We start from the raw sequence: 144,179 nt of genomic DNA on the forward strand, positions 1-144,179 counted from the left end.
TAATTCACGCCGGCGAAACTAGCCAAAACTGGACGGCCACTCGGCTCATCGGGGCCCAGAGGATCATCTGGGGGGGCTGTTATTAACGGCCCCCGACCGGTATGGCGCAGATCCCGCCGGCCCACGAAAAATGGCGCCAGAGAATAGGGCAGCTGGCGTTGGGTTAGCGGGACGGGTTTGCACCTCCCCCCTGCGCCGGGTCGGAGAATCCCGGCCGATATAGAACATAGAACATAGAATTTACAGTGCAGAAGGAGGCCATTTGGCCCATCGAGTCTGCACCGGCTGTTGGAAAGAGCTCCCTACCCAAGCCCACACCTCCACCCTATCCCCATAACCCAGTATCCCCACCCAACACAAGGGGCAATTTTGGACACTAAGGGCAATTTAGCATGGCCAATCCACCTAACCTGCACATCTTTGGACTGTGGGAGGAAACCGGAGCACCCGGAGGAAACCCACGCAGAACTTGGCTGGTTCGAAGAAAGTGACTCTGTCTCTGCTGGGCTCATCCAGGTAGCGATCGTTGGTCTTGAACTTAGATGGCTGCTCCTGCTGCAATTTGGTAGGCACAGGCCGGATCCAAGAGAGACAGAACACATGGCTGCGCTCTCTTTTATCCCCCTGGGATTTCGCGCTCTTTGGGGCGGTCCTTAACCTTGGACCCAATAGTTCGGCAGGGCTCTTATCACTCTCTTCGATTTCGGCCAATAAAGGGGCGGGTGCCTTGGTAGCTGGGCGGGTCCTTAGCGGTCATTGACCTTGGCAGTTGTGCTTTCTGAGTAAGGGGAGTGGTGCCGATCAGTCTGTGGCTGTACCGGTTGCTTGATTGGGGTTCTATTGTCCTGCGAAAATGGGCCATTGAGCAGGGGTTTCGGTCAGGTCTGGTTACCTGTATTTTAGATACACATAGGCTGTGTATCTGTCTGAGTCCTGGGTTGGCCATAATTCCCATGGTTCTTTGCAGGTTCTTAGATGGCTACATGCCTGATGTGGAGGGCATGTCTTATGTAGAAAGGTTGAGGGAGCTAGGGATATTCTCACTGGAGTGAAGAAGGAAGAAAGGTGACTTAATAGGTGTACAAGGTGATGAGAGATATGGATAGAGTGGATAGCCAGAAATTTTTCCCCAGGACGGAAATAGCTGTCACGGGGGTACATAATTTTAAGGTGATTGGAGGATGATATAGGGGAGATCTCAGAGGTCGGTTCTTTGCACAGAGAGTGGTGGGCCCGTGGAATGCACAGCCAGTGGAGGTGGTGGAGTCAGAGTCATGAGGGACATTTAAACGACTCTTGAACTTGCACATGCAAAGCAGTAAATTGAAGGAGTGTAGGTTAGATTGATCTTAGATTAGAATAAGTGGTCAGCACAACGTCGTGGGCCGAAGGGCCTGTACTCTACTGTGCTGTACTGTTCTATGTTCTATGAAATCGGCGTTGGGAAACAGAGAATCCCACTTTATATTTTAAAGAAAATTCCACGCAAAATTATATTCCCTTGAAAGGAAAAGTAGGGCAAACAAATCCAGGGGCAGGATTCTCCGACCCCCCGCCGGGTCGGAGGATCGCCGGGGACCGGCTTCAATCCCACCCCCGCCGTGTCCGAATTCGCCGGCACCAGAGATTCGGCGGGGGCGGGAATCGTGCCCCGCCTATCAGCGGGCCCCCCACCCCCGGCGATTCTCCGGCTCCGGTCCTGTCGGCGTGAATCAAACCACCAACCTTACCGGCGGGACCAGGCGGCGCGGGTGGGCTCCGGGTTCCTGGGGGGGGGGGTTGCCAAGGGGTGCCCCCACGGTGGCCTGGCCCGCGATCTGGGTCCACCGATCGGCGGGCGGGCCTGTGCCGTGGCGGCACTCTTTCCCTTCCACCTTCGCCATAGTCTTCACGATGGTGGAGGCGGAAGTGACCCTTGCACATACGCGGGGATGACGTCAACAGCTGCTGACGCTCCGGCGCATGCGCAGACTTCCGCCGGCCGGCGAAGTCCCTTCAGCCCCGACCGGCGGGGTGCCAACCACTCCGGCGCGGGCCTAGCCCCTCAATGTTAGGGCTTGGCCCCTAAAGGTGCGGAGACTTCCGCACCTTTGGGGCGGCCCAACGCCGGAGTGATTCACACCACTCCATTCCGCTGGGACCCCCCGCCCCGCCGGGTAGGGGAGAATCCCGCCTCAGACCTCCATGGATGGCAGAACAAATAGAAATTAAGAAAAGAAGGAAGACCTTGCTTATCGCAGATGTTAGGTTAAAATATAATTGAGAACATGACAGAATGTGTTACGTTCAGAGTGGAGGTGAAAACGCAAGTTAGAGGAGCAAAGAGAGAGTATGAAAAAAACTGTCAGCCAACATAAAAATGAATCCCAGCGTCCTTTGCAGGCAAATACATAGTGATAAAATTGTAAAAGGAAGAGTGGAGCAGATTATGGACCAAAAAGAAGATTTGGACACGGACGAATATTTGGTGTTTGTCTTTACCAAGGAAGAAGATGCCACCCAGACGACAGTGAAAGAGTAAGTAATTCAGGCATCAGAAGAGTTCAATATTGATAAGGAAGAGGTATGGGATAGGCTGTCAATTTAATTGTTGATCAGCCACCAAACTGGCAGAGATGCATCCAAGGATACTGAGAGTGGAAATTATGGAGGCTCAGGCCATTGTTCTCTTTGACACAGGGAGAACTGGAGAATTACAAATGTTACACCCTTGATCAAAAGAAGAGTTTAAAGATAAGGCCAGAAATTACAGGCCAGTCAGCTTATCTTCAGTGATGGGAAAACTTCTCGAAACAATAATTTGGGACCAAAATAATACTCACAGGGACAAATGCAGATTAATTAAGAAAAGACAGCAGGGATTTCTTAAGGTAAAATCATGGGGCGCAAACCAACAAAATAAAAACAGATTCCATTCCGGGGCAATTAGAGGGGTCATTCCCATCGCTATCCCGCAATCTAACAGCTCTCCGTTGTTTGTTTCAGGCCTCGATGGGGAATGCCCTGTCGAGGCCACAATCAGTCCATTTCCTGCACTGAGGAACTCTATTTAAAAATGGTGCCCCAGTCTTGCAAGCTCCCCGACGCTACAGGCTGTGTCCTGTCCCAATTCCGGCGGGAAGCAGCCGATAAATCGCGCCAATGTTTAACTAAAATTCTGGAAGTATTGTCAAGAAGTAATAGAGAGGGTTCAGAAAGGCAATGCCATTGATGGACTTCCAAAATGCATTTGATATCATGCTGCTGCAAGATTTAGGGTTTGTGAGTCAATTCCAACCACCTAAATGATTTACAGGTAGTTTATTAAATTTATCAAGAAGTATTAGTTTAGATATGATGCGTTAGCTAAATCAACTGGAAAGGTAGATAAGCCATGAAAGATGAGAGCTGTTCATTGATCTCAGAGAACACACAGACAGTTGGACAGATTGTGTTGATCTCACTAACTTGTGATGGCAGCATTCTGCTCTCCATCCAAAGTGTTCGGGGTCTCTACCCCTGGTCTTCCTCCATCTTCCCTGGTCCTTCTTCTGCATGAAGAAAATGGCTGCCAGTCGAGGATTACCCCCGGTCTCTGAGAACCCATTGACATATTTTGTTTCCAAGGGGTTGGCAGTTTCACCTATGTCAATAACTCATTTGAACCTTCATCTTTCCCTGTTCATCACTTTAGTTTGACACCACATTTTAGTTTACCTCATGCTGAGGGCCATTTGCTTGCCCTTACTAGACACTTGTACAGTTAAAAGGGTACACACAGTGCTAGCCTATGGACTTAGGAATGTCACCATAGAAGACTGAACCAAGAGATCTTGGCATTTCTCGGGATTATTTATATATTTTCCAGAGGAAGAGAGAAAGCAGTTTCCCTGCCAAGGTGGCTATATGCTCTGCCCACCAATTCCATAAGAATTCTCTACTTATTTTGAAAAGTATTCTTTATTAAAGGTCCTATTTGTTATACCGCACAACAGACTTGTGAGCAAAGTTATAAATCATGGAATAAAAGGGACAGGAGCAATCGGAAATTAAATTGGCTGTGTGACAGGAAATAGAGAGTGGGGGATGTTTTACAGACTAGAGGAAGGTTTGTAGTGGAGTTTCCCAAGGGTCAGTGCTGGAACTTTGCTTTTCCTGATATATAGCAATGACCTAGACATTGGTGTATGGGGCACAATATCAAAGTTTGTGGATGATATGAAACTTGTAAGCATGGTGAACTGTGAGGAGAACAATGTTGAACTTCATAAAGACATAGACAATTTGCTGGAGTGCGGCAGCCAGGTGGCAGATGAAGTTCAATACGGATAAATGTGAAGTGATTAATTTTGGTTGGAAGAATGTGAAGGGGCAATATAATATAAGGGGCACAACTCTAAAAGGGATGCAGGAGAAGAAAGACCTGGGTGTATATGGGTAGCATAGGTTGAGAGTCTAGTTAGTAAGAATGCAATATCCTAGGTTTTATTAATTGGAACATAGAGCACAAGGTCAAAGAGGATGTGTTGAAATTGTATAAATCACTAGTTCAGCCTCAGCTGGAGTTCTGCATCCAGTTCTGTCCACTGCACTTTCAGAAAGATGTGAACATAAGGAGAGAGCACAGAAAAAATATGAGAAAAATGTTCCAGAGATGAGAAACTTCAGTTGTGAAGACAGACTGGAGAAGTTAGCAATATTTTCCTTCGAGAACAGAAGGGTGAGAGAAGATTCGATAGAGGTAGTCAAAATCATGAGGGGTCTGGACAGAGTTGATCGGGAGAAACTGGTAACAGTCATGAAAGGATCAAGAATGAGAGGGCACAGATTTAAAATATTTGGCAAAAGAAGCAAAAGTGATATGAGGAAAAGGTTTTACACGCAGTGAGTTGTTGAGGCCTGGACTGTACTGCCTGAGAGTGTGGTGGAGGCAGGTTTAATCAAAGCATGCAATAGGGAATTAGACTGTGATCCGAAAGGGAAGAATGTGCAGGGTTATGGGGAGAAGGCAGGGGAACGGCATTAAGTGAGATGGACTGAGTATTCTTCTGCGCTGCAACAACGCTGAGATCCTGTGAAAAGGATTTTCAGGTGTAGAATTTCATGTAGATCTTGTGCCAGCTAAATACATAAAATAGGCAAAATATTGTGGATGCTGAAATAAGAACAGAGGATTTCAGGAAAAACTCAGCAGGTCTGCCATCATCTATCAGGAGAGAAACAGAGTTAACGTTTCATGTCACAGATCCTTCGTCAGAACTGAAAGGAGGAAGATAGAGTAAAACAAAACTGCAGCAAATAGTGGCAACGGTAAGATCAAATGACAGGTTGCTTGATGTGAGATGTGGGGTGGGGATGTTTCGCATTGAGGCAATACCCGTATGGGATATTTTTTTTAAAGAAGAAAAGATGGTTTAAGTGGAGGAGAAAGGTCATAATCTAAAGTTGCCAAACTCAGCGTTGAGTCCCGAGGGCTGCAATGAGCCCAATCAGAAAATGCGATGCTGCTCCTCCAGTTTGTACCGGGCTTCACTGGAACATTGCAGTAGGTCAAAGACCGACATGTGGACATGAGAGCAAGGATTTGCATTTGGATTTTGTTTATTGTCATGTGTATCAAGGTACAGTGAAATTTATTTTTCTGCGAACAACTCAACAGATCATTTAGTACATGAAAATAATTTTTTTTTTAAATACATAATAGGGCAAAACAAGGTACACAATGCAACTACATAAGCACTGACATTGGGTGAAGCATACAGGGGTGTCGTGTTACTGAGGTCAGTCCATAAGAGGGCCGTTTAGGAGTGTCGTAACAGTGGGGAAGAAGCTGTTTTTGAGTCTGTTCGTGTGTGTTCTCAGACTTTTGTATCTCCTGCCCGATGGAAGAAGTTGGAAGAGTGAGTAAGCCGGGTGGGAGGGGTCTTTGATTATGCTTCCCGCTTTCCCCAGGCAGCGGGAGGTGTAGATGGAGTCAATGGATGAGAGGCAGGTTTGTGTGATGGACTGGGCTGTGTTCACGATTCTCTGAAGTTTCTTGCGGTCCTGGGCTGAGCAGTTGCCATACCAGGCTGTGACGCAACCAGATAGGATGCTTTCTATGGTGCATCTGTAAAAGTTGGTAAGAGTGAATGTGGACATGCCAAATTTCCTTAGTTTCCTGAGGAAGTATAGGTGCTGTTGTGCTTTCTTGGTGGTAGCACGACGTGGGTGGACCAGGACAGATTTTTGGAGAGGTGTACACCTAGGAATTTGAAACTACTAACCATCTCCACCTTGGCCCCATTGATGCTGACAGGGGTGTTGTGGTGGTATGGATATGAGCACTGCCATTGGTGCAGAGCACTGGCTTCCCATTGTCTCTGGCTGGTCATGTGCCTCTCGTCCAATTGGTTGGGACTAGTCATGTGACGGCTCTCCAATTGGTCGAGAGACAAGTAGGCCCCACCTCCGATGCGGGGTATAAGTACCCGGAGTTCCTGGCGGTCGGTCATTCTCTGTAGTCGACCACCGCGCTAACAACTAGCTGATTAAAGCCACAGTTCGGAACCTAAATGTGTCTTGAGTCGAATTAATGGTACATCAATTTAATCAGCTAGAATTTTGGAATGGAGCTTCGCATCAAGCCTGACTGAGTCCGCACCAGCCCGCATGCTGCAAATGCGTCTGCAATTTTTAAACACTGACAGGCATGTTTTAATAGCTACCTGACGACTGCAGCCGGCAAGCCCACCAAGGTGCAGAAACTCCACATCCTCCACTCATTCGTGGGCACATCGGTCTACGCAATGATCGAGGACGAAGGCGATTTTGATGCGGCCATGGAGATTCTCAAAGGACACTTTCTCCGGCCGGTCAACGAAGTATACGCACAGCATCTCCTGACGACCAGACAACAGTTCCCCGGTGAGTCCCTCAATGTGTTTTACCGGGCCCTCACAGCTCTCGGGAGAACGTGCGCATGTCTCCAAGTTTCAGCAACGGAGCACATGGAACTTCTAATCAGAGGCGCTTACGTTGCTGGCATGCAGTCTCCTTCTATCCGCCAACGATTGCTAGAGAAGAACGCCCTCAGCTGAGCTGAGGCACGGACTCTTGCAACCTCCCTGCAGGTTGCTGACCTGAACGCCCGCGCAAACGCCCCCGGCCGCGCTGCAACCCCCTGGACTTCATGGCACGCGCCACCCGCATCCTCCGTGGACCCCGACCCGCCCCCCCCCCAAGCCTGCGCCGCGGGTCGCTCCGATAAACTAGCGGGGCCCCATTGCTATTTCTGTGGCCTCTCAAAGCACCCCCGCCCGCGCTGCTCGGCCCGCTCCGCTCTGTGTAAGGGCTGCGGGAAGAAGGGCCACTACGCGGTGGTCTGCCAGACCAAGTCGGTCGCTGCTGTTCCGCGCAGCGACCGCGGATTGCCCGCCCCCCGGGCCCCCCTAGGGTCCCAACGCCACGCACCAACCTCTCCGGCCCGCCTCCCGGCTCCCGCAACAGCCCACGCTCCTCCCGACCCGCGCCCCCAGCTGCCCCGAACGGCCCGCGGACACCACTGACACTGCCCCCAGCCGCCACGGGGCTCCTACGGGCGCCGCCATCTTGGGTCCTGGACACCATGTGCGGGTCCTGAGCGCCGCCATTTTGGGACCCCGAATCCACGTGCGGGTCCTGGGCGCCGCCATCTTGGGCCAACTCGGAAGGCCCTGCAAGCGACTACTCTGCCACTGAAGAGGATCTGGAACTCTCACCACGACTGACTTCCATCAAGCTCGACCAGTCGCGACCACGCAGGCTCGCCAAGACTACAACAACGGTTCAGCTCAACGGACACAAAACAAGGTACCTGCTGGACTCCGGGAGCACGGAAAGTTTCGTCCACCCCGACACGGTAAGACGCTGCGCTCTCCCCATCCATCCAGTTAAACATAAAATTGAATTGGCCTCAGGTTCGCATTCCGTCCAAATCACCGGGTGCTGCATAGCGGACCTCACAGTCCAGGGGAGGGTTTTCAACAACTTCAAACTCCTCATTCTCCCCCGTCTATGCGCTCCGGCACTCTTGGGCCTGGACTTCCAGTGCAACCTGCAGAGCTTGACTTTTCAATTGGGCGGCCCTATTCCTCCTCTTACTGTTTGCAGCCTCGCGTCCCTCAAAGTGGACCCCTCTTCCTTGTTTGCTAATCTCACCCCAGATTGTAAACCTGTCGCCACTCGGAGCAGACGATACAGTGCCCAGGACCAGACCTTCATCAGGTCCGAGGTCCAGAGGCTCCTTAAGGAAGGAGTCATCGAGGCCAGCAACAGTCCCTGGCCAGCCCAAGTGCTGGTAGTTCGGACTGGGGAGAAAAACCGGATGGTCATCGATTACAGTCAGACCATCAACAGGTTTACGCAGCTGGACGCGTATCCTCTCCCCCGTATTTCCGACCTGGTTAACAGGATCGCGAAGTACAAAGTCTTCTCCACGGTGGACCTTAAGTCCGCCTATCACCAGCTCCCCATTCGCACGAGTGACCGAAAGTACACTGCGTTTGAGGCTGATGGGCGCCTCTACCACTTCCTCAGGCTTCCATTCGGTATCACAAATGGAGTCTAGGTCTTCCAACGGGAGATGGACCGAATGGTCGACAAGCACGGTTTACGGGCCACCTTCCGGTATCTCGATAACGTCACCATCTGCAGCCGTGACCAGCAGGACCACAACATCAACCTCCAAAAATTCCTCCGAACCGCAAAACTCCTTAATTTAACTTACAATAAGGATAAGTGCGTGTTTAGCACCGACCGTCTAGCCATCCTTGGCTACGTAGTGCGTAACGGAGTGATAGGCCCCGATCCTGAACGCATGTGCCCCCTGATGGAACTTCCCCTCCCCAACTCCCTCAAATCCCTCAAACGCTGCCTGGGCTTCTTCTCATACTATGCCCAGTGGGTCCCCAACTACGCCGACAAAGCCCGTCCCCTCATCCAGTCCACCTCCTTTCCCCTGTCGATGGAGGCCCGCCAGGCCTTTAGCCGCATCAAAGTGGATATCGCAAAGGCCACGATGCATGCTATCGACGAGTCCCTCCCATTCCAGGTCGAGAGCGACGCATCTGACGTAGCTCTGGCGACCACCCTGAACCAAGCGGGCAGACCCGTGGCCTTCTTTTCACGAACCCTCCACGCATCAGAAATCCGCCATTCCTCAGTGGAAAAGGAGGCACAGGCCATGGTCGAAGCTATGCAATACTGGAGGCACTATCTGGCCGGCAGGAGGTTTACCCTCCTCACAGACCAACGATCAGTAGCTTTCATGTTCGATAATGCACAGAGGGGCAAGATCAAGAACGACAAGATCTTGCAGTGGCGGATCGAGTTGTCCACGTACAACTACGATATCTTGTATCATCCTGGGAAGCTCAACAAGCCTTCCGATGCCCTATCCCGCAGTACCTGCGCCAGCGCGCAGATTGGCCGCCTCCGCTCCCTCCACACGGACCTCTGCCATCCAGGGGTCACCCATTTCTACCATTTTATTAAGACCCGCAACCTGCCCTACTCCGTCAAGGAAGTCAGGACCGTCACTAGGGACTGCCACGCCTGCGCCGAGTGCAAACTGCACTTCTACCGCCCCGAACGAGCGCATCTAATCAAGGCATCCCGCCCGGGTGTAAGTGGGGGAGAGAGAGAGGAGGGGGGTCCGAGGACTGGTGGTATGAGCAGCAATATGGCCCCTCTCATTTGTAAATACCGAAGAAAAGTACTCGTTCAAGACCTCTCCTATCTCTCCTATCTCTTCAGACTCAATACACAATCTCCCGCTATTGTCCTTGAGCAGATCTACCCTCGCTCTAGTCATTCTCATATTTCTCACATATGTGTAAAAGGCCTTCAGGTTTTCCTTGATCCTACCTGCCAAAGATTTTTTATGCCCTCTCTTAGCTCTCCTAATCCCTTTCTTCATTCCCTCCTGGTATCTTGTATCCCTCCAGCGCCCTGTCTGAACCTTGTTTCCTCAGCCTTACATAAGTCTCCTTCTTCCTCTTAACAAGACATTCAACCTCTCTTGTCAACCATGGTTCCCTCACTTGGCCATCTCTTCCCTGCCTGACACGGACATACATATCATGGACACGTAGTATCTGTTCCTTCAACAAGTTCCACATTTCAATTGTGTCCTTCCCTGATAGCCTATGTTCCCAACTTATGCACTTCAGTTCTTGTCTGACAGCATTGTATTTACCCTTCCCCCAGTTGTAAACCTTGCCCTGTTGCATGTACCTATCCCTCTCCATTACTAAAGTGAAAGTCACAGAATTGTGGTCACTGTCTCCAAAATGCTCCCCCACTAACAAATCTATCACTTGCCCTGGTTCAGTACCAAGTACCAAATCCAATATGGCCTCCCCTCTGGTCAGACAATCTACATACTGTGTTAGAAAAGCTTCCTGGACACACTGCACAAACACCACCCATCCAAACTATTTGATCTAAAGTGTTTCAACTCAATGTTTGGGAATTTGAAGTCACCCATGACTACTACCCTGTGACTTCTGCACCTTTCCAAAATCTGTTTCCCAATCTGTTCCCCCACATCTCTGCTGCTATTGGGGGCCTATAGAAAACTCCCAACAAGGTGACTGCTCCTTTCCTATTTCTGACTTCAACCCATACTACCTCAGTAGGCAGATCCTCCTCAAACTGCCTTTCTGTAGCTGTTATACTATCTCTAATTAATAATGCAATCCCCCTCCCCACCTCTTTTACCACCCACCCTAATCTTATTGAAATATCTATAACCAGGAACCTCCAACAACCATTTCTGCCCCTCTTCTATCCAAGTTTCCGTGATGGCCACCACATCGTAGACCCAAGTACCGATCCATGCCTTAAGTTCACCCTTATTCCTGATGCTTCTTGCGTTGAAGTATACACACTTCAACCCATCTCCGTGCCTGCAAGTACTCTCCTTTGTCAGTGTTACCTTCCCCAATGCCTCACTGCACGCTTTGATATCCTGAACATCAGCTACTTTAGTTGCTGTACTACAAATCCGGTTGGTTCCCATTCCCCAGAAAATTTGTTTAAACCCTCCTGAAGACTACTAGAAAACCTCCCTCCCAGGATATTGGTGCCCCTCTGGTTTAGATGCAACCAGAGTTTAAGTGTTCCTTTGCATTCAGCCAACACAATGTTTCTTTGTGAATACAGTGGATGGCTGGTTAATCCCTTTTAATATGCCATGAAGATCCTATGATGTTTTTCGGAAATCATTTACTATTTTCAGAAGGTACAGGGAGGATCTTGGGTCACTCACACTTCAACATGTCTGAGCAGGCGGGTCAGCCGGCCAGGAGTCTGCAGGTTAGTTTTAAATTATTTACTGGGGTTGGAAAGATCAGAAATGCTCCTCCTCGAGAAAGCCAGCATGAATTGTTGCTGCTCAGGCACCCCCCCCCCCCCCCCCCCCCCCCCCCACCTCTCTCAAGATCGGATCCCTCCCACTCACACCTAGCTGTTTCTGACCCCACAAGCACAATTCCTGCTACATCAACAGGAATTTCAAGGCTTAAGTCTTAAGAATTTCACAATCCTGTCGACTAATAAAGCACAGTTTGTGCTATGATCCTCCACATAATGATCCATTGATTATACAGAGATGCAAAGCAGAGGTCATGTACGTCTATGCAGGAATGATTTGAGTATCACTTCAAATCACTTTTCTACACATCACAGGAGATAGAACCACAGTGACAATGGGCACGCTATGAGAGCAGCTTACCTGTCTGCTTTCCTGTCTGTGCAAAATCATGCTGTGAAGCTCAGGATGTTGTTCGCAAGCTTAAATGTTACAAAATGGTATAATTAGATTTGTTCCCCATTATTAAACTCATTTATCACTTGAGGGACAAGAGAGGTGAAGATGCAGGAACAGGAGAAGAAGTCATCTCTGGGGCTGCCCTAGCTACAACTGGACATTAATACATTAAAAGATAGTCACACTGAGCCGGGAAACAGAAGAGGGGCATTGAATCATAGAATTTACAGTGCAGAAGGAGGCCATTCGACCCATCGAGTCTGCACATGGCTCTTGGAAAGAGCATCCTACCCAAGCCCACACCTCCACCCTATCCCCATACCCCAGTAACCCAACCCGACACTAAGGGCAATTTTGGACACTAAGGGCAATTTAGCATGGCCAGTCCACCTAACCTGCACATCTTTGGACTGTGGGAGGAAACCGGAGCACCCAGAGGAAACCCATGCACACACGGGGAGAACATGCAGACTCCGCACAGACAGTGACCCAAGCCGGGAATCGAACCTGGGACCCTGGATCTGTGAAGCAATTGTGCTAACCACTATGCTATTGTGCTGCCCAAGGTGGAGGAGGATATTGTGATCAGTCATGTCAACACTGCAGAGAGCATAGGCAGGATAATGTGCCGTGGTCACAGTCAGAGAAGATGCCATTTCCGATGTTCATTCGAGCATTTTCAGTGTTATGGCAGGGAAGAAGCCTGGTGGGAAGATTGGAACATAGGGTTGCAGAAAGAATAGGCACATATTTGGTGAAAGCATGTTCAAAGATGTTGGAAAAGAAAGGGATGTTACTTGTGAGGTGGGTCAAGAGTAGAGTTTTTGAGGGAGGAAGGGCAGCAATTTTTTACAGTCTCGGAGGCATTACAATGTCAAGCAATATAGGGGCCATGAAGGGAGTTTGGTGGGAATGGGATAAACAGAGCAGAATGTGGGTCCCCTGGATAGGTTCACTGACTACTTTAGTAAGACACTTAAGGGCCTATAATTTCCTGGTCAACCTCTTTCCTTTTCTTGACATTATCACCCAGTCACAATTGCCAGTTCCATAAATGTTTGGAAAAAACTGAAATGTGTATCTTTGCAATCTCCTTCTCATAAATCTTTAATGCACATTATTCCACACTGCCAGGGTGCCAGGGGCAGGGCTACAGTGTTGAAAGAAGGTGAATGATCTCCATGCAGTCTCCAGACTTACTGTCTCCTCATGTCTCCTGCTGCAACCCTTAAAACACCTATCACACCTCTGCAGTGATCTCTCTCCCAGCCACCTCATACGTTCCCAACACTTGTCATGACGTCTCCCCTCCCATCCCTCCTACTCCCCCTGGCTCCCCCCAGCACATAATCTGCTGCTCAGATCCATGCTCGGACTCACCTCACACACATGCCAGTCTTCATTAACATCTGACCTGGTAGGTCTCCTGCCTACACTCTCTCTGTCTGTTTCATTGCAGGACAAACGCAAGCACAACCGGCGTGATTGGACACAGCCTGCTGGAGTTAGAACCCCAACATCCTTTGAGTAGAGAATCTTTGAGCTGACAGGCGATGAGCAGGACCGCACATGTTCAGAGGGTGAGGTGGCGGTACCAGACAAAAGTGGGAACTTTCAACGCATGCACCCATGGTCCAAGCCTCACGTGAGTTAACTTTCTTCCATCATTCATCCCCTGTGATGTACTAATGCAGGTCAATCAGTCGACCAGCTTGGGCCATCCCCGTGCCCCCTGGAGACCACAGACCAGAACAGCTTTGAGGGAGACATCTCAGTGACAAGCATCGAGGAGGCAACAAAGCTGTCACCTGCACTGTCCAGCAACTCAGATACTCACACCTCAATAAGAATAACTAGTAGGCTGGTTTCTGGATCACTCACTGGTCAGCACTTCACAGCAGGTGGAGGAAGGAATGTCCCAGGGATGCAGCACGCAGAAGGATGCTGGAGCCCAGGACTCTACTGAGCCCCTGGCCGATGTCGTGCCCCTGGAGCTGCAAAGACAGAGGGCGCGATTCTCCCAACCCCGCGCCGGACTGGTAGGGTGGGGTGGATGGAGCCTGCGGGGACCTTGTGTCCACAGTGTTGGAGGTGGGAGAGATCTCTACTGCCCATGCCCGTTTTGCACCGTCGTGAACATGGACACTCTGTCCTGCGATCGGAGAATCGTGCCCAGAGTTAGAGCATTAGGAGTGGATGACAGAATCCCTCCTCAGACTGCAAGGTTGACTGGACAAGTCCCATCGCCTTCTGTCTGAAGAGATGGTGCTGCCACTCCACTCAACAAAGCCAACACGAGGAGGGTAACATCCACAATGGAGACCTTGGCGCAGGAGGTACACTCGATAATGGGGATGTCCACTTCATGGTTCAGCTCATGCCCTCCATGACTGAGGGCGTGAGCTCCATGATGCAAGGCTTCAACTGCATGGTGCAGACACTAGTGGTAATCCACGAGTGACAGCTCTAGAGCACAGCGGGACTTCTGGATCTCATTGCAGCTTCCTGTCTATCCCATGGAGGAGCTCAGGGACCTCCGGCACCCGAAAGGAGGAGGATCAGCAGGAGCACAGCCCAGTCCTTCCACCCATGAGACCGTTGGGTTCCCCAGCCCATCTGACACCCTCCTCCCTGTGGGCGACACACCACCAGCCCCGCACACCGAGGAAGGCAGCACTGCAACACCCATGCAGCCCAAAATAGGCCGGACCCTTAAGTTCCAGAGCCCCAATGGATGCCTACCAAGGTCATCTCAGGCAACACAGTGTGAGAGTCAGCAGGCCAATTCAACCTCAGCAGTGGATCCTGATAGACCTAGATGTAATGGGATGTTAAGGAAGAGTAAGAAACAATGGTCTCCTAGTGGGAATGGGTGAACCTAGGCACTAGTAGAGATAAGTGAGCTTTGTAATGCCGCACTTGTATTAAAAATCACTTTCTTCACCCATACAGATGCTCAACGGTGTCATGTCATGGCTCCATGCTCAGCAGCCCCCACGCAAACCCGGCGCTTCATCCCTTTGCAGTGCGAGAACGCAGTGCTATGTCTCTCCCACCTCCAACACTGTGGACACAAGGTCCCCGCAGGCTCCACACCACCCCCCCCCCCCCCCACCAAACACCCCCATCCATGGAAGGGTCACCCCCAAAATGAACGCTCAGACCTCTTCTGTCTGCTAGTATTCTCTAGTTATGAAGATGCTGTAAACATGTCGAGAGTCTGTCGACCTTGTCAGTAGGTAGAGAAAAACACTGGGGTCCCTGGTCTCGGAAGAGGCAGTAGCAGCTGAGAGGCCTCTTTCAGCCTCTTTGGGCCCCAAGATAAGCCGATTCATTGACAGGTCGCAGTCAGCTCTCTGTCAGCCAGGAGTCAGCGATTTTGCTGAGGATTAGAGGAGCAGTGCTCTGTCCTCAATGAATGTATGAAGGTCATCATCATTCTCCTACAGCATCTGGCCTATTACTTTAGCGCTGCTAAGGCCTGTGAGTAACCCAGCCCCCGGGGTACCGAGACTGAAGGCCCCCCCGGCCCCTCCCACTCACCTCTGGGCCCAGGTTTCACTTACTTGGGTCCCCACATCCAGTGCCGCCTCTTCAATTTCACTTTGGAGGGCGATAGCCACCTGAGCACTCACCTCCAATATCCCCCTTAGAGGTGAAGTTGCCAGGTTCTCGTTTTTGTCGAGCTGATGGAACGTGATGTCCCACCAGCAACCGCTGAATATTTCATGAGGGGGAAAGTCCCGATGGGAGGGGTCGTTCATAAGATGCTGTTATATTTAAATGAGGTTCCTGCCATTCCATGGCGAGATTCTTGTCACGCCACTGGGGAGGGCCCCGGGAAATTGTAAAATGCGATCTCACCAGCTAGATTCTCGCTGTATTTTGCCATTCTTGCTGACGGCTAATGCAGTCTGAAAATTGCCCACATTGTGTCTATTTATGCCGCCTAGTGCCTCATATGCCGTGGCCTCTATAGATCTCATTTCTGGCCCCTAATTAGCTACACCCCTCTTCTTTTTTTTAAAAGTTAGGTTACCCAATTATTTTTTCCAATTAAGGGGCAATTTTAGTGTGGCCAATCCACCTACTCTGCACATTTTTGGATTGTGGGGGCGAAACCCACGCAGACACGGGGAGAATGTGCAAACTCCACACGGACAGTGACCCAGAGCCGGGATCGAACCTGGGACCTCGGCGTCGTGAGGCAACTGTACTAACCACTCGGCCACCGTGCTGCCCTACACCCCTCTTCTTAATGCTCTTTCCCTATATATATGGCTATGGAAGACTTTTGGATTTCTTTTTGTGTCAGCTACCAGTCTCTTCTCATAGATTATATAGAATTTACAGTGCAGAAGAAGGCCATTCAGCCCATCGAGTCTGCACCGGCTCTTGGAAAGAGCACCCTACCCAAGGTCAACACCTCCACCCTAACCCCATAACCCAGTAACCCCCCCCCCAACACTAAGGCCAATTTTGGACACTAAGGGCAATCTATTGTGGCCAATCCACCTGACCTGCACATCTTTGGACTGTGGGACAGTGTCCCAAGCCAGGAATCAAACCTGGGATCCTGGAGCTCTGAAGCAACAATGCTAACCACTATGCTATCGTGCTGCCCTAGTTCTGTTCCCTTTTTTGTTGAAATACTTCAGAACCAAAATATATCAGCTTTGCTGACTAATATTTTTTACATTCTGACGAAGAACCAACTTCTTCACAAGTTTACTCTGTACATGAACAATGAAATAGACAACGTGCCAATACAGATCCAATAGGTTCAAAGATAACTGCAATCTAGCAACAAGGAAGAGATTCAGAACATCTGTGTCAGAGCTTTAAGAGTATTGAAATGGAGCTCTACCAAAACCCCTGTGCTAATGGCATGAGTCTGGAATTCATACCTATCAGTCTGCTTTGGAAGCCTTACTTTTAAAATTGTGTCCTTCACATAACTAGTTACATGCAAATATATTCATTGCAAATCAGAACAGGATGTTTAATAATTTACTGATTCCAATACTGCATCACCTATGATGCTTATGCATTGTAATTAATGTAGTATTAACTCCTTCTGTGCTTATGAGGCCAAATATAACCAACATTTGCTATTTGAACAGTAGGAAAGAACAGCTGACTCAAATCAATCCATACTAGTTTCTTCCTCCATATCTTTGTGACCTCTGTTCCACTTAACAGCCACTGAGTTTGATGTGTCAACTCCATTTCTCTTGAGGTTCTGTCTCCTCTTTGTGTCTTCAAGATTCCCGAGGGAGCAGGGAAGTTTAATATAGGAAGTAGAAATATTTATGATGGAATTATTGTTTATTAGTGATACATATAGAACCATTTCCAGAAATATTGTGTATATGTGACAAAATGCATTTAGTGTTTTATAAACCAGGCCAACAATTACCATATTTTACGAAAGGGACAATGCTGGAAAATCTCAGTAAGTCTGGCAGCATCTGTAGGGAGAGAAAAGAGCTAACGTTTCGAGTCCGATGACTCTTTGTCAAAGCTAATTACCATATATTTTCTATGACTATTTTGTCTGTTTACTAGAAATCAGCTTCTATTTCTTTCCCACCCCGTGCTGCAACTCTCCACACAACTTGTTTTGTGACAAATTTTCCCTATTGTCCCCCAAAGATCTGACTTTTGCAGGTATCACAGAATGGCCACAGCAAAGAAGGAGGCCATTAAGCCATAGATCATAGACTTTACAGTGCAGAAGGAGGCCATTCGGCCCATCGAGTCTGCACCGGCCTTGGAAAGAGCACCCCACATAAGCCCATACCATCCCCGTAACTCAATAAACCCACCTCACCTTTTTGGACACTAAGGACAATTTATCATGGCCAATCCACGTAACCTGCACGTCTTTGGACTGTGGGAGGAAACCGAAGCCCCCGGAGTGTGGTAAACCACTGTTGCACCTGTATTAGGTGATGTACGGTAGGACCTGTACTACAAGTTCGCTGGTAATCTCTGCCTGCTGTATAAATACAGTATGCGTGTCCTCCAGCTAGCAGCCATTTTGCCAGCTGCTGTGGGGGGCCACACATCTTATAGCAATAAAGCCTCAGTTGGATTCAACTATCATCTTTGTCCAATTGATCGTGCCTCATGGAGGAAACCAACGCAGACACGGGGAGAATGTGCAGACTCTGCACAGACAGTGACCTAAGCTGGGAATCAAACCTGGGACCCTGGAGCTGTGAAGCTACTGTGCTAGCAACCACTGTGCTACCATGTCGCCCATTGTCTTCATGATGGTTCTCTTCAAGAGCCAGTTAGTTCCACTCCCCTGCACTTTCTTCATAGTCTTGCAAATCTTTCCTCTTCAAATGTGATGGTTCAGCTGCCTGGAAAGAAAGTTGGATTCACCTCGCAGCCAAGATACACTGGAGGCGGACTAAATTGGCTCACAGTGGAACTTCCACTCCTCAGGAGCTGCCAGCCAGCAGTTCATACAGCGCTAAGAGTTCAGTAGTGGTCGCTGCCGGGATGGCAACCACTCCCAAGAATAGGACCCAATGGATCCCAGGGTGAGACAAGTCCGGGGCATTGGGCAAGCAGGGTTTGGCCAGTTAAGTGAGAGGGGGCAGGGTGGGATTTGGAGAGAAGGCGAAGGTGTAACTATCTTAGGGGGGCACCCCCTGAAGATAGCGTTTCCCCTTCCTTCCAGCCCTATTAAAACATTTTTTTAAAAAATAGGTTGCCCACTTCTGCCCTCCTGCCCACACAAATCATATTATAACATTGGCGGCGTATCACCAGGTTAATTGACTTGTTAACAAGCTCAATTGACCCTTACTTATTAATTGCCATATGCTGGGCGGGGCTGCTGATTTTGACATGTGCCCACCTACCCTGTCTGGGGGCAAGCTCAGATGTGAATGGGAAGGTGGTGGGCTAGGCACCCACCCTATTTTACATGCACTACACCCTCCACTGCTTCCTCCAAAACATGCACAGTGGGAGAACACAATATTCAGGCCTCTTTTTGCTGGCACTCATCCATGCTGTCATTGCCCTTTTATTCAATGGTCTTCAACTATGCTGGTAAGCCTGTTATATGGCACTTTATCAACCACCTTTTGAAAGCCTATGTACATCATATCAACTGCATTATAATCATCAGCCATCCCTGTTACTACACAAAATACTCAATCAAGTTAGTTAAACATAATTAGTATTTGAACAGATGGAACCTCACCAGCCTGACGCAGGAAGTTAAAAAGGACCTGCAAAGATGGAACACACTCCCACTCTCCCTCACGGGGAGAGTCCAGACAATCAAAATGAATGTACTGCCCAGGTTCCTCTTCCTGTTTAGATCCATTCCGATCTACATCCCCAAGGCCTTTTTCAAAGCGCTGGACAAACTTATCATGGCGTTCGTATGGGGGGGTAAAAATGCTCGGATCCCAAAGAAGGTCCTACAAAAAACAAAATCCAGGGCGGGGCTAGCCCTCCCGAATCTACAATTCTACCACTGGGCGGCAACAGCCGAGCGAGTAAGGGGATGGATCCAGGAGCCAGAAGCCGAGTGGGTGCGTGCGGAGGAGGCCTCCTGCATGGGAACCTCCGTCCGGGCCCTCGCCACGGCAGCACTCCCATCCCCATCCAAAAAACACTCCAGCAGCCCAGTGGTGACAGCCACCCTCCAATCCTGGAACCAACTGCGGCAGCAATTTGGCCTGACCAAAATGTCGGACAAGGCTTCCATCTGCAACAACCATAGGTTCACACCAGCACTGACAGACGCCACCTTCAAAAGGTGGAGGCAGGACGGGGGGACACTGACAGTCAGGGACCTATACACGGACGACAGGATCGCAACACTGGACGAACTGACAGAGAAATTTCAGCTAGCTGGGGGGAACGAGCTACGGTACCTGCAGCTCAAAAACTTCCTACGAAAGGAGACAAGGACGTACCCACAACCGCCACGACAGACACTACTGGAAGACCTACTGGACGCAAGTATCCTAGAGAAAGGGAACTGTAGCGACATGTATGACCGACTGGTAGAAAGGGACGACACCGTACTGGACGCAACAAGAAGGAAATGGGAGGACGACCTGGGGATGGAGATAGGGTAGGGACTCTGGAGCGAAGCACTGCATAGGGTCAACTCCACCTCCACGTGCGCAAGGCTCAGCCTGACGCAACTAAAAGTGGTACATAGAGCCCACTTAACGAGAAACCGTATGAGTAGGTTCTTCCCGGAGGTGGAGGACAGATGTGAACGGTGCCAAAGAGGCCCAGCCAACCACGCCCACATGTTCTGGTCTTGCCCCAGACTTGTGGATTACTGGACAGCCTTCTTCGAGGCTATGTCCAAAGTGGTGGGGGTGAGGGTGGGGCCATGCCCGATAGTGGCGGTCTTCGGGGTTTCAGACCAGCCAGATCTATTCCTGGGGAGAAGGGCGGACGCCCTTGCCTTTGCCTCCCTGATCGCCCGCTGTAGAATCCTGTTTGGCTGGCGGTCAGCAGCACCGCCCAGAGCTGCAGACTGGCTGTCCGACCTCTCGGAATCTCTCCAAATGGAGAAAATCAAATTCGCCATCCGAGGGTCAGACGACGGCTTCCATAGAACGTGGGAGCCATTCATGCAACTGTTCCGGGACCTGTTTGTGGCCAACGAACAAGAGGAAGAATAGTTGGGTGGCCAAGAATCAGGGGAAAATGGACGGGAATCGGGGGAAGGTAGCCGGGGGGGGGGGGGGGGGGGTTACGGGTTCATTATGGGGGTTTGATGGCAAGCTAAGGCCCAAAACCAAACTATATATAAATGCCTATAAACATGTGCCTCGGCCATATTGGGGAATGTAAAATATGTATGCCGGCTAAAGGGGGCGGCCACAATTGTTGTTATAAAGATGCTTATCTGTAAATATACATGTTAAATTTTTGTGTTTTCTTTTTTCTCTCTAATAATTTGTAACTTGTCATATATAAAATATGAAAACTCAATAAAAAACATTTATAAAAAAAAATAATTAGTCTTTGACCAAAATGTGCTAAATTTCCTCACCTGATCCAAATTTGGCCAAGTGACTGTCAATTGTGTCCAAGAGTATCCTTTCTAAAAGATTTCCCACCACTGAGGTTAAATAACTGGCTGCCATTCCTAGGTTTATCTTTACATCTAATTTTTTTGAACGAGGGAGTAATCGAAGGGAAGATTAGGACCACTACCTTTGTCATTTTTATCCTCACTTCCCTCAGTATCCTGGGATGCATCCATTCCTAGTGTCGTATCAATTTTAGTTACAACCTGCCTATCAAATACATTCTCATTAATAATGTTTAAACCATTCAGTATCTCAGCTACCTCCTTTTTCACTATGACTTTCACAGCATCTTCTTCCTTGGTAAAGACAGATGCAAAGTACTTATTTAATAGCTCAGCCATACCCTCTCCCTCCATGCACAAATCCCCTTTTTGATTATTTACTAACCTTTTGACACATTGTGCCTAGAGAGGACTTTCAGATTCCCTTTTATGTGAGCTGCCATTGTCTTCACATACTCTCGCTTTGTTCTCATGTTTTTTTTTTTGCTTTCCTTCTAAATTCTCTTCATTCAGCTTGGGTCTTGTATTATTAACCTGATAGCTGTCATATTCATCCTTTTTCTGTTTCATGTGACTCTGCATCTATTTTGTCATTCAGGGAGTTCTGGATTTGCTTGGCCTTATCATTCCCTCTTGTGGGAATGTACCTCAACTGTATCTGAACCACCTCCCCTTTAAAGCCAGCCAATTTTTCAGTGACAGTTTTGCCTGACAATCTTTGATTCTAAGTTTCCTGGGTTAGATTTGTTCTCACACCACTGAAATTGGCCCTCCACAACTTCAGTATTTTTACTCTAGATTGCTCATTGTCCTTTCCAATGGCTAACCTAAAGCTTATTGTACAATGATCACTCTTCCTGCAGTCTGAGGATACGGTGTTTGATAAAGTGCCATGTAACAGGCTAACGAGGGAGACCATTTAGGACAGAGATGAGGAGAAATTTCTTCACCCAAAGTGTGGTGAGCCTGTGGAATTCATTACCACAGGAAGTAGTTGAGTCCAAAGCATTGTACGATTTCAAGAAGCAGTTAGATATAGCACTTAGAGCGAAGGGGATCAAAGGATATGGGAGAAAGTAGGATTAGACTACTGAGTTGGTGATTAGCCATGATTATAATGATGGGCTGCTCCTATTTTTTCTGTGTTTCTAATATTTCCTGTCTGACACTTGATCCACCTCATTCCCCAGAACAGGTCCAGCAAGGCCATTTCACATTGGCCCAGAAACATACTCTTCTGAACACACTTCAAACCCCGTTCCTCTCCCTGCCCTTTGCACTATTAATATCACAGTTTAGATTAGGTTATAGTCCTGCATTATAACTACTCTATAGGTTTTGCACCTCTCTGAAATTCCCCTGCAAATTTGCTTCCCTATATCCTGTCCACTAGTTGGTGATCTTTAGAATACAACCAGTAATGGCGCCTCTCTTAGTTCTCAACTCTAACCAAATAGTTTCTGCTCTTGACTTCTCTTGGACTGTAATATTCTCCTGTTGTTAGCCCTCTTACTTTCTTTCTCTCCTTATCTTTCTGAACAGCTTGTATCTAGGAACATTTTAGTGTCCTTTTTTGAGCTAGGCACCTATAATTGCTACAACATCATATACCTATGTTGGCACCTTCTGGTACCTTATTTAAGTGGTCAACTTTCATAAGTAGAGCTAGGCAGCAAAATATTGGCACAGTGGGCAAACTACCCATATTGTTTTGTGATAGAAAATCAATAGAAAATAAAAACAGCTACCCCTCAGTTTTTCTGATGTATATCAGCTGCATGCCAGACTCTTTTACGGTGATGGCGGGCCATAGAAAATTTGTCTTTATATCTAGGCATGATAAGTAGGGCTGAGGTTGACAATAATGCATCAGCAAGCCACATGATGTCCCCACCTGATCTCCATGTTTAGGCACTTGCAGCCATAGACCACCGAATCATGTAATCCCTATTGTGCAGAAGGAAGCCCATTGCGTCTGCACCGATGCTCTCCCTACCTAGGCTTACACTCCCAACCTAGCCCCATAAACCAGTAACCCTATTTAACTTATTGGACACTAAGGGACAATTTTAGAATGGCCAATCCACTTACCTTGCACATCTTTTGGACTGTGGGAGGAAACCAGAGCACCCAGAGGACACCCACGCAGACACGGGAAAACGTGAAAACTCCACACAGTCACCCAAGGTCGGAATTGAACCTGGGTCCATGGTGCTGTGAGGTAACAGTGAAACCACCATGCCACCATAGTAGCAGTTTGGAACAGGGGGCGGAATTCTCCGAACCCCCGCAGGGTCGGGGAATCGCCCGGGGCCGGTGTAAATCCCGCCCCGCCATGGCCGGAATTCTCCGCCACCCGGGAATCAGTGGGAGTGGGAATCACGCCCCGCCGATCGGTGTGCCCCCCGCGGCGATTCTCCGGCCCGCGATGGGCTGAAGTCCCGTCGCTGACAGGCCTCTCCCGCCGGAGGGAATTGGAACACCTCTGGTGCCGGCGGGATTGGCGGTGCGAGTGGGCCCCCGGGGTCCGGGGGGAGGCGTGGGCCAATCGGACCCCGGGGTTGCCCCCACGGTGGCCTGGCCCGCGATCAGGGCCCACCAATCAGCGGGTGGGCCAGTGCTGTGGGGGCACTCTTTTTGTTCCGCCGCCGCTGCCACAGTTTCCACCATGGCGGAGGCGGAAGAGACACCCCCCTAACACGCATGCACTGGTGGTGACATCAGCGGCCTCTGACACACCGGCGCATGCGCGGACCAGCAAAGGCCTTTCGGCCAGCCCCGACGCCGGGCGCCGGGCGCCAAAGGCCGTTGGCGCCGGTTTTGGCACCAGTCGGTGTGGCGGAAAACACTCTGCCGCAGGCCTAGCCCCTAAAGGTGCAGAGAATTCCGCACCTTTAGGGGGAGGCCCGACGCCAGAGTGGTTGGCACCACTCCGCTACGCCGGGACCCCCCGCCCCGCCGGGTAGGGGAGAATCCCGGCCCAGATCTGGACTGATCAAGGTCTATATAATGATTTGGTGCAGTTCTCCACTGATATTTTGACAGACCCCCTTTCTTTATTAACAGCTATAAACACTTTGAGGCCATTGCATAATATTTTGGGAATATGTTTGGTAGATACAACTAAAATATAACTATGAAATATTTTTACAGTATATTTATACTTTGGTTATTGAAGTTTAAATGCGTAATCTTTCATGTCCGTATATGGAGCTGAAACTGACCTTCAAATAATTTCTTGTGGATAGATCTGCAGTTTGTGACACAAAATACAATGAAAGAATTTCTCTTCACTTCATTTAAAAAAAACAAAATAGAGAAACAGTGTAGTTACTCTAAGTGTAAAAATGTTGATGCAATCTTGAAAGGGTCAGGTATTCTTACTTTAGTATGTATAAAACATTGCAATGGCAATACAGGACTTTGTTATGTTAAGCTGCCGCAGGCTTATCACACTGCAACTTTACGCCTATTTTAAAAGAGCATCCTCCAATGGACCATGAGATGTCCGATTCTTTTGAGTGCTTGGATAAGGCTTCTTTGGGCAAGGCAACCACATCAGGTGCTGAACTTGAACTAGGCTTGTACTGAGGTCCCAGGTTCAATGGAGTCTGCCCTAATGTAATTGAGCTTATGACTGCCTCTTCCACAGCTATCAAAGACAACAGATTTGCCAAGGTACTCCCTAAACTGCAGGCGATCCAGGACGTCAGTGGTGAAAGCATCATAAGATGCATTTGTGTATAATGCCAATCCTATTTTCTTTTCAGTTATGTGACATAGCAATGGTACCAAATTATTCTTGTATATAAGTAATCCCCTTATACTTAAAGGATTTTGAAATAGGCACCAATATACTTCTACTGAGATTTTACAGCAAGTGTCTATTAGTATCTGTGCAAGTACAATCCCATGTGTTTGTGCTGAAAATTACTTCTTTAGCTTCAAATGTGATGCACACTTTACTCCATAATAGTTGACCTGTGTACAGTAAGATAAATATGATATTTGAACAGTATAAATCCTATTGTTTAAGCAAGGTGAACTGACCTTTCTATCTTTTATGACATATTTATACATTTTTACAATGTTACGTTTGAAATGAAATTCCCAGCTGATAACAATTTGAATTCTTTCAGAATGACCAGGAGCACACATTTTCTGTTTGTTCATACTTTATTGCACAAACACCATTGAGAATTCCACAAAATGCTATTTGATCTCCAAAGGTTTGTTAAATGATTGCAGATGACTGCAGTACCTAAAAACCACTCAAAAAGAATTGGATCATTATTACTGTCCATGGTTACCCACTGATATAAATTTTCCAAATGAATGAATTATGTATTTCATGTTTTCTGTTATCAGGCTAGATGTTCTCATTTTTAAATTTGTCTAGCTCCTATAGCACTGCAATAACTAGGCCATTTAAGCACTAATTATGCCTCCACTCTTTCTTAAAATGACTAAATCAGCATCTGTTCTATAATTATCATTAGTGAATGTGTATAGGTGCCATGTACCATGTAAGAAATGACTAAGTAGGAATATTTTAAATATGAAGGTCAATAAAAGTGTACCAGTGTAATGTTAATGTAATCTTTAAACATTCTTAAGATCTGATTGAAACATAAATGAATTGAGTTTAAATGCAAGAGGCTATTTTTATGAAGGTATTTTAGATTTCTGTTTGTTCAGTTTTTGATTTTTAAGACATAATATATCAAACAACAATAACTATGTAATGAAACCGCAATTTGTCCTGTATTAATATCACATGTATTACATGTTATTGCTTGCAATAAAAACACAATGTTCAATTCTGATAATTCTTTTGATTCTTCAATTTCAAGCAAAAATGTGTAAAATGTCTGTAAGGTTCTGTGGTTTGACATCTGGGTTTATTTTTAGAATAATTTTAGCAACAATCATGCAATGTAATTAGTTAGAGTGCAAGTAACCGTATTGTGTAATGGCTATTTTTTCTTCACTAATAACGGGTTCTAGTTCAAAATTGATGCTGCATTCGTGATAAAGAGTGAAGTTTAATGTGATCATAATATTTTAATAAAGGCTAGAATGGAGAAGATATTACCACTGATTGATTGAAAGCTGATGTATTTCTCAGTTTCTTAAGAAGATTGCAAAGTATCGATAAAGTAGAATCGTTTTGCAATAAAGATATTGTAAGTACCTAGGATTTAATAGTTAAACCTGTACTTTGAAATTTAAGAAAAGATGTTCCAAAATCTGCATTTAAAATATTTTTAAAATTATTTCAAGAGATGTGGGCTTCGCTGGCTAGGCCAGCATTTATTGCCCTAATTGTCCTTGAGAAAGTGGTGGTGAGCCACCTTTTGTGATCATTACAGTTCACATGGTGTAGATGCTGTTAGGGAGGGATTTCCAGGATTTGGCCCAACGATAGTGAAGGAATAGCGATATGTTCCCAGTCAGCATGGTTTTTCTTGGAGAGGAACTTCCAGGTGGTGGTGTTCCCATACATCTGCAGCCCTTGTACTTCTTGATGATAGAGGTTGCATGTTTGGAAGGTGTAGTTGAGGGAGCCTTGGTGACTTGCTGAAGTTCAATATAAACTCATAATGATAACAATACAGAAACAAAAGCCTGTAAATTACTGAGCGGCGATCAGGATAGAATGCATGGCCATATACAAAGCAGTTGACATTGGCTTTTGATTTGTGATCGTGTCGACCATGACTTACTTGGTACCACTCTTGCATCTGAGTCACAAGATCCTAAGTTCAAGTCCCACCCCAGGGCTTGAGCACAAAAGTCAATGCTGACTCTTCAGTACGGTACCAAAGGAGTGCTACACCTTTGAAAATGCCATCTTCCAGATGAGACATTTGTCTGCTTGGGTGGATGTAAAAGATCCCACGAAACAATTTTGAATACAAGTAGGGGAGTGTCGGTATTCCCAATGTCCAAGCCAATATTTATCGTTCAATCAACATCACAAAAAACAGATGATCTGATCAGTGCCATATTGTTGTTTGTGGGAGTTTGCTGTGAGCAAATTGGTTGCCCTGTTTCTTACATGCAGTGACTAAATTTTAAAAGTACTTCATTGACTGTAAAATGCTTTAAGTCATGAAAAGTGTGATCTAAATGTAAGTCTTCTTTCATACAGTAGCTGAAATATTATCATTTACTCATGTGACAACTTTGTTCCCGAATTCACAAAGATCCATATTATTATGCAAAAGTCACAGATCACAGCAGAGGACTTTGTTAGCTGTCTCTCTCGCTGCTAGAGAGAGCTACATAACTTCCAGTGCTGAGGTGTTATGACTCCTTTTGTCACACCAGGTTTCCTAGACAATTGGTGAGTTAGCTCATCCAACAACATTTGCTTCTGGAAATCTCATAAAATAAGCTCCCATTCTGATGACACTGCCAGTTATAGTTTAATAAAGTTTAATTTGATTTTGGAAAAAAGAGTTCTATTTAGGCTGGCAACAAAACCACTTTTTTACTAAGATGATCATGGAAGTAGGAATGATGAAAGGATTGCCAAATGCAGAGAACAGCGGGGAAAAATAATAAACATAGATAATTGTAAAAGTAGAAAAGAAACATGAAACAAATGAAGCGATAATAAAAAATGATAAAACAAATGATAAGGGAAAATGGGAAGGTACAATGTGAAAACAACAAATAGAAATAAATAGGAAAGCTCAGGAAAAGGTTTTATTTAGGATTATTGTGGGTGTATTCCATTGATGTTACATTAATATGTCAGCAACGAAACCATTCCTAACACAATGAGATCTCTACAGTAGTATATTGTGATTCTTCAACCTGATTCTGGAGTCTGAGGAAGGCAGTCTTAAGTTAAAGGAAAGCAGAAAATACTGGAAATACTCAGCAGGCTAACCAGCATCTCTAGTGAGAAAACGTAAGCTGTGGCCTTTTGGATGTGCATCATTGAGAAGATAAATAGAAGGTGTTGGGGTGAGTAAATTATAGGGAGTGGGGGGGACAACTGATTGGCCAATATGAGAGAGGGGGTTAATGTGTTAAATTATTTGAAAATTACTTTATAGAAAAGTTAGGTGGTATAAAAGTAAGATACTGCAGATAAACAGAATTTTAACTTCCTCTCCCCAGCAGAAATGGGACAAAACCAGGTTCAGATTAGCACATCACCTCACCTTGGCATCATATTGCCCTGGACATTCTGCTGGGTGGTCAACGCATCCAACTGAGTTAATTGGGAGCTTAATTAATGCAAATTGGTATCTGATAATATGTATAGGACTTTGATGCAATTTAACTACTAATTTGGTGGAATATTCACCCTGGATGTCTGCTCAGTAAACCTCAGCAAATCTGCAGAATTGGCCTTTCTGGATAAATGCTAAAATTATTATTTGTGAACCCAGGGGGAGAGGAAGTATCTCTCAGCTCCACAATGATAATGTGGCTCACCGCCACCTTGGCTGGACCCTTTCCCTTATAACACCCCTACCCCCCACGCCTGCCAACCAATCTTTTACACAACCAAATTAATCTGTAGGATTGCCGGATATTATTATAGCCTTTGAGGTGCAATAGGCTGTCCATTTGCGCGTTGCCTTGGCTCTCAAATCTCTTTAGGACTTTCAGGTAGCTAGCTGGCACCTTCTGCTGTGTTAAAATGTCCCTGCAGAAAGAACAAACGAACGTGAAAAAAGTGGGCTGCGGATCGTTAAAAAGACATTGCTAAAATAATTCAGAGTGTCCGGCGACATATGAGATATTAATTTGTGAAGCTCTCCCTTTCTCATTCTGGCCTCCATCTGTAGCCATTAACATTGTCCCAATGAAGCTCATTGCAAAGTTCAAGATCAGGACCTCATCTTTCTCGGCATTCTGCGTAGACACTGACTTGACTAACTTCGGAACTTTGCTCCCTGCTTCATTTTCTTCACAACGCTTGATTATGGGAGGGTCTATCACTATGCAGAAGGGAAGGCATCCTCCATCCAAGCACTGTGATTGGCCCACATTATTATTTTTCTTTTCGTACAACTAGTCGATGCACCATGTTTTATTAAACATGTTTAAATGTCACATCTGCTGCATTTAAAGGGTTATTTATTGTCTCGTTAATTTCTAGATTTTCCCTTCTACATGGACCTCTTTTCAACCTTCCATCATTTGGGCATTATTTTGCCCATTCGCTCTCTCTCCAATTTTTCCTCCACTTTCTGTTCTCGAAAATTCCAAAATGGTTATTTATTTCTTAGTATTCAGACTGAGGCAAATGTTATAACATGCCCCGTTATAACACACCCGAAATGTTATAATTTGCTTTTACTCTTTAACAGATGCTTTTTGAACTGCTGCCGAGCTCCCCCCCCCCCCCCCGGATTTCCAGCACTTACAGTTTTCCTTTTCATTTTAAAGTGTCCTTGCCCTGGAGTGCAAAAGTTGATGATTCAAATGTTACATTTTAAATAAAATGTTCCTTTTACAGAGCAAGTGCAAACATTTCTTGGCACTTTCATGATATAAATAGCGTATCCTATGTGATGCTCATGAACTCAACTTTATGAAATACACCTATGAATTTAGTGCCTGTAACACTCAATCTGGCCGCGTTGATTAATGTACTATTATATGTACATTATACAATGAACTAAAGGGTATCTTATGAGGAACAATTACAGTTGCAATTTCAGTCTAGCAGTAGTCCAGCTGGATTTTAATTGCACAATTGACAATGGATTTGTATGTTTTATTTTTGAATCACAAAGGGCTTGCTTCATTTTCCCTCCAAACATCTTACCAGATTTTGTAGGCACGTACTGACGTTGTTGTAATTTTTTAAAAATCGTTCTAAACCATTATAATATATAATCTTTTGAATAACTTGTTGAATTTGCAAATAGAAAATGCTAGAAATGCATTATTTCAACAACATTTCTGTTCTGACTTTAAGTATCAAACATTTTCCGCTTAACCACAGTCAAGATTTACTGTGATATACTACAAATGTTAGATGAACTGAACCACTGGAGAAGAAGTGGGGACAGTTCAAATTTCTGAGCTGAACGGTGACAAGTAACAGTGTAAAGAAGGATATTTTAATTATTCGCCACAGTGATTGACTCTCCAGCCTGTACCTTTACCGTAGTGTTTTGTCCGGCTTCATTGTGTACAGAACATGTTAGAAATACTCAGCGGGTCAGGCAACATCTGTGGAGGGAGAGAGAGAAACAGAATTTAACTCCCAGGTCAAAAACCTTTCATCAGTGCCAGCATATCCAGTTTTGTGTCAGATTTCCAGCATGCGCGGTATTTTCACCTAATTTTCGTTTTGTATCATCAAAGGACGAGGGCAAGCTCACAACTTGGTCAAAATAGGTCTGTCGATGAAAAAACTCAATTCGAAACTTGAACCAAGTTGGATGCACAATGTACTGGGCTCAGAGCGGTTTGTTGAAATGAAGTCGGTGTTTTTAAAAAATGTGCTCATTAAGAGGGGTAGTGAGCACCAACATTAAAACAGAGCACGGGTTCAAGGAGGCGAAGGAGAGAGAAGAAGAGCGTTCTCATCGCAGCCATGCACTGTGTGTCCGAATAGCACCCTTGAGGTGGAAGTTGTGGGGTTCAAGCCCCCACCCCAGAACTTTGGGGCTGACCCCCCCCCCCCCCGGCCAAATGCAGAGATTTGCAAAGGAGACGTTGCAACAAAGGGATCCTGTTCGGGAGCGGGCGACTCTCCCGCAGTTTATCAGAGTAAAATGCTGAATGGATGAAGGAAGGAATGAATGAATGAATGAATACCCTGTTGTTTCACTGCTTGCTGTGTTTGAAATTGCCTCTCAGGCTTTGACGCATGCGTGTCCCTCTCCTCGGCCCAGGCAGCTGTTTTGGGTCCGAATTCCAACATGGCAGTCTCCCGAGCGCACTGGTTTGAAAACTTGGAATGATTTCAAATCCTTGTCACCCTCACTTAACCCGAGCTCCCGTTTACCCAGTCAGAGAAACACACACGCACACGGGCTCGATGTTTCGAACTTCCGCGGCAACCCTCTGAGCAAAATCCCAGGTAAGGAGCTGAATCCGTCCCCCCCCCCCCCCCTGCCCCGAACGGCAGCAACATTCCCATCTGTAATCCGGTAAAATCGAAGCGATCGCGGGGAGATTAGGGACATGGGAGAGGGAGGGAGAGGGTGAGAGAGAGAGAACCCCGGCGCCTGACTTCCCCAATGATCACTGGCATTCCCTGTGTCCCTACACTGGACACAGGGCAAAACAAAGGAAGTCGGGGACTTTTCCTTAAAGTAAGCGGGTTAATTGCAATAGTGAGGTTTCAGGAGTTCACCACAGCACTAACCCCCCCCCCCCCCCCCCTCTCTCTCTCCCCTCCCCACACCCCCTCTCCCCTCCCCACACCCCCTCTCCCCTCCCCACACACCTCCCCCCCCCCTCCTCTCCCCTCCCCTCCCCACACACCTCCCCCCTCCTCTCCCCTCCCCACACACCTCCCCCCCTCCACTCTCCCCCCTCCCCCCATCTCTCCCCCCCTCCCCCATCTCCCCCCCCTCCCCCCATCTCTCCCCCCTCCCCCCATCTCTCCCCCCCCCCTCCATGTGCATGTTCTCTCCCCATTGGAGCTGAGTAGAGTTATTCTGCTGTCGAGCCGGGCAGCGGGGGGGGGGGGGGGGCGCGTTGCAAGCCCGCTTCGCTGAGGGCAGCAACTTCTGAGCAGAGCATAAGGAGTGTAAATAAAGGCAGATCTCCTTGTAACCCGGCGTGGTTTAACTCGTGATTTCCCCACTCTCTCTCTCCCCCCACCCTTTAGATTTTATTCCACCCCCCACCGAAAAGGCAACCCCTCTCCCCCCCCCACCCCCACAAAGTGTCAGAAGCCGAGGCTTGAAGCTGCGCTGTAACTGTTGGGGAGATGCAGAGATAACCACATCATCTCTTTTCAGGCTGCAAAGGAAGCATGGTGGGCGGATTGTGCTGTGGAAGAGAGGAGAGAGAGAGCGAGATGTATAATCTAATGATATATACAGTACAGTGATCCTATTACAGTCCTCCCCGGAGCTTCTTGTTAGTTTCCATGGAAGTGAGTGAAATTGACAGCGACTTGGATTCGTGATCATGTGCCTGTATTTTATGTGTGTGTGTGCGGTGCTCTCTGTCTCTCTCGTCTCACATCCTTTTTTTTTGTTGATGTCCCTTCTTCCTCCTCCTCCTCCCCCCCTCCCCCCCCCCCCACCCCCACTAATTATATACATGTAGGTTAAATGAATACCTGAGAAAGGGCCCACGTTTCAGCTGTGAAATTTGATAGCTGAGAGAGAGAGGGGTGGGTGGGGAGGGGAGACTGGGGGGGGGGGGGGGGGGCGGGGGAGGTGAGGGTTGGAAAGTAGCACATGAAAACCCAACCGTCGGAATTCTGAATGTGAATCCAATTGTGCGGTTGGGAGAAATGATCAGTAGCGCCAGTGTTTATGGTATGTTGTTGCTGTTGTTGTTGTTGCATTTTGTCATTTGCAAAGCACCCGAGTGCCTCCCCCCCCCCCTTTTTTTTAAGATGTTGAATGTGCACGATTTATAATTTGGAGCTTTAAAGATTCTTCCGATCTCACGCTCGAGCTGTAATATATATTCATAGCGGATTTGGCAGTGCTTGCGCCCAGGATGCGGTGGAGAGGCTATCGCGTTTATAAATTTTAAATCGGGGGCACCGACAACTGATGAGAGCTGGTATTTGACGGGGAATGCGATTTTTTTTTTTTGCGATTGGTATTCATTAGTGGAAAATTCACAGCGAGCGGCCGGCAGCCCCAACAGCAGGTTCGGGTTAGCCAACGGGTTGCCTGTTACTTAACAATCATATATATATATGATTTAGGATTTATTTTTAATACCGCCTGCGCCATTTGTTCAAAACAGTCATTGCCAACAACAAACACATGTGAGCTGAGTCGGGGTAACCAATGCTTCTTCTTTTCCCAAGGATGTTTTATGTGAATTTGGATGTCATTTCATTGCAGTGTGTGGATACAGATGTGTGTGCACAGCCCGAGCAAGCCCATAGTGGTTTGAGTTAGACAGGGGGAATATATAAAATGTTCCGCCAATTAATTGCTGGAAAGTCAGGAATTGATGATGGTAATAAAGACCTTACGCTGCTAGGTATGTGTAGCGAGGTCTGATTTTTAACACGTGAGTTTGTTTTAACGAGACATTTACAGGAATCCTTTGGAATCAATAGCACCGCCACTTTATTTTGGCGTGAAAGACTTTTCTGGCGAACTGAGACTCGAAATACTTCCGATTTTCTCTTGGTCCACCAACCTGTGAAGACTTGTCAGGGTCATTTTGTGTGTGTGTGTCTCGAGGTAGTCAATGAATGGAAGTCCTTCAGTTGCATCACGTAAACACCAGTGAAGTGTATTTCCACACACACTGATGATGACAGTTGTCTATCCCGACCGACCGACCCCCTTCCACATCCAGGACAGTGAGCCCTCGTAGCCACATGCAAAACGTGGCATTTAAATCAGTATGCGGAAAGGTTCCGGGAACTTCGCTCAAGTATTTTGCATGCCAGCGAATTTCCGTGGCGCAAATACTCAGGGGTGTAGACCACATCCCAGCTGCATACATGGCAGAGTTATTCAAGTTCCCATCTGTTTAGAAAACTAAATAAAACGTCTAATTAACACACAATTCATTTCAACAAGGGGCTAAACATGAGCACAGATATCGAGAATCCCTCGTTAGCAAAGTTTGAATTTATTGAAATGTTCAGTAGCAGGAGGATATTGCACCTTATTGAACACTGACTGCATTGTTTGTGCATCTATGTGTGGAACAGAATGAAGGAAGAACTTGCATTTAGACAGAAATATAAACAGTTGGCCACACTTGTAACCTTCACCACATCTTAAAGCGTAATTATTTTGAACTTTGTTTAGAAATTGTTTATTTTCGGTGTGTGTGTGCCTGTGTATTTGGTTGTTTATTAGTTAAGCAGTAAAGATAATGAATATTTAAGTAGGTATGATCCTCTGCATTTGTTCTGTACTAGTCACAAGCGTAATGCATTTTACAATATCTGTAAGTAAGACTGCTGAAGTAAAATACCATCAACCTCAGCTTGTCAGCTGTAAGCAAATATGTTAAGTGTTGTGTTTGTGCTTTAGATTAGAAAGAAGAGACCCAGGGGAGCTAGCATCATGCAAATATAACAAATCCCATTTCTAATATGCATGATGTTCACCCTTCAAGCAGCTGGATATGTTTTCTTTGTGTTATTTCTGTGAGTGCTGACAATTTTTGCACAGATCTAGGTTGGGCTACATTATAAAGTGAAACCAGCTGTCTGTCGCTGCTCTGAGGGATGTGTTTGCTCTGCTGCGAAGATGAAGGACCACAAATCCTTGACACACTTCCCTGACATGATCAACATTCAGCTGCTGAGATTGTCTGCTTGGTCAATTTTTTTTTGTTCTGACTGACAGCATGCAGCACAAACAAATTAAAGGAAAAAGTTTGAGCGCAAATGCAATGCTTTCTTTTTTTTTCCTTCTGTGGAATCTCTGCGATTCTGTTTGAAGCATCAGGACGGGCTCCTCAAAGTACATTTCATCAGTGAAATATTCACCCTAGTAAGGGAGGAGGAAGCAGAAAGAGATTTCTTTCCAAATAATTAAGGCACTAGCACAGGAGTAAGGAGCAGAATTTTGTATGTTGCCTATTAGTTGCTTACTTTACAGATTAAAACAAAAAAGATCTATTCATGGCAGAAAGTGGGGTCTGGATTGTTTGCGTGCAATTTGGGAATTGGCTGGAACAGCCAATCCCCAATGGGGAAAAAAGGGAGGTTTAGTGGTAATGCTTTTAATCTGGACTTGTAGAGGATTCATGAGCATCCATAGATTTACACTAGTAATTATCATATCCCAAGTGGCAAAGGAAGGCATTTGCCTAAAAACTGATGTCTTCATTACAGTGTTTACATTTTAATTGAGCAGATTACAGTTTCTGGCAGTGTTTCAGTGTGGATGAGGTATAACTTTTAAAATAATCAAGATAAACTTTTCAGCAAAATAAAAATCTTGACTTCAGTTATAACTTAATAACAAATATCTAATGGGAGTGAGGGGATATTGACTTTGGAAAAATCTTCAAGTTCTTATATCCAAGCAGTGTGATTTTCAGATTCTATTGTTTATATTTCAATATTCTGCACTGTTCCCATTTTGCTGTCCAGTGAATGCTTTATACATCCAGGCCCTGAAGCATTGTGTGGCTATGTACTTGGCAGTGTGCCAGACATTGACTGCAAGAGCCTTGGTACCTGAGAGCTTATCGGTTCTCTGGTCTGTAAAAATGTGATGAAAATGTTGGTGAACTGCCATGAAGGTTTAGGGAATGTCGGAAAAAGGTCCGTGTAATCAGATTCTAACTCCAGCCTGAGATACCCTGCACTGGAAATAACTGCCCATTGACCAGAAGTGCGCTGGTAGAAAGTCTGCTTGCTGACCAGTGCATTAGTACATCAGTGATTTGTTGCGGTGACCACAGATTGCTTTGGTAACGTGGTCACTATTTATGCAAATACTGTATATAATACTAACTTTTTAAATGAGATATAGAAACACACGTGAAAGAATTGCAAAATTAATCCGATGCCAGAGTGAAATAACGTGGCGATTACCTCAGTAGCTAAATGCTAAGCCAGAACTGTTTTTGGCCACAATAATTCACCTCTATATCAGCAAAGTGTGAATTCATTTGGTCGAAAAACATCAAAGTAGAAAATTCCTTTCTGTTTTAATTAATGGCACTGCTGCTAGGATTCTTTACTTTCCTTAAACCCTGACAGTCAGCTTCAGAGAAAGTTCAAAGTATGTTCAAATTCTGAACCCAGTATTTTTTTTCCAGCTGAAGTGATTTTAGTTCAAGGTTACACTGTTATTGCATGATCATTTTTTTTCTTCCAGTTCCTTTGCCATGTTCGATAACAAAAGCATTTAGGAATTTTATTGTCCGTCTGTTTTTAGAAACATATTTGTCACTCCAGTATTTCATTACAAAAATTGTTCTCTTTTAAAATTCATTGTTTTGCTGTCCGTGACAATAATGGGTGTTTAATTACTCAATAAGAGATTCCATTTTTACTGCAGGCTAGACAAACGGTATTGATTTTTTACTTTGCTGCAATATGAAACTGAAAAACACAATTACAATTCTTTGCCTTGTGAAGTGCATTAGTTCTGGTGAAAATCAGACCTTCTAATTACAGAAACCTACCAGCTGAGACTGTAAAGACATTTATTCACAATACATTTTTTGTGTGCATATTTACAAATGTTTTCTAAAATATTTGGCAATGATAGTTTTCCTACAGTTGTATTTACTGATATGATCCTTACCAAAATTGGTTTTAAATTCTACAGTTCCAGTAGTTCTGCATTGCAAATTCTTTAAAAATCGACTTTCATAGTTTTTAGATTTTAATGAGACCGCAACCATAATTATACTAACATTATTTCACTACATTTGGCTCAAGAATGACAATATGGAGTTTATGCTTATTTTTCCACCGATTTCTCACTAATTTTCTCCATTACATTCCTTTCCGGAAAGCATTGAATTCTAGTTGGAGTGTGTATACACAGGTACCAGTTACCCTCCAGTCCCCTATCCAGGTAGCCGTTATTGACATGTGAGCCTTGACAGTATGTGTTTGGAGGCTTTTTATCGGCCGTACATGCACCCACTCTCAACAGAAATCATTGGATTAAGAGTATGAACCATGGCTGTTTTATTCCCTCCCTAACCCTGAGGTGGTGTAGCCAATATGATGCTTTAGCACCTTTGGTGGAGAATTAATTTAGCATAGACTGGTCTTGAACCCAGAACCATCCAGGTTGGTCCAGTTGTTGCTCACTGAATTGGCCTATTAAATTGTCAGGGACCTTTAACTTTCGTTTCGCTTAAATTTAATTTCAGTAACAATTGATGGAATAATTTTTGCTCTTAAAATATGAGGATACAGAATAATAAAAGAAAATTATAAGTCAGAAATATGTGGTATAAATAGAATGTGAACAAAATTGGGTTAATATATAACCCTGGTATTCTGTGAAATAAGTGCTTTGGATCATGTAAAGTTAAGTAGGGCAGAGCCCTATGACTTTAAATTGTGTTCAAATTTTAGATTTGAAATAGTAACAATGAACACGCAATTGTAGCCATGATAAATTTCATTGCACATTTGGATGGTGTAAAATTTGGATAGCAGGTTTAATTTTACTTAATTAGATTAGCAGTGTAACAATGGCATGCTTTACTCTGCGTGAATAGAAGTAATAATAAAAGTGCAATGTGTTGTCAAGTTGTATTTAATCACTGATCGAATTAAGAAATGTTATGTTTTCTTAACATGGTTTTGTCACAATTGGAAATAGAAAATGTTCTGGTGGTTAATGTGCAGTACATAAAAGCAATATGATTGTGGGTAAAATAGCTCAGTGGCATTACTTCTTTTCAGGAAGGTATGTCCCATCACAGCTACTTTTTAGTAACTTTAATACTGTTTGCCTCCGCATTGTCTATGTTCTTCTTGGCCATAGCATACATTAGTTGCCTCGTTCACCTTTGTTCACAGCAGACTTGTGAAATGACCTCTTATTTGAGTGACTGTCAATAACAAATTGCAGCATCTTCTCCATTCAGACCAAGAGTACTGTGGCTGCTAAAGACTTCTTCAAACCAATAAATGGCTGTAACATCCACTTAATTTTTTAATTAAACTTTAAAGCTTGGAAACTTAATTACTATTTAATACTAGGCAATTAAAGTGTGTGGTCAGGGCTGTCTATATAAAACGCATCAATTTGAACCTGCCATTTGATTAATAGCCTTGCCGATGTAGAAAGTGCACCACAAAAGAGAGCTGCAATAGGGTCATATCTTTAATAGCTGTATAAAGTGCATTTTAGCTGTTATTCTCTGCAACAATTGACTCAAAAATAATATATTACATAGGTTCCATTATCTGCTTTATAAGCGGAAGCAGTTTTGTTTTGAATTCAGATTAATTTTAACACTAATTTATTATATGGTTAAAATATGCAGAGAGGTGTAGAATTTTTAGATTACAAAAGCTTTGTGATATTCAAGGTAGTCATAAAAATTATTCGTTAATAACTGTCCACTGCACTGATTGGTTTCTTCAGATTGTTTATAAAAAAAACACCTCCCATTTGCTCCAAATTCTACATGCATTTGCTTGTAATATTCATTGTTTTTACAAGATCAAAGTAAACTTACTAGTGCCATATTCATGACATTCTCTGTACTCTTATGTATATAATACATCTGAAGCAGAAGTATCTCAAATACGCAAACATAAAATTAAACATTTTCATGTGAGTAAGAAAGAAAGCATGATTGAACAATTTGCAAAAGCAAAATTGATAGGTTGGCACAATGGACATTTTTGAAGGATTAAAAGTTTGACCTATTTTCACTTCCTCATGTAATTGTTTCTATTCTTTAACATTTATTTTCATTTTATTAGTTTATTTATGTGACCATAATAACTAATGAGTGAGAAAACTAAGGTATTCTGTATTTTGCATTAACAAAGCATTAGCTGCATATTCGCCATTATGATATTCATTAGCATACTGCAGGGTTCCATATTAATACAGTAATTGGTATTTGCTATATTTATTTTCCATGTAGAGCATTACAAAGTCACCAGTAGTCACTAATAGAAGATCAAACTTAGCTGGTATGTTTTACCATTGTATTAGACCTGGAATGATTTAGTTCACATTATTTCAGTAGCCACTTTTTGCAGTGTATCGGGTCCATCTCCACAAAGACAGCTGCTTGGATTTCTCTGCTCCACTGTCTTATGCTGGCAGTGGAAACTCGATCTACAAACACTTTCATGAATAAGGGAATCCAATTCTTAGATATTGTAATAAAGCATGGATTAAACTGCAGAATTTTAAAGCAAATTTTATTTGCTAAACACCAGGAATAATTGGTTATTTTGGGTCTGTTATGACTTGTCATTTATTCAAGTGCAAATGTCGAGTTGTGACCCATCTGCTTTCCTCTTTACCACGGCGAGTTTAGGATTAGGGGACGACCCTCTTCTGTGTCGTTGTAAGCAGTGCTATTAATCACATCCAGTTTCTATACAGAAGATGCAGTCAAATCCTGTTACTCCTCTACTTCAGCAGCAGAAACCTTGATTCAGGTTTCAACAGAATGTATGTTAGGCAGTATTGACCTGTGTTTCTGTTTAAACTAGGGTCTTATGATATGATCTTTTTATTGCTACAATAATCACTTAAAACCAACCAACATATACAGGATTATGATATGGTGGCATTCCATTAGTCCTGCCATTTAGAGAAAATGGGACTGTTTATGCATGGGTGAAATGGCCTTGTCACAGGTGTCATAACCACTTTTGCTGCCAGTTTATCCTGATTAGCAGAATTATTAAGGTTTAATATTTTCACAATAAGGAATATAGATTGCAGTGAACATGTGAGGTTTATATAATCTAATCCTGTGAATGGAGGGGGGGGGGGGGGGGGGGGGTTGGTAGTAATGTGGTTACATCTCCAGTTTGATTTATCTTTATTTTTTGTTCCATCAGTGAAAGGTCACATCTGCATAAAATTAAGTTCAAAATATTCACCAGATGCAATTAATTGAGAATTTTAAACAGCAATATAAAACAGTTTTCAGTAATTAATGAACATACTTCACAGTCAACATAATCCAATGACCAGCATTGAGATGTAAGCTTCTACTTTATCAAAAAAAGTCAGCGAAAGGGTTAACAGTGCTTAATTTAAAATGTATGTAGCATTGAGGTGTGAAGCAAATTTTGAAACAAAAATTGGCCAACTTTCATTGAAACTGCAATATAGAATGCTGATTTGCATAGTTATTGAACACTAGAATATTTTGTAATCAGAAGTTCAATTTTAAACCAGTGTTTGTAATCACAGCTAGAATTTTAATGTGCTGGAATGAATGAATAGCCACATAACAATCTAATAGCTATATGGCAGAGGTGACATGACTGCATAGCGTACCAATGTGATGTGCCATAGATGGTAAGGAAATGGTTCATGTCTGCTGTTCATTACAGGACCAGTCCCTGATCTTTGCTGGTACACTGGGAAAAGGATTGGGTTGAGGCCAAAAGGTTTCATCAGGATGATAAAGGGAATGCTTGGGGAGTGAGTCCCCCTGATCACTCCTGCACACAGCCCAATGGCCAGTTATGGAGCAAGATTAACAAAAGCATTTAAATGGCTGACCTCCTTATTGGCTCAGCTGTGGATTCATGTGCATTGTGTGGGAAAAACTAAAAAGTGACTAAGAGTTAAGGCGTTGGAACAAAACATCTAACGATTGGTCCTTTTTATATTATATAGCTTTTCCTAAACTATGCATCCTGTTTTGGCCGAAGGATAATCTGTTCACGTAGAATGATGTGCACCAACGTAAATTCTACTCCATGTGGCATTTATATTTTTGATGTTCTTTTAAATGCCATAGAATAGCAGAAGGTATTATAGAAGAAAAGAACGATACACACAGCTCTGCAGTTGAAAACCTTAAGCCATTTTAGCCTCGATTCAGCTTTTAATATTGGCCGCTGTTGGACTTCAACGAAAGTAAACACTGCAAGGGCAAGTGTTGCAGAGCATGGCTGTGATAGGATTTCTTTTGAGGGTTGGAAAGGTAAGAAGCTCACAGAAATTGCATTACAGATCTGCCTGACATTGTACATTGCATTTTTATATACATCACAATGTTAGATCTGATTTATTTTTAGTAGCTTATGTTTCTGCCTCGACTGCATTCTAACATTACATTGTGCCAAGGTCACCAGTTGCAGATTTGATTCTTTCCTTATTGTCTAAGTTTTGGGAGATGACTAGCCTTACCTTTTTTGACATACCTTTATCTCTCTTTCCCTGGACTTGGATTTTCATTCCTGCTCTTTTTCTTGCTTTCAATTTACTGCTATTTTTATTGTTTTTAATTTGGAGCTAAGTTCACTCGTCGGTTTACCTGAAATATAAACTGCTGCAGAAGTCAGAACACGTGACTGATATTTTCTTGTGGACTGGGAATTATAAGATGCACTTACCACTTGCATTGTATCTATTTTAACCCACAGAACCGGTTGGGTATTTTGATTTAACCATTACTTTATACTTATGTTCTACTGGGACTCAAAATGACCATAGCTCATAAGTTAACACATACCCATTTGTGTAATAAAACACATTTTTATTAGTTTCTGAATTCTGCTTATATCACCACCAGCAGAGCCAGGTAACCTTCCATTACCCGTCTAAGCGCAATGTTCCATGCGTTGACTGCTTATGGGCCAATTTGCTTACACGTTGCCTCTGCATGGTTAACACTTGCAATCGTGGAAAAAACATGAAACCTTTCTGCATTCTATTGCTAAATGTATCCCATATTAAATCAAGTTTAATGAATGAGTGCAGTATATTTGCAATCAGAAATTTCCTTGTGGGAAAATTTTAAATCTGTATTTTTCTGTAGGTGTGACTTGAATTTTGCTGCAAATAACTTAACATTCAAGATCCTTTAAGTCCCACCGGCTGGACTTTAATCAGTGATCAGCTGTTTTAAGTTGGCATATCTCATTCAGTTTCAAAGGGCTATGCCAACTGAAGACAGCTGAACACTGATTAAAATTGAGCCTCTAGGACTTAACTTTGAAAATCCTAACAGGAACCTGAGCATGCCCACCTAATATATTGGAAGGCATTCTGTTCAGGACAATGTTCAGCGTCATTCCTTTGAGATTTTTTTTTTAAAGAACTTCTTAAGAAAGTCTTGATTCCGCATTGAGAGTTTTTTCTTTGAATGGTAACAAATGCCTTTTTGCGCCTGGTATCAGTGAGAGAAACCATTTTCAGCAATTCTACCAATTTCAACCAACCGTTGCTAAATTATGTTGAAACTGCAAATTTTAAACATGGAAAGTACACCTGGATTTATCTCGGTGATTAAGGTTGCATGGTGCACCGTACATAGTATTTCTTAAAGGATACTGTCGCTGGATAAAATGTCTTATAAAGCTCCTTATTTTAATTAATGACAAATATTTGCTCCAACTTGCACAATTGTATATCAGGTCACCCACTAATTACTGATGCTTTTCATTTAAATTTAAGTAAAATTCAAAAGAGGAAAAAGGAACATTAACTGTTGAATGGCAGCAGATGAAGGATCTTCTGCTCTTTGACATGTTTTTGAGTATTTACTAGTTTTTGACAAAGGTTTGCTCCGTTTTCAGTTCTTATGGTTTTACGGATTTTATAAACACACACATTTTAATTAAAAAATAACTCAATACTGAACTCCATGGTGTTTGTTTGAGTTGCTGAAATCAATAGTACTTGTCCTAAGAAGTATTAGCAACAGCAAATAAATTCACCACTTTAAACAATTTTGCTTTTGTGAAATTGTTTAATTTCTGAAAATCATGATGCACCCAAAATATGTTTCATTTTTTCCTGTATATCAACATTTCATTTTCTTTTTCTTGTCCCAGTATGTTTAATTTTGATTTCTTCTGGTAAAGACCAATGAGAATGCACATCTATATCTCCGTCGTGTGTGTGCACAGGAAAAATACTGACCAAAAATTCCGGTATTCCAATTGTTACTCTGCATTTCTGATATTTTCTTTGCTCACTTTCTTTTTCTCAGTCTCATTAAGAGTGAAATTAGTCTACACCAGCAGCACATAATGAGTTCATTGTGAATTACCAACCAGTTTTGCATCGAAAAGGAAAATTGGGCAAAGAGTAAATCAGGCTGTCAATTCGCTATGAGCCTGTACCATGCGATGAGCGTGGACTGATTTCAACCCCAATGTTTCTCTTCCATTTCGCCTTGTAGCTAGTTTGCTTTCATTCTCTTCTCATTTTTTTTTCTCCTTATACCTATTAATCATATTATTCCTATCTTTATAATTTTTTGCTGTTTCTTCTTTTTCTTGCTTGCAGACACTGACATCAACTTTGATGAATCATCAGCTATCCTTTTCAAACATTTTCAGAATAGCTGATGTAATGGTTAGTAATAGTTCTGTATAATTACACAATTTTCAAAAGGAGTTCTAAGGATAGGGAAGGCTCTTTAACTTTAATTCAACAAACTTCCATTTTTGGGCGCAATTTAATGAGAAAAGTTCAAAGTGTCATATCGGGCACGACTTCCTGGGTGCTTCTTGACAGCTGAGCCGGCGAGATCGCAGCCCGTATTTAATGGCACTTAGTGCCGAACATTATCTCCCACGAGTTTCACAGGGGAACTGGCTGTCCCGCCAGTTGACTCACCGGAACCGGACCCCGCAGCTTCCCGCTAACAAGGAGGAGCTGCTCATAAATATTCCATCCAAACTCACTCCCAGGCAGCACACAATCATGGCACCAAGTAGACCTGCTGCGGTGGCGCCGACCTGACCAGGCTGCTGGATGCTGTGGATGTGAGACCAGACACCCTGTTCACCCGAGGAGGTTAGAGAACCAGCAACAGGGCCACCAATGCCACCTGGGAGGCAGCGAACGTCAGTTCGAGCAGCGTGGCCACGCTCTCCAATGTCGGAAAACCATCGACCCCCACCGGACTGCAAGGATAAGTTAATACTTGCCCTCTGGCATCAGTCTGGCCTGCCACCCCCTGACCTCTGGCAACCACCCCGCACCCCCCAACAAGTCGGCGGCTGGTAGCTCGCACCACCCTCCACAGCATATTATCACACTTGTGCCCAGCACGCCCTGCTCCCACCAGCACAGCTCATTCATGCCCAGAAGTGATGCTCACACATGCCACCCGCCCCACCCCCTCACCCCGATGCATCAAATGTGCGGCTCACATTGCCCCTTCTCTGTCCCTGCAGATGAAGTTGGCCCATAACAGGTGGAGAAGGCCTCAGACGGGTGGCGGGGTTCCAGACATGGACTTCATTTCATATGAAGATCGGGCCCTGGAGATCGCAGCGTTGGCCGAGGAGAGTGCGGGTTGGCCTGCACCGTAGAGGTTCCGTATTGCATGTTACACCTGAGACATGCAAAGCTTCTGTCATGTTTTTCTTCACCGTGGGCCTGCCTGCACCTCACCCCCAGCTGCCCTCCACTCCCCTCACCACCCTTCCCACCCGATTACAGTGGTCCGACAGCAAGTGCTGCCAATGCAGACCCCATGCAGGTGGTGGGTGTAAGCGCGCTGTCAGCAGAAGAACAGGAGTCAGACTTTGACATAAACTGAGGAGCACCAGAGCTAACTTCACTGCGAGTTATCATCAATCTCCTGCCTTGTATTGTGACCCGCTGACAGTGCCGACACAGGCCCATCATCCTGGAGTGATGTTCCACAGACCCTGGGAGGGTGGGACAAAGTAGTTGGGGGGGAATTGGTTGGGGGCGGGGTGAGAGGAAGGGGGGAAATCGGTGTGAGGGAGAGAAATGGGGGTGGTCAATGGTGGAAGGGGCGGCCAATGGGGAGAGAGGGTAATTTGGTTGGAGGTAGAGGGTAACTGACAGAAAGCCTCATCCTATGAAAAGCGGGTGAGGATGAGGGCCTCCCTTGCCCACTAGGCCTGCTGGTCCCTTCACCGCCTGCCCTCAAGCCTCTGGCTGCTCCTGCCGGTCCTCCCTGGGTTTGTCCTCAAGCTACTCCTGGTCCAGTCCCTCCTCACCTCCTCAGATCAGGCTGCATGTCCCTCCTCCTCCTCCTCCAGCACCTTGCCCTGAGTGCACAGCAGACCACCACAAAGTGGGAGACCCTCTTGGGGGTGCACTGCAATGCACCACCAGAGCAGTGGCATTGGAACCGCATTTAAGACAGTGATAGATAGGTTCTTAATCAATAAGGGGATCAGGGGTTGTGGGGAGAAGGCAGGAGAATGGGGATGAGAAGAATAACAGCCATGTTTGAATGGCGGAGCAGACTCGATAGGCCAAGTGGCCTTATTCTGCTCCTATGTCTTATGGTCTTATTATGAGTAGTGTGGTGCACATCTCAATGACAGCATGGGTGGCAACATGGGCCTCATGATATCGGGTCTCCGCATTGGTCTCCAGCCTCCCCACTGGCATCATCAGCCAGGATATTTCATTCCCTCAAGTGCCAACCCATCATAGATCATAGAATTTACAGTGCAGAAGGAGGTGCCAATTTTTCCCATGTAAAATGCCATGGATCCTCCGGACATAACCTCAAAATCGGAGAATCGAGCCCACAGCCTCCAGGCATTAAACATTAAACAGTTAGCAATACAACAAAGTCACCAGCAATCTGCAAAAGCATTTCTTCAACACCTTCATCAAGTTGCTCATTCAGATCAATCCGTCTCTCTCTCCGTCCATCCTGCAGCTTCAGCAAGAGAGAAATTACACCAACATAGAGCACACCAGAGAAAGCGCTCCCCTTTCCCTTCTCCAGTGGGAAATCCATCGTACATCCTCCCTTTCCCTAATCCAGGCCACAAAAGCAAAGGGGCAGCAGTAAAAAACACACATCCTCCAGGCAGCTGCAGCTACAGTCGGAACAATCCGTCACTCTCTACCCCTCCCACAGCTCACAACGTAGATTCAACTGTGGAAAGTCACAACAGAAAGTCACAATGACACAGAGCACGCCAGAAGGGAGAAAAAGCACCCCTTTTCCTTCTCTAGCATTAGCAGCAGGTCATCTTACATCTTCCCTTTTCTTACTCTAGGTCACAGAAGCAAAAGAGGTGGCAGCAAGCAAACATGTGACCTTCAGGTACCAGCAAGCATGAGCAGCAAACACAACCTACAGAACCTCTTGAGAGCTGTGAAGTTCTCTCACAGCTAAAAATGTGAATTCATTATTAGCAATCGCCTTCAGCTGTGCAGCCAGAGGCTGCTCAGCCAAAGGGAGTAAAAATAACTTTCAGCATATAACCACGAACAGAGCTCTGCCCTGGAAGTGTTTGGTAGGACAGACAGGCAGCAGCTGTAGCTGTATTGGAAATTAGCATTTAGGCCCCATAGACATTGAGCCCCTCAACCCCCCAACCCAGGGGTGACTTCCGACTTATGGCGCCCGCACCCCGCCCAGGCCCATCCCTCCCTGAGTGGTCATTCCCCCCCAACCACCCACCCCGAGCACTGGGACAGTAGCACCAGTGTCGCTGGACTGCATGCCGGGGATTGGAAATGGCCGCTCACCTCCTCAACTCCCCTCAGCAGCCATTGCGCTACCTTCCCGTTTTTGAACAGGAGTGCTATACGGCTCCCACTTGACCGCTCCCTAGGAGCCGGTTGGTTCCCAGGAGGCCATTAGATTTGGCTTCCATCTTGTTAATGAGATGGCGATTGCTCTTAATTGGTCTCAATTGGTGTCTCATTCCGTCTGGGCGAGATCCGGTACCTGCTAACGAGAGCGGGCCGGTTAGATCGTGAACTGATTCGCGCCTGGCATGGATCCCTATTTCGGCCTCTCACGTGATTTAACCGCCGCACCTGGATCTGCCGGCATTCCTGTCCGGTCAGAGTCCAACCTGTCAAGCAAACCATCATTGCAGTGACACTGGCGGAGTGGAACTACTATCTACTCTTTACTTGAAACTGAGTGCAAGTCCTGCATTTTAGATGTTGTCTTTGCTTTTTGTGCCGTGGAGAGGAGAATGGAGGGTAAGGTTGCATCCTTGCCCACAAATAGCAATACTCCTGTGAAGTATAGTGATTGGGCAGCTTTGATTCAAAGATATTTAAAAAACTTATGTTAGCAATCTTAAAACAAAACTCAGTCTTATGAAATATGTCTGGCCTTTGCAGCATCTTTGTTCAACATATAGAGGGAACTGTGTTTCAAGAAATTGTGAAGTTTTAAATTAAAGGAAGTTTGTATTTTGTGGGTTTGTTAGTAAAACTATTTTTACATACTGCTGCATTTACAAAAACCTATAACATTCAGAGATGATTTAGAATGTTTGTTTATATGATTTACTTGTTAACAGAGAGGCAAGTAAAAAATCCTGTATGAAAAATAAATATTAGCAAATCTTTCGCATTCATAAGCAACAATTCTAAATAGAACTTTCATGTATTTATTTTAGTCCACATGAAATAAAGACTCTTATGGGTTTTTAAATTAGTTAAAGATTTCGTCAGCGGTCCAAGCGAAGATGTTAATCAAGTCACTGAGTTAATATTGGTTTATTGTTAATGTATAATATACTAAAACAGCCTCTTGGAATTAAAGAAAGAATGGGAATTTATGTGTTAAGCTGTGAAAGCTCATTTCTGATGACTATATAGCGTAATTATCAAAAAGTGTGGCAACAGATGTTTCTGAAAGTCATGTTTATGAGTCGCCAGTAGATAGACCGTATTAGATTGAAGATTATTAATGAAGTTTCAGCTAATTTGCAACTGTTCTTGTCAAATGATTTTTATATATCTGTATAGTAGCCTCTTGTACATTAGCTGACAGATACCTACACAGCATTTCCCTGAGGTTTAATTTAAAATATTCTTAGTCTTGCTGATCTGGTCAACAGCAATATGCGAATATAGCAAATGTACTCCTTGATATAAATTATTATTATAAATGGACGTTTTAGGCCAGTCTTACCAAGTAATTATGGTTTTCATTCCATAAAAATGCCTACATTCCTGGAAAAGAACAGACTAGAAATGTTTCAGTCATAGAGAAGAGTTGCAGTAGAAATTTTATTAATGCAGTTTCTCTGTCAAACAGCAATAGATGTGTCTTTGAGAATGACAAGGAACACAGAAACAAGACACCAGTCATCTTTTGGATACTCTGTTTTATAGAATAAGGAATACATTCATTTTCCCCTCATAGTTAGGCCTGGGTAATAGCTTAGTGGAGGAGAACACACTATAGTGAACAGATCCTTTTGAAAAAAATAAAACATGTGCAGCTTTGCGGAATTTGCCATTTGACAATCACTAAATTATGAGGACAGTACGTTAGACAGGAAAGTGAAATATTCACAAATAAACGTCAGCAATGTGTTTTCTCCATTTCTATTGTGATATTTGCGTGTTGTGCTGTGATTTAAATTGTATAACGAGCTGCTTGATCTTAAATTTAAGCTATTGGTTTCAAACCTAAATTTCTGTAAAAACTGTTGGTTCAAAATAAAATCACTGATTTTCCCCCCAGATTTAAATGCCCATTATATACTGTAATCTTAGACTGTATCGTACTGACTGGATCTCGATGGAACATGACTTGAGAACAGTGGTAGGTGGAAAATATACTAATTGGAGTCTGGACTTCATGCTCATGTGTTCCTACAGAGCATGTAAGTCATTCAGTCCAGTGTCATTCATTAGTTGTCCATTTCCAAAAAAGAAACTTCTGCACTTTGTCATGTTTACCATGAAGTATAAATCAAAGTTTTAGTGGCTAATATATTTTCAGATTTGTTGCATGCTCATACATTAATATGGCCCACAATTTACCAGTAGGTATTACAGTTTGGTGTATTTGATATATGCTGAAAGGAAACATAGTTCATGGCATTCCAATTTATATATTTCTCACTAAATGATTTTTGGATAGTTTCACTCCCATAAATTTATAATGCTTCTTTGCTTTCAGAATTATTTTAGAAAACGTTCACCTTCTGTCCAACACAAGTGAATACATTCTTTAAGTATTTGTTAGATATCAGGTTTGTTGTAGGAACTTTCCAACTTTAATACTTGACATTTAGCCTTTCTTAAAAGATGGAATTATTGGACTGTCTTCTTGCGGCTTTCAAATCCATTTTGACTTTCAGTGATGTAATTGAAAAAAATGTTATTTTATAAAAATGCTGTGTTGATCTTAAAGTTTTAAATTTGTTCCTACCCTGGGAAGAGATTGCAATGCAAAAAGTACTTTGGACTTGGTAAAGAAAACTGCAGGGCTATAGATTCTCTCAGTTTTGGTGGTGGAAGGAATCTGAAAAAAAAATAGCCGAGATAGGGTTTGAACCATATCTATTTTTCCTAGCATCAAGTATCTGCAGCATTCGAATGTGCCAGGTTTATGTGTCACTTTCTGTGAAATGATTAAAATGGTAGTACTGATCAATTCAAAGCTCTGACATTTAAAGTAATATATGAGACCAAGAACAAACATTAAATTGTTCACTATTAACTGGTGCTAATTCTAATAGTGAATAGAAAATCAAAATACATATTCATATTTTTCCCTAACATCATTATTTTTTGCATGGTTTGAACAGCAACTTCACTCAAACTACCTGAATTGTAAAGCAGCATTGATTTGCATGCACCTTTGAAACATTTTTTTAAAAAACATGTTATTTCCTGGCAGCTACTGTACATAAAAAAAAGATCTGTGATTATTTCAGTTTAGCGATTGACAGCATATCCTGAGCTATGAAGTTTCATAATGTGTTCTCACATACTTGCCTTTTATCATTAGCCTAATAACTGTATTCTAGTGCAATCAATTTAAATTATCTGCATTTGACATGAAAATTGCAGAAAGTTCCAAAAGGTGAAGTCTTATCATTGTGTGCAATCTCTGGAGAACTAGAACATTGACCAGATGACTTGCCTGCTATTTCCCCATCATCCTATTTACAGCACTGGAATGCACATGAACAAATCAGCTCATTGCAACAAGTTCCTCTTGTTGATGTGCTTCCAGCTCAATATTAAGGAAGAGTTGGGAATGCTTGCAGATGTTTGTGGAAATCCCTTTTGACTCTGGCGATGTTTAGAGTTCATGTGTGCATCACATCGGTTGTGGAAAGTTGTAGGGAAAATCTCAGCAAATGACAAATAAGCTTCAAATCTGATTTTGAACTGAGCATGTTATAATCAATCACTGACAGAGCATTATTATTAAAGATGCTGGCATTTCATTTTACTAAATTGTTTTGGCTACAGGTCAAAACTATAAAAAGTCAAACAGTGGCTTCTGTGTTTCTTTCACACATGTCTTGTAAATTTGTGCGCAATTTTCCAGTAACCTGTTTCTGTTCATAATAAATCTGAATACAGGGGGTAGTACATTTTATAGATTTTTAATGAATCTGCTTACAATTTATGACCAAGCCTGCAAAAACAATTAAAGATGTCAAATGGACCAACAGCTTTAAGGCACTTTAAAAAATATTATGCAGTATTGTCTTCTGTGGTATTCGAAGTTGTACCATATAAGTGCAATTTTGCAGTCCTCAGTATTATTTGGTCAATTAAAGTATTTTAATTATTTAATATTTACAGTAGTAGTGTCAGTTTAGTCAGCTGCCATCAGCAGAGTGCCAGATGTGTGTTGTTAAAGCTGAAGAATTGGGTAGGTGGGAGGTGTTGCAAGTTAACAAAGCTGAGTATTACATGCTGGATAGCTTGCTGATAGATGTAAGTTTGCAAATTTGTTCCAGCTTTCATTTCTTCTTCTTCCCCTCCTTTTTCTGAAGCGTGAAACAGATTGAGAATCACATTCAAATGTTCAATGTCAGTGATGATATTACTTTCTGTTGTCATACAGCTTTATAAGGTAACTGCTTTTTGATATTTTTATTAATATATTTTATACGTGTGAAGGTATTCTGTGACAGCAAAGAGATGTAGAATAATTGGAATTACAAAATCTTATTGCACAACCTGCCGTTATGACATATTTTGATATTAATCTTCTGTTTGATTTGATTAAAGTTCATACCAAATTTTAGGTGGAAACATAACCCCATTCTTGTCAGCTAAAATGTGCTTCCTATCTTTGGCTGAATTTAAGATTCAGTTTCTCTTTTATGGCAGACTCACGGTAGAATGGAATTAACATTGTTCAGTGTTTTTTGGCAGTTGTGCCTCTATCTTTTAATTCATATGTGGTTTATGTGTTCCTTTGCAATTAAAAACTTTTAACCTTAATCACCAAAGTTACAAAAATAAATACAAACTGATTTAAAAGTCATTCTTTCCGGCTGTATTTATGCTAAACAACCGTCAAAATAGAAAATAAAGAATTTGCTTCCACAACAGCTTCATGTGCATCGAGGAAACATCCCAAAGAATCCCATTAAACTGCAGTAACTGTTATTACATATGCAGTCACTTTGCATACAGAGAGATCCGACAACACAGTAACAAGATAGGAACATAGGAATTAGGAGCAGAAATGGCAAGTCAGCCCTTCTAGCCTGTTCCTCCATTCAATCAGATCAAGGCGTATGTCTTCCTGGTCTCAAAGCCTCCTCGCTGTCTGTTCCCCATATCCCTTTAACCCGTTTTTTGAACAGAAATATATTTATAGCTCTTGAAACGATTTAATGATTTGGACTCCACTGCACTATGAAGCAGTGAATTCCACAAATTCACCGGCCTCCTCATCTCAGTTTTAAATCTACCGCATCTCAACCGAGATCTATGACCTCCTGTTCTAGATTGCCCCACAAAGGGGGATATTTGGTCTACATTTACTTTATCAATCCCTTTTAGTATTTCATACACTATGATCAGATCCCCTCTCATTCTTCTAAACTCCAGCAATATAAGCCCAAACTGTTTAATCTCTCCTCATACGTTAACCCCTTCATCTCCAGAATTAATTTGGTGAACCTCCTCTGAACTGCCTCCAATGCCACCACTTCCTTCCTCAAATAAGGAGACCAAAACTGAACACAATACTACACATGTGGTCTCATCAACACCCAATACAATTGCAACAACACGTCTCTACTTTTATACTCTTGTCCTTTTGCAATAAATGCTAACATTCCATTTGCCTTTCGTATTCCATTTTGTACCTGCATACAGAAGATGAATGAGCAGTTCATCTGTTGTTTAGGCGCTGCTGGCTGAGGAAAGAATGTTTGGGCAATATACTGACAGAACTCCTTATGAATATTCTAAACATTGGTGATAGTGGATGGCCATCCATTGACTTCAATAGATAGGAAAATGATGCAGAGTGTGTAACAGAGGGCTAATCCAATATTGCTCATTGTGTACTTTTGTCTAAAGTTAAAATAACTTCTTTTGATTCCTTGAATGTTGCCGCCAGTAAGACAATGTAGCACTGGAATGTCAGCCCAAATTATAAATTTAGTGCAACCTGAACCAAAATCTTACTGACTTGGAGACAAGAGTGATGTCACAGAGTACAGCGAACACTAAAATACACACACATATTAACATTGATCAAGCCTACACACATGAGAAGAATGGTGCGAGCAACAGTTAAAAATGGTGATGGGTGATGCCAAAAAAGTCCCAAAACGTTCCTGCCGGTCAAACCCTTACCCTGCCAGCCTACCTCACAATTAGAGGTGCTTATCACAGGCAGGTGGAGCACTACTTTAAATCAGATGTCACTACCGTTATTGTATTTTAATAAGAACACAGGGAGTCCACACCGAGTTAAAATAAGAAAGAAGTTTTATTAACAAATGAGAAATGTGCACTTCCTGGTAGACCGCTACCGGGTTCCTCCCTGGTCGGTGACTTACTGGCCAACCTTATATTTACTGGGTAATTGGGCTACCCCTCTCCAAGTGGTGGGAGATCGTACTCCGCAAGGTAGACAAGCATTCCCACCCTGTAGGTCCCAGTGCGGGATATTACAGGTATCACAATGCCATTTTAACTAAAACATTTATAAGACCAGCGCATTGCTACAACTGACAGCAGCAAACGGCGGCAATCAAATGTGAAACCAAAACAGGACAATTTGTCTTCTCCCCATGGAAACAGCAAGAAATCCTTGGGCCTCCACGACCATGTCCTTGCATCTCCTTCCTCGCCGTGGCATGTGCAATTATCCACTCTGGACTAACTTTGAGATGGGGCCATTCTTCTACACACCCAGTATCCTCAGTGTTCCACTTTCGGGTCCAACCTGCTGGTTTGAGGCAGAAATTTAAAGAAGAGCCAGGAGGTAAAATGTCCCAGGCCTCATACTGATGTCTCGATGGGTGTTTCCCCGCTTTGCACCCATGCTGTCCCAACATGCGCCAATTTAAAATCGACCTTCGTGAATTTTTTTTTGTCCAACCCTTAGAGGGTAGAAACATTGAAATCCTGTAATGAAGGGATTAGTGCTTACCTGTAAAATGTTTGAGATTAACAGAGCAGTTGCATATTATTTTATTAAAATATAATGGGGTTCAGCAATGGACAAAGTTTCCTCTAGTTTAAATGAAGCAAGCGAGTTTCTAACGAGGTTCAAAAATTGTTGGTAAATGCTTTTAAGCTTCCGTAGAACATGTTTTGTGCAGAGCTATGTGGTATACTTATAAAGCATTAACTTTTGCATAGATCTGCCGCAATCATTGTGACACTGATCTTTGCCGTTCAGAATGTGTAATCAGGAACAGAGCTGAGAAGCTCTTTAGCAAGGGAACTGTCTTTATCCTGGGAAGAAGCTTTGTGTGACCTGCTACACAAACATTTGCCAATTACAGGGCTTTTGAAGTCACATGATATAGTAATTGACAGGCAGAGAAATAAATCATAAGTATATCAAAAGCATTGATGATTACTAATTTTACAAGGCTAGCAGTGAGCGCAGTGCAGTATGTGGAAAGTTAGGGCGTGCTAAAGCTTGAAATAGTTAATGCTTTTAGACTTTTGTCTCCATTCAACAACTTGTGCAGTAACACAAATACAGTATATGTTTATACCATTAGCAGATTATGCCTTGTCACAAGGTAATTCTGATTGATTGACAACACTACTAAACCAACCACAATTGCGTACTGTTCTGTATTTTTTAAATACACAAGCACTTTTCTTTGTTATTGATGCAGTCAGCCTTTTCAAAAAGATTTGGATTGACAATTTTTTTTGTAGAAAAATAAAACCGATTAGAAGGTGTAATCTAATCACAATAAAGGTATGAATTATCGCAGATTTAAGCACTTTCCAAAAGCTATTTAACCCATTGTAGATTCCATCGTTCTGCAAGATATGTTACGCCTTTTCAGTTTACTTGATGCAGATGGATTTGTTTGGAATTGAAAAAAATAAATCCTAACATGCACAATTTAATCAAATAGCCATAGCAACAGGGATTATTGACGTTATGAAATGGCTATGATTGAATTGTGGTGGGATTGCTGAGTTTAACACATCTTCCACATTTATACTATGACTCCTTCAGTGTCCTGCAAATAAAATGAGCACCGGTGTGGAGCCTATATTTTGCTTAGAAGAACAGAAATGCTGGAAATACTCAGTAGATTTGACAACATCTGGAGAGGGAGAAACATTGTGAGCCAGCTCAGTTTTAGTTCCAGGGTTCTAATTGAGGTTGTGAAGCCCAGGGTAACTCGCGAGACGCTGTAGGAGGTTTTTGAGGAGGTGGCGAAATGAGAGCTTACCTTTGGGAGCTCTGGGATTCCTGGTCAATGGAGCATGGTGGGCAGGTTCGAGGGCCTGTGGGAGCACCCAAGGCTCTGAGCGGCAGGCAGCCCCACTGGATTAGATGGACACTGCCACTGGAGGTGGGAACCCTCAAGGTGGAGGAGCCCTTTGTAGACTTGTAGATTATATAAAGTATGCTATGCCCACAGTAGCCACGCGATCAGAGTAGTGAGGATACCCCTCCACAGAAAGGCTTTCGCCCACGGCTGTAGTGCTCCCAGCCCAGCAGATCCATGCTGGACTGCTTTGCAGATTGGATTGGATCGGATTTATTTATTGTCATGTGTATCGAGGTACAGTGAAAAGTATTTTTCTGCGAGCAGCTCAACAGATCATTAAGTACATGGGAAGAAAAGGGAATAAAAGAAAATACATAATAGGGCAACACAAGGTATACAATGTAACTACATAAGCACTGGCATCGGATGAAGCATCCAGGGTGTAGTGTTAATGAGGTCAGTCCAAGGGGTGTTCCAGAATAGGGTAGTGTTTAGGGGATGGGTGGGGGAGGGGAGTGTCTCGGCCATCTACAAAGAACTAATGGGGGCGGAGGAGACGCAGACCGAGGAGCTGAAACATGTGGGAGGAAGAGCTTGGGGGAGAGATGAGGATGGTTTATGGGCGGACGCGTTGAACAGAGTCAACGCGATCACAACATGCAGTAGGCTCAGCTTGATCCAATTCAAGGTGGTACCCTGGGCCCATATGACAGTGGCCCGGATGAGCAGATTCTTTGGGGTGGAGGACAGGTGTGTAAAATGTGCGGGCGGAGCAGTGAACCATGTCCACATGTTCTGGGGGTGTCCAAAACTTAGGGGATTTTGGCAGGGATTCGCGGACGTCATGTCCAGAGTATTGAAAACAAGGGTGGCAGTGAGTCCAGAGGTGGCGATTTTTGGGGTGTCGGAAGATCCGGGAGTCCAGGAGGAGAAAGAGGCAGATGTTCTGGCCTTTGCCTCCCTGGTAGCCCGGAGACGGATATTATTAGCTTGGAGGGACTCAAAGCCCCCGAAGTCGGAGGCCTGGTTAACCGACATGGCGAGCTTTCTCGGCCTGGAGAAGATTAAGTTTGCCTTGAGAGTGTCAGTGTTAGGGTTTGCCCGGAGGTGGTAATCATTCATCGACTTCTTTGCGGAGAATTAACCATCAGCAGGTGGGGGGGGGGGGGGGGGGGGGGGGCTAGGGTAGCATAGAATAGGGGGTTAAATAGGCGGGTCTTGGAAGGACGGGTGTCAGTGTTTGCACTATGTTTATTGTTCTTTGTGCACTGTTTTTATACTGTTGTTGCTTGTAATGCCAAAAATACCTAATTAAAATGGTTTATTAAAAAAAAAATGAGGTCAGTCCATAAGAGGGTCATTAAGGAGTCTGGTAACGGCGGGGAAGAAGCTGTTTTTGAGTCTGTTCGTGCGTGTTCTCAGACTTCTGTATCTCCTGCCCGATGGATGAAGTTGGAAGAGTGAGTAAGCTGGGTGGGAAGGGTCTTTGATTATGCTGCCCGCTTTCCCCAGGTGTAGATGGATCAATGGATGGGAGGTAGGTTTGTGTGATGGACTGGGCGGTGTTCACGACTCTCTGAAGTTTCTTGCAGTCCTGGGCCAGGCAGTTGCCATACCAGGCTGTGATGCAGCCAGATAGGATGCTTTCTATGGTGCATCCGTAAAAGTTGGTAATGGTTAATGTGGACATGCCAAATTTCCTTAGTTTCCTGAGGAAGTATAGGCACTGTTGTGCTTTCTTGGTGGTAGCGTCTACGTGGGTGGACCAGAACAGATTTTTGGAGATTGCACCCCTAGGAATTTGAAACTGCTAACCATCTCCACCTCGGCCCAGTTGATGCTGACAGGGGTGTGTACAGTACTTTGTGCCTGTGGTACCTTCCCAGCCTCCGACCTGCCACGGGGAGACCACCACTATTCCACAATGGTTGGGGTGGGCCACCTCTCAGAAAATAGGCCGGAGGTGGGGTTATGCGAGAAAGCTGGCACATGGCTTATGGTAAGAAATTGTCAGCACGGCCACCTCTAAACCTGCCTCCACATCAGAATGAAAATTCTGCCCAACATTTCAGGACAAATGACTTTTTATCCGACACATTGGCGGTTCCCCTGTATTGGATACCCTTGTGAAAGTACATGCTGTTAATTTCCTGTTGAAATAATTTAAAATGGCAGTATGGAAAATAAAAACAGAATAACTTGTCAACATTAAAAAGATGGAGTGGCACGGTGGCTCAGTGGTCAGCATTGCCAGTGAGGACCCGGGTTCGATCCCGGCCCTGGGTCACTGTCCGTGTGGAGTTTGCACATTCTCCCTGTGTCTGCGAGGGTCTCACCCCACAACCCAAAGGTGTGCAGGGTAGGTGGATTGGCCATGCTAAATTGCCCCTTGATTAGAAAATTAAAACAAACATTAGAAAGAGGAAACATAGGTCTTTTGATGGGAACTCATATTACCAAAATTAGGTCTTCTCAAGGAGCAAATGCGAGCAACCTATGGCTGAAATCGCAGCAGCAAAAGTAGTTGTAAGTATATTTTGATGATAGAAATCTAATGCTTGGTAATTTACTCCAGGCGTGGGGGACAAAGAATCTCTCATGGTCTAGCAAGGGTGGTGGAGGAAATGTACTGTTTTGAGTTGATGACTTGATTGTTCCAGGGGAAGAATGTGACGTCTGTGTTGAGGACTTAATGGTAAGATACCATTTGTGCATAGTCCCTGGCTGTGTAAATGTGAGTATGCATCTGGATTTCCAAGAGGTGGACCAGAGATTTAAAGGGGTCTTATCTTCTCAAACGACCTCGGGAATCTCATTTGTCAGCCTCTGGAATTCAGGTCTGTCTTCATTAACAAATGCTTGAATTTTACATACGTTGCCCTGCCATAGAAAAGAAGGTTTCGACTTGGTCTGTGAGACTTTGGCCAACATATTGCACAGGTACACAGTATGACCAAAGAAAAGTGATGGGTAATCATTGGCATCTCCCATTGCTCCGAACTCATGTTAAGCTACTGTTTTTATAGCTAGTTCTGGTGCATGACTCACTTCCAAATCAAACTGCATCCAGGGGAGATGAGTTTTATTGAATCCTGTTACGACTCTGGTAGCATTTACACAAGATTATTTACTCAGAAGCTAAATCCAGTCAGCAGCAAAACCCCTCTGGGAATATACTATTTAATAAAACAGAACAGTGCTTTAAGAATAACCTGTGTGCCAGTCCTTGACAGGTAGATGTCAGATTGAGACAGGTAATGTTCTCATTATACCTGTCCAAACAAATGGATGATTTTCATTTAGAAATAGCCTGCCAATAGTTAATAGACAGATACATTTCAGAAAAAGCACCCAATCCTCAGCTGGTACCTGTCCAAACAGATATTAATCTCTGCATTCTTTTAGCCGAGCAATATATGTGGGGTATAAGGCTATTGTCTTAGTTCTTTTATCTTATGTTCGAGGTTGAATTTATTAATATTGAAAAGAGAGTCTGTTGCAGATCTCGATTGCATTTCAGGAATCCCATCTCATTTATTCCTCTGTTTTCACTTAGTCACCTTTAATGTTTCCTAGATTCTGTGCTGGTGAGCTCAGAAGTGAACCAAGCAGAGATTGAAGGATAGATACAGATGCCAAAAAAAAAAATCCCGCAACAGGAAATAGGATAGCATTTATTCTTTGTTACATGTCAAAAATTCAAGGTCAGCTGAATCAGAAGAGGATCATGCCTGGACACTGCACAGCCACTTATTAGTCTTTTATAGCATATTTTCTGGAATGCAATAGTTATGTAGCTTTATATTTCCCTGATCATTTCACCAAACATTGCCCAAGACTGCAAGTCAGATTAAGGGCTAAATGCACCGTCTCGCGACGCCGCAAACACGAAACGCAATCAGGTGGAGAATCAGGCATCCAGACAAAATTGAGGTCTGCGCCCGGCACCGATTGGGGCGCCATGCTCCGGTTCCTCACTGGTGGCGATAACATGGTTTGCGCCCCGCACCAGTGCGGGCATGCAAAACTGGCATTATGCATTTAAATGTATTCAGCGCATTTGACTCACTGTGCTCCGGGCCTCCTTGATGCTCCGCCCCTCTCAGGCAGAATTCACTCGTGCGTGATTTGCTGCAGGCACTTTTACAAACGGGGACTGGGCACCATGGCTGCTGAAGGGGAGAGAGAAGGTAAGAAAAGTTTGAAAAACTGTTTAAAATTGTAAAGCTTGCATGGGGCGATGGGTGGTTGCTGCCAGGGCCGGGGGTATAACAGGGAGCGACTTGGTGACAGCTTGCACCATTTGGTACAAATTACAGGCCCCAATCTGCTCACTCTGCTAACTGCTCACTGTGTCCTGTAAATGTTCACAGAGTCATTTGGCAACCCACCCAGGCCACTCCTCTTGAAACCCTCCAGCTGACTCATCAATGAGATGGGTGTGGCCAAGCTCAACCAGTGGCCCACCAGGTGCTGCCACTCCTCAGTGCACTCATCAGAAGCACAGCCCCACTGCAGGGGAAGCAGGATATGTAACGGGTGGAGCTGAAGTGAAACTCAGGGTCACCATGTAGTCTGTTGGATTTTGATGGGCAAGGGAATACTCATCTTGAGCACCTGTCTTTTCTCCCTCTGCAGAGAATACATTTTGGAGTACAGCCAGGAATGCGCGTTATCTTCCTGGCTGCGGCTGCCATTGCGTTCACACGGAGGCTGGAAGCACAGGGCCTGCTCAAGAAAGACCCTGCACAAGAGGAGCCTCTCCCAGAAGAACAGGGACTAGCCAGCGAGGCCGAGGAAGAGGTGTGAAGGAGGTGCCATATCAAGACATATATAGTCAGAGCCTGTCCTTCAAGGAGCTGCTGGACTGCGCCTTCCGAGAAAGACTTCGTCGAACCAGGGAGAACGTCCGCCACCTGTGCCAGATGGTGGCATATCTGGCACCATGGGAGTATAGAGGAGGATATCCGCTCCCTATGGCCGTCAAGATGATGGTCGCCCTGAAATTTGATGTCTCTGGGTCGTTCCAGGGACTGAGCGAAGATCTGTCTGGGATCTCTCAAACATCCGTACACAGGTGCATGCACACTGTGATGGATATGCTATGCACCCGGAGAGCAAACTATACAAACTGCAATCTGGACCAGGCACACCAGGATGCTCGGGCAGCAGGATATGCTGCCAGCGCTGGCATGCCCCAAGTCCAGGAGGTGATCGATGGCACACATGTCCCCTTACAAGCACGGCTCATCAAGGGGTGTCCTTCATCAATCGGAAGAGTTTCTGTGCTGTACTGTTCTATTCTATTCTATACACCATGAACGTGCAGTTGATGTTGACCACCAGCTGCACATCATGCACGTCTGTGTCCGAAAGGCAGCACACATGGTTCCTGGCACCTTCGGGCGCTCCCTTGGGTGAAGGATTGGCTCTTGGGTGACAAAGTTTACCCACTGAGGTCTTGGCTAATGATGTCTATCCGGAGGCCCCAGACCGAGGCGGAGAACCATTATAACGATGCCCATGTAGTAACCAGCAGCGTCATTGAGCCGTACACTGGCATCCTCACGATTTGTTTCCGATGCCTGGACCGCTCTGTTGGGGTGCTCCAATATAGCCCAGGAAGGTTTTGAATATCGTGCTGGCCTGCTGCATCCTGCACAACATCACACAGCAGAGAGGAAACATGCTGGAGGAGGAGGAAGAATGCCAGGCCTCATCTAACGTCGAGGGTGAGGTGGGTGGCCAGGAAGGACTGGGCATGGAGCCCGGGCTCACACAGTAGGCCGCCCAATGTGTGCTCCAGGGCCACCGCACACAGGACAACCTCATCACCTCCAGATTTGCAACTCAGAGGCCTGGCCTCCGGCAGCTCCCCCACCCTGTCCAACCTCTCCAGGCTCTACTCAGACCTACCCCCCACCTCCATCCAAGTGGTGCCTCCTTCCCCACTCACATCCTTCCCTGTCTCTCCTCCCTTTACTGCACCTCCCCTGTTCCCCCTCTTCACTGCACCTTCCCTGTCCCTCCTCCCTTCACTGCACCTTCCCTGTCCCTCCTCCCTTCACTGCACCTCCTCTGCCCCGCCTCCCTTCACTGCACCTTCCCTGTCCCTCCTCCCTTCACTGCACCTTCCCTGTCCCTCCTCCCTTTACTGCACCACCTCTGCCCCTCCTCCCTTCACTGCACCTTCCCTGTCCCTCCTCCCTTCACTCCACCTTCCCTACCCCTACGACTTCACTGCACTTTCCCTGTCCCTCCTCCCTTCACTGCACCTTCCCTGTCCCTCCTCCCTTTACTGCACCTCCCGTTCCCCCTCTTCACTGCACCTTCCCTGTCCCTCCTCCCTTCACTGCACCTTCCCTGTCCCTCCTCCCTTCACTGCACCACCTCTGCCCCTCCTCCCTTCACTCCACCTTCCCTGTCCCTCCTCCCTTCACTCCACCTTCCCTGTCCCTCCTCCCTTCACTGCACTTTCCCTGTCCCTCCTCCCTTCACTGCACCTTCCCTGTCCCTCCTCCCTTCACTCCACCTTCACTGTCCCTCCTCCCTTCACTGCACCTTCACTGTCCCTCCTCCCTTCACTGCACCTCCTCTGCCCCTCCTCCCTTCACTGCACCTTCCCTGTCCTTCCTCCCTTCACTGCACCTCCTCCCTTCACTGCACCTCCTCTGCCCATCCTCCCTTCACTGCACCTTCCCTGTCCTTCCTCCCTTCACTCCACCTTCCCTGTCCCTCCTCCCTTCACTGCACCTTCCCTGTCCTTCCTCCCTTCACTCCACCTTCCCTGTCCCTCCTCCCTTCACTGCACCTTCCCTGTCCCTCCTCCCTTCACTGCACCTTCCCTGTCCCTCCTCCCTTCACTGCACCTTCCCTGTTCCTCCTCCCTTCACTGCACCTTCCCTGTCCCTCCTCCCTTCCCAGTCCTTCCTCCCTTCACTCCACCTTCCCTGTCCCTCCTCCCTTCACTGCACCTTCCCTGTCCCTCCTCCCTTGTGCACCATCCATATCCCTCCCTTTACTGCACCTCCCCTGTTCCCCCCCTTCACTGCACCTTCCCTGTCCCTCCTCCCTTCACTGCACCTCCTCTGCCCATCCTACCTTCACTGCACCTTCTCTGCCCCTCCTCCCTTCACTGCACCTTCACTGTCCCTGCTCCCTTCACTGCACCTCCTCTGCACATCCTACCTTCACTGCACCTTCTCTGCCCCTCCTCCCTTCACTGCACCTTCACTGTCCCTGCTCCCTTCACTGCACCTTCCCTGGCCCTGTGGGTTTTGATTGGCCTCTATGGGAGTGGGATGTGATGAGAGTAGTGAGGGACAGGAGTGATGCCAGGGGAACAGAGGAGGTGACTCACCTGAGCTGCCCTAAGGAGGTTGTTCATCTTCTTTCGACAGTGCGTGTCGACCCGCCTGATGAGGCAAACAGAACTGACCGCCTCGGCCACCTCTGCCCAGGCTTGGTTGACGATTGCGAGTTTGAGCCTCCTGTCCACCCAGCCTCTCCTCCATCGCATCCAACATTTGAACAAACTCAGTCTCAGTGAACCTGGGAGCCGCTCTCCTGTGTGCTACCTTCTTGGCTGGAATAAGAGTGTGTGGACTGTGGAGTGTTTATGAGCAGCTCCAGCTTGTCAAACTCTCCAGCACCAATTCAGGCCCTGATGAATCCAACGGCAGCGGGAATGAGAATTACCCTCGATTCATGTGGTCAGAGTGCTGGCCCATTAGCATGTCCAGAAGTCCTCCACAAGTAGCGCCCCCAATGGGAATGCAAACCGCGCGCAATTCAGTCCCGGCATCAGCACCTAGGACGGGATTTACCAACTACCCCACCGCGTGGTTTTTGAAGGCGGTGACGGCACACCTCAACACCGGCAAACCCAGGCGCCATGGGACCGCAATTTCCTCCAGCGTGAATAGCCCATAAATCACGCCCTTAGTCTCCCAAGCGGGGAATTTCACTCTAAGTCTTTTATTGATCTTTCTCCTTCCCCACTTTCCTGGTTGCCCCATATCTAAGGTGGGAGGAGTTGGTGGACCACTTGATCCCACTGGACAGTCAGTGCTCCTCTATAATTGGCTGTTGGAAGGTGTGTATGAATTCCCCGATTGAGTTGTCCTCTTAATTTTCACTCTCACCTATAGGGAAGTACCTAACCTTCTCCATGAACCCCCAAGACATAAGCTAAGAATAGGGGCTCTACGTTTAGGCCCCTTCTGGCTCGGAACAGGGGCAAATGGACAATGAATTTTGCGCTGCTGACCTGCCTGCAGGTTCCCCAGCTCCATTGCATCCCCTGGCCATTGCTTGCGATGTTACAAAAGGCCCCAGAACTCATTGTTTGTGGATTGACCTTTAAACAAACGAACTCCCCAAATATTTTCTTCCTCATTCTCAGATTACTTTTACTTGCTCTACTCATTGTATGACAGAATTTTTGTTGTTCGGAACAAATAAAATACCACGGTGTCTACGTAGGAATTCCGATTTCCATGGCACTTTTCCTGAAATTCAGATGTCCATCTCTTCGATTCCAGTAATTGACTTTATGTTTTGATGATTTAATTCTGAAAACATAAATTACTCTGATGCCAAGTTTTATCAAGTCGAATTACAAGAAACTCAAAACAGGTTTGTGTCCCTCATGAAGTATGAACTTTGTTTCTTCTTCCTTATTTATTTCAGTACACTACTTCCTTTAAGGCTGTACTTACTCTTCAGTAAAAATCACTTGTTTTTTATTTCTTTGTTTCATGGAGTGTTAAGCTATTGGAAAGAAAGTTTTAAAAATTATATTCAGGTTTCAGCAACATTCTCAAGACGTGAAACTTGCATTCAGATGATGCTTTGCTCAAATTCAATCCAGCAACATGAAGCTCTGGTTAATTGTAGTACAGAATCTTCACAACTGGGCAGGCGTTTGTATGATGGTAATTACCTGCATCGGAAGCAGTAGTTTCAACAGAAGCCTCTGTGGCAGCAGCTGCCTGTTCTGTGTGCCTTGTTCCCTACAGCCGAATCCTCAGCCTCACTGAAGCAGGTCTTCTACTTGGCCGTATATATCTTTTGAGAAGGAGGATGAGCATTTTAAATGAAATCAAAATTGAGCTCCAGTGTACTGTGTGAGATCCATTATCTAGCACTGCCTCAACAAGTATCCAGCAACATATTTGGGTGAAACTAGAGAGAGACACATTTGGCCTCCATTTAAGGCAGAAATCATGGGTGGAATTCTCTGACAATGGGGCTATGTCCCCACGCCCGTGTGAAAATGGGCGCCAATCACTCTGGACTTTCCTGGAAAAAGTCCAGAGTGATTCTCCATTTTGAAGGGGGCTTGCAGAGCCCCAGAGTAGTCCTCGCAGCGCCGGCTGCTGATACGGGGCTCTACCGGCCGTGTGCATGGCGTCCGCCTGTGATGGCGGACCCATACGGCGGGCTGGCCCCGACAATACAGGCCCCTGCCAGATCGCGGTCCCCGGAGAATCACGGGAAGGCACGGACCCGATCGCAGGTCTGATGCTCCATTCTCCACCCCCGCGCCGAGCACGATTGCAGCGCGGAGGCTCGGACAATCCCGGCCCATAAATCTTCATGGGCTAAGTTTGGGATATCAGGATGCCTGTAGCACAATGAGGAAGTGCAGAATTTATTTTTTATAATTTGCGTCTTCACATTTGGAGACAATTTGCTCAGTTTTCAGATATCTAAGACTGCTCAGAGAATCAGTCACGAGATTACATCCACAATCCCAAAGGCTGTGATTCAACAGGGCTTCTAAATTTCCATTGTAACATTGTACCTCCTGAGTCATTGGGTTGAATTTTTAAAGGGTGGAGGCTGGACCAGATGCAATTTCCCGACTCTGATCAGCTTGTCAGTTTGTAGACATGTTCACCGCCCTCCCAGGTTATTTTAGAAATGGAAGTTGGGGGAGGTTGAGTGGGTAGTGACATTTACCCACCCACAAGCACTGTGTAGCCAGTTAAAGACACAGTGAAGATACTATGATTGCCCCAATATCCCCATCACCACTTTGGGGTTGAATCCCAGACAATGATTGGGCACAACCTCCTGGGCCACTGTTCCACATCGCATTTTTAAGTACCCCACCCTCACAGTGACTGTGCCTGTGAGGTGGCTGTGGCCAGGAATTTTCTTTCTTAAGTAGTGGTCTGGTGGGTGTGGCCAGTTTTAGTTTTACCTGTCCAAACAGCCTTAAGAGGACACCTCCATCATGAGGTGCACTGTCTCACCCACCTAGGTCAGCAGCTCCCACGTATGACTGTCATTGCAGGAGTCCACTCACCTGGACTCAATGGGATAACGGGCAAGCACCCTCACCACTGATTGGTCAACTCATCAAACATTCTGGCCAAGAAAGGGAATCATTGAAATTGAAGTCTTATTCTGCAAGGTGGGATATTCTTCATAGAACTAGTCATTTTTAATGACTTTTCTCAATTTCTCCTCTGTCTCTTTTCTTCCCTTAATCAAAGCTTTCTTTCCCTCTTCTTATTTCTCTTTTCATACTGGAGTCGACCCTAATTCACTCCCTCCCTAACCTTGCTCTGTTCCTTTCTCAATCCTTAAATTTTGTTGATCAAGGAGATAGATTGTTGGTTCCGTTCTTCATGAAAGTCCCAGACCTTATTGACCTCGCCAGATTATCAACTCACGCTTACAGCAAGTCACAAGCAAATTAATTTTTGTGAAGTGAAGAATAAAGCCAGTGGGATAGCTGTAGGATGTGCCCCCACAGTGTGCCACAAAGTACAGTCTAATTGTGTGCAATATTGATAATGATAATACCTAAATTGTTAGAAAATCAAATCTCATAATCTGACCTTGAGGGCCAGTGTCCGATTCAGCTCGTTGCTCTGGAATACTTGTGTGTTCTTCTACTGCCTGTGGGGTCACAGACACACCTGACCACTCAACTGCTAAAGAAGCTGTTTCCATGCACAGTTCAACTTCAACAAAAATATTTCAAGGCAGGCTAAAGGACAATTTTCAAATGTGGGGTTGTGGTTGTGAGAGAGGGAGAAATATTGTCTTTTGATTATACAATACGGGTGGGATTCTCCGGCCTCCCAGCCGTGTTTCTCAGCAGCGGGAAGCGGTGCGCCATTCGCTGGCGGCGGGATTCTCTATTCCTGCCGCTGTCAATGGGAATTTGCATTGAAGCCGTCCCAGGCCGATGGGAAACATGTGAGCAGGAGTGTGCTGCTAGTGGGAACAGAGAATCCAACTGCCAGCGAACAGCTGGAGAATTCCAGCCTTTGGGCAGGTGTAGGCCTTTCAGCCCCTTGAGCAGTGCCTGTTACAACATTCCATAAGATCACGGGGGGGATTTTTTGGGGTGGGCATTGCGGATTACGCACCTCTGCTCCGTTATCTAAAAGTTGGTCAGCATTTAACTGAGGTGAAACCTGGTTGCTCACAGTGATATAACTAGGGGTGGTCTTAGTTCAGACTGGGAGCTCCGTCCCCATCAGGGAATAGGCCCATGCTGACGAACTGCTGGCCAATCTAATTAGCCAGAAGCTGTGTCGTGTCTGAAAAGAGTAGTGGTCATAGCTGGGACAATAACCAATCCCCACGAGAAAGTAAAGATGGATATGGGGCATAAGGTAAGTCTGGGGATTTTGAGCATACATGGCTACAGACCCCAGCTAGTGGCGGAGGAGTTGGAGGGGATGGGAGGAGGTGTTTGGTGAGTGGGGGTTGGTGGTACTGGGGTTTGTGTTGAACAGGACAATGGGGAGGCATAAAGGGGTACCATCATGGGTCGATGAAATCAATGGACTCGGGTGGCCTACTCAAAAGAGGCAACCCCCTCCATGCCCAAAGCGGACAGAGCTACCAGGCTGTTCGCCTTCCACCGCAAGCCCAAAAATTGAGGCCGAGGCATAAGTGGAATCAAATTGACCACTTAAGAGCCTCAATGGGCCTAGGGCAAGCATGGTGCCTGGTGTCTTACCTGCCACCCACCCCCCCTCCTGCATAATCCAGGGGAAGGTTGGGGGTGAGAGCAAAGGCAGCACGCTGGCCACCTACTTTATTTTACGTGCTCTCCCCCCACCACCACCTTCAAATATGCTGGTGGTGGGGCTGTAAACTTCAGACGCATGACTGATTGTGACCTTAGCCGTGCAACTCTTGTAGCCTGTGTTTTAATAAACCTCAGCAAGTAAAAGAAAATGAGTGAGAGAGGGACTGGAGAGAGAGAAAGAAAGTCTCTGTTCATTTAATGCTGCTTCAATCCTCAAAGCATTCAGAAGCTAAATACATATTCTACCTGTATTCTGTTGGCGATAAGGTCAATGTTAATTATGCACACATTTAAAACAGATTTAAATCGAATACCTATGAGACAGAAATGAAGAGATAGAGAAATGGACATGAATGGAGTGAAAGATAGCTTCTTTCCTCATTCTCAATGGATTTATTTTTAGTGTGTATGTGCAGCATGACAAGTTTACATGAGCAGTTTCCATTTTAAATATGGAGACAATAATTTACAATGCAAGTATAAAACTCACGACAGAATGTGTGACTTTAAAATCGAGAGTGGATTATAGTTGTGAGCACTGGTACAATTATGCCCCGACTCTTAACCTGCTTCACCTGAAAACTGTGCTTAGTTTTGACTTTCCGTGTGCAATACCATGGAAGATTTCCCAGTGCATATAAAATGATTCTGTCACTGTGGCTCTATCTATCCACTCATTCAAAATGACATTGTGAAGCTCTAAAAGTAGGATTTTTAAAAAAATGGTAGAGTGGCTGCATGGGAGGTTTGGTGTTACCTGGGCAGTGCCATTTTTAAAACAACTTGTCAACATTGAATACAAAATAACCTAAATGGAATAAAATATGAATATTGCTGTACTCTGTTGAAATAGAACAATTTTGCACATTTATAGCTCAAGACTTCACACCAACAGTCTAGAGCAGAGATGCGCTTTTTCAGAAAAATATTGCAAAGGGACAAGTACTTTTAATCATGAAAAGGTGGAAGGGGAGGAGATTAGAAGTCACTCGCATTTGTGTTCAAGGAATCTACAACTGATGGCTATGATATATTTTAGATTATTCTCAATTGATTAGACACCTCTCACGAAATGAGTTGAATTTCAAATAATTTTAGATGTTTTGAATTATTCCATACCTGTTTTTTGCTTAATGAAATAACTGTGATTCATCCCATTGACTGAAAATATAAAATTGTCAGTAATATGTCAAATTTTCTGAAGTAGGCAGTTCCCAAATTAATTATAAACCACTTTTCTGTTAATATCTGTAATTTCATCGCATGATGAAGCACGGAGGAACTATTCCACAGTAAAAAAGTATCATAGAATTTGTTTTATCAAAACTGGAATATGTTCAATTTGGGAGGATGTTGTCCTGGGACATCGAATCCAGACCCTATGAAGTCTCATGGCATCAGGTCAAACATGGGCAAGGAAACCTCTTGCTGATTACCGCGTATTGTTTCCCCCTTAACTAATGAATCAGTACTCCTCCATATTGAACGCCACTTGGAGAAAGCACTGAGGGTGGCAAGGGCACAGAATGTGCTCTGGGTGGGGGACATCAATGTCCATCGCCAAGATTGGTTCGGTAGCTCCGCTACTGACCGAGTTGGCTGAGTCCTAATGGACATAGCTGCTAGACTGAGTCTGGGACAGGTGGCAAGGGAATCAACAAGAGGGAAAAGCATCCTTAACCTTAGCCTCACTGACTTGCCTGCCTCAGATGCATCTATACATGAGAGAACCGGTAGCCGTGGCCACCGCACAGTCCTTGTGGAGATTAATTCCCATCTTCATATTGAGGAAACCCTCCATTGTGCTGTGTGGCGCTACCACTGTGCTAAATGAGATAGATCTTGAATAGATCTCGTAACTCAAGACTGGGCAACCATGAGGCGTTGGGAGCCATCAGCACCAGCAGGATTGTACTCAACTACAATCTGTAACCTCATGGCTTGGCATATTCCCCACGCTATCCTGGTTCAATGAAGAGTAAAGGACAGCATGCCAGGAGCAGCACCAGGCATTCGTAAAAATGAGGTGTCAACCTGGTGAAGCGCCACTTGTGTGCCAAACAGCATAAGTGATAGGCCGAGCTAAGCAATTCCACAACCAATGGATCAGATCTCAACTCTGCAGTCCTGTCACATCCAGTTGTGAATGGCAGTGGACAATTAAACAACTCACTGGTGGAGGAACCTCCACAAATATCAGCATCCTCAAAGATGGAGGAGCCCAGTACATCAGTGCAAAATATAAAGCTGAATGCAGTTTTTGCAACTATCTACAGCCAGAGGTGGCAAGTGGATGATCCACCTCAGCCTCCTCCCCAGCATCGCAGGTATCAGTCTTCAGCCAATTCAATTCATTCCACATGGGATATTAAGAACGAAGGCACTGGATACTGCAAAGGCAATGGGCCCTGACAATCTTCCAGCTATAGTACTAAAGACTTGTTCCAGAACTTCCCGTGCCCCTAGCCAAGCTTTTCACTACAACAACACTAGCATCTAACCAACAATATGGAAAGTTGTCTAGGTATGGCCTGTGGATGAATAAAAGCAGGAAAATATACAGCCTGGCCAATTATCACCCCATCAGTCGACTCCACCAGGGTCACTCAGCTCCTGACCTTAACCTTAGTTCAATCATGGACAAAAGAGGTGAACTCCAGAGGTGAGGTGAGAGTGACTGCCCTTTGACATCAAGGCAGCATTTGACCGAGTGTGGCATCAGGGAGTCCAAGTAAAACTAGTCAATGGGAATCTGGGAAAATTCCACTGGTTGGGTCATACCAGCTCAAAGGAAGATGGCTGTGGATGTTGGAAGTCAATCATCTCAGCTCCAGGACATCGCTGCAGGAGTTCCTCAGCGTAGTGTCCTAGGCCCAACCATCTTGAGCTACTTCACCTACCTTCCTCAGATGTGGGGTTGTTTGTTGATGATTGCATAATTATCAGCACCACTTGTGACTCTTCAGCTACTGAAGCAATCTGTGTCCAAATGCAGCAAAATGTGGAAAATATCCAGGCTTGGGCTGGCAAGTGGCGAGTAATATTCACGCCACACAATTTCCAGGCAATGCCCATCTCCAACAAGAGAGAATCTAACCATTGCTCTTTGACATTCAAAGGCATTACCATTGTCGAATCCCCCACTATCAACATCCCAGGGGTTACCATTGACCAGAAACTGAAATGGACTGGGCATATAAATACTGTGGCTATCAAGACAGGTCAAAGGCTTGGAATCCTATGGCGAGTAACTCATCTCCTGTCTTCCCAAAGCCTGTCCACCATCTACAAGGCACAGGTCAGGAGTGTGATTGAATGCTCTCCACTTGCTGGGGTGAGTACAGCTACAACAAATTCTCGACACCATCCAGGACAAAGCAGCCCACTTGATTGGCACCCCTTCCACAAACATAATAATAATAACAATCTTTATTGTCACAAGTAGGCTTACATTAACACTGCAATGAAGTTACTGTGAAAACCCCTAGTCGCCACACTCCGGCGCCTGTTTGGGTACAATTAGGGAGAATTCAGAATGTCCAAATGACCTAACAGCACGTCTTTCGGGACTTGTGGGAGGAAACCGGGGTACCCGGAGGAAACCCACGCAAACACAGGGAGAATGTGCAGACTGCACAGACAGTGACCCAAGCCGGGAATCGAACCTGGGACCCTGGCGCTGTGAAGAAACAGTGCTGACCACTGTGCTACCATGGTAGCACCTGAACGGTCTCTCGTCGGTGTGAATATACTGATGGTGCATCAGTTTCTCAGAACCTTTGTGGCACTTTCCACGATCTGGACATTTAAAAGGTTTCTTGCTTGTGTGAACTCGCTGATGTGTCAGCAAGATGGATGATGTAGAAAATCCCTTCCCACGTTCCAAGCAGGTAAACAGCCTCTCCCCAGTGGGAACTCGCTGGTGTTTCTGCAGGGTGGTTGACTGAGTGAATCCCTTTCCACACGCGGCCCAGGCGAATGGATTCTCCCCAGTGTGAATTCACTGATATACAGTGAGGTCAGATGATTGTCTGAACCCAGTCCCGCAGTGAGAGCACCTGAACAGTCTCTCATCGGTGTGAACACGTTGATGGCGCATCAGTTCCCCAGAACTTTTATAGCACTTCCCACAGTCTGGACATTTAAACTGTCTCTCATCAGTGTGAACTCACTGGTGACCCAGCAGGTGGGCTGAAATAGTAAACCCCTTCCCACACTGTGAGCAGGTGAATGGTCTCCCTGGAGTGAACTCCCTGGTGTGTGGACAGAACGGGTGACCTGAATTAATCCCTTCCCACACTTGGTGCAGGTGAATGGTCTCTCCCTAGTGTGACTGCATCGATAAGTTTCCAGCTTGGATGGGGAAGTGAATCTATTCCCACAATCCGCATATTTCCACAGTTTCTTCTGAGCGTGACTGCATTTGTGGCTTGTGAGGCCTGATAATCGACTGAAGCGTTGTCCACACACACAACACGTGTATGGTTTCTCCCCATGATGCTATTTCCTTCCATGTTCAATAACCCATGATATTCAGGATATGATTAATTGAGGACTCTGTCAGATTCTGATATGATGCTTTGTTGACTCCTCCTCTTCTAACACCCTGTGAAACTTGCACACTCAGATGCTGCTTGATATTCCGTTTCTGAGGAATTGAGTGACTCTGTTAGATCACAATGTGATGTTTGGTTTGTGTTTCCCATCTGTTATCCGTTATCCGGCTGCACCCCTGAACGTCGCTCAATTCTTTCTTTCCCGCTCCTCGAACCGACGAACAGTAGCAGAAGTGTGTAAAATCTACAAAGATGTACTGCAGGAATTCACAAAGGCTCCTTAAGTAGCACCTTCCAGACCCACAAACACCTCCATCTAGAAGGACAAGGGCAGCAGACACAGGGGAACACCATCACCTGGAGGTTCCCCTCCAAGCCACTCATCCTGACTGGAAACTATATTGCTGTTCCTTCACTTTCGCTGGGTCAAATCCCGGAATTCCCTCCGTAACAGCACATGGATTGCAGCGTTTCAAGAGAGCAGCTTACCACCACCTTTGCAAGGGCAATTAGGGATGGGTAATAAATGCTGGCCTTGCCAGCGAAGCCCACGTCCCATGAATGAATGAAAAAAAAAATACAGAGCTTTCTGGGCCTAATTTCATGCAGTGCCATTCCATTTATTTTCATTTGTAATTGGCTGTCCATGTAATTGTTGATGTACAACAAAAAAGTTGAAAATGGACTGTGGCAACTACATTTTTCAGGTAAACCAAGTGAAATTAAAGCAGTAAATTAATTTGCACAGAGACCAAATAGAAGGGATCAAAGGAAATAACCTATTAGAAACGAGACCAGAATGTCTCAGGAATAGTCATCAAAATGGACACCAGTTACTCCAATGTTACTTGATGGTGACATGAAACCAACTTCACGAAAGCAGCTTTATATATCCTACTTTGGATCAGAACTGTTTCCAAATATGTTTTCCTGCCATTGCTCTCATCTGTAAGAATTCAACTCTCAATTCCAGATCAGTGTTTGGATTTTCAATTGGTTTTCGTGTGTTTATAAAATTGGTCATTTTTTAATTGTCTGAGCTCTTCATTAATGTGATGAAATGTGACAAAAGGTAGTGAAAAGATAAAGCAACAGCCATTCCTACAGTGAGCACTTGTAATTACTGATTTCAGCTACTATAAAATGTAGGTGTCCTTGTACAGGAAAAGTCAAATTTGAGGACTTATGGGTCTCTTCACCAAGGTGGACAATATTTGTTTAGCCACCTCTGCTTCCCCATTCCCTGTTTCCATCTCACCAAATTTCCCATCTCGCCAAACTTCCCAAGAATTCTTCTTTAACCTATCCCTGAATCCTCTCTCATTTATTATTATCTATTCCCCCATACTCTTAGAAGTCTCTCTAGTCCGTGAGACCTAACTCTTTTTCCCTTGGTGCCATTCCTGCTGAACCCCTGGCCTTTGAATTTCCCTTTCTGGTCCTCATGCTATGGGACATTGTAAATTGTGCTCCCTCTTTTGATATAAATCTCCTCTATTTCAAAACTGCTGTTATCATTCCTCGACTCAAGAATTCACCCTTGACCCCTCTGTCCCTGCAAACTATCACCTCCTGTCTTAGCTAGTATGGTAGCCGAGTGATTATGCTACTGTTATAGTAATCCAGAGGTTCTGATTTCTAATCCCACCATGACAAGTTTTGATCTTGAATCTAATAAACCCAGGTATTTCCAGAATAGCAGCAGGAAAAAAATATTATGAAAGCTGCCTGATTGTAATGAAACCCAAGTGATTTATTAATGACCTTCATGAAAGAAAACCAGTCTGACACACAGATGAATCCAATGCCAATAAATACTGAATTGCCAGTGCAATGCACGTCCCAAGAAAAAAGACCCTGCCTTTCCTATTCAAAGTCCGGGGATATGTTTTTGACACTTATATCTGTATTCAGCTCTCCCACAACTCCTTTAGCAACATCTAGTCAAGTATCTTCCCTTTTCCTAACATTAAAATGGCCCTAATCAATGTCGCAAATATAATTCTCTGTGATTGTGTACATGATATGTACTCTTCCTTCTCCTCCTCAACCTCTCTGCAGTCGTTTATAGAATTACTGCACCATCCTCCAAAACCTTTCTTACATTATCCAATTTTTAGCAATTGGTTTGACTCTCTGGTTGTAGACAGTATTGCTGTTTGCCAAGGATCCATTCTTGACATCTCTACCTCTTTCTCATTTATGTCGTGCTCCCTGGGAACATTGTTCATTTATATACATGGGATCAGCTTCCATGTGTTTGCTGATTGCACTCAGCCATACCTCTCTACCTCCTCTGGGATGGTAGACTGCTTGTCTGACCTGGCATTGTGGATCACCTGCAATTTCCTCCTGCTAAACTTGAGAAAGTTTGACCTATTGTTTTTGACCCAACCACAAACTCCTTTCATTTGTTAATGTCTCCATCCATTCCCTGGCCATTTACTGAGATTCTATCAGACTACTTGTAATCTCGGCGGAATTGTCCAGCTTTTCCCGCTGGCGGAATCCTCCGGTCCCGCGAAAGTCGACCCCCCTCCCTGCCGCCGCTGTGGGTGGCACGGGTGAGGAATGTAAACCCCATTGACTTTGGGTGGGACCAGAATATCCCACCGGCAGCCGATGGCAAGCCTTCTCGGCCACGGGGAAACCTGGCAAGGGGGAGGCTGGAGAATTCTGTCCTCTGGGGTTATGACCTTTCATTTTCTTCATCAGGAAGATCGCCTACTTGCTCGCCCTGCCATCATCTCCATCCTTCATTCAATCCACTTGCTGCTGAAATATTCATTCTTAAATTTGTACCTTTCACTGCTCACTTATCAAATCTCCCTTCCAATATCCTTCAGAAGCTACAGATCGTTTCTGCTCTCATTCCATCCTGTACCAAATCCCGCTCCCCCATCACCCTAGTGATCTTAAATTGGTTCCTCGCCACCCTGACCTTTAAATCTATCATTTCATCCTTATTTTTAAATTCTTCAATGCTTTTACTCTTCCTCCAGCTGCTCAACAATTGCCTGCAACCTGCCATTCCTGTGACTCTCCAATCTTGGACATTACCCTTCTGTTTGCCCCACCATTCAGTCATTCCTTCAACTGGCTGGCCCTTGCCTTCGCGTATTCCTTCCCTAAACATTACAATGTCACATTTGGGCCGTACGGTAGCACAGTGTTTAGCACAATTGCTTCACAGCTCCAGGGTCGCAGGTTCGATTCCCGGCTTGGGTCACTGTCTGTGCGGAGTCTGCACATTCTCCCTGTGTCTACGTGGGTTTCCTCCGGGTGCTCCGGTTTCCTCCCACAGTCCAAATATGTGCAGGTTAGGTGGATTGGCCACACTAAAATTGTCCTTAATGACCAAAAATGCCCTTAGTGTTGGGAGGGGTTTCTGGGTTATGTGGACAGGGTGGAAGTGTGGGCTTGGCTGGGTGCTCTTTGCAAGAGCCGATGCAGACTCGATGGGCCAAATGGCCTCCTTCTGCACTTTAAATTCTATGGTCTAATGTTTCCATATTGCAACAATGACTACGCTTCAAAATACTTCATCGGCTGTAAAGTGCATTGAGACTTCCGACAGTCATGTAAACGAACAAGTCTGACTTTCTTTCTTCCATTAAACTCCTCTTGTCTGTCCAAATGGGAACAAAATGCTGCAGACACTGGAAATCTTAACTGAAAAAGAAAAAATGAAAATACACAGCTGGTGTGGAAAGAGAAACAGGGTTAACATTTCAGGTTGACAGCCTTTCATCAAAACAGGAACATGTAGGGCAGCACGGTGGCGCAGTGGTAGCACTGCAGTCTCACGGCGCTAAGGTCCCAGGTTCGATCCTGGCTCTGGGTCACTGTCCGTGTGGAGTTTGCACATTCTCCCCGTGTTTGCATGGGTTTCACCCCCACAACCCAAAAATGTGCAGGTTAGGTGGATTGAACACACTAAATTGCCCCTTAATTGGAAAAAATGAATTGGGTACTCTAAACTTATATAAAAAAACAGGAAGAAGTTAGAGATTGGAAGGGAAATCAGACAGGTGAGCAGTGAAAGTTACAAATTTAAGGGTGAAGGTATCAGCAGCAAATAGGTTAAGTTCAAGGTGCAGACAATGGCAGGGCAAAGAAGTAGGTGATTTTGCTGATGTTAAAAATATAAAGTCAGAGATTAGCCCAGAGCCTGAGGATGGGATTTTTCAGCACTCCTCGACCCCCACGGCATGTTTTCCAGCTGGGAAGCAGCTCGCCATTGGCTGCCGGCATAATCTTCCAGTCCTGCCGATACCTACGGCGGTTTGTGTGGCTCGCCTGTCCCAACACCGGAACCCGCCACAAGTGGGAGGGCTAGAAGACCCCACCAGGGGGAGGGTCAGAAAATCCCACCCTGAGATTCCAAGCAGTCTGATTCAGGCCTAAATCAGTGACCAGTGAATGGATGGAGACATGGGAAAATGAAAGGAGCTTGAGATGGGACCAAAGACAAAAGTTCCAATCCTTCGACTGCTTAACTGGAGGAAATTGCACTTGATCCACAATGGCAGGTCAGACAGGAAGTCGAACAGCCCAGAGGCTGGAGAGAGATCTGGCTGAGTGACATCAGCATACATGTGAAGCTGATCCCATGTGTATGGATGATGTTCCTCAGGAGCAGCACTGAAGTGAAAAAGAGGAGGGAGTATCAATGATGGATCCTTGGGGTACGCAGATGATTAGGGTGGGATTTACCCACCACCCTGTCACGTGTTGTTTGGTAGCGGCCCGTCAGCGGGATCCACCAGTCCCACCGTTCCCATTGACAGCACCCCTTGTCGCCGGGAAACCCGTGCGCCGGCGTGGGCTCGTAATTTCCCGCAGCCGTGAACAACTGGAGAATCCCACTCATATACTCTGTTCCACACGTGGAGGTATTAAGCAAGTCGCAGGTAAAGTGTGGAGGGGTGGATAGAGCTAAAGGTAAGGTTCATGTTGGGGTGAAAGGCAGGAGAGTTTTATTTACAAAAGGAATGATGATACAAGGCAAAAGGAGATGGTGAGAGAAGAAGTAAAGAAACAGCACACCACTGGAGATGTAAATGGGAAAAACAGAATCATTCCAACAATCGCCATCCAAACGATGGGGAAAGGTTATAATTTGAAATTGTTGAATTTAATTGAGCCTGGAAAGCTGTAAAGTGCCTCATCCAAAGATGAGGGGCTGGATTATCCGGTTTCCCACCCATGTGTTTCTCGGCGGCACGCTGTTTATTGGCAGCAGTAATCCCTGCCACTTGTCGATGGGATTTTTATATTGTAACCAAACCCCCATGTCGTCAGGAAAGCGGCGGGCAGGAGTAAGCTGCTGGCGAGAACAGAGAATCCCGACGGTGGAGAATTCCGGCCGCGGTTCTATTTTGGGAATTTACTTTGAGCTTCATTGGAGCTGTGTAGGAGGCTGAGCGCAGAGAGGTGAGAATGAAAATGACGTTGAGAATTAAAAGGACAGGCAACTAGAAGTTAAAGGTCAGATTTATGACTGAATAAATATATTCCATAAAGTGATCACCAAAGCTGACTTTAATCCAGTGTTGAGGACACTGCATTGTGAATTGTGAGTACAGTATACAAAATGAAAAGAAATACAAATAGATTGCCATTTCACCTGGAATGAGTGTGGAGGGCCTTGGACAAAGGGAAGGAAGGAGGTCACAGTGGGTAGGTGGAAGATGATGGCATAATGGTAATGTCACTGGGCCAATAATCCAGAGGTCCAGGCTAATGGTCTGGGTACAGGGGTTCAAATCCTACCACGGAAACTGGGGGAATTTGAATTCAGTTAATCAATCTGGGATATAAAGCTAGTCTCAGCAATGAGACCGTGGTGATTGCAGTAAAAGCCCATCGGGTTCACTAATGCCTCATGAGAACATTAAGAAAAAATAAAAGAATAGGTGTAGATGTGATTCCCTGTGCTGGTTGGAAAGGTTCTGTGGGAAAGGGTGTTGAAGGATGACTGAGGAATGGATCGGAGTTTCACAAATGCAAAGTCCTTTCAGAATGCTGAAGGGGAGGGGACGTTATGTTTGGTAGTATTGGGTGTGGCAGAGTATCCCTCAAATGTGAGGTCGGTGGCATGGGAGGTGAGGACAAGGGAAATTGTATTGTGATTTTTGGGTGGGTTGAGAGTAGACACATGGGAAAAAGAATGGACACTGACGAGAACTCTGTCAACCAGAGTTGTAGGGGTAAAGGATGACATACTGAAGCGTTGCAATGGAAATGACATTGTCAGATCATTCCGACACAGAAACTGCAACGTTGAAATAGAATCCTCACCAAAAGCGGGCTGGAAGTTAGTGAGTTTATAGTGAACAAATATTGATCATTAATCCACCCTTTGTCATCAAGACCCATTTCATTACATATCTCTTTCAACAAACTTTGGTGTTCCTTCCTCATGTCCCCTGATATATGCTGAGTTAGCAGATCTCAGCTGGGATGACATTAAGGTGCTGCAATTGGATTCAATATCCTTGGGCTAGAGAAGGAAAAATCAGCCAGTGTTCCTGATTGCTACTCAGGGATCCGTGCTGAAAAAATGTGCATGTGAGGACAGGATTAGGTTTAGCTGTGGGGCCTTTTATGGTTGAATAGTTTGTGACATTTGCTGTTCACGCTCACACATCAATAATAACTGCTTGGGCAAAGCAGTGGAGGTTGCTGACATCTATAAAACTGTATCCCTGTAGTGGTTACAATTTCCTGAGATAACGAAGGAACATTCTTTAAGGCTCATTATGTTGTGCCTCCTTGTATTATTGTCACGTTCTTTCCTTTTCCTAATTCTGCTCAAACTGCCCACCATATTAATTTATGTGTTATTTTAATAATCGGAGATTCCGTACTGCAGTGTAACTTGCGGTTTCCACACATCACAACATAATCTTTCTTTGATCTATGCTGCATGTCTCAAGGCAGCATGGGATGCTAGTGTGGTAACGTGAGGTCACCACACTGCTGTCTTCCCGAGTGCCTGTGACGGTGGATTTATTAACAGTACCTAGTATGGGCCGTACTTACCAGAGTAACCAGTAGGAATATGATTCCATCTATCTGTGCAATAAATACACCAGCAATGTGCCAGTGTTTTGATATTGGGACTATCTTGGGTAAGCTGATTATTTTGTTTCTTTTCATTTCTCCTTTCATCCTAGGGGTTTGTCTGTTTTCTTTGCTTGGCTCCTGGGCTCATTTGGATGCATTCAAAGTCTTACTGTACAAGGAGGTAGATACATTTTGGGACCGTCCCTATCCCGTCAAACAATGCACACTGCAAAAATGCTTGTGAATCTGGACCTTAACCTCTATTTGGGGCGTTTACACCTGACACAAAATCTCACAATGTACAGTTAATTGTGTACATTCCTTTTTGGCAAAAGAATGCTTAAGGACAGGCGTAGGCTATTTTCACGTTAAACTCGGCAATCAGTAGTTTTGATATTTTACCATGCTCGATGCAAATTATTGAGACTATGCTCTTAGTGGACAATTGTGTCCAAATAAATGAAGTGGAAGATGTCGAGCAAAATGCAGTGTTGTGTAGTTTTGATATTAATTGTGCGAGATTGACCAATAACTTCAATTTAATTGCTGCATCAGAGCCATTGTCATTTCTACCTCCCGCTCTTGAGAGACTCCACTTACAAGCCCCAGAATCTAAATCTTCCCAACTGGTGGGAAAACATGGCTAGAATGTGACTGATCTCTTTCCTAGCTCGGACAGATTGCACCTATTTATCTGCGCACTATAAATACTTGTGCAGCGAATATAATAATTATTACTGTCTGTTTTTCATGTTTCCAAAATGGTGGTCAATTGGGGTGCTTATTCAAACAGTCGCTAAGTTGGATATTGGTTTCAAACAATAATGTTGTATTCTATATTATGACACAGCACTAATAAATGTTATTTTCAATTTATTTTTGCTGTAATATATTTTAAATTGTTTGTAGCATTCCCAACTACCTCCGCTTTTTAACTAACTGTGTTGATTTCGTAATATGTGTGTTTTGGTATACAAGAAGGTAAATGCAGACAACAAAACTCCAGTTTTGTGACAACATTGTTTTGTAATCTGTTGGTTACCAGGGCACCTTAGCATTTATAATCGTAGTGAAAATTGGTTGTTGACAACTTGTTACTTTTTTTTTAACATGTTGGTTTATTGGATATAGTGACTTAATAAACATCTTTAGTATTGTAAATCGATGAAAACAGTAATGAGTCTGATGAGAATGAGTTTCAATTACAGTGCTCCCCTAGCATAAAATTCTTTTTTGATGTGGTGGAATCCAGCTACAAGGCATCACGAGAACAGCCACCTCTGTGTTTCCTTTCAGCTGTTCCATAATGAATAGCGAATTGTGCAAACGGCAGTCCAATTTACGTGGTGGGAAATTGGATGGACATACTGGAGGCACAGTCATGTTTGCTTAAAAACAGCAAAGAATACAGAGATTAATAGTACTAAATAAGGTCAGCTTTGTGTTGTTTGCTCACTGAGCCAGGGTGGTAAAAATATTACTTTGAGTTTGCAAGAAAAAGGCTTGTTAATCCTAGAAAATAATTCTAAACATTGCTCACTCAAATTCAGAAAATTCTTATAGCCCATCACAGTGAAGGGGATAAAAAAAAAGTGAACTTTACGTGGCTAATTTCTGCATGCTTTGCTGGAGATTGGCATTTACAAAGCATAAAGAATGTGCTGTAAAATGTTGTAGGTTTTTATCATTGTGCAGAAAGCTCGACCACCAAGCGCTGTTAAATTATACAAAAGTGCATTCTTTGTGAGTCTTTTGAGGTGCTAATCAGTGGAATGTGAGCTGAGGCCCTCGAGCCAGTCAGAAACTATTTCATTATTGGGATGTTGCGTAATAAAACTGTGGCAAAAATGTTGCTGCAGACTTTCAGCACAGTTCTCTTGCAAACTAACAACCGCAATGTGATTTTTGTTTTGTGGCGCTTGTGTGTTTGTATCACTGGTAATATGTTGTGAAATGAATCTCAGTGGTTTTAGGCAGTAAGAACAAACACTTACTGTTGACTGGTGTACATGGAGGTGACAGTTTTTTGAATGCAAGAGATGTTTCACTTGGACCTCAATTTTGTCCGTCCGTCCCCCTAAATCCAGTCCACTTCACCGTCTCTCCCCCTGCCCCTCAATCTACCAATAACTAGGGTTCCCTTTCTGACATCGAACCTCAGCTTTTTCCTGCTGCAGAATGAACTTTGCTCCTCCTGTGCAAAAGGCAGCACAACATGAGTAGTTAGTTTCTGGATTCTTTTACATGAGCTGAGAGGCTGCTCTACTGCTGCCAGAAGCTCAGAAATCAATTCTAACAGTTGACTGTCTTGGGATGATTTGGGAGTATGCACGCGACAAGAATAGAGTCCGACACTAAATTAATAATCCACCAGTGCCTCCACCACAGACCACTTGGCTCCCCTTTTATTTGTTTAAATGTTTATAGTCGCACTGATGTGGAGGAGAGAATTTTGCACATGGGTAATGCTTGTGTCCATAACTTGAAATGTTTGCAGTGAAGCTAGACTTGCAAACAGTTATGCTTTGTCCATATCCACAGAGAATGGGCAAAGCCTGTCAGCCACGGTTCAAGCTATGGATGAATAGTTTCAAGTCAGTCATTGTGCTTCGTTTTAATTTTCTGTTTCCATTTCATTTAGCATTTGATGTTGTGGGATTGCAACTGTACCTGCTATAAACACGCGTTTATAGAGAAAGGCTTGTGTGATTGTTGGAGGTAACTCTTTATGCAAATGAAACGGAATAGAAATTAAGTAATTGCTCCAAGATGTAATGTAATCTGCAAATGCAAGGTGTGAAAGTGTGATTTAAAAAGAATGCTCTTCTGCCTGAATTTAAATTAGAATCTATTAGACGAACAGTGCAAGTTCCAGTTGCATTATTTTTCATTAAAATTGAGGTCTAGGTGGGGTGGGGGCCAGTTAGCTTAGTTGGTTAGACAGCTAGTGTGTGAATCACATTAGTGCCAACAGTACAGGGTTCAATCCCCATTCTGGCTGAGGAAGATTTTAGGCCTACCTGCTCACCCTACCCACAGTAGAAATGTTGACGCTTTGATGTGATTTAGTGCCAAACACTTTCCTTTAGGATTGATATTGTTTCAACCCGGCTTTCCGGGTCTTTTATTTACCCCATACTATATTTTGATTTTCAGGCAGGGAGCTCAAGAAGAAGAGCAGGGGTGTCTTCACATTTAATTTTGGTCAGTTATTAGCAAAAGTAGCTCACCTAAATCCTGTAGCCGCATTTATAAAAATCAAGACACGCAACAAAGTGGGCATTCGCTAATATGCTAAATATTCAGAACTAAACTTAAAGAAGTCTTGTCAGTCCACAAGATGAAATAACAATCCATTTGCAGATGTGGCCCACAGGAATCACAAAGTAAATGTTGTCAGGCAACCTGGCGAACAGTGAGCTATGACTGTTTCTAATTATTTAATTACAAGTACTAATTGCAGAGAAAGTTCAAGAGATTTTGACTAAATTGAAACTGAAGTTTTGTATATTCTGTTTGTGCATTTGTTTCAGGGGATTCCTCCCATGGCCGCTGCACATTAAAGTCCAAGGAATACGGGCAACCAATTATTGTACAATATAATTGCTGACAAGTTGATAAATAAATAATTTGGGGTTCATTTTCAAGCTTCAAAATTAAAATGAAATTGGTCATGTTGAAAATTTTAAATATCAATGCTTCCTTTTCAGGATATTTCTCTCTGCAACTTTAATGGGTGGGTTCAACATTGTTTCAACCCTGCTTCCCAGAAACGCTAATCTTTTATTTTCCCCCCTACTGATCCATGCATTTCAGCCAGAGAGCATATTCACAGTCTTTGCATTTTCATACATTTCTTCAGTGTGAAGTTGGAACCATGACAAAGGTGCCAACTATATTGTGATTTTCTTTGAATTAAACCCTGTAAATTAACACAATTAGCAAAGCATCATCCTGTTAATTAGTTCCCAGTGTCTGGTGCAATGGTTTGCTAATGCCGAAGAGGGTGTCAGATGGGAATCGACATGCTGTTCTGTTACCAGGCAAACAGTATGTTGCATTTGTTTAGTCGAGCAAGGCTACAGCAGCCGCATCTGATGCCTCATCCAGGCTGTGAACAGCTAAAGAGGGGGAGGAGATGAGGAAGGGGGTGGGAGCTGTAAAAAAAAAGACAGTAATAATTCAGAGTGGAGCAGTGCCACAGATGCTTCAATTCAACTGGCCCTCCTCCTTATCACAGAATCTGTGCCAGAGGGCACTGGAGTGTTTGTGAAAAATCACTTTTTGTAATATGATCGAGATTAAGGGAGCCTGTTGATACAGCTGCACCAAAACACTAATGTGTACCATGCTCAGGTAAGACTTGGACAGAGTTAGCTGATGCTTCTGATGGTCTCTGCCCATGTTTGTGAGGATTTGGAGAGAATGAAATATACCATGCTGCAGAGTGCCACCGATATAATGTAACTTTAAATATCTCTGCTCAGCTTGATAAATAGTGTTTTGAGTTTGTGTGAGAACGACAGGATTAGGCTGCCCAGTGCCTTTTGTACCCTGAAGGCTGCTAAAGAAAGAGGACTGGCAGACAAGTGACGCTTGTTTTTTCAGAGCTTCGACAACAGGACTAAGAAGCAAAAGGGCCAGTTGTAATTCATGCCGAGTTGTAGGCTTTGTGTGATGAAAGCGATGGAGCGCTGCCTGGGAGATTGCTTTGCTGCACTCTGTGAAGCAGATTTGAAACTGTCTCAGACCACTCAGATGAGAGTTGGATTATAGAATGACCTGAAATGTCTGTGTCATATTGTTCTGCACAGGGTGCATTATACCACGCTAACTAGGTGTTCAGTATAAAATCAGAAAGGTATCCTAGAAGTGATATGTCTGCTGTGTCTCATATTTTATATTAAAAAGAAAACGGAAACTGTATTGAAAAGCAACCAGCAAATGCAGTACCTTTGATTGCTGTTCAGGAACAGAGACTGTTGTGGGAATGGCTTAATGTGTTTTTTAAAATAAATTAAAAGGACAAATGTAATGTTAGCCTTGTATTGCAACTTGCCACAAATGATTTTGTGTTTTTATTACTGTATAATAATCACGCTAAACTTGGACAACACAAGAATCGTTAGCTAAAGATACCTGTAGTGCTGTTGTTTAAATTTATCACAAAATAAACTGTAAAGGCTGCGCAGGTATAAAATAATTTAAAACTAGGTGCAATTTAAGGTGCACTAGCCCCTAGTTCTGTCACATAATTCTTCCCATCTAGGCAGGAGTTGATGAAGGTAACCATAAAAATATTTTATTCCTTTGTTAAATCCCTCCTGAAGAGATGTAACTTTTTTTCAATTGGGATTTGGTTTCAGTCACGCAGTTTGTGTACTTGTGCTGCTGACCTTCATCTCCAAGTACCTGCCAATCATCCAGCCTGTGGTGAGGGATGGAAGCTGATGGCATGACTGGACATTCTTGATTTTAGGCTTCATTGCGAGGTGAATGGTGTTCAGAAAGAAGTTTTTCACCGCAAGACCTCTTTTGTGGTTTGCTGTGCATGCAGAAATGTGATTATTAAGCTTCAGCTTAAGTAAATAAGATTTAAGGTAAATAAAAATTCAAATACTTAGCGAGGTATTATTGTTGACGGTGAGATGTCAGCCGTCTCTTAACTCCATTAAGTCACAGTGTAAATTCATGTAAACATTCAGTGCCACAATAGGTTATCCAGCATTCAAAGTGTCAGTTTTTAATGGATTAAAATATTATCTTTTGCAGGCTTGAAGATGCAGTGGACGCCGGAACATGCCCAGCCTCTGAGCCAGTGGCCGGAACAGCACTTTGACATCTCTTCCACCACTCGCTCACCAGCCCACAAAGCCGATGTGTTCAGAGGCCATCTGCAACGCACCTATCAGTATGCCTGGGCCAACGATGATATCTCCGCACTGACTGCCTCAAACCTGCTGAAAAAATATGCAGAGAAATACTCCGGAATTTTGGAAGGCCCCAGTGAACGATCCATCTTAAGTAGCTACTCTGAGGGGCCACCGGGACTGGTTAACGGACGGAAAAATGAGGGCGAGACTTGGCAATCTTCAGTGAACTCCGAAGGGGTGTACCCTATGAGCTGCGTTCCGGATGTCATTACTGCGAGTAAATCAGGAGTGACCACTACCCTTCCACCGACAGATGCTTCTGGAAATATAGGGAGCTCTCCTGGAGTAGCCAGCAACCTGCCAGAACCAAGTTATTCCAGCAGTACCTGTGGTAGCCTGCATTCTGGGCTCCCACCGGTCGGTGCATCTCAGGAATATGCCACAGCTTACAATGGCTCTTATCTGCATTCAAGTTACAGTGGCCAGTCAGCCCCAGCACTTCCATCACCTCATCCATCACCTTTGCACAGTTCTGGCCTTCTGCAGCCCCCTCCTCCTCCTCCCCCTCCTCCTTCCTTAGTCCCAAGCTACAGTACCGGCTCCTCCAGCATTACTGGCACTGTGTATAATTATCCTTCAGCTGGCTACCCCCCACAGACTCCTGTTGGCCCTGGATACAGTCCTGGTGCAGCTCCACCTCCTTCTGCTTATCTGCCATCAGGCATTGCTGCTCCAACTCCTCTCCCTCCAACCACTGTAGCAGGTTACAGTTACCAGAGTCATGGCTTGCCACCAATTGTTCCGTCACCACTTAGTAACAGTTCAGCCAATTCCCTGAAAAGGAAAGCTTTCTACATGGCCGGGCAGGGAGAAATGGACCCTAGCTATGGAAATTATAGTTATGGACAACAGCGGACTGCGCAGAGCCCTATGTACAGAATGCCAGATAATAGCATTTCAAACTCAAACAGAGGAAATGGCTTTGACAGGAGTGCTGAGTCAGCATCCCTCGCATTTAAACCAACAAAGCAACTGATAGTCACTGATCAACAAAGAAAATTCAGCAGCCAGTCAAACAGGGCCCTCACACCCCCTTCGTACAGTGCTAGTAAAAATTCCATGGGACCATCAAGACCAACTGAATCTTTTGGCAAATTCACCTCGCCGGTAATGAATGAACGTAGTGATGAGCATAGACAGCTTCTCCCACATCCAATCCAAGGCCCAGGCATTCGTGCAGCTACCTCATCTAACCGGCCAGCTGATGAACAGCTAAAGAACACTGACTCACACCTCATAGAACTTGTAACCAATGAAATTATAAATCAAGGGCCTCCAATAGACTGGAGTGACATAGCAGGCCTTGAAATGGCCAAGGCAGCTATAAAGGAGGAGGTTTTATGGCCCATACTGAGGCCTGATGTTTTCACCGGACTCAGTGCTCTACCTAGAAGCATCCTTTTCTTTGGTCCTCAAGGAACAGGCAAAACCCTATTGGGCAGGTGCATAGCTAGTCAACTGGGTGCCACCTTCTTCAGAATCAATGGCTCAGCACTTATTTCAAAGTGGTTGGGGGAAGGGGACAAAATCATTCAGGCTTCTTTCCTTGTGGCACGCTGTCGTCAGCCCTCGGTCATTTTCATCAGTGAAGTTGATTTGCTTCTTTCGTCACAAGTGAACGAAGAACCCAGTCCCATCAGTCGTATTAAAACTGAGCTCCTCATGCAGCTGGACACTTCAGTGACCTCTGTGGAGGATCAGGTTGTGGTAATTTGTGCCACCAATAAACCAGAAGAAATAGATGAAGCTGGCCGCAGATACTTTATGAAACGACTTTTAATCCCATTACCTGACAGTACAGCAAGGCACCAGATGGTAATACACTTGCTCTCACAGCACAACTACTGCCTCAGTGACAAGGAGATCGCACTGATTGTGCAGCGTACTGAGAGCTTCTCTGGCTTGGATGTAGTTCGACTGTGTCAGGAAGCAATGGTAGGCCCTCTCCATGCCATGCAGGGCACAGACCTTTCAACCATCATGCCTAATCAGTTAAGGCCAATCACTTACCAGGACTTCGACAATGCTTTTTGCAAGATCCAGCCGAGCATTTCCCAGAAAGAGCTGGACGTGTATGTTGAATGGAACAAAATGTTTGGCTGCAGCCAATGATAAGCCTGTGAATACGCAGTGATCATTGGTCACAGTAATGTGCTACATAGGGATTAGAAACCCCTTTTTCAGTAGTATTACAGTTGAAAAAGGTACTAAGGAGACAACAGTGACCTTGGCATATGACTGAGAGTCAGGGTAAACTTGAAGGAAGAGCGCAAAATGTCAGAGCTACTCAAATGTAAGCTGTATATGGAAAAGCTTACGTTGATGCTTAGTTCTGCTCAAACAAGACGACGCTCACCAAGGTGCAGAGAAAAGTGGGTTGTTTTCAAAGGACAGGAACCCTCTGTGTTGATTCCATTCTGCTGTTCTTGAGATTCAGTTGCTGTCAAGTGCCTGAAGTGGTGCTTTATTTTTTTGTTTGCCTCACAATTCAGTAGGTGGCATGTGCTAATACAAGAGCTTTAACTTTAAACAGTTTTGAACTAAATGTTTATTGAGAAATGAACGGTTGTAATAGGAGGTGGCTAGCCAGCTTTTGCCATTCTTAGGACAACAGTATTCCTCAATCCTGTCTGTTCTGCAGTATCACCTGGGAACAGTTAAAGCAGGGTATTGATAATCTGGACCTTAATTTTAGCAGTTCAGTTCTTTTAATGTTCTGTCCGCAAATACTCAGGAAAGTGATTGTGATTTGTACCTCAAAGGAATGTGTTGAAAGCACTATGTACTGCTGAGAGTCATAGGCTGGGTTTCTCATTACTAATATTACTGTATGTTTACCTCAAAAAAAATAGCGAGGAGATGACTTTGAATGTATCCAGGTTTATTCTGAAGTGGTCCGTCAGAACCTTTTACACTGTTTAGCTGTTCCAGGCTTAAACAGAAGGATGAATCCTTATTGTGAAAGTGATTGCTTTCCAACTTGGGGGTAAATTCAGCCCAAGCTCCTCTTTATCGTAGTGAACTTTAGCAACTGACAATAATGTTTGTGATCTTACAGTAGCTGCAGTACCCAGTCAGGAGGTGCACATGTCAATTGAAAGCCACTTTAATAATTAAGTATTTGGGGAAATAATTTTTCATATTCTTTATTTGGTTGTTCACTACTATCTGAAAGGCACACTTAGCTGTGAACTATGACTGTTGACCTTCAAGCCACTGCCGACTGGTTACAGTTGTAGCTTCTAGGTTATTGAGGTGGGGGTGGGGAAGGGTTCATTATATGTCAAAGTTGGAAGGTCATGGGTCACAGAGCTACTACATGTGGCAGGCAGTTGGCTAGCTGCTGGATAAGCAGTAGCTGAGCATGAAAATGAGTGCAAGATTTTCAGTACACTGAAAAAAAACTTTTTGTGTTCAGTTTTGGATTAATTTAACTACCATTCCTCATAAATATGCCCAAGGAGGAAGAGTGTCCTGCTTTCTGTTCTACCTCAGTTTTGTTATATTCTCTCTGAAAGCAGATTATTAGAGGGTTTTTTGAAGTCAAATTACACTTTGGTATGCTAACCTGCAGAACAAGTTTCTGTGAGCTGCTAATTTTCCCTCAAGTGAGCTTCACAATTTTCCCCTTCTTCAGCCATACATTCTGTGGAGTGTTCTTTCTGGAACAACTATTAGCTGGCATGTGTGGCATTTTTATCACCCCTCCTGTGTTGTCTTTCTTTTTATCCTTTAATGCTTTATGTGCAACTTTTTGTTTTTGACAGCTGATTGATGTTGGGTAATGTCTCTGAACAGGAGTAGCTTAGGCTGCAGCTGCCCCAAAGCTTGTGACTGCATGAGCAAAACAGTCTCGTTCGCTGCTGAATGTATTGGTTTTTTTCCAATTCTTTATTTTATACAGTTAAAGAACTGTTGCAAAGCACTGGTACTTTGTGTTGCCATTAAATAATGTAAGTTTAAAAGCATTTAAAAAAAAAATCTGCACTGAAAACGCCAAACTAGAAGATAAAGAAGTTAGGTTCTGCTCCATGCATTATTTTTTTGTGGCGAAAGCTCATTTTAATTAGAATTTCAGAGTATCCTTCTCACCGTTTTTTTTAACAAGCTACAGTCTAAAATCAATATTTCTCTTAAAGTTTGCCAATGCACTGTGCTGACCCTTTTTGTTGTCTTTAGGTTAGCCATTAATTTTGGTGTCTGCTTTCAAACTAGATTTTTATTTCAATCTTGATGCATTTATTGGAAATGATGAAGTGAAACTTAATTCAATAATCCAGCTAACCCATCAATTGGAAGACCAATAATGGGTTGTAATATTTTCTTTAGCTTGGATTATTTTGGAGTGAAGTGAAGTGTAATTACAGACATCAGCGCTGTGGGTCATTCCACCCTAATGTGCCACCTAAATGTGACATTGTGCATCCATGCTCTATCAAAATAGGTTTGAAAATTTAAACATTTCATCGCATTTCAACCAATGCATGCCGTCAGACTGCAGCTATTAAAAAGATAAAATTACTATGGGTTTTCCACATCTGTACTTATCATTTGTTGTGCATGCAACATGGAAACCAAAGTTTGTGGCTTGCTGGTGAAAAATATAATTTGTTTTGCCCCAAAATAAATTTCATATTTTATCTCTTTTCAAACATTTTTTTTTTAAATTTCGATTTGTGAGCAGTAGAAAGACCAGCTTACATGGGTGGAATTTATTTGTTTGCAGAATTTTCTTAACTGCCCAGTATTTCTAACAATTTAAATTCTGACCGTCTAAACTAATTAACAGAAAGCAAAATTAGTTTTATTTGTGAAAGCTCTTTAGTCAGCACTCATGCTCTTGAAGTGTAAATAGGTTTAATGTTGTGCTGGAGGTCATTCAGCCAGAGATGCTGGAGTGTGTCGGGCAACGAAAGTCTGTATTATGTTTTTGAGTCATTGTTAAATTTTACACAAACACCTTATAGCACAGAGATAGGCAGCATTTAATTACAATGGCACATTCTACCTCCTTCCCCAATCCTAATCAGCTGTTTCTGTTACAGCACACAGTCATTGCCTGTCATTCTAAATTCTTCCCTGTTCTTAAATGTAACACTAGTAGTGTAGCACAATACACAGCATTGTTAAAGGCAGTTCAATTTAAAATGGAGGGATGGCACATCTGAGTCCTTATGATAGCCACAATGTAGGCAGTTTGGGTCAGCCATGCTGATAGAACAGAATGTTCAGCATTTAAAATGGTCCTACTGAAGTGTTTTGAGCACAATCATCCCTGTTTTAACATCATAAAGCTACTATTGTGAAAGAGCTTAAAAATTATTTGCAGTTTAGCCACTCAGAATTTTCTTTTATCTTTACATCTGTTGTAAATTCAAACATTGTTGCATTCTTTGTAACCATTTCTACCTCATTGCTACATATTGTACATGTAGTATTTATTATTTTATGTCCTTTTTGAATGTCATGCATTTGTAAAATAAAAGACTTGTCCTTGAACTTGGAACAGTCTACCTCAGAAAGACTGTCATTACACTGAACAGTATTATCAACTTAAATGATAGAAGCATTAGGAAAGTGTGGCCGTGTAGATAATGCACACCTACTGGTGATATTGTTGGACTGGAAAATGTTACTCATGACCAGACCATTTCTGTAGGTTGTTTGTTACTGTATATGCCGTTTTGTGTCTCATACAAATAATTTGTATGTCATATTTAATTCTGGCCCATCAAATTAACAATAATTAAGGATTGTACTAAACATTAAAGAAAACTTGATCTATAAATTAACATTAAAAATGACTTCTATAGACATAAAAGTCCTATACAGTATCACAAAATATAAATATTTTCAGCAGGTTTTAAAATATATGCATATATTATTTTGTATCTGCTGAAACCAAATTTGTCTTTACTGCACTGTGTAAAGACTTTCCCATCTTTTAGGCTGCACAATATCATTAATTAAGAAAAAGATCAATTAATAAATTCGCATCATTTGTGAACATTATTTGTGTAAATGAAACATTTCTGGTTTAAACTGTTTTTTCAGTTGCTGAAGTGATGGGATCATTATATGGTTGAATGTATGTGCATTGGAAACTGCTTTACAATTAAATTGGAGGTCTCGACTGAGTTCCTGAAATTGTTGCAATGCATTTTGTCCTCATTGGTGCAGTATCATTGTAAACCTCTGCATCTCAGTCCTAGGAAGTAGTAAGGCACTGTAGTCTGGAAATTCAGTGCTGAATCCTATTATATTATCTAGCCACATAGAATCTTTCTTTTCATAATTACTTGCTACCACAGGGAAATTATTGGAGTAAATTTTCATATAGAATAACTAGTTTAAGTAGTTACCATTAAAAGGAAATTTGTGGTTCAAGGCAGATATTTTTATGAAAAGTTTTCTCTATTGTACAATTTGTTGTATATGGCTATGCTACTAAATATGGAAACAGAAAAGAACAAGCATACCTCAAATAAAATTCTGACTATGAGAGGTTGTGGATTTCTATTTACTTCACACACACAAAAAGCAGTAATGCAATGAAAATGAAAAGAAAAGTTGACCCTTTGGAGGACTGATACCTTTCCCCACTATTTTGAAATATAACCAAAGGTTCACATTTCTCCAGGTCATTTTTGTGTAGCTTCTGTCATTTAACGTCACGTTTATTTCTAAAGGAGAAGTGTTCACTTGTTTGTGTATTTACCGCATCCACGAATTGCTATTGGCAGACGATACAGTAGCTTTCGAACCCTATTTTATGTGATCTGAAACTTACTTTTACATGGATGAGAACTGAACCAAATGTGAACCCTAAAATGACCCATATGCTCAGTTAATTTGGGTTTAGTTAGCCTGGTCCCTTTAATAAATGGTATGGCACATGTACAGATGGACATCCTCCGGTGAGTCCAACCATTAGATTCCCACTTGGCGGGACAAATGATGGATGAGCAGCTGTTATTTCATGTCCAGAACCAATGCACCAAAGTTAGATCTTATTCTTTTTTTATATAAATAAATGTTTATTCCCACTAATAGTGGCTTTTTTTAGCCCAGTGAAATAGTGGGTGGTTTTAGTCTTTCAATCAAAAGCATAAGTCTTTTTTTCAAGGGCAACGAGTATACAGGAGAGTACTTAATTCTTGAAAATCTAGTGACAAAAATACATAAGTTTTCCCAGGACATCTAGTGTGCATTCAATCCCTGGAAATTTAGTGGCAAGCATGCATCCATGTTCCCTGGTGACATTGGAATGCTGATCAGCTTGGGGGAGGGGGGAATGTGTCTGCATCTGATCCCTGCCAGAGTAGAGGTGAGTATGTGTCTATATTCCCTGGTGAATCAGGGAGACTGCTCTGCTGGCCGATGGAATCAGCATTTGCGTTTTGAGATTTGGCTTCACAAATACCTTCATTTTATGATCCCATTCCTTCCCAAGTCAAATCCTCTGGAAATCTGAATTTACACCCCAGAATACTTATTACGTATAATAGAGAATTGAACTCTTCCAAGCATAATTCAATCTGCAGCGCAATGGGAAAACAGCCTTGCTGCTGAGAAATGAAAAAAAAAAGTCGTCCAGTCTTCAGAGAGCATTTTCTTAACTTAAAACTCAATTTATAATAAAACAGATATACATTGTTAGATCTAGATCTGGTTGTATTAATGGGGTAATTAAGTTCTGGTGTGAGGACACACATCAGCGTATGACATTACTAAGACAACACAATTGAGTCTTTAGCTTGGGCTCAACCATTAACATGCATTCAGTCGCACTTTATTTTTGATAAACTTCTGAAGGTTCTTTCAGTAGCTGTTTCAGGTTCATTAAATTGTAATTAATTAATGATTTGCTGCAGTTTTTTTTGAACTGCCCAACAGCTTGTCTCACAGTTACAAAAACCTACACCAAAAACTGTTTGCATACTCCAGTATTTATTGGTGCGTTTCCAATCATCAAACAATTTTATGCAAACTCAAGTTAGTCATTTCCAGCTTTGTTGGAAGGGCACATTATTGACTTCACAACGTTGACTGCTATGTTATCATCAAAATCAGAGACATCTGTATTTCTTTTCCTGTCCTGCTGATGAGAAGCCACGTATTTTTCCTCTGCTCCCTTTCCAGAACCTCAACACTTCCTGCTCCTTAGTCCTAGCTGAAAACAGGCTGCTATCAGCCTCTGTGGCCTGGAATTTCTGGCCTTCAGGCCATGCTCACAAGCAGCATACTTAGCTGTAAGGAATTCTCGTAAAATGTACGTACACACAAACACACACACACAGTATTACTTTCAGTCAGCCACAGCATTCATGGGAAGGTGCAATCTAAAAATGAAAGCACCTATGGGCGTCCACAGAGCTGAGATAACAGAATCTATGCTTGTGTCAGGCAAATTACATTCTGGTTATTAGTGGCTAGTTTGTAAATATCAAAGATCCACTTGTTACACTCCTTCAAGCTGTATTTGCATGCTGATGAAATGCATGTGGATGTCTGTGAACTGCAGGGTTATCTGTCGTGAAACAGCGCTGAGCTCAGAAATCAGACAGCCGTTCATCTGACCGACTCAAAAGTCCGTGCCGCAGACCTTTCTATTCACTTTCTTCTCAACAATTAAAATATGCAAAGTGATAATTTTACTTAAGTAGCCTTAAATGTGCGATCTATTTAAATGTGAGGAAAATTGCCCGAAGCTTGCTGCTGCAAAAAAGAATAAATTATGCAAATTACAAAAGGACTCTACCACTTGAAAGCCTAATTTTTCTGTAATAAGCATACTGTTTCATTTAATTTTTTGCCTCTTATTAAAAGTGACAGTTCCTTTGCACTGTCTGATGGCTATATCTGACACTGGGTAGAAATGACTGCAAGACTAAATGCTAAAGCATTTTGGTAGCTTTTAGATGATGGTTACATTCACAAAGTAATTATGCACTGGAGAGTAGAGAAATAAGGTTTAATTACACAGTAATCGCTTATGATGGACACAACAGAAGTGTGAACACCGGCAGACTGCAATCCATCAATGACAAACCCCTGGCCACTTTTAATTCTTCCTCATTTGCATCATAACCTCCGCACAGAGTTGCACAAATGCTGTTAAATGTTAATAGGAGCTGTCTCTCCACTCAAAATGAGTGCTTACGCTGTTTCATTTTCTCAGACCTTCATAACTAGCTTCTCTCTCAGAGCAGGCATTAAGCACAGGCACTGTACATGGTCACTGTTGTGCTAATTGGGAGCACACTTAAAGTTTTATCTCTAAAGCGCTAATAATGCACACTGCTGACAAACCTCTGCATAAGTAATGTAACTGAAGAAAACATGCTAGGAATAAAAAATGCAGCCTCGGCTGTTGTTTGGTGACTAGCTATTTGATTAAGCCCTGTAGTCATATTTAATTCAGATCCTCTGGGACCTGGGACAAAATTACATCTTCATCTCTTCAAACACTCGGCCATCTTTAACCATTCAGCTGATCATTTTTATTGCTGCCTTTGGATCTGCCTCTGCCGCAGAGGGACAATGATGTCCACTGTTCCTCATTCTATAACCCTGTTGAGGCCCGCACTCGGAATGCCCTGATATCTTGACCACTTTATTTTCCTCCTTCAAGAAGAGGTGCAAACTCCTTCACTCCACATTCCAACATTCAAGTCTACTTCATGTGGCCATTATTAGCTGTGAGACACCAGAAGAGTCATTCCTTTCTTTCCTGTCAATTCTTAGATTTTTCCATTTTTCAGGACAGAAGTCGTGACACTGTAAGTGGCCCTTATTCTGTTAGGCACCAAGCAATAATTCTTGTCGTGACAAGAGGCCCCCGCCTGCCTACTTCTCTGTATTGCCTGTAGCTGTCCACTTCATAGAACAGAGACTGGCATAGTAATTGCGAGCAGTCTTGCTTAGTTTAACCATGTATTCTGAATGGTGGCAAAAAGCTCTCTTCCTATATCGAGATTGAGAATTATCAACATCTTTCAGCACATAATGGTGAGGCCTTTATCACTTCAGGCGCTGCTGATAAGGTTAAGAACACTAGACAAACCACTCATTAGTGCAAAGGTTCTTCCACATTAAAGGCTGCTGCAAACCAGAGCCTTTCTCGCTGCCCTCAATAGAAAAACCACAAGCGCTGAAGCAGCCAATGTATGACAGCAAATTGGCAAAGTAACCCCTTCATACAGTTGATGGAAAAAATATTCTGCAGAATAAGAATCTTCGTATGCTGTTTACTAGAGGTCAAATGCCTATGCGGTCAAGATAAACAGGAATTAAAATTGCTCCCAAAATCTAATTACCAATAAACATAACCTCAATTAACATGTGTTAATTATGATAACTTAGCTTTCTTTAGACAGTACAGTAGGAACAACAAAAACAACAGTCAATACTTCTATTATTTGTTTGGCAGTAACTGAACGGTCTCTGGTGCCATCATTTTGGCTGCAGGGTTTCAGCTCGGAATGCAGAGAAGTAATTTCGACATGTTTTAAATAAATCCAAGTGTTTTGTCACTGGTTGCCTCTTGTGTATTCACAGAGTGGTAGTTAAGCATTTACCTTATCTTTTGATGAAGCATGCCACAGCTAAAGAAAAGACATGCCACTGCACTGATCTTTTAGCGGGCAGTAAGTTTCAATAATTAGTGGAAAATGAACTGATGAATTTAGAATCCGACTAAATGTCCCAGCAATAGCAAATGCTGCCATTACATTATATTAAGGGAATTTACTTTAGCAATAGTGTAGCGAGAAGGAAAAAAATACATCTATTAGAAACCATGAAGCAAGTATAAGTTATTCCACTAATTCTGGGGGCAATAAATGCAAGAGATATATTTTGTGGAATTGTGGAACTCTCTGGATCTAAATGGGCTGGGTGTAACTGTCAGGAAGGTAGTTCAGGAATTTATGCAGTTCTGATGAGAATTACAATCCAACAGTTGAGTCGTTGGATTTTTTTCTATATAAAAAATTGACAATTTAATTATTGACAGTAATTCAAGGGATAAACAACTGTAGATTTGATGATAGATTGGAGAGGTTGGGTGTGTATTCCTTGCACAAAAAAAGACTGAGAGGAGACTTCATAAAGATATTCAAGATACTGAGGGGTTTGGACAGGGTAAATAGTGAGAAACTGTTGCCTCTCAAGAGTACTTCAAGAACCTAAGTGCTCAGACTCAAAATAATAGGCAAAAAGAGTAGGAATGACGTGTGGAAAAATGTTTTCATTCAGAGGGTGGTTGGAGTCTGGAATGAACTTCCTGAGATGGTGGTGGAGGCAAGTTTGATTGAGTTATTCAAACAAGAATTGGATTGCTATCAGGAAGGAAAGAATGTTGAAGGTTAGGGGGACAAAGCAGGAAAGTAGGACGAGGTAGAATGCTCCTTGAGAAAGCCGGTGCAGACGTGATGGGCCGAATGGCCTCCTTTTGGCTTACCAATTCTGTGATCATGTAATGAACGGTAAATAAAATAATGGTCAGTTATATTTTCAAGCCTAAAACGTTTAATGTTGCATTGCTGCCTTGCAAGCATTGGAATATGTCACATCACATGAAGTTGAGGTCTGTTCTTAAAAAGACCATGGATGGTGTTTTCTGCTCTTGCCAGTGGAGGAAATCGTAGCAAGCAATGGCACTTAATTTGGAGTGATTGAAAAAAACAGTTTCCCGCCAGCGGAGAATTATTTTGGAATTTTGTTCTCCCAACTTCGATGGCGGGTTAAAGGCAGGTCAAGTTTCCTGAAGAACAATCTCGGGAATCCCGTCTGCATTCATTAGCATCTCATGCATACCAATTAAAGGCCACTTCACCGGTATTGAGTCTGCCTCCCAAATGAAGTACCCTGCCAGCGAGAATTTAGAATGTTTAGTTTTATGACTGCGTGTTAGATCTTCACCTCTTCCATGTCCTTGAGGTCAGTATATGTTGCTTTTGCCTCCTTGGGACTTTGACTAACTTCACTTGACTGCCAGTAGCAAACGCCGTGTGAAGGTTGGTGTGGGGGGAGGGGTCAGGTGGGATGGAAGTGTGGAGTGAAGGCTGGACAGGGGAGGGCATCTGTCACATGCCTTTTAAACATGGGGCCAGGACCTTCGCCCCCACAAGGTGACAGCAGGGGGGAGGGGGAAGATTTCCTGCCTGCCCTGTCACAAGATTTGCAGAGCTCCTTGCAAAGGCATAATTAGTGAGCTGACCAGAAGAAGATGACTTATGTTCAGTTGCCTCACTGCCTAGCAGGAATCACACTGACTTTCCCACCCATCAGCATCTCCAGCAGGCAAAATTCCTCTCTGAATCCATTTGGTCTTGAACAGCCATGGTCTCAAATTAACAGTCCAAAATATTTTTGATATGGAAAATAATTCAAATTACATACACTATGCACAACTGATTAAGTTAGCTTTATAAAAGGAATCTCATTCAAGGAAAAATATTTTATAGTATAATTTTGGTCAATGCTCGATCAAATTATCTGCCTGTCTTCCCACAACAGCGGTATGCAAATTACCGTATTAATGTGAGTAAAGTCTTCACAGATGCAGATCAAATATTTAGCACTTCTAATCAGCTAACAGTAATTAACTGTGAGGAGGACTTATGTGCTCCTCTGAGTTTTAGTCACATGGAAAATCCTTTAGGACCCCATGAAGTCTTTACTGCAGCAGTGACATTAGAGATGAGCAAAGACACTTGGGTGTAAAGGTCAGCACTGGATTGCCTAAGCTCCAAACAAGAAGGAAGGATTTGTGTGAGGCTGGGAGGTCTTGCGGAGGAGTTTGGATTGTGGTCAGAAACACAAGAAAGTGCACAGCAACTGTTAAACGCAGCTAAAGCAGAGGTTGGAAAACAGAAACTGAAAGTGAAGTCAGAAGAGGTGACAGACAATGGAGGAGAAAGGAAACATTTTTGTGATGGACAGGGATGATTACCATTAAGGATTAAAAAGGATTGTGCAAAGAATAGAAATGCAGTTTCCAAGACGGAAAGAAAAGGAAAAGGGATTCTGCTGCAGACCAGCGCATTTATGTAATCCCAAAGCTGTTAAAATAAAATATTTCTGAATTTTATAAAATCCATTTCAAGGTTTCCTTCAAGATATTTTTGATGTACCATCAATCGGACACGAGTCGTAGAGAGGATCCAAATATCAGGCTTTAATAAGCTAGATGTGAGCTCGGCAGTGGTCGTACAAGGAAAGGCCGACTGCCAGCTCGTACGAGCTTTTATACCCCACCTTGTAGGCAGAGCTACCATCCTCTCGGCCAATTGGCGGGGAGTCACATGACTAGCCACAGCCAATTGGCAGAGAGGCACATGACATGCCTGGGCCAATGGGCAGCGGGACTGCTGTACCAATGGCAGCTTGGTTCTAAGGTAATATGATCTCCCTAGTCATACTACCACAATTGTATTGACCAATTCCAGAATGCACAATGCTAAGGAGCTGCATAATCTGCTTTTACATGAACAAAAACAAGATTTCTTAACTAGTATTTGGTATTAAGGAAAAACAAACTTTCAAACACTGAATACAGAGAGTTTTAATCAGAAGCAGTCTAATATGCTTGCGTAAATTGATTCAGATTTCCCTTTTATGGATTACCTGACTGTAGACAGGATGTCAGGGAAGCACGAGAAGTCCTAGCTAATCTCCTGCAGTCACTCTCATACACCTCCTGGTGGACTCTTACAGATGAATACTCACGAAACCATGGCAGGCAGGTTGTCTGCCATCTCCTTCAGCAAGAGAATGGTAGGTGATGAAATGAGTCCAAAAATAAGGAGAGAGATACTGCAAAATGTTGGTATACATTTTGCACCAAAATGTAAATATAAGAAAAAGGCCATAATTTTTCCCATCAATTGGACGGCCTGACATTGACAGGAAGTGGGTATCACTGGCACACATAGAAGCTGGCAGACCTTCCCTTTGGACTTCACAGGCAGCAGTCAATTAACTACACAAGGTCTTTACTCTTCAGCTCCCTGTTCCATATTGCACTAGGGGTCCTGCTCCCAGGACCCCTCACACTACCCATTCACTCGTTTCTGTGCGATTGGCCCTAAACCAGTTACGTGGTCAGCACAACGAATTTGAAACCCTGGGTTTGAATCCCGGCCCAGGGTCACTGTCCGTGTGGAGTTTGCACCTTCTCCCTGTGTCTGCGAGGGTTTTACCCCCACAACCCTAAGATGTGCAGGTTAGGTGGATTTGCCACACTAAATTGCCCCTTAATAGGAAAAAAAAATAATAGGGCACTCTAAATTTATAAAAAGAAAAAAAAAATAATTTTAACCAACTTGTCAAAAATATTTTCCTCCTTTCTGCTCACAGGAGCTAGCCAAACTGAACAATCAAACAACAATATGTAGAATAAAGGTTGCAATTTGAACATGATAAATAGCTTCGATTTCAATATTAGATCTCCAAAAATATAGGTAAATTGGTCGCAATCTAACAGCCTCATTGACCATGGGCACTAATCCCCTATTGGCTGCTAAATCTCACAAGAGGCCAAAAACGGGATTTGCGCTGTCGAAATCTCAGAATGAAATTTCAGGAAGGGTGTAAACCTGATTTGCATGAATTAACATTACACTAGTGGGCTTGACACCACTACTTCCACCACCATTGTAAGTTCCCATCCAGCTGGCACAATGCCACACCGGCACGAATAACCAGCATTTTTCAGAAATGGAAACCTGTTGAGATGAAGATGCCAGGGGTTCACATGTAAGTTTCGTCCCCAGGTGATGCGGGACATGCCGGATATTTCCCCTGGCACTCTGGCACTGCTCCTGGCACTGGTAGGGGGCACTACAAAGGGCACTGCAGGGAACCCTCTGGGGAGCTCCATTAGGGGGGGGGGGGGGGGTACCCCCTTATTCATGCCCTTCTGCGTGTGGGGGAGGGGGTCTTCATTTGAATGGGGGGTGGAAATGGATTTGACATTCTCCATGGTGGGTCTCGATCTCTGTTGCGGTGTGGGTGTCCCCCATGTCCTTGGGAAGTTTCAATGTCCATGGGCGTGGGGGGGGGCTTTCTTTTAAATTGTGATCCGATCTTGGGATTCCCAGCGTTGTCGGCTTCCTAGGCCTCGCCCCTCCAGTTGGCAATATAAAAACGCTTCCTTTTGAAATTGTACAGAATGTTGTTCAAAATGGCAAGAAAAGCCAGCTGTACATTTTTTGGGGAGATTCTGGCCATTGTTTTGACTTGATGTGCTAAAACATTGCCTTGGAAAATTGGGTTGCACGTTCTTGCCCAGAGACTCCATTTCTTGAGTTTACAACCTGGATCAGATCATCACTCAGTGAGCATTGAGTGATGGGAAGCATTTTGTGATAGCGAGGGATGAAGGGGAAAATTAAAGAGTGATTATTGGAAGCCAGATATGGAGCAGTATTTGCAGAGATATGGAAATATATTATCTCAGCTCAGAATGGCTGCAGAAATAATCACAAAGAAGATCTAATTAAATGAGTCATGTTTTAGACATTCTCACCCCAGTATCAAAAGACTGAAGGTTCAAGTGCAACTCCAGAGATTTGGACACAGAAATCTAGGCTGACACTGCAGTGTAACACTGAAGGAATTCCACAGTGCCAAAGATGCCATCTTTCAGCAGTTATGTTAAACCTAGGCCATGTGTGCTCTCTCAGGCCAGCTGTCCATCCGAGGGCAGCCACACCAAAGTCAGCCACATCACCAGGAACGGTGGCCACCACTGAGGCTGGTAATGACCGTGCAGCCTACAACATGTCGGCAAGAAAGTATTTCTTTTTCAATTCTAGGGCCCCCTCACTGCCTGTAGCCCCCGAATGCTTAAAAATCCCAACCCCACCTCAGACTGCCGCTGGGAGTCAACCTCCATTTAGCTGGTCGCCTCTGTGGTGGCTCGAGACATATACTGGAGGCATCCCGTAGTAATTTATTGATGCAGCGCAAAGACGATTAGCTAACAGGCATAGAACACTACACAAGGTCTTTACTCTTCAGCTCCCTGTTCCATATTGCCCCAGGGGCCCTGCTCCCAGGACCCCTCACACTACCCATTCACTCATTTCTGTGCGATTGGCCCTAAACCAGTTACGTGGTCAGTGGCGCCTTCTAATCAGGCCAAAATGTCGACTCACCTTTGGTAAAATGCTGATGGCATGGTACTGGATGCTCGCCTTCTTGGGGTAGGCAGATTGTCCAATTCTGGTCCCACTCTTGGTAAAGTTCTGTGAAGGCAGGACATGGTTTAGGAACCAATCCAACACGGTTCTCCAAGATTTTATCAGCCGTGCCCACCTCCTAATAAAATTCTATACATAGCTCTTTATGGTAGAAATTGTGGCAGAAACCATATAATATTAATATTTAGATATGCATGTCATCTAAGGACCTGGAATCACTTTTCCCATTTTCACCAAAATACACAGGAAATTTGAGCAAAACCCAATTATGTGGCTTGAAAGATCGCAGAATTTTAGGTGTAAGCGAGTTGGAGGGCAAAGTCTCCTGGATCTTATCTAACCACCCATCAAATGTCCCAACCAACGAGCGTCTGTAACACAAAATTCCACACACTCCCGAGTGCTTGTTTCCTCCGATTAAACTTTGCTCAGGGCTGAGGTGGAGGTATCTCAGCATTATATCTGGAATTTCATGCATGCCAGGTAACTCATCCTTCGGTTTATTTTTTTAATGCAACGATTGCAAGAGACCTGTTCTTGTCAGTTCCAACTAATGAATGTTTATGGTAAAGTAAGTCACGTAAAAATTGAAAAGCTTTATTCATGCTCCTCCCTGACCTCAGTAAAACCTTTTTTTAAATCCCTATCTCTGGTGATTCTGTAAGCTACTAGACCCCGTCTATTCCTTCAAAGGGCACACCAGGCATGGTATCAAAGGGCAGAGTGTGTGCAACACACTTCTGCTTGTTGGCTCTGAAAATTGTATTGGGGTCCTACCACCACTACCAGCCTCACTGGGGGCAGGGGCTGTTTAGCACAACGCTAAATTGCTGGCTTTGAAAGCAGACCAAGCAGGCCAGCAGCACGGTTCGATTCCCGTAACAGCCTCCCCGAACAGGCGCCGGAATGTGGTGACTAGGGGCTTTTCACAGTAACTTCATTTTTGAAGCCTACTCGTGACAATAAGCGATTTTCATTCATTCATTTCATTTGTCAGAGGACTCTGGTTTGCACGCCTTAATGCGCCATGTTTGAAACAGGCAGATGCTGTGGCCTCCAATTTCCAGGGCTGTCTGAAGCTGTTGGCTCTCACATTAGGAGCAAAAGTGAGTTGATGAATTCAGCACAACCATTTCTGGAACACTGCCACCCCATTCTCACTCAGCAGAGATAGTAGTGAGCATTGTCCCCCTTTTGTTTCATTTTCAAGTGATTTAATTTGCATTATCTGGAATTCTTAGTACATATTATTCTCACTGCTGATGAGAGAGAACACTTAGTAGATCTACAAATTATCTGTGGAAACTTGAATGAAAGTTTTCCCATAATTAAAGGGGCACTTGGGAATACATTTATTTGTGTTATATTTTAGACGCATATGTCAGAAATGGCCTTCCTCCCAAGGAGCGTTCGGAAGCTCCACAGAATTCCTGGAGACAGGCCAAAGAAGGTCTAGAGTTGAAATTAACGTCACACACCCCAGGTTCCTGTTGTTTTTTTGGGGCTACATTTCTCTCGGCAGCCATAAGGTCCCACACATCTGAGCAGACACGGAGCTGAGGGGCCTGCAGCTTTACTGAGCCTAATACTCCTGTTAATCTCTGCCAGGGAAACCCTGGTTATGTAAACCTGGAGCAAGGAATTTCAGCAATCTTGTGACTGGTGGCCGTACACTTGGGGTCTGATGATTCTGGGCAAAGAAGGACAGCCCAGATAAATTAGGCATTTGAAACCCATGAAGTAAAGCACTATTCAATTGTATTTGCGGAGTAGACTGGAAACTCCAGTGGGAGAAAATACATTCTGCTCCAATTTGCCTGTTACTGTTTAATTTCCTTATTTCAGTACAGCAATGCAATTGATAACCACAATACAAATCGCAGATGAACAGAATCAACCCGACTCTAGTGAAGGTTAATTTTCAATGTGGGATATTGAAAAAACCCCAAAATAAAACACCTTGATCAAATATGTTTGAAATCTCTGAATTTGGCTAGTTTCATAATACATATTTATTTTTCTCTTCCATGATCCAGGAACCTAAAAGGTCTAACGATTGCTGCCTGTAAATCTCCTTTGGCAAACAAGAGCGAGAGGGCTATTGGGTCAGTTCAGATAAACGCAAGACTTGGGAATCGCTGTTTCTTTAAATAAACCAATGTTGCAGTTCTATTTTTGTGACTGATTGCCAAAGTATAATCCATTTTCGATTAAACAATAAAATACACCTCGGCTCTTACTTATTTGCCACCTTTGGTAGTTAATAAACTCCAAAATCTAAAGAATACCTGTGAAACAATGAATGTTGTACTCAATGGCATAGTCTGAAATAAATCTTCAAAACAAATAATTTATTGTACTGAATAAATTAGTTAGCAGTTATATAGAAAAATCTATAAAACATGCCAAAGATTTTAGATGCAGTAAAGTTACATTGAACAAAGAAAAGAGCAGCACGGTGGTGTAGTGGTTAGCACTGGGACTACAGCCCTGAGGACCTGGGTTTGAATCCCAGCCCGGGGTCACTGTCCGTGTGGAGTTTGCACCTTCTCCCTGTGTCTGCGAGGGTTTTACCCCCACAACCCTAAGATGTGCAGGTTAGGTGGATTTGCCACACTAAATTGCCCCTTAATAGGAAAAAAAAATAATAGGGCACTCTAAATTTATAAAAACAAAAAAAAAATAATTATAACCAACTTGTCAAAAATATTTTCCTCCTTTCTGCTCACAGGAGCTAGCCAAACTGAACAATCAAACAACAATATGTAGAATAAAGGTTGCAATTTGAACATGATAAATAGCTTCGATTTCAATATTAGATCTCCAAAAATATAGGTAAATTGGTCGCAATCTAACAGCCCCATTGACCATGGGCACTAATCCCCTATTGGCTGCTAAATCTCACAAGAGGCCAAAAACGGGATTTGCGCTGTCGAAATCTCAGAATGAAATTTCAGGAAGGGTGTAAACCTGATTTGCATGAATTAACATTACACTAGTGGGCTTGACACCACTACTTCCACCACCATTGTAAGCTCCCATCCAGCTGGCACAATGCCACACCGGCACAAATAACCAGCATTTTTCAGAAATGGAAACCTGTTGAGATGAAGATGCCAGGGGTTCACATGTAAGTTTCGTTCCCAGGTGATGCGGGACATGCCGGATATTTCCCCTGGCACTCTGGCACTGCTCCTGGCACTGGTAGGGGGCACTGCAAAGGGCACTGCAGGGAACCCTCTGGGGAGCTCCATTAGGGGGGGGGGGGTACCCCCTTATTCATGCCCTTCTGCGTGTGGGGGAGGGGGTCTTCATTTGAATGGGGGGTGGAAATGGATTTGACATTCTCCATGGTGGGTCTCGATCTCTGTTGCGGTGTGGGTGTCCCCCATGTCCTTGGGAAGTTTCAATGTCCATGGGCGTGGGGGGGGCTTTCTTTTAAATTGTGATCCGATCTTGGGATTCCCAGCGTTGTCGGCTTCCTAGGCCTCGCCCCTCCAGTTGGCAATATAAAAACGCTTCCTTTTGAAATTGTACAGAATGTTGTTCAAAATGGGAAGAAAAGCCAGCTGTACATTTTTTGGGAAGATTCTGGCCATTGTTTTGACTTGATGTGCTAAAACATTGCCTTGGAAAATTGGGTTGCACGTTCTTGCCCAGAGACTCCATTTCTTGAGTTTACAACCTGGATCAGATCATCACTCAGTGAGCATTGAGTGATGGGAAGCATTTTGTGATAGCGAGGGATGAAGGGGAAAATTAAAGAGTGATTATTGGAAGCCAGATATGGAGCAGTATTTGCAGAGATATGGAAATATATTATCTCAGCTCAGAATGGCTGCAGAAATAATCACAAAGAAGATCTAATTAAATGAGTCATGTTTTAGACATTCTCACCCCAGTATCAAAAGACTGACGGTTCAAGTGCAACTCCAGAGATTTGGACACAGAAATCTAGGCTGACACTCTAGTGTAACACTGAAGGAATTCCACAGTGCCAAAGATGCCATCTTTCAGCAGTTATGTTAAACCTAGGCCATGTGTGCTCTCTCAGGCCAGCTGTCCATCCGAGGGCAGCCACATCAAAGTCAGCCACATCACCATGAACGGTGGCCACCACTGAGGCTGGTAATGACCGTGCAGCCTACAACATGTCGGCAACAAGTATTTCTTTTTCAATTTTAGGGCCCCCTCACTGCCTGTAGCCCCCAAATGCTTAAAAATCCCAACCCCACCTCAGACTGCCGCTGGGAGTCAACCTCCATTTAGCTGGTCGCCTCTGTGGTGGCTCGAGACATATACTGGAGGCATCCCGTAGTAATTTATTGATGCAGCGCAAAGACGATTAGCTAACAGGCATAGAACACTACACAAGGTCTTTACTCTTCAGCTTCCTGTTCCATATTGCCCCAGGGGTCCTGCTCCCAGGACCCCTCACACTACCCATTCACTCATTTCTGTGCGATTGGCCCTAAACCAGTTACGTGGTCAGTGGAGCCTTCTAATCAGGCCAAAGTGTCGACTCACCTTTGGTAAAATGCTGATGGCATGGTACTGGATGCTCGCCTTCTTGGGGTAGGCAGATTGTCCAATTCTGGTCCCACTCTTGGTAAAGTTCTGTGAAGGCAGGACATGGTTTAGGAACCAATCCAACACGGTTCTCCAAGATTTTATCAGCCGTGCCCACCTCCTAATAAAATTCTATACATAGCTCTTTATGGTAGAAATTGTGGCAGAAACCATATAATATTAATATTTAGATGTGCATGTCATCTAAGGACCTGGAATCACTTTTCCCATTTTCACCAAAATACACAGGAAATCTGAGCAAAACCCAATTATGTGGCTTGAAAGATCGCAGAATTTTAGGTGTAAGCGAGTTGCAGGGCAAAGTCTCCTGGATCTTACCTAACCACCCATCAAATGTCCCAACCAACGAGCGTCTGTAACACAAAATTCCACACACTCCCGAGTGCTTGTTTCCTCCGATTAATCTTTGCTCAGGGCTGAGGTGGAGGTATCTCAGCATTATATCTGGAATTTCATGCATGCCAGGTAACTCATCCTTCGGTTTATTTTTTTAATGCAACAATTGCAAGAGACCTGTTCTTGTCAGTTCCAACTAATGAATGTTTATGGTAAAGTAAGTCACGTAAAAATTGAAAAGCTTTATTCATGCTCCCTGACCTCAGTAAAACCTTTTTTAAAATCCCTATCTCTGGTGATTCTGTAAGCTACTAGACCCCGTCTATTCTTTCAAAGGGCACACCAGGCATGGTATCAAAGGGCAGAGTGTGTGCAACACACTTCTGCTTGTTGGCTCTGAAAATTGTATTGGGGTCCTACATTTGTCAGAGGACTCTGGTTTGCACGCCTTAATGCGCCATGTTTGAAACAGGCAGATGCTGTGGCCTCCAATTTCCAGGGCTGTCTGAAGCTGTTGGCTCTCACATTAGGAGCAAAAGTGAGTTGATGAATTCAGCACAACCATTTCTGGAACACTGCCACCCCATTCTCACTCAGCAGAGATAGTAGTGAGCATTGTCCCCCTTTTGTTTCATTTTCAAGTGATTTAATTTGCATTATCTGGAATTCTTAGTACATATTATTCTCACTGCTGATGAGAGAGAACACTTAGTAGATTTACAAATTATCTGTGAAAACTTGAATGAAAGTTTTCCCATAATTAAAGGGGCACTTGGGAATACATTTATTTGTGTTATATTTTAGATGCATATGTCAGAAATGGCCTTCCTCCCAAGGAGCGTTCGGAAGCTCCACAGAATTCCTGGAGACAGGCCAAAGAAGGTCTAGAGTTGAAATTAACGTCACACACCCCAGGTTCCTGTTGTCTTTTTGGGACTACATTTCTCTCAGCAGCCATAAGGTCCCACACATCTGAGCAGACACGGAGCTGAGGGGCCTGCAGCTTTACTGAGCCTAATACTCCTGTTAATCTCTGCCAGGGAAACCCTGGTTATGTAAATCGCCTGGAGCAAGGAATTTCAGCAGTCTTGTGACTGGTGGCCGTACACTTGGGGTCTGATGATTCTGGGCAAAGAAGGACAGCCCAGATAAATTAGGCATTTGAAACCCATGAAGTAAAGCACTATTCAATTGTATTTGCGGAGTAGACTGGAAACTCCAGTGGGAGAAAATACATTCTGCTCCAATTTGCCTGTTACTGTTTAATTTCCTTATTTCAGTACAGCAATGCAATTGATAACCACAATACAAATCGCAGATGAACAGAATCAACCCGACTCTAGTGAAGGTTAATTTTCAATGTGGGATATTGAAAAAACCCCAAAATAAAACACCTTGATCAAATATGTTTGAAATCTCTGAATTTGGCTAGTTTCATAATACATATTTATTTTTCTCTTCCATGATCCAGGAACCTAAAAGGTCTAACGATTGCTGCCTGTAAATCTCCTTTGGCAAACAAGAGCGAGAGGGCTATTGGGTCAGTTCAGATAAACGCAAGACTTGGGAATCGCTGTTTCTTTAAATAAACCAATGTTGCAGTTCTATTTTTGTGACTGATTGCCAAAGTATAATCCATTTTCGATTAAACAATAAAATACACCTCTGCTCTTACTTATTTGCCACCTTTGGTAGTTAATAAACTCCAATATCTAAAGAATACCTGTGAAACAATGAATGTTGTACTCAATGGCATAGTCTGAAATAAATCTTCAAAACAAATAATTTATTGTACTGAATAAATTAGTTAGCAGTTATATAGAAAAATCTATAAAACATGCCAAAGATTTTAGATGCAGTAAAGTTACATTGAACAAAGAAAAGAGCAGCACGGTGGTGTAGTGGTTAGCACTGGGACTACAGCCCTGAGGACCTGGGTTTGAATCCCAGCCCGGGGTCACTGTCCGTGTGGAGTTTGCACCTTCTCCCTGTGTCTGCGAGGATTTTACCCCCACAACCCTAAGATGTGCAGGTTAGGTGGATTTGCCACACTAAATTGCCCCTTAATAGGAAAAAAAAATAATAGGGCACTCTAAATTTATAAAAACAAAAAAAAAATAATTTTAACCAACTTGTCAAAAATATTTTCCTCCTTTCTGCTCACAGGAGCTAGCCAAACTGAACAATCAAACAACAATATGTAGAATAAAGGTTGCAATTTGAACATGATAAATAGCTTCGATTTCAATATTAGATCTCCAAAAATATAGGTAAATTGGTCGCAATCTAACAGCCCCATTGACCATGGGCACTCATCCCCTATTGGCTGCTAAATCTCACAAGAGGCCAAAAACGGGATTTGCGCTGTCGAAATCTCAGAATGAAATTTCAGGAAGGGTGTAAACCTGATTTGCATGAATTAACATTACACTAGTGGGCTTGACACCACTACTTCCACCACCATTGTAAGTTCCCATCCAGCTGGCACAATGCCACACCGGCACGAATAACCAGCATTTTTCAGAAATGGAAACCTGTTGAGATGAAGATGCCAGGGGTTCACATGTAAGTTTCGTTCCCAGGTGATGCGGGACATGCCGGATATTTCCCCTGGCACTCTGGCACTGCTCCTGGCACTGGTAGGGGGCACTACAAAGGGCACTGCAGGGAACCCTCTGGGGAGCTCCATTAGGGGGGGGGATGGTACCCACTTATTCATGCCCTTCTGCGTGTGGGGGAGGGGGTCTTCATTTGAATGGGGGGTGGAAATGGATTTGACATTCTCCATGGTGGGTCTCGATCTCTGTTGCGGTGTGGGTGTCCCCCATGCCCTTGGGAAGTTTCAATGTCCATGGGCGTGGGGGGGGCTTTCTTTTAAATTGTGATCCGATCTTGGGATTCCCAGCGTTGTCGGCTTCCTAGGCCTCGCCCCTCCAGTTGGCAATATAAAAACGCTTCCTTTTGAAATTGTACAGAATGTTGTTCAAAATGGGAAGAAAAGCCAGCTGTACATTTTTTGGGAAGATTCTGGCCATTGTTTTGACTTGATGTGCTAAAACATTGCCTTGGAAAATTGGGTTGCACGTTCTTGCCCAGAGACTCCATTTCTTGAGTTTACAACCTGGATCAGATCATCACTCAGTGAGCATTGAGTGATGGGAAGCATTTTGTGATAGCGAGGGATGAAGGGGAAAATTAAAGAGTGATTATTGGAAGCCAGATATGGAGCAGTATTTGCAGAGATATGGAAATATATTATCTCAGCTCAGAATGGCTGCAGAAATAATCACAAAGAAGATCTAATTAAATGAGTCATGTTTTAGACATTCTCACCCCAGTATCAAAAGACTGACGGTTCAAGTGCAACTCCAGAGATTTGGACACAGAAATCTAGGCTGACACTGCAGTGTAACACTGAAGGAATTCCACAGTGCCAAAGATGCCATCTTTCAGCAGTTATGTTAAACCTAGGCCATGTGTGCTCTCTCAGGTGGGCATAAAAGATCCCATGCCCTCTTTTCAAAGAAGAGCAGGGGAGTTATCCTGCTACCCTGGCCAATGTTTATCCCTTATCACCTTCATTAGAAAGAATTATCTGTTATTATTGCATTGTTTGAGAGCTTGCGATGCATAAATTGACTGCTGCATTTCCCCCTCATAATTGACCAGCCTCCCCGGACAGGCGCCGGAATGTGGCGACTAGGGGCTTTTCACAGTAACTTCATTGAAGCCTACTCGTGACAATAAGCGATTTTCATTTCATTTTTTCATTTCAAATTACAAAGGAGACTATTACTTCATTGGTTGTCAAGCACTTTGGATAACCCTGAGATCATGAAATGCAATGGCCGCGATTCTCCGCTCCCCACGCCGGGTGGGAGAATCGCGGGAGGGCCGGGCGAATCACAACACGCCGCCCTGGCACCTCCCGCGATTCTCCCACCCCCCCCAAAAATGGCGTGTCACGTTTTTCGACATGCCGCTTGGAGAATAGCGGGTCGCCATTTTTCACGGCGACCCGTGATTCTCCGGCCCGCATGGGCCAAGCGGCCTGCCGTTCCCGACCTGTTCACGCCGGCAGCAACCACACCTGGTCGCTGCCGGCATGAACATAGCGCAAAAGGTAAGTTTGGGGCCTGTGGGGGGGCGGAGAGGGGATCGAGCACCACGGTCGTGCTCGGGAGGGGACTGGCCCGCGATTGGTGCCCACCGATCGCCGGGCCGGCGTCTCTAAGAGACGCACTCTTTCCCCTCCATTGCCCCGCAAGATCAAGCTGCCACGTCTTGCAGGGCAACGGAGGGGAAGACGGCAACCGCGCATGCGCGGGTTGGAGCCGGCCAACCTGCGCATGCGCGGCTGACCTCACTAAGGCGCCTCCGGCTGCATCATTATCGACGCGTCGCCTTGACGCCAGCACCAAGGCCCGGCGGCCAAGTGTCACGAAATGCCTCTCCTAGTAACTTTTCCATGTGCAGCAAACTATTAAGATGGCTGAAGGAAAACACGAGCATTCAATGGGCGAGATCCTTCGGCCACGCTGCACCAGAAAACAAAGAACAAAAGAACAAAGAAAAGTACAGCACAGGAACAGGCCCTTCGGCCCTCCAAGCCTGCGTTGACCATGCTGCCCGTCTAAACTAAAATCTTCTACACTTCTGGGGTCCATATCCCTCTACTCCCATCCTATTCATGTATTTGTCAAGATGCCCCTTAAATGCCACGATCGTCCCTGCTTCCACCACCTCCTCAGACATCCACTACCCTCTGTGTAAAAAACTTGCCTCGTGCATTTCCTCTAAACCTTGCCCTTTGCACCTTAAACCTATGCCCCCTCATAATTGACCCCTCTACCCTGGGAAAAAATCTCTGACGATCCACTCTGTCTACACCCCTCATAATTTTGGAGACCTCTATCAGGTCCTTCAACCTCCTTCATTCCAGTTTGCCGTGGCGCAGCATAACCATTGAAAGCTGGGAGACCCGGCTCCTGGGATTTATCTGGCTTGCAACACCTCGTGAGATTCAACGCAATCTCATGAGATGTTGCAATGTGAACCCACAATGAACGGGATCACTTTTTAGCAAATCTGTAGCCGTAATTGCCTGGCTGGTGCCACCTGGGTACCGAAGCAGCTAGCCTCGCTCTAATGTGCAGATTCCAAAAGCACCCAAGGCTTTGGATTCAACTCCTTTGCCTCAGAGACCTTGGACGAGCGCTGTTTGGTACTGGTCCCCACAAATGGGGACCAGACAGAATGGCACTCATGGGGGTCTCCAAGGGGATTGGAGGACCCCACGTGCATGGGAAGGGTAGTGTCCTGGCATTACTGATAACACCTAGGCACCCTGACAATCCCAGCCTGGCACCCTGGCAGTGCTAGATGCATGCCCAGATGGCATTGCTAGCTGGCATAGGCACTACCAGATCGGCACTGCCAAGCTGGCATTTTGTGCGCAAGTGCGAGGAGGCCGGGGTTGCCTGGTGTGGATGTTGATGGGCCAGGGATCTTCCCATATTGCGTTCGGGCTGGGAGGGACAGAGGGGGGGGGGATTCTTTCGGGGGCCTTGGAGATCGGGACGGCATTTAAAAGCAGAGCTCCCCACTGTACAAAAAAAGGCTACATGTGGCCTCGGCCATGTGTGTCCCCATTCAGACCCCTTATTCAACGTGAGTCGCGAGTGCTGGGAAACACGCAGCTAAACGCGCTCACGAGGGGCCTTTGTTCCCTTTTCAGAGAATCGCGCCCAACATTTTGAACAGAGTTGCATTCTTTTAAAATTGCACCATGATAAATGGGCTATAGAAATGGTTTAGCTACTCTAAATTTTAAAAAATCACAATGCAGCTGCTGTGTGACAATAAGTAATAAAACAATGAACTGATGAGAGCTGCCAAGTGGCCTTGTTATATTTTGTGTAAAATCTGCGTCATTTGAGATTCAACCAAACTTTGATGTCACAGTTAAAAACTAGCTCAGGAAAAGAACTCCAACTAAATGTGTGTGTGAGCAAACGCCTTACCCACTGCTGTGAGTGGCCATTCCTGGAATGTCCAACATAACAGTTGTGCATAACCACTCTACAAATCATTGGGTGCAACACTGCTCTCTTGTCTCAACAACGGCCTTAGAGTTAGATTTACTTCATTGTTTGCAAATTAAGAACTTATGAAATTTCGGAGCAATTTGAAGAGCTTAGAACATTTAAAACATTTTATTGGAACATTTTCAAATTTTCTTAGAACATTTTCAAATATCCAAAAATATAGCTATCTTTCATCTCTCTCACATTGTCCACAGTCATATTAAAAATAATGTAATGCAAGCAATCAGTGAATATATAGCCAGTTGATAGATGATTGATATTGATGTACAAAGAGCTAAGAAATTCACATTTGTTATATAATGCTTTTAATGTTCAGCCTAAGTAATAGATTTTTGAACAATGTCCCATAGCAACAACGTATAAAGGATCTAAACTACATTTAAAAGGTTTGATTTTCTTTCTCACACCCGTATACATTTTTGCGCTTTCAAATACTTGTCATATTAACCCCTTCTCATTGTTGTTTTAAATGCCCCATAGGAGGGTTAATGCCTAGCAGCTGTATCCTGCTTGCTAGGAAACAACATGTGTAAATTATTAATCTCTCTTGGCAACTCCCAGTCTTTCAGGCACCTATTGCTATTACCCAACCCATACTAGTAACATTCCTGTGTAAACATATTCATTTTACTGCTTGCAAAGTTGTGTTCTTCAGCAGCCCATGATACATTGCAGTCTCTACCATTTTAAGAACAATCCACATGTGTGTGTTTCAGTCACTTAACAGATTTTAAACATATGCATAGATCCAGATTAAACAGTTGATTGAACAAAGTGAACTGAGAAATCTTCCCACTCTTGCAATACTCTGCAATTTGCATTACTTCATATCTGTTCCAAAACTCTTTAATTTTTCTACCGCTATTGGACCTTCAAGTAAAGCTTCTGGAGGCTGTAACAATGGCTATTTGTACTACCTACCAGTCCACTATTTAAAATATATCTTGATATCAGTAAGCGAGTCCCGGTGACATGCATATGGCAAATATTAACATCTGTTTCATTTAAACTTCTCATTTGCATTTTAGTCATTAAAGCTAAAATGTTTTTTATTCAATTGTCTTCATTTGAAATGAAATAACTTGACATTCCTCAGAACTTTGCAGCAAACTCCATCATCTAGCACTTAGAAAAATTAGATTTTAATGAAAAATTAAAATTCATAAAATAATTCCAAAAGAGTTGTGGTCTTCTCATGTTATCTTCTAAGACAATGCCAGAACATCTTTATTTGAAGTAGAGACTTTTAACCAGAAAAAAGAATGCTGTGCGTAATGATGAAGTGGCTTGTCAGAGGTCTTCTCAATTACATATAGAGATAGCCATGTTCTAATCACCTTAGTTCAAGTTGTTTAAGTAATTGCCAATGGCTAACTTATTTGCAAGATTATTTTGCAGTTCTTTAATGAATTGGAAGAAATTGAGAGGTTATATTCCAAACACTGAAAATGTCTTCAACTAATGTTGTAAATGATTAACTAGCAAAATATTTAAAATGTTAAAAAAGTTGGTTCCTGACTAGAATAGTCTTTCTTTTCTGAAAATTGATGCAGCAATCAGGTATCTCTTTTAAAGGATTGTGAATTACATTTCGATTTATATTTCTCTATAAGTGATGTAAAGTATCAACATGGTTACCAAAGAACTTTTCCCAAAGCTTTATTGACAACAGGAGCTGGAATCGGTCTACATCACTTACTCCAAGCTGTAGGTCAATTAGAATCTGAGAACACCTTTTCAACCAATTACAATTCAGTCATTGGATCAAGTATTATTGAATTCAGAATGTTACAAAGGAAGCGTTCAAAAAAAGAACATACGGAATATTTCTATAAAGTCCTCGCTAAGCAAACTGCAAATGTCACGCTTGACATTTTTATCTCCTGCACACTGAACTTCTACTTTGCCAGTGTCTGCCAGAGATTTCAAGGTTTGTTGCAGTCAAAATCAATAAGTGAACATTGGACAATGATACTTTCTTGAATAAAAATGTAAATATTCCATAATTTAATCTATTGAGCTAAACAATGCTTACGTTCTGTTTAATGATTGCAATATTGCAGGTAATAATGTCAAGAAGGCATCCATCATAAATGTTTACACATTACCAGACTAAGGATATGGTAATTAAAATGTATAAAATTCCAATTTTTGTGAATTACTAGTTTTAGGAAATATTTGGTCATTTTAAAATAAGGAAAGTACATGTAACTATTAATTTAAAGATCAAAAATCAAGCAGACAACACAACATTGATTGTACTTTGCAACCATTGATATTAACATTTAAACCAAAGAACACTGCAAATATGCTTATTGTTTTCATGGGGTGTGGTGGTGCTGCACAGCTCACTTGGCTAGATGGCTAGCATGTGGTTCAAAATAAAGTCAACAGTGTGGGGTTTGATCCCAATTCCAGCTGACGTAGACCTGGGGCCTGCCTCCACACTTTGCCCTGTCGTAAAATCACAGCACAAACTGCGGTTTGGCAACCCGCAAATTATCAAAGATACGATCTGCAGAAGAAGAAGACGATTTTCATAATCCATGGACAAAAGTGGCAAGAATGCATATTGAGACACACATAGATAATTATTTGTGTGCCATTGAACAGAAAGTTTGCATGTTAATAATGTCATTCTCATGTCTGTTTGTTATAAATGCCATTAGCTGTCGTTCCAATTTGCAGCTGATGCTGAAAGTATGCTGAGCTTAAAGCTATAGTTTAACAAAAAGAAGCAGATGGCTGCCGCCAAGGTCAAATCAGATGGAGAAGTTTGTCAAAATGGGATGACAAAGGCAATCTGTAAAGTGTTATTGCGCCTACCTTGAGGTGCTGAAAACATTTTGAAATTACAAAAACACTGGAGTCGTCAGTATGCTGCTAGAAAAGGTTGCCTCGAGTGCTTTGGCTGTATGGATGAATGCCAGATGTGGAATCCGACATATCTGGAATTAATGATATTAAGCATGCGTCCCTATATGCCCAATAATAACTCTATTATGATTGATATAAACCACGGACACTTTATCTAGCATAAATATAATCATCTGTCATGCACTATATTAAATCATCAATTTCTGCATTATGAGAGCCGTTTAAGGTAACTAATCACCTGTCTAGTTCTGGTGTCTTTGAGGCTGATCCGATAACACAGAATACTGCTACCACAACCATGACAATCTAACCCCGGCATGAAAGGACTGAGAAAGACCCATTACCACTAGAAACCCTGTGGCAATATCAAAGCTTTTTTCTACATAATCCACAGCTGTAAATAAACCACCCTCAGCCGCTAAGTTTATTGATCACAGACAGTTCCACACTTGTATCAAGCAAATTCTCAACAGAATAAAATGTTGCTTTATGTTTTGTCATGTCAAAATATTAAATTGTTCTGTCATGTAGAGTCAGGCTTTCAGAGACTGCGGTGACAGTGTAATCTTGCATTAGTTCTCTCTGTTGCCAAGTTCGCCTCACAGGATCATTCCAATAGTGTCCAATTATGCTCTTTAAAGTTCAGACCTGGCTCCCCATTATGCAACACAGGAACCTGGCTACACTAATCATGATGGATATATCATTATTATTGCTCTACCCACTTGTTTTAAGTTATGTGCTTAGTTAAATCAAGCAGTTACAACTTGATAAAAATATAAAAAGGCTTTTGGAATTGGAATTTTCTAATTATGATGCTGATCTTATTCCGTGGGGTTTAATTTCTGTTCTGTGCTGTTTTAGTCTGTGTGTTAGTTAACATATTGATATTAAATTCTAATCTTCGCTATTTTAATATAACCATGAATCTCTTTATGTTCAACAGGTTAATAACTGTATTACACCCTAAATATTTGGCTGCAATAATGAGACGAGGCCAAAAATATTACAGTCTTATTTTTTAATGGTATATCCAACTAGCCTTTCATTTCATAAATTCAGTCAAACATATATGTTGTATCTATCACGTTAATTATTGCACCATTAACTAAAATAAATTCTATAAAAATGATATATTGGCTTTCTCTCGTGTTAATGTACCTATAGTAGTACAGAAAGAAAGACTAATATCCACATCATTTATAATGACCAGTTTGAACTTGGAACAAGACCTGAATATTACAATAACAATATAACTTTCTAGTTTGCTGCTTCACAAATTCTGAAGCACAGCAATAAACCTTAGCAACAGAGCTGAGAAATTCCCGCCTGCAGGTACAGTTAACAACCTGAACCCTGTGGCATTCATCTTAAGAGGTTCAAGCTGCTGACAGCCATCAGAAGTTTGGACTGGAACTCTTCTATTATCATAATGATAGTTTATGTTCAGTCATAGGATGGACATAAAGATAATAAAATTACATCTTAAATTTAGCATTTAAATCAGAGAATGCTGAGACACATTTCTGTTTAAGGGGCTGATGTCATTCAGCAGCTCTTACTTGGCTGCAGGCGACTGAACATATCTGAATCCAGATACTTAGTTCACTCCCAACAACATAGGTGTGAATCTGTCCTCTAACTAAAACAAATTTGAACCAAACCAAACCAAATTTGATTTATTGAAAAACGCGTTGCACCTCTATGGCTGGAATATTCCTCTTCCGCTAGAAATGAATTCACGGTGGGCACAGGCGGAGAATATGCTGTGATGAAAATCATCAGGGGCGGGATTCTCCGGTTCTGAGGCTTAGGGCCAGATTCTCTGAATCTGAGACTAAGTGAGGAGGATCTGTGGCGTTTTATGTGGAAATAATTGGCGGCGCTCCCTCACCGATGCTGCGACCGGTGAGGGACTAGCAGCCACGCCATGTAAAACACCCGGTCTCCACAAAATAAACGGCTGGAGAATGGCCGGGTCAGTGGTCGCGCATGCGACGACCTGCAGCGTTCATGCCGTAAAACATGGCGCCGGCCTTGCGCGGACACAACCTGCCAGATAGTGCGCCCCTCCCCACACCCCTAGCCAGCAGCACAGCTTCCCCTTGCGGAAGTCCCTCCCGACAGGCAACACAGCTCCTGCCCGACTGTGGCGGCACAGGACACAGTCCGCAGCCGCCATGCCGGGTTTCCGCATGGCTGGGGCCAGAAGTGAACCGCGCCATCGTAAACTCGGCCTATCAGTGTATTCGCCTGTTTCGCAATTGACACTCAGGAGGCTGACAAGCCGCAGCCACATATACACACTTCACTCCCCACACTCAACATCCCAGCCAACACGATGGCAGCAAGGAGACCAGCTCCACGCTTCACTGACACCGAGCTGGAGATCCTCCTGGATGCGGTGGAGGAGAGGCGGTTAAACCTGTACCCCGGCCCGGGAAGGAGGCTGCGGCGGCCGCCATTCGCCATGCCAGGGCGCAATTGGCAGAGACGATCAGCGTGACCAGCAATGCCGTCCAGACCGGCCAGCAGTACCAGAAGAAACTGCACCTGCTCAGGGCAGTCAGGGTGAGTAGGTAACACCAACCCCCGTCCCACACACCCATAACCCTCCACTCGCCCTCCCCCCCCCCCCCCCCCCAACCCAGAGAGTGGCCAAACACCCACCCAGCGCCACATGCCGGCACCCATACCGGCCGCCATGGCGAAGTGCCCTGGCCATGTGGCCACCAGCTGCTCACACCCTAGGCTGCATGCGTCAGACTGTCTAACACTTTCGTCTTCTGTTTCTCTGCCACTCCCCACCCCGGCCACAGGAGAAGGCTGCGCACAACCGCAGGGAGCATGAGAAGAAAGGAGAGGAACCACCGGACCTGCGGCCCCTCACTGTGGCTGAGCAGAGGGCCCTGGACTCAGTCGGCAGCCCGGGAGAAAGGGAACTCGCCGAGATGGAGCTCGGCTATGGGCGAGGAAGTGAGACCCGGCTTAGTTGCAGTTCCCTGTCACACGTGTCAACACACCACAACACCACCCACACCTCTAGCCACACGCCACCACCCACCACCCTACCCCCACCACCACCTCCACTCCCCCCCGGCCCGCAATCTAACCATGCATCTTGTCTTGTGTCTTACAGGACCTGCTGGAGATGGGGAGGTCCACCTGGCACCCCTCGGCCCCAAGCCAGTGCCACAGTCGGAGCCGCCCGCACCCCCCCCACCGTGAACCAAGCGGTGACGCAGAGAGCAACTCGGACACCAGCCCTCCGCCTGGGACTCAGGTGACCCCGGAGCACAGGTCGGAGGACGACAGTGATTTTCCATCACAGCTGTCTCCAACACGCTCCACCATCGCAGAGATACTCACCTCGGTTGGACATTTTCCTGAAGGGACTTCTGGGACACTTCTGATGCTCATCACACAGCAGCTCCGATACATCAGGTGGAGGTAGGAACTCCCGAGGAGGCGGACATTCAGAGTGCAGGCCAACCAGAGGAACTAGCTGCCGTCCAGAGGGGTTTTGGGCTTCAGGAACAGACTGGCCCATCTATTGTGGAGATACAGTCACAGAGCCAGGGACGACATGAGGGCTTGTCACCGAGCATCCAGCACCTACAGGTGCAGTTGGAGGAGTCCAACTGGGTGCAGCAGCAAATGAAGGTACCGACAATGCGTGCCACCCAGGCCAACATCGCAGGGGTGGTGTCTGTGGTGGAGGCATTGGTTTTGGCTATGGATCAGCATGTCCAAGGCCTGAGGCATTCTATGCAGGCATTGGCCGAGGCCCAGGACAGGGTTGCCACCTCAGAGGCATCCATGCCCCAGAGCCACTTGAAAATCTTAGCGCACCTGAATGCGGCTCAGTCACAGCAGGCCATGGCTGAGAGCATCAGCAGCATTGTCTAGGCACTGGCCAATGTGGCACAAACACAGAGGGAGCTGACCTAGTCCCAGAGGGAGATGGCGCAGTCACTGGCTGATGTGACAAAAACCCAGAAGCTAGAGGCACAGTCAAAGGGTGATGTGGCGCAGTCCCAGATGGAGATGGTCCAGTCCCTCCGCTCCATGGCCGTGAGCATGCGGACCCTGGCCAAGACCAGAGTGGGTCTCCAGGACTGGCAGCGCCAGGTAGCAGGGAGCCTCAGGGGGTCGCTCCGCTCGCACCCCCGTCCCATGGAGTAGCCCGAGGGCCATCGGGAGGAGGAGGTGACGGGGCCCGTGCCGGTGACTCCCATAGGGTAGGTGCCGGAACACCACAATGCCTCGGACTACCCCCCTCCTGTCCCTGGTGCATCTGGTGGGTAGCATGCAGAACGGGACGGCACCAAGCTATCCAGGACACCGGAACAGTAGCCAGGCCCGCTCGCCCCAGAAGATGCCCGCCAACAGGAACCCAGGGCAAGAACCACAGCAGGCCGCCTCCACTCCTCCTATACCATCTGGAAAACAACCATGGCATAGCTTAGGGCCCGTGAGGCCGGAAAGTCAGACACCAGTTAAGTTGGCATGGGTGCAGGACACAGTTTTGTTATAGGGGCTAGGGCATGAATCTATAAATACTTGTTCACATTAAAAAAATCTTTATTGTCACAAGTAGGCTTCCATTAACACTGCAATGAAGTTATTGTGAAAATCCCCGAGGTGCCACACTCCAGCACCTGTTCACTCAGGGAGAATTCAGAATGTCCAATTCACCAAACAAGCACATCTTTTGGGACTTGTGAGAGGAAACTAGAGCACCCGGAGGAAACATACGCAGACACGGGGAGAACATGCAGACTCCACACAGACAGCGACCCAAGCCGGGAATCGAACCTGAAATCCTGGTGGTGTGAAGCAACAGTGCTAACCACTGCTAAACACCTGTTACCATCGTTGCAACCTGCCTCGGTGCTCTGTCCGATGGGTGTGAGGGGTGGGCTATTCTGGGCTGGCCAGGGGAGCGGGCAGTTGCTTAGGGTGGGGCTGAGCGGACCCTGAGAGTGGCCTCGCCTTCAGCGCCCCTCCCACCCCCACTACCCCCGGACTGTCCCCACCACCGCCACCCCAGGGGTTTCGGTGACATTGTATGATGGAATGGCCAGCTCGCATACAGGAATCACCCAGGTGGACAGGGGAAAGTGCTACCATGGGCAGGCGTCAGACGTTGTCAAACGATGCGAAGCACTAGGGCTCATCGCAGAGCAGGTTGTCATCATCCTCCATTTCTTTGATCAGACCCGCTGTTACTGCCAATCCAGGGCCACCACCCCGTAGTGCGGCAGGTATGTATCACGGAGGAAATTGCAGGCAGGGGTGGGATGCAGTGTCCATACCTCTGGCCAGTCTCCGCCTCCACCACCACCCTGCCGCACTCTCCCCCACACCAAGTTGGTGAATCTGGAGGCGATCGGAATGTCGCGTGTGCGGTGCCCCTGGCGCATTTGAAGTGCGGCCTCCCATGTCCTGCCCATCTCACCCTCTCCCACCTCCTCCTCCAATGCATCGTCCCTCTGCTGTGCAATGTTGCGGAGGACGCAGCAGGCCGCCACAATGCGGGCAACCCTCTCAGCATCATACTGGAGGGCCCTTCAAGAGCAGTCCAGGCACCTGAACCGCCTCTTCAGAAGGCCAACACACTGCTCGATCGCGGACCTGGTCACTGCATGGGCTTCGCTGTCGCAGATCTTTGCGTCGGTCTGTCTCCTCTGGTTAGGTGTGATCAGCCACAACCACAGTGGATAAACCCTGTATCCCAGGAGCCAGCTCCGCAGCAAGGAGGGCGTCACGAACATGTCAGGAATCGAGAGTGCCGGGATGAAGGAGTGGTGCACACAACCTGCGTATTGGGCGTATGTGATGCGGATCTGATGATCACATATCAGCTGCACATTCATTGATTGTTATCCCTTTTGATTTGTGTGTAACATTTATGTTATCTGCAGGTGCTTGTAGGGGGACTTTCCCCCACCCTTTTCCTCCCTTGCTGACCCCTCAGTCCTCCTTAAATAAATCAATAAATGCCGGTGAGGCTCAAGTGCCGGCCGTTCAACAGGCTGAACATAGAACATAGAACATTACAGCGCAGTACAGGCCCTTCAGCCCTCGATGTTGTGCCAACCTGTGAAACCACTCTAAAGCAAATCTACACTATTCCCTTATCATCCATATGTTTATCTAATGACCATTTAAATGCCCTTAGTGTTGGCGAATCCACTACTGTTGCAGGCAGGGCATACCACGCCCTTACTACTCTCTGAGTAAAGAACCTACCTCTGACATCTGTCCTATATCTATCTCCCCTCAATTTAAAGCTATGTCCCCTCATGCTAGCCATCACCATCCGAGGAAAAAGGCTCTCACTGTCTACCCTATCTAATCTTCTGATCATCTTGTATGCCTCACTTAAGTCACCTCTTAACCTTCTTCTCTCTAACAAAAACAGCCTTAAGTCCCTCAGCATTGCCTCATAAGATCTTCCCTCCATACCAGGCAACATCCTGGTAAATCTCCTCTGCACCCTTTCCAATGCTTCCACATCCTTCCTATAATGCGGCGACCAGAACTGCACGCAATACTCCAAATGCGGCTGCACCAGAGTTTTGTACAGCGCAACATGACCTCATGGCTCCGACACTCAATCCCTCTACCAATAAAAGCTAACACACCATACGCCTTCTTAACAACCCTATCAACCTGGGTGGCAACATCAACTCCTTTACCCTCGTCCACCTGTTTGGTCACCTTCTCAAAGAACTCAATAAGGTTTGTGAGGCACGACCTACCCTTCACAAAACCATGTTGACTATCCCTAATCAAATTATTCCTTTCTAGATGGTTACATTGACACCGAGATCTCTCTGCTCATCCACGCTACCAAGAATCCTACCATTAGCCCAGTACTCTGTATTCCTGTTACTCCTTTCAAAATGAATCACCTCACAGTTTTCTACATTAAACTCCATTTGCCACCTCTCAGCCCAACTCTGCAGCTTATCTATGTCCCTCTGTAACCTGCAACATCCTTCCACACTGTCCATAACTCCACCAACTTTAGTGTCATCTGCAAATTTACTCATCCATCCTTCTACGCCCTCCTCCAGATCATTTATAAAAATGACAAACAGCAGTGGCCCCAAAACAGATCCTTGTGGTACACCATTAGTAACTGAACTCCAGGCTGAACATTTCCCATCAACCACCACCCTCTGTCTTCTTACAGCTAGCCAATTTCTGATCCAAACTGCTAAATCACCCTGAATCACATGCCTCCGTATTTTCTGCAATAGTCAACCGTGGGGAACCTTATCAAACATTTTACTGAAATCCATATACACCACATCAACTGATTTACCCTCGTCCACCTGTTTGGTCACCTTCTCAAAGAACTCAATAAGGTTTGTGAGGCACGACCTACCCTTCACAAAACCATGTTGACTATCCCTAATCAAATTATTCCTTTCTAGATGGTTATAAATCCTATCTCTTATAAACCTTTCCAAGAGTTTGCCCACAACAGAAGTAAGGCTCACTGGTCTATAGTTACCGGGGTTGTCTCTACTCCCCTTCTTGAACAAGGGGGCAACATTTGCTATCCTCCAGTCTTCTGGCACTATTCCTGTAGACAATGACAACATAAAGATCAAAGCAAAAGGCTCAGCAATCTCCTCCCTAGCTTCCCAGAGAATCCTAGGATAAATCCCATCCGGGACAGGGGACTTATCTATTTTCACACTTTCCAGAATTGCTAACACCTCCTCCTTATGAACCTCACGCCCTTCTAGTCTAGTAGCCTCTATCTCAGTATTCTCCTTGACAACATTGTCTTTTTCTGTGTGAATACTGACAAAAAATATTAATTTAGCACCTCTTCTATCTCCTCGGACTCCACGTACAACTTCCCACTACTGTTCTTGACTGGCCCTACTCTTACCCTAGTCATTCTTTTATTCCTGACATATCTATAGAAAGCTTTAGGGTTATCCTTGATCCTACCTGCCAAAGACTTCTCAAGTCCCCTCCTGGCTCTTCTTAGCTCTCTCTTTAGGTCCTTCCTAGCTAACTTGTAACTCTCGAGCACCCTAACCGAACCTTCACGTCTCATCTTTACATAAGCCTCCTTCTTCCTCTTGACAAGTGATTCAACAACTTTAGTAAACCACGGTTCCCTCGCTCAACCACTTCCTCCCTGCCTGACAGGTACATACTTATCAAGGACACGCAGTAGCTGTTCCTTGAACAAGCTCCACATTTCAATTGTGCCCATCCCCTGCAGTTTCCTTCCGCATCCTATGCATCCTAAGTCTTGTCTCATCGCATCATTATTGCCTTTCCCCCAGCTATAACTCTTGCCCTGCGTTATATACCTATCCCTTTCCATCGCTAAAGTAAATGTAACTGAATTGTGGTCACTATCACCAAAGTGCTCACCTACCTCCAAATCTAACACCTGTCCTGGTTCATTACCCAGTACCAAATCCAATGTGGCCTCCCCTCTTGTTGGCCTATCTACATACTATGTCAGAAAACTGTCCTGCACACATTGGACAAAAACGGACCCATCTAAAGTACTTGAACTATAGCGTTTCTAGTCAATATTTGGAAAGTTAAAGTCTCCCATAACAACTACCCTGTTACTTTCGCTCCTATCCAGAATCATCTTTGCAATCCTTTCCTCTACATCTCTGGAACTTTTCAGAGGCCTATAGAAAACTCCCAACAGGGTGACCTCTCCTTTCCTGTTTCTAACCTCAGCCCATACTACCTCAGTAGACGAGTCCTCATCAAATGTCCTTTCTGCCACCGTAATACTGTCCTTGATTAACAATGCCACCCCTCCCCCTCTTTTACCACCTTCCCTGAGCTTACTGAAATATAAAAACTCCGAAACCTGCAACAACCATTCCTGTCCCTGCTCTATCCATGTCTCCGAAATGGCCACAACATCAAAGTCCCAGGTACCAACCCATGCTGCAAGTTCACCCACCTTATTCTGGATGCTCCTGGTGTTGAAGTAGACAAACTTTAAATCACCTTCCTGCCTGCCGGTACACTCCTGCAACCTTGAAACCTTACTCATGACCTCACTACTCTCAATCTCCTGTATACTGGCGCTACAATTCAGGTTCCCAACTCCCTGCTGAATTAGTTTAAACCCTCCTGAAGAGCATTCGCAAATTTCCCCCCCAGGATATTGGTACCCTTCTGGGTCCAAGTGTAGACCATCCCGTTTGTAGAGGTCCCACCTACCTCAGAATGATCCCCAATTATCCAGGTATCTGAAACTCTCCCTCCTGCACCATCCCTGTAGCCACGTGTTCAACTGCTCTCTCTCCCTATTCCTCGTCTCACTAGCACGCAGCACGGGTAACAACCCAGAGATAATAACTGTGTTTGTTCCAGCTCTAAGTTTCCACCCTTTGGGACATTTTTCTTTATGGGGCATTTGATCGTCAAAACAGGAGATTGATGAGGTAGAGGAGAAGAATTCCTCACCAGTGTATGGATTCGTGGACCAGAAGTGGTCTGTGAAGGAGAAATCCGTTGTCGAAGAAGGGGGCGGAGTCTGCAGCACAGAAAAATATGGCGAACGCTCAGGGACTGGAATTGCTGGCCCAGTGGTCAATGGAGGAGCTGGTGGACTTCCTTCAGGAGGGCTTTGCTAAGCAAAGAAAAGAGTACCTGCATCCGATTAAGACGGGGATTGACCAGGTGGAGCAGAGCTGGGAACCAAAGGGCCAGGAGATCCAGAAGGTGGAATAGGCAGTTGCTGAGCATGCTGACCAGCTAACCGTGATGGCAGCAGAGATGGAGCTGATGAAGGACCACCAGAAAAGGCTGCAAGAGAAAGCGGAGAACCTGGAGAACAGGTCACGCAGATAGAACCTGAGGATTGTTGGTCTCCCGGAGGGCAGCGAGGGATCGGACCCAGGGGCATATGTGGTGCATATGTTTGAGAAGCTGCTGGAGGAAAGGTGGACAGGGTGCACAGAGCGCTTATGAGGAAGCCGCTGAAGAATGAGCCACCAAGAGCATCGGTGGTACGAATGCACCGGTTCCTGGACAAGGAACAGATCTTGAGATGGGCCAGGCAGATGAGAAGATGCAAATGCGAAGATAACGAACTGCGTATTTATCAGGACTTGGGTGCGGAACTTCAATAAAGTGAAATCAGTCCTCTTCAAGAAGGGGGTGAAGTTCGGCATGTTGTACCCAGCTCATTTGTGGGTCACTGACAAGGGTCAAGAACTTTATTTTGGATCGCCGGATAAGGCAATGAATTTTGTTAAGACTAGGGGACTGGCAGGTGATGGACGACATTGAACTTGGGGGCGAGTAATTGTGTACTTATTATGCTGCTAAATTTCTTTTCCCTTTGGGTTCTGTATGTATTGTTTTTGCACTAAGTTTTGGGCCGTGGCTCAGTTTTGTATGCGGGTTAACTTTGTTCTTAATGGGGGATGATGGGTGAAGTTTTCTTCTTTGTGTTTGTTGGGGATTGTTATGTTTTGCATATGTATGCTCGAGCCGGGGGGGGGGGGGGGGGGGAGATCAGTGGGGGGTAGGATGCTTGGTGCCATGGGCGGGGGCTACCAGGCAAGCTGGACGGGCTAACTCACGGAAATGCAGTGGGGGGCGAGCAGGTGATCAGTTTGTTGAGGGGGATCGTGATTGCTATTTTGTTATGGGGGGAGGGAGGGGGGGAATTGTTCTGCTGACAGGGGAGGAACTGGAGCTTGGAGACAAATTGGAGGTGGATGACGGTGGGCACCCGAGGGCGGGCCTGAGGAGGCATGGGACGCGAGGTGGAGGCTGGTCTAAGAAGGGTAATGGTTGATCAGCAGGGGGTGGTGCGGTGCTCCCCGACCAGCTTGATCACATGGAACATGAGAGGGCTGAATGGGCCAGTCAAGAGGGCTTTTTTGTTCGTGCATTTGAAGAGTTTGAATGCGGACGTGGCAATGCTACAGGAGACACACCTGAGGGTAGTGGATCAGACTAGGCTGAGGAAGGTGGGTAGATATGTTATGGTGAGTGGGAAGTTGGAGGAGATGCCGGTGGTATTAGTGAATATCTATGCACCAAACTGGGATGTTTGTGAGGTGGGTGTTAGGGAAGATTCCAGACCTGATCATGGTGGGGGTGGAGACTTCAATACGGTTATAGATCTGAGGTTGGATTGGTCGACTTCAAGGACAGGGAGGGTGCCGGCCGCGGAGAAGGAACTAAAGGGGTTGATGGAACAGATGTGGTGGGGGGGGGGGGGAAACCCATGAAGGTTTGGACGACCAAGATGAAGGAATTTTCTTTGCTGGCGGGGTTGGCGGATGCCGGGTATTTGGTGATTGTTGGGTCGGGCCATGCCCCACACTAGGTGGATTTACGGGTGAGGAAGGAGGAGGGGACAGTGCCCACACTGGAGATTGGATGTAGGACTGTTAGCAGATCAGGGAGTGTGCGGGAAGGTGCGGGAGGCCACCCAGAATTATTTAGAGATAAATGATGAAGGGGAGGATTCGGCAGCAATGGTATGGGAGGCGCTGAAGGCAGTAGTTAGGGGGAGAGCTGATTTTGGTATGGGCTCATAGGGAGAAGGTGGAGCAGGTAGAGATGGATAGGCTGGTTATGGTGTTACTCCAGGTGGGTAGAAGGTACTCGGAAGCCCTGGAGGCCGGGTTGTTGAAGGAGGGGCAGAAGCTGCAGATGGAGTTTGGTCTGATATCCATGGGGAAGACGGTGGGGCAGTTGAGGAAGGCGAGAGGGGCGATATATGAGTATGGGGAGAAGGCCAGTAGGATGCTAGCTCAGGAAAACGGAGGCGACCAGGGAGATAGGAAGAGTGAAGGATAGAGAGAGCACGATCTTGGACCCAGCGGGGGTGAATGGGAATGTTCAAGGAATTTTACAGTCGGTTGTATGAGTCGGAGCCCCCCTTCTGGGATGGAGGGGATGAGGCAGCTCTTGGAGGGGTTGGAGTTTCCGAAGGTGGAGGAAGGGTTGGTGATGGGGCTGGGAGCCCTGATCGGGATTGTAGAAGTTGTAGAGGGATTGGAAGGCCATGCAGTCGGACAAGGCCCAGGGATCAGACGGCAACCCAGTGGAATTTTATAAGAAGTTTTCTGGGATGCTGGATGCGCTGCTGATGAGGGCATTTAATGAGGCAAGGGAGCGGGATTGGATTGGATTGGATTGGATTTGTTTATTGTCACGTGTACCGAGGTACAGTGAAAAGTATTTTTCTGCATGCAGCTCAACAGATCATTCAGTACATGGGAAGAAAAGGGAATTAAACAGAATTCAAGAAAATACATGAGAATACATAATAGGGCAACACAATATATACAATGCACTACATAAGCATTGGCATCGGATGAAGCAGACATGGGTGTAGTGTTAATGAGGTCAGTCCATAAGAGGGTCATTTAGGAGTCTGGTGACAGTGGGGAAGAAGCTGTTTTTGAGTCTGTTCGTCCGTGTTCTCAGACTTCTGAATCTCCTGCCCGATGGAAGAAGTTGGAAAAGTGAGTAAGCCGGGTGGGAGGGATCCTTGATTATGCTGCCTGCTTTCCCCCGGCAGCGGGAGGTGTAGATGGAATCAATGGATGGGAGGCAGGTTCGTGTGATGGACTGGGCGGTATTCACGACTCTCTGAAGTTCCTTGCGGTCCTGGGCCAAGCAGTTGCCATACCAGGCTGTGATGCAGCCTGATAGGATGCTCTCTATAGTGCATCTGTAAAAGTTGGCAAGGGTTAATGTGAACATGCCGAATTTCCTTAGTTTCCTGAGGAAGTAAAGGCGCTGTTGTGCTTTCTTGGTGATAGCGTCGACATGAGTGGACCAGGATAGAGTTTTGGTGATGTGCACCCCTAGGAATTTGAAACTGCTCACCATCTCTACCTCGGCTCCGTTGATGCTGACAGGGGTGTGTACAGTACTTTGCTTCCTGAAGTCGATGACCAGCTCTTTAGTTTTGCTGGCATTAAGGGAGAGATTGCTGTCGCTGCACCACTCCACTAGGTTCTCTATCTCCCTCCTGTATTCGGACTCGTCGTTATTCGAGATCCGGCCCACTATGGTCGTATCGTCAGCAAACTTGTAGATGGAGTTGGAACCAAGTATTGCCATGCAGTCATGTGTGTACAGGGAGTAGAGTAGGGGGCTAAGTACGCAGCCTTGTGGGGCACCGGTATTGAGGACTATTGTGGAGGAGGTGTTGGTGTTCATTCTTACTGACTGTGGTCTGTTGGTCAGAAAGTCAAGGATCCAGTTGCAGAGTGGAGAGCCAAGTCCTAGATTTTGGAGCTTTGATATGAGCTTGGCTGGGATTATGGTGTTGAAGGCGGAGCTGTAGTCAATAAATAGGAGTCTGATGTAGGAGTCCTTGTTTTCGAGATGCTCTAGGGATGAGTGTAGAGCCAGGGAAATGGCGTCTGATGTGGACCGGTTGCGACGGTATGCGAATTGAAGTGGGTCAAGGCGTTCCGGGAGTATGGAGGTGATGCGCTTCATGATCAGCCTCTCGAAGCACTTCATTACAACTGACGTCAGGGCCACCGGGCGGTAGTCATTGAGGCACGTTGCCTGGTTCTTCTTTGGTACCGGTATGATGGTGGTCTTCTTGAAGCAGGTGGGGACCTCGGAGTGGAGTAGGGATAGGTTAAAGATGTCTGTGAAAACCTCTGCCAGCTGGTCCGCGCAGGCTCTGAGCGCACGACCAGGGATCCCGTCCGGGCCCATCGCCTTCCGTGGGTTCACTTTCAGGAAGGCCGATCTGACTTCGGAAACTGTAATGGTGGGTATGGGTGAATTATGGGTTGCTGGGGCACTCGATGGCGGATTGTTGGTTACCTGCTCAAACCGAGCATAGAATGCATTAAGTTCATCGGGGAGGGGTGCACTGCTGCCAGAGATACTGCTCGGCTTCGCTTTGTAGCCCGTTATGTTGCTTAGTCCTTGCCACAACCGCCGAGAGTCTGTCTGTGACTCTAGCTTAGTTTGATATTCTCTCTTGGCATCTCGGATGGCTTTGCGGAGGTCGTACCTGGATTTCTTGTATAGGACAGGGTCGTCTGCCTTGAACGCCTCAGATCTGTCCTTCAGTAGGGAGTCAATCTCGCGGTTGAGCCATGGTTTCCGGTTGGGGAACGTACGTACTGCTTTCTTTGGCACGCAGTCGTCCACACATTTGCTGATGAAGTCTGTGACTTCATGTTCTTCCCCCAACAATGTCACAGGCTTCGATCTCACTGATCCTGAAGCGGGAGAAGGACCCAGAACAACGCGGGTCATACAGACAAATCTCCCTACTAAATGTTGACGTCAAATTGCTGGCCAAGATTTTGGTCTCGAGAATGTAATAATGTAATAATCACTTATTGTCACAAGTGGATTTCAATGAAGTTACTGTGAAAAGCCCCTAGTCGCCACATTCCGGCGCCTCGGCGAGGCTGGTACGGGAATTGAACCCGCGCTGCTGACATTGTTCTGCATTGCAAGCCAGCTATTTAGCCCTGTGCTAAACCAGCCCCTGAATAGAATAGAGGATGGTGTACTGGGGCTGATAGGGGAGGACGAGGTGGGATTTGTCAAAAGGCAGGCAGTTAACGGCCAACGTTAGAAGGCTCTTGAATGTAATCATGACGCCCTCCGAGGGGACGGAGGTGGAGGTAGTGGTCACGATGGACGCGGAGAAGGCTTCGACTGGGTGGAGCGGAAGTATCTGTTGGAGGTCCTGGGACGGTTTGGGTTTGGGCAGGGCTTTGTTGGCTGCGTTCGGTTGCTGTACCAGGCACCCGTGGCGAATGTGCGGACAAAACGGGTGAGTTTGGACTACTTTAGACTGCATTGGGGGACAAGGCAACGATGTTCACTCTCCCCACTGTTGTTTGCCTTGGCTAGGCTATAGAGCCATTGGCGATAGTACTGAGAGCGTCAAAGGGCTGGAAGGGGCTAGTCTGGGGGGTGGGGTGCAGGAGGGTGGTGGTGGAGCACAGGGTCTTGTTGTATGCGGACAACCTACTCCTGTATATTTCTGACCCGTTAGGGGGGAATGGGAGAGATTGTGTGGATCTTAAGGGAATTTGGCCGGTTCCCGGGGTATAAATTGAATATGGGTAAAAGTGGGATTTTTGTGATCCAGGCAAGGGGGTAGGAGAGGAGACTGGGGGAGTTGCCATTTAAAGTGGTGGTTTCGATACTTGGAAATACAGGTGACACGGGGATTGGAGCAGTTGCACAAATTAAATCTGGCCCGGTTAGTTGAGCAAATGAAGGAGGATTTTCGGAGGTGGGGCATGTTCCCGTTGTCACTGGCGGGGAGGAAGTTTTCGATACTTGGGTATTCAGGTGACACGAGGATGGGAGCAGTTGCATAAATTAAATCTGGCCTGGTTAGTTGAGCAAATGATTTTTGGAGGTGGGACATGCTCCCGTTGTCACTGGCGGAGAGGGTACAGACCGTAAAGATGACGGTTCTCCCGAGATTTTTGTTTGTGTTCCAATGTCTCCCTATTTTTATACCAAAGGCCTTTTTAAAGCAGGTTAGTGCGGTGATCTCTGGGTTCGTGTGGGCGGGTAAGAAAGTGCTGCTGGAGCTTAGCCGAGGGAGGGGAGGGTTGGCCCGACCAAACTTCAGGAACTATTACTGGGTGGCAAATATAGCCATGAATAGGAAGTGTGTAGTGGGGGAGGGGTCGGTGTGGGAATGCGTAGAGGCAGCATCATGTAGGGGCAAAAGTTTAGGAGCACTTGTAATGGCACCTCTGCCATTCTCGCCGGCCCGGTACACTGAACGCATATGGGAGTGGAGGGAGCATCGGTCTGGGTTCCAATTTGTGGTAATCACCGGTTTGTCCCGGGGAGGTTAGATGGGAGTTTCAGAGGAAGCAGAGAGCAGGTATTGAAAGACTGGGAGATCAGTTTATTGATGGGAGCTTTCCTTGTTTGGAGGAGCTGGGAGCAAGGTAGTTTCTAGAACGGGGGTGGTGGAGGGGAAGGTATCGAAAATCTATAAAGAACTTATGGAGTGGAAGGAAACCCAGATAGGAGAGGTACAGTGTAAATGGGAAGATAAGTTGGGAAAGGAATAAGAGGCTGGTCTGTGGGAGGATTCTCTGAGTAGATTCAACACGTCCACATCATGTGCCAGGCTCAGTCTGATACAATGCAAGGTGGTTCACCGGGCTCACATGACGGTGACACGGATGAGCAGGTTTTTTGGGGTAGAGTACAGGTGTGTGAGATGTGCAAGAGGGCCTGAAAATCATGTCTACTTGTTTTGGGCATGTCCGAAGCTCAGGGGATTCTGGCAGGGATTTGCTGACATCAAGACCATGGTGCTAAAAATGAGGATCGCACCGAGTCCAGAGATGGCGATTTTTGGAGTGTCGGAAGACCCGGGAGTACAGGAGGCTAGAGAGGCTGACGTTTTGGGCTTTGCCTCCTTGGTAGCCCAGAGACGGATCCTATTATCCTGGAGGGACTCGGAGCCCCTGAAATCAGGGGTATGGGTTAGTGACATAGCTGGGTTTCTCAGGCTTGAGAAAATTAGGTTCGCCTGAGAGGATCAGTGTTAGGGTTCGTTCGGAGATGGCAGCCGTTTATCAACTTCTTAGTGGAAAACTAAACTGTTCGCAAATAAAATAAAAGCGCAGAGTAATTAGGGAATGAGGGGGGTAGAGGTAGTTTTAGTTTAATTTAGGTGGGATCAGCAAGAGGAGGTGGTGGGACTTGGGAATTGTGTGTTGTTGTTGGTGGGGGGGGGGGGCGGTGTTATGAACTGAATTATGTTTACATTTGCATTTGTATCTTTTGTTGTTATAAAACCATAAATGCCGTAATAAATTGTTTGTCAAATAAAAGAATACAGAATTGATCAATAACATCTAACTACACTCATCTACTGCAAATCTCACTACAGGTATAAACTATAATCTAATCTTCTCATATTAACTGCTCTTATGACTTTCCCTAGCTGTCTCCTGCATACACACCTCCCCGAAGTCCAGCATCACTGCTTTATATAGTTGTATCTGTAGCTCCCTCTAGTGGCTACTTTTGACACTACATTAATCCTTGTAACGCCGATAGTTATGATAATACCGCAGTTGGGACTAGGACACTACCCTGAGGAACTCTTGCAGTGATGTTGTGGAACTGAGATGATTTATCTCCAACAACTATGACCATCTTCCTTTCAGCTAAGTTTGACTCCATCCAGTTTTTTTCCCTGACTCCCTTTGACTTTAATTCAGGGCTCCTTGATGCCACATTCAGTAAAATACAGGTTGTGATCCCTTTGTTTACAATACTTTCACCCTGCGAAAATTATACAGGCAGGGTAAATGTCAACTTCACTCTGGCAGGAGGCTGTCACTAAAAACCCTAAAAAATCCTACTGTTCCACAATGGGGAGAAGCAACCATTTAATGGATGCAAAGCCCATGTTTTGCAATGCTCATAACAGTTGCCTTCCTTCTAACTCATCCTTTAGCATTTACTCAAAAAGACAAGCTGGAACACCCCTCTTTTCATTTATCCTTTCACAGGCTGTGGACATTGCTGGTTAGTCCAGCATTTGCGCCCATCCCTAATTTCCCTTGAGAAGGTGGTGGTGACCAGTGAGAAAAAATTAAAAAATTTTAAATCCCGATAAAAGTCAGTCATACTGGCAGCAGTAATATTGGAGTTCCATTTTAGGGTATACACAACCAGTTTGGACAGTTTTATTGGTTTTCTTCATTTCTCTGTTTTACTGATTTTTACCTTCTTGAACCGTTGTGGTGTAATCCATGTACACCCACAGTATTGTTAGGAAGGGAGTTCCAAGATTTTGACCCAGCAACAGTGAAGGAATGGCAATATAGTTCCAAGTCAGGATGGTGTGTGGCTAGGAGGGGAATTTTCAGGTGGTGGTGTTCCCATGCATCTTGCTGCCCTTGTTCTTCTGGGTGGTAGGCTGTCGAAGGACAGGAGCACAGTGGTTAGCACTGTTGCTTCACAGCGCCAGGGACCCGGGTTCGATTCCCGGCTTGAGTCACTGCCTGTGTGGATTCTGCACGTTCTCCCCGATTCTGCGTGGGTTTCCTCCGGGTGGCTCCGGCTTCCTCCCACAAAGTCCTGAAAGGCGGGCTTGCTAGGCGAATTGGACATTCTGAATTCCTGGCGCACAGCCCAGTGAAGCTGGCAACGCTATTCAACGTTAATTGGTCAATTTAATGAGGTTCTACAGGGCATTTCACCGCAAATGAAAGCTTGCCAGCTGATTCACTGGCACTGCGCTCGCCAGCCCCCCACTAACATGGGGAGGGGGTGGCTTACTGCTATTGTCACTGGGCTAGTAAACCAACGACCTAGGGTGGGATCTCTTTTTTCACTTTATAAATTTAGAGTACCCAATTAATTTTTTCCAAAAAAGGGGCAATTTAGCGTGGCCAATCCACCTAACCTGCACATCTTTGGGTTGTGGGGGCTAAACCCACGAAAACACGGAGAGAATGTGAAAACTTCACACGGACAGTGACCCAGGGCCGGGATTAAACCTGGGACCTTGGCACCGTGAGGCAGCAATGCTAACCACTGTACCACGGTGCTGCCTACCTTGGGTGTGATCTTCCGGCCTCGTTACACTTGAACTCAAGCCAAACGAGGCTGGTGAATAGTTGGAGAGGCCAAAAATGGGAACCGCGCCAGGCACCGAACAATATGTGATGCAACCGGCCCTCTCACCTGGGGGAAATCGGAATCTCGCCGGAACGGGGCGAGAAACCAATTATCACCACTTAAACCCCATTTACATACAATTAACGAGAGCCACCCATCATCCAATGGCCTCCTGTCATTCAGCAGCCTCCCCAGCAAGTAGTCATGCTGGCGATTAACAGCCACGACTGTTTGTCAGTCTAACACCCTCTCCCAATTCTTTACAGATATTGAATGCTATGGCTGGGATGTTGGATGCAGAGGTTGCCCTAGTGGTGCTGATGCTACGTGATGCGGCCAGACGCCGGAGAAGACGGCAGCAGCAGTGTCTGCAGATGCTGGAGTCAGCGGCCCATGTGCCGGACCCTACCCAACACCCTGAGTACCCGTCAGGCCACCCATCAGGCTAGGGAGGGTGTCCAGGCCCCGCTGATCATTTGAACAAATGTCAACAAGTAGACGGTGCGACACCTGTGCCTCGCGGACTTGGCACCTCGTAGAGGAGGAGGGCACCCTGAAAGTTTATGCATGGGATCATTCCAGGGATCAAGTGGGGACCTGTGTGGTATCTCGCACGTTACAGTCCACAGGTGCGTCCAGCAGGTTACGAATGCCCTGCATGCCCGGGCAGAAGACTACATCATTTTTGACAAGGACCAGACCCAGCAAGATGCCCGGGCAGCAGGTTTCTCATCCATGGCCGGCGTTCCCCAGGTCCAGGGAGTCATACATGCCACGCATGTTACCCTGCATGCACCAGGCCATCTGGGGCTGCCATATGTTAACCAAAAGGGGTTTCACTCCCTCAACGTACAGCTCGTCTGTGACCACAAGATGAATGTAATGCACATGTGTGCCCGCTTCACAGGGAGTGTGCACAACAGCTACATCCTGGGGCAGTCGATCATCCTTGCCCTTTTCGAGGAGCACTCCAGGATGGCCGGCTGGCTCTTGGGGGATAAGGGATACTCGCTGAGGACCTGGCTAATGACGCCAGTATGGAGGCCGGAGACGGAAGTGGAGACCCGCTATAATGAGGCCCATGCAGCTACCCGGACTGTCATTGAGCGGTGCATCAGACTCCTCAAGATGCGGTTCCGATGCTTTGACTGCTCCGGCGGTGCCCCCAGTACACCGCCCGAGGGTTGCCCACTTTGTTGTGGTCTGCTGTGTCCTCCACAACCTGGCACAGCAGTGGGGCACCGAGTTGGAGGTTGGTGAAGAGGAAGTTGTGGCCACCTCGGAGGAGAAGGAGGACGGGATCTAGGATGATGAGGAGGTGATGGACCAGCAGGGCCTGGAGGACGAGGCTGGGGAGGAACCTGAGGCTCAGCTGGAGGCTGCAGAACAGGCGGCAGCGGTGAGGGTCTGGCAAACCCGTAGCGCCAGGGAGAGATGGTGGCCACCATCGCAACTCCATGGGACGGGTCCGGGTTGGCACTCAGCGCTCCCTCCTCCCAGTCTGAGCCCATAGAGCCCTGGTGTTCACCTTGGGATGGATGGGCAGCTGGTTTGAGTCCTGGCTGCCCCTGCATCCTCTGGCTCTGCCAGCCCTGGCAGTTCCCCATGGTCCGCACCATCATGTCAACACCCTCGGCGATGCTCTGCAGCGCCTCAGCCATGTCCACCTGTGACTGGGACAAGCTCTGCAGTGCCTCAGCCATGCCCACCTGTGACTGGGACAAGCTCTGCAGCGCCTCAGCCATGCCCACCTGTGACTGGGACAAGCTCTGCAGTGCCTCGGCCATTCCCATCTGAGAGCGGGACATGTCCCCCAGAACCTCATCAAAGTAAGCCTGGTACTGGTTGACCTCCCCCAGCGAGGCAGACATACTGCCAAGACCCTCAGCCATGGCCGTCACCAACGGCGCAACGCCTTGGACACCTTCATTCATGGTGCCGACGTTGTGCACCAGGGTCTCCACTGCGGTAGACCCCTAGCAGTGTTGACCTCGGTGCCAACATTGCTGGTGCCATCTCCTGCGCCCGTAGTCTCTGGGACGCCTCCAATCGGCTACGGATCTGCTGGAGTGACACTGACATTTCCCTCTGAATGTCCCAGCCACTCCCTATCAGAACCAGCAGCTCCGGCTAACCCTGTTCCAGAGGCTCGGCACCAGGCTGGGACCCAGCTGGGTCCAGGGATCCAGCTACACTCCGATTGCTGTCTCGCCTCCACCAGATGTACATCAGCAGCAGTGTGGTGCTCATCAGATTGTGCCCCAGCAGCCTCACCACTAACGTTTCCTACTGAGGTGCTTGTATTTGCCCTGGTGGAGGGTGAAATTGACAGCTGTGCCGCGACTATAACAGTTGCATCCTCGGAGCTCTCCTCCGAGGTATTCTTCTCTAGGTCAGAGTGGGTGCTGCCCGGGATGGGGCGGCACCGTTGGCTGCTGGACCTGTCGGGGAATGGATATGTCGGTCACTAAGGCAATCACTACTCACATTTGACAGGTCCTCCAGGTGGAGCCTGGTGGTTCCTCACCTCTGCGGCGTGGGGCAGCACTGGGGCAGCACTGGGGTAGTGCTTAAACAGCACTGGGGCAGTACTTAAGCAGCACTGGGGCAGTGCTTAAACAGCACTGGGGCAGTACTTAAGCAGCACCCGCTCAGCCACCCCAGCCAGCTCACAACAAGGGCACCCAGGAGAGTGGCCCCAAGGTTCAGAGATGTAGATCTAGGCAGGCTACTCGACATAGTGGAGGCCAGGAGAGATCTCCTGTTCCCCCGGGTATCCCAGAGGGTCAGCTGGAGGGCAGCCAGTGCTGTCTGGGACAAGGTGGAGACGGCTGTGAATGCTGGGAGTGTGACCAGGAGGACTGGCCGACCGTGTCGGAAAAAGGTCAACAATCTACACCGGACAGCACAAGTGAGTAGACACTGTGGTGGTATGAATGTGAGCACTGCCATTGGTGCAGAGCATGGGTTTCCCAATGGCTCTGGCTGGTCATGTGCCTCTCGTCCGATTGGCTGGGACTAGTCATGTGACTGCTCACCAATTGGTCAAGAGGCAAGTATAAGTACCCAGAGTTCCCGGCGGTCGGCCTTACTCTGTAGTCGACCACCGGGCTAACAACTAGCTGATTAAAGCCACAGTTTGGATCTTAATCATGTCTCGAGTCCAATTGATGGTACATCAATTTAATCAGCTAGAATTTTGGAATGGAGCTACACATCAAGCCTGACTGCCTCCGCACCAGCCCGCATGCTTCAAATGCGTCTGCAATCTTTAAACACTGGCAGGCATGTTTTAACAGTTACCTGCCAACTGCAGCCGGCAAGCCCACCAAGGGGCAGAAACTCCACATCCTCCACTCATGCGTGGGCACAGCGATCTACTCAATGATTGAGGACAAAAGCGATTATGATGCGGCCATGGAGATACTCAAAGGACACTTTCTCCGGCCGGTCAACGAAGTATACGCACAGCATCTCCTGACGACTAGAGAACAGTTCCCTGGTGAGTCACTCGACGAGTTTTACCAGGCCCTCACAGCTCTAGGGAGAATGTGCACATGTCTCCAAGTTTCGGCGACTGAGCACATGGAACTTTTAATTAGAGACGCTTACGTTGCTGGCATGCAGTCTCCTTCTATCCGCCAACGATTGCTAGAGAAGAACACCCTCAGCCTAGCTGAGGCACGGACTCTTGCAACCTCCCTGGAGATTGCTGACCTGAACCCCCGCGCAAATGCCCCCGGCCGCGCTGCAACCCCCTGGACTTCATGGAACGCGCCACCCCCGTCCTCCGTGGAACCCGACCCCCCCCAAGCCTGCGCTGCGGGTCGCTCCGACAAACTAGCGGGGCCCCGTTGCTATTTTTGTGGTCTCTCCAAGCACCCCCGCCCGCGCTACCCGGCCCGCTCCGCTCTGTGCAAGAGCTGCGGGAAGAAGGGCCACTACGCGATGGTCTGCAAGACAATGTCGGTCGCTGCTGTTCCACGCAGCGACCGCGGATTGCCCCCCCCTCCCCCCCCCCCGGGACCCCCTAGGGCCCAGCGCCACGCACAAACCTCTCCGGCCCGCCTCCCGGCCCCCACAACTGCCCCACGGTCATCCCGACCCTCGCTCCCAGCTGCCCTGACCGGCCCGCAGACTTCGTTGACACTGCCCCCAGCCGCCACGAGGTTCCCACGGGTGCCACCATCTTGGGCCCTGGACGCCATGTGCGGGCCATGGGCGCCGCCATCTTGGGGCCCCGGCTCCACATGCAGGTCCTGGGCGCCGCCATCCTGAGACCCCGACTCCACGTGCGGGTCCTGGGCGCCGCCATCTTGGGCCAACACGGAAGGCCCTGCCAGCGATTGCTCTGCCACCGAGGAGGATCTGGAACTCTCACCACAACTTGCTTCCATCAAACACGACCAGTCGCGACCACGCACGCTCGCCAAGACTACGACAATGATCCAGCTCAACGGACACAAAACAAGATGCCTGCTGGACTCCGGGAGCACGGAACGTTTCGTCCACCCCGACACGGTAAGATGCTGTGCGCTCCCCATCCATCCAGTTAAGCATAAGATTGAATTGGCCTCGGGTTCGCACTCCATCCAAATCACCGGGTGCTGCATAGCGGACCTCACGGTCCAGGGGAGGGTTTTCAAAAACTTCAAACTCCTCATCCTCCCCCGTCTATGCGCTCCGGCACTCTTAGGCCTGGATTTCCAGTGAAACCTGCAATAGGATGCCCTATTCCCCCTCTTACTGTTTGCAGCCTCGTGTCCCTCAAAGTGGACCCCACTTCCTTGTTTGCTAATCTCACCCCAGATTGTAAACCTGTCGCCACTCGGAGCAGACGATACAGTGCCCAGGACCAGACCTTCATCGGGTCCGAGGTCCAGAAACTCCTTAAGGAAGGAGTTATCGAGGCCAGCAACAGACCCTGGCGAGCCCAAGTGCTGGTAGTTCGGACTGGGGAGAAAAACCGGATGGTCATCGATTACAGTCAGATCATCAACAGGTTTACGCAGTTGGACGCGTATCCTCTCCCCCGTATTTCTGACCTGGTTAACAGGATCGCGAAATACAAAGTCTTCTCCACGGTGGACCTTAAGTCCGCCTACCACCAGCTCCCCATCCGCGCGAGAGACCGAAAGTACACCGCGTTTGAGGCAGATGGACGCCTCTACCACTTCCTCAGGGTTCCAATCGGTGTCAAAAATGGAGTCTCGGTCTTCCAACGGGAGATGGACCGAATGGTCGACAAGCACGGTTTACGGGCCACCTTCCCGTATCTCGATAACGTCACCATCTGCGGCCACGACCAGCAGGACCATGACATCAACCTCCAAAAATTCCTCCAAACCGCAAAACTCCTTAATTTAACTTACAATAAGGATAAGTGCGTGTTTAGCACCGACCGTCTAGCCATCCTTGGCTACGTAGTGCGTAACGGAGTGATAGGCCCCGATCCTGAATGCATGCGCCCCCTGATGGAACTCCCCCTCCCCAACTCCCTCAAATCCCTCAAATGCTGCCTGGGCTTCTTCTCATATTATGCCCAGTGGGTCCCCAACTACGCCGACAAAGCCCGTCCCCTCATCCAGTCCACCTCCTTTCCCCTGTCGATGGAGACCCGCCAGGCCTTTAGCCGCATCAAAGCGGATATTGCAAAGGCCACGATGCATGCTATCGCCGAGTCCCTCCCATTCCAGGTCGAGAGCGACGTGTCTGACGTAGCTCTGGCGGTCACCCTGAACCAAGCGGGCAGACCGTGGCCTTCTTTTCACGAACCCTCCACGCTTCCGAAATCCGCCATTCCTCGGTGGAAAAGGAGGCACAGGCCATAGTCGAAGCTGTGCGATATTGGAGGCACTATCTGGCCGGCAGGAGGTTTACCCTCCTCACAGACCAACGGTCAGTAGCTTTCATGTTCGACAATGCACAGAGGGGCAAGATCAAGAACGACAAGATCTTGCGGTGGCGGATCGAGTTGTCCACATACAATTACGATATCTTGTATTGTCCTGGGAAGCTCAACGAGCCTCCCGATGCCCTGTTCCGCGGTAACTGCGCCAGCGCGCAGATCGAATGCCTCCGCTCCGTCCACATGGACCTCTGCCATCCAGGGGTCACCCGTTTTTACCATTTTATTAAGACCAGCAACCTGCCCTACTCCGTTAAAGAAGTCAGGACCGTCACCAGGGACTGCCACATCTGCGCCGAGTGCAAACCGCACTTCTACCGCCCAGAACGAGCGCATCTGATCAAGGCATCCCGCCCCTTTGAAAGTCTCAGTATAGACTTCAAGGGTCCCCTCCCCTCCAACAACCGTAACACATATTTCTTGAGTGTTATCGACGAATACTCCCGCTTCCCTATCGCCATCCCCTGTCCCGACATGACCACAACAACCATCATAAAGGCCCTCCTATCCATCTTCTCCCTGTTCGGTTACCCCGCATACATCCACAGCGACCGGGAGTCCTCCTTTATGAGTGACGAACTGCGTCAGTTCCTTCTCAGCCTCTAGCAGGACGACCAGTTATAACCCCCGGGGTAACGGTCAGGTCGAGCGGGAGAATGGCACCATCTGGAAGACCATCCTGCTGGCCCTACGGTCCAGAGATCTCCCTATTCCCTGTTGGCAAGAGGTCATCCCCGACGCCCTGCATTCAATCCGGTCTCTCCTCTGTACTACCACTAATCAAACACCTCATGAACGTCTTCTTGTTTTCCCCAGGAAGTCGTCCTCAGGATCCCCTCTCCCGACATGGCTGGCCACCTCCGGGCCCATCTTGCTCCGGAAGCATGTGCGGGTGCACAAGTCCGACCCGTTGGTTGAGCGAGTCCAGTTACTCCACGCCAACCCGCAGTATGCGTACGTGGAGCATCCCGACAGTCGGCAGGATACGATCTCACTTCGGGACCTGGCACCCGCCGGCATGCGGCCTTCTCCCCCTACATCAACACCTCCCCCCCAACCCCAATTCCCCCCAGCACCCCCCACGCCCCCACAACCCTGCGCACATGCTCCTCTCCCCCGATTACAGTGTATCCACCACCGGCCCGGGGTACGGAGACACATCTACGACCGACGCTCCCGGAGGCAAGGATGACCATCGGCCTGACGTCACTGGCTCCACTGCGACGGTCCTCTAGAGCATCACGGGCACCCGACAGACTGATCGTGTCCATCTGATGCGACCATGGGACATTTTGGACTTTGTTGTTATTCTGTTGCACCTTAAGTAGTAGTAGTAGTATTGTTTTTTTTGCCACGAGCCAGTGGGCAGCCCACCTTTCTCGATTTTCGCTGCTCATACCACCAGTCCTCGGACCCCCCTTCCCCCCCTCTCTCTTCCACTTACACACCCCCCGCCTTCTTTCTCCACAAGGGGTGAATGTGGTGGTATGAATGTGAGCACTGCCATTGGTGCAGAGCATGGGTTTCCCATTGGCTCTGGCTGGTCATGTGCCTCTCGTCCGATTGGCTGGGACTAGTCATGTGACTGCTCACCAATTGGTCGAGAGGTAAGTAGACCCCACCTCTGAGGCGGGGTATAAGTACCCAGAGTTCCCGGCGGTCGGCCTTACTCTGTAGTCGACCACCGGGCTAATAACTAGCTGATTAAAGCCACAGTTTGGATCTGAATCGTGTCTCGAGTCCAATTGATGGTACATCAGACACCAACAGCAGAACTGCATGGGTGGCAGGTTGGCACTGCAAGGGTACCAGGGCGCAGTGCCCTGCATGTCCTCGACCACCGGAGGGATATAGTGGCCTCTGAACTCACCTGAATGCGGCCTTTACATCTGGTCTCCGTTTGGAAAACCAGTTGTGATTAGTGCCAGCTTCAAGCTTTGCAGGCGGGTTGGAGAATCACAGGAGCAGCGAGAATCCGGCTTCAAACGGATCCTGCAAATTTAAATGACAATTTAAACATGCCAGATGAGCGTGAACCAGATTACGTCAGCTGGAGCGGGTTGGGTGCTTCAGCACCCGGCACAAATCCTGGGCTGGATTCTCCAATTTTGAGGCTATGTCCTAATACCGGCGTGGGAACAGTGGCATTTTACGACCGAATATTCGGCACAAAACAGCCACTGATCCTCTGTTTGGCTGGTAGAGCACCCGGTTCTAGATGCCAACACGGCCCGGAGAATTGCTGGGTCCATGCACGTGCGCACGGCGGTGGCCTGCAGCGGCCGCACCGTGCAACAAGGTGCAGGCCCAGGGCGCACGCAGCCTGCAAAATAGTGTCCCCCTTTGGCCAGCTCACGAGTCCCAGACCACTGCCCAACAGTGCCTCCAGCCCCTACCAAAGTCCCCCCTGACTGCGGATCGGCCCTCCCCCGACTGTGGCAGCGCTGGACTGAGTCCGCAGCCCCCACGGCAAATTCCCGACGGGTGATAGGACACGCGACCGACCCCGTCGGGAACTCGGCTGGTTGGGGGGCTTGCATCAGGGGGCGGCCCTCAGGCAATGTCCTGAGGCCGTCGATACGGCACGCAGCGTATTCTGTGAGTACGCTGCTTTGGAAGGGGTGGAGCATCACGAAAAGGTGCCGCCCCTGATTTTGTGGAAACGGGTATTCTCCGGCCAATTGCCGAACGCGATTTCGGCGTCGGCAACCAGAGAATCCCACCCCGTTTCAGGCCTCTTCCGAAATTCTCCTTACAAAGTGGGTTTGCACTGGGCACAACATGGCCTGAGAATCACCCCCATTGCATTTCAGCTGCAATAGTATTTTCATGAGCTTTCATCAACCTTCTGCTGCTTGTTCACCTGAAAGTGCACCACCTTTTACTGGCTCTGGGGTGAGTTTTTGGAAATGAACACTCCTTCCTGCTACACAAGTATCAGGAACACCTTTTGTACTTCACTTTTCAGAGCTGCCTGAATTGTTTCCTTTAAAAATCATAGAATTTACAGTGCAGAAGGAGGCCATTCGGCCCATCGAGCCTGCACCGGCCCCAGGAAAGGGCACCCGACTAGCTCACACCTCCACCCTATCCCCATAACCCAGTAACCCAATCTAAACTTTTTGGACACTAAGGGCAATTTAGCATGGTCAATCCACCTAACCTGCACGTCTTTGGACTGTGGGAGGAAACTGGAGCACCCGTAGGAAACCCACGCACACACGGGGAGAACGTGCAGACTCCGCACAGACAGTGACCGAAGCTGGGGATCGAAACCTGGGACCCTGGAGCTGTGAAGCAACAGTGTTAACCACTGTGCTACCATGCCACCCACAAAACTGTAAGTTGGACTTTTGATATGTACAGTACCATTGGACATTGTATGCGCATTGAACTCTGCTTATTTATACTTGAGAATTGCTCAGGATCCTACAATTGGTATTCAGCTCTAATATAAATATTTTATTGAGAATTATACCAATTTTGTGCAGAAATGCTGGTTGTTCATTTCAAGATTCATTTGACAATCAAATGTGCTGCCTTGGGCAGCCAGTGGACAGTATGTTGTTTAAAATGTGTTTGTTCATTGCTCCTTTTATTATCAGTTTGAATTGGGCAGTCGACAGAATATCATCGTTCCCCACTGTCACAAATGGGCAATGAACATGGACTATTTACCGAATGAGAGTTCTTATTCCCCATGATGATGACATTGGAAGTGTTCTGCCCCTTTAAGTGAAGCGTCCTTGAGATCCTGCAGTGCCCTTCTGAATGGCAAAGCGAGTTCCGAGAGTGGCTTATAAGTTTTGATGGTGGATGAGCAGTTGGAGAGGTTGCCCTTTGCATTAGTAAGTTCCCTTGACACCCAGGTGTGGAAAGAAAACGAACAACAGAGGTCAGGAGGTGAGTAAAGGCTCAATTAGTGGTGACATGAGTGTCTTGACTCAGTTTGGCCACCCTTGTGAGGTCATTGAAGCGCTTATGGCATTCTGTGGCCACTCCTGAAGTGCTACAAGGTCTTCTTACTGCTACTGCTACCTCTCTGCAGACTGTACTTCTCTCTTAAAGGCTTATTGGCTATGGGACCGCCTCTCCTTCCCCTGACTTTTGCCAGCAGGTCTTTCTGAAAACTTTGTTGCTGTGGCAGTGCCAGACATTGCTGTTCCCTTAGCCATCTTGCAGTGCCTGGAGCTGCAAATGAAAGGCCATCCTTTAATTAGTTGTAGTTCTTTAAAGGCTGAAAGAAAACTGCAATTTACATCCTCCCAAAAGCTTTAAGCCACTGAAGGGGAATTTTCTAAGGGAATGAGTAAGGTTAAGAAAGGCACTAATGGCGAGTTTGAGGCAGTTTTGCATTGCTGAACATAATGATCACCACATCATAGGTATGCCAGAGAGTGGAGAATTCAGGTTGTTTTCTTCTGGCGCTTCACCAAATGGCCCATCGAGTGAATGATCACGTGGGGACAACACTCGCAATTTCATTTAGCTGCTTCTCAATTTTGTCTGTGTAAATAAAGAACTTGCATATAAATAGCGGCGTTGATGACCTTGTGACATTTTTAAGTGCTCCTGCTATTTCCTAAACCTCCCTCAAACTGTGTCAACCTGGGTTAAAAGTCGTGACTTTGGAATCGGGCATAAACCCATGAATCCCTGGCTGAGGCAAGAATGCAACCACGAAAGGAGTCTGACAGAAGTACATGGGGATGAAGGGATCACTGACATAGATTTACTCTTGTGTTGGTATTCTGCAGACAGGGTGTTGGGGCCTGTCAGTGTGACCCAATCATGATTCCATTTTGTTATGCTTCAAGGTTACTCTTACTTTTGGCACAAACCCCTCCAAAGCCCTTCACATCCCCTTCCATCCGCTGCAATTGTTTTTCCACTCACTGCTTCATATGAACAGAACATACATTTACATAGAATTTACAGTGCAGAAGGAGGCCATTCAGCCCATCAAGTCTGCACCGGCTTCTGGAAAGAGCACCCTACCCAAGGTCAACACCTCCACCCTATCCCCATAACCCAGTAATCCCACCCAACACTAAGGACAATTTTGGACACTAAGGGCAATTTATCATGGCCAATCCACCTAACCTGCACATCTTTGGACTGTGGGAGGAAACCGGAGCACCCGGAGGAAAACCACGCACACACGGGGAGGATGTGCAGACTCCGCACAGACAGTGACCCAAGCCGGAATCGAACCTGGGACCCTGGAGCTGTGAAGCGATTGTGCTGTCCACAATGCTACCGTGCTGCCTGAAAGGGAGCAATAAAAAAAATTTATGTTATAGGGTGCGATGTAACGGGTAAAGTTCTAAATGACATACCAGGTGCGACTTCCCGGGTGTTTCCCATTGGCCGAGCAAGACTGCGACTTATAATTAACGGCACTGAGTGCTGGAAATGACCCGCCACGTGCTTCAAGGTGAAACAGGCTGTTCCTGCCAGCTGATTTGCAAGAACCATACCCACCAGCTCCCCACTAAAAAGGGGGAGCTGCTCATAAACACTCCCTCCGAACTCACTTCCAGGCAGCAGAAGATCATTGCACCAT

At 45.6% G+C, this 144,179-nt stretch overlaps 1 protein-coding gene and 1 long non-coding RNA gene across 8 annotated transcripts; one reads left to right on the forward strand and one right to left on the reverse strand.

Moving 5' to 3' along the window:
* Positions 1 to 26,031: 26,031 nt before the first annotated feature.
* On the reverse strand, positions 26,032 to 30,791 carry LOC119961990. Its single transcript, XR_005459778.1, has 3 exons — positions 30,660 to 30,791; positions 29,996 to 30,068; positions 26,032 to 28,530 (listed from the first exon to the last, which is right to left on the reverse strand). It is a non-coding gene; the product is annotated as an uncharacterized LOC119961990 (long non-coding RNA).
* Positions 30,724 to 102,380, forward strand: fign (fidgetin). Of its 7 annotated transcripts, none has more exons than XR_005459777.1 (3): positions 30,790 to 30,924; positions 31,814 to 31,950; positions 102,190 to 102,380. XR_005459777.1 is itself a non-coding variant. In XM_038789685.1 (3 exons), the coding sequence occupies exon 3, from the start codon at positions 83,790 to 83,792 to the stop codon at positions 86,052 to 86,054; it is 2,265 nt and encodes a 754-aa protein (XP_038645613.1). In that variant the 5' UTR covers positions 30,790 to 30,924; positions 31,814 to 31,950; positions 83,782 to 83,789; the 3' UTR covers positions 86,055 to 90,444. The 7 variants fall into 7 exon arrangements, 6 of the variants coding, with proteins under 6 accessions (XP_038645616.1, XP_038645613.1, XP_038645612.1 ...); XM_038789685.1 differs by lacking the exon at positions 102,190 to 102,380 and adding an exon at positions 83,782 to 90,444; XM_038789688.1 differs by lacking the exons at positions 31,814 to 31,950; positions 102,190 to 102,380 and adding an exon at positions 83,782 to 90,444 and having other exon boundaries at positions 30,724 to 30,924.
* Positions 102,381 to 144,179: the final 41,799 nt, after the last annotated feature.

Source organism: Scyliorhinus canicula, chromosome 2, assembly GCF_902713615.1.
Source record: "Scyliorhinus canicula chromosome 2, sScyCan1.1, whole genome shotgun sequence".
Classification (NCBI taxonomy): domain Eukaryota; kingdom Metazoa; phylum Chordata; class Chondrichthyes; order Carcharhiniformes; family Scyliorhinidae; genus Scyliorhinus; species Scyliorhinus canicula.

Bases quoted from the DNA above. Each gene is read 5' to 3' on its own strand.
- fign (XM_038789683.1), top strand. From the start codon at position 78,005: ATGATTCCATCTATCTGTGCAATAAATACACCAGCAATGTGCCAGTGT. The intron at 78,075-83,781 runs GTAAGCTGATTA...TATCTTTTGCAG, and splicing joins TGATATTGGGACTATCTTGG to GCTTGAAGATGCAGTGGACG.